The sequence below is a fragment of the Oncorhynchus masou genome, chromosome 32, assembly GCF_036934945.1.
Source record: "Oncorhynchus masou masou isolate Uvic2021 chromosome 32, UVic_Omas_1.1, whole genome shotgun sequence".
Taxonomy (NCBI): Eukaryota; Metazoa; Chordata; class Actinopteri; order Salmoniformes; family Salmonidae; genus Oncorhynchus; species Oncorhynchus masou.
In genome coordinates this window covers 1,195,258-1,330,852 of record NC_088243.1, presented here as the reverse complement: position 1 = coordinate 1,330,852, position 135,595 = coordinate 1,195,258, and the positions used below count along the sequence as shown (strand labels likewise).

At 44.5% G+C, this 135,595-nt stretch overlaps 3 protein-coding genes across 3 annotated transcripts; 1 reads left to right on the top strand and 2 right to left on the bottom strand.

Moving 5' to 3' along the window:
* The first annotated feature begins 35,069 nt into the window (after positions 1–35,069).
* Positions 35,070–54,051, top strand: LOC135526875 (dentin sialophosphoprotein-like). The gene is made up of 9 exons (XM_064955543.1): positions 35,070–35,243; positions 35,470–35,867; positions 44,873–45,088; positions 45,388–45,683; positions 46,150–46,312; positions 46,555–46,805; positions 47,059–47,200; positions 47,378–48,093; positions 54,032–54,051. The coding sequence occupies exons 1-9, from the start codon at positions 35,070–35,072 to the stop codon at positions 54,049–54,051; spliced, it is 2,376 nt and encodes a 791-aa protein (XP_064811615.1).
* Positions 53,155–61,274, bottom strand: ap5s1 (adaptor related protein complex 5 subunit sigma 1). Its single transcript, XM_064953081.1, has 3 exons — positions 60,970–61,274; positions 59,535–59,826; positions 53,155–54,400 (listed from the first exon to the last, which is right to left on the bottom strand). The coding sequence occupies exons 1-3, from the start codon at positions 61,149–61,151 to the stop codon at positions 54,272–54,274; spliced, it is 603 nt and encodes a 200-aa protein (XP_064809153.1). The 5' UTR covers positions 61,152–61,274; the 3' UTR covers positions 53,155–54,271.
* A 25,037-nt stretch (positions 61,275–86,311) lies between these two features.
* On the bottom strand, positions 86,312–101,574 carry cdc25b (cell division cycle 25B). Its single transcript, XM_064955571.1, is given in 11 exon segments — positions 86,312–86,581; positions 86,583–86,641; positions 86,644–86,715; positions 89,686–89,835; positions 92,373–92,564; positions 92,842–93,051; positions 93,547–93,850; positions 94,061–94,102; positions 100,250–100,292; positions 100,730–100,815; positions 101,063–101,574. Coding segments are annotated over 11 exon segments (1,605 nt in total). The 5' UTR covers positions 101,269–101,574; the 3' UTR covers positions 86,312–86,340.
* Positions 101,575–135,595: the final 34,021 nt, after the last annotated feature.

The window sequence follows — 135,595 nt, the reverse complement described above, 5'->3', positions numbered from 1 at the left end:
ATGTTGTTATCTGACCATGTTGCTATGTGACCATGTTACTATGTGACCATGTTGCTATGTGACCATGTTGCTATGTGACCATGTTGTTATGAGACCATGTTGTTATGTGACCATGTTGCTATGTGACCATGTTGCTGTGTGACCATGTTGCTATGTGACCATGTTGCGATATGACCATGTTGCTATGTGACCATGTTGCTATGTGACCATGTTGCTGTGTGACCATGTTGCTGTGTGATCATGTTGTTGTGTGACCATGTTGCTGTGTGACCATGTTGCTATATGACCATGTTGCTATATGACCATGTTGTTATGTGACCATGTTGCTATGTGACCATGTTGCTGTGTGACCATGTTGCTATGTGACCATGTTGCGATATGACCATGTTGCTATGTGACCATGTTGCTATGTGACCATGTTGCTGTGTGACCATGTTGCTGTGTGATCATGTTGTTGTGTGACCATGTTGCTATGTGACCATGTTGCTATATGACCATGTTGCTATATGACCATGTTGCTATGTGACCATGTTGCTATTTGACCATGTTGCTATGTGACCATGTTGCTGTGTGACCATGTTGCTATGTGACCATGTTGTTATGTGACCATGTAGTTATATGACTATGTTGCTATGTGACCATGTTGCTATGTGACCATGTTGCTATGTGACTATGTTGCTGTGTGACCATGTTGCTATGTGTATAACAGCGAAGTTAAGCAGCATATTGGTGTTGAGAACAATGTGGCGGAGGCAGCAGAAGAGTGGGGAGATGAGAAAACAGTCTTTGCCTTATTGTTTAAGAGAAGTGAGGAGAAAGGAAACCACAAGTTAATCAGGTCTATAATCAACAACCTAACTGATGGCTTTATAAATCATCAATATACATCTGAGGAGAATTTTGGAGGATGGCCTGGTGTCAAGAAGGGCAGCAAAGAAGCCACTTCTCTCCAGGAAACACATCAGGGCCAGACTGATATTCTGCAAAAGGTACAGGGATTGGACTGCTGAGGACTGGGGTGAAGTCATTTTCTCTGATGAATCCCCTTTCCGATTGTTTGGGGCATCCGGAAAGAAGCTTGTCCCGAGAAGAGAAGGTGAGCGCTACCATCAGTCCTGTGTCATGCCAACAGTAAAGCATCCAATGACCATTCATGTGTGGGGTTGCTTCTCAGCCAAGGGGGTGGGCTCTCTCACAATTTTGCCTAAGACACAGCCATGAATAAAGAATGGTACCAACACATCCTCTGTGGGCAACTTCCCAACCATCCAAGAACAGTTTGGTGATGAACAATGTATTTTCCAGCATGATGGAACACTTTTCCATAAGGCAAAGTGATAACTAAGTGGCTCGGGAAACATAACATCAATATTTTGGGTCCATGGCCAGGAAACTCCGCAGACCTTAACCCCATTGAGAACTTGTGGTTAATCCTGAAGAGGCGGGTGGACAAACAAAAAAACACAAATTCTGACAAACTCCAAACATTGATTATACAAGAATGGGCTGCCATTAGTCAGGATGTGGCCCAGAAGTTAATTGACAGCATGCCAGGGCGGATTGCAGAGGTCTTGAAAAAGAAGGTTCAACACTGCAAATATTGACTCTTTGCATCAACTTCATGTAATTGTCAATTAAAGCCTTTGACACATATTAAATGCTTGTAATTATACTTCATTATTCCATAGTAACATCTGACAAAAATATCTAAAGACACTGAAGCAGCAAACTTTGTGGAAATTAATATTTGTGTCATTCTCAAAACTTTTGGCCACGACTGTCGATAGACAACTATTCTATTCTACTGTATTCTAGTCATTTTACTCTTCGTTGTTTGCCTTCATTAACCACTTGATTGTTACACTACTTCAACAGTATTTTACTTTTAGGGAACATGCTTTTTCTTTTGTCACAAGATGTGGTTTTCATGTCTATTCCAGTCTTCATTTAGTATTCTCAACTTTAATGACTGACACTTTAGATATTGGGGTGGGAGTTGGGGGGGGGGTCACCTTTTAGGTTTACAAGCTGGGACGCCAAGGCAATGATCAGTCCAGTTAAACGGATTATTTGCTAATTTTAAGAATATAAAAACAGATATAACAAGAAATGCATCTGTGTACAGCAGGGTCATGGTAGACGCCGCCAATTTGTAAGTCGCTCTGGATAAGAGCGTCTGCTAAATGACTTAAATGTAAATGTAAATGTAAAGCGTCTAAGGGACAAATATTTAATTCAAAAGGCAAAGCAACAGAACAGGGGAACAGTGATACGTATTCATGAGAAAGTACAATTTACTGCTGCTAACATCGTCTCGGATCCACATCTCGGTTCTCTCTTTCACACCTCTGTTTTTCCTGGTTTATGTTTATGGTTTACGCTCCCAGTTGGGATGATGTTGATTTTATTAACAAACTTGTTTCTTTGCTGCCCAATCTCAACTCATACTATTACATTTTTTGGAGACAACTTGAATTGTGTGATCCTGCCACAGTCGTGGACCAATCAAAACCCTAGATCATTATCTCCCTCTAAAATGTCAAGATCTTTGTCTGCAGGCAGGATGTGTAGGTCAACGGTCTCCTTTCTCCCCAGTAACAAAGCGTTATCTTTCTTTTCACATGTGCACCACTGCTATTCTAGAATAGACTACTTTTTCGTAGATAAAACCCTTCTCCCCTCTGTTAAGATGGTAGAATTGTCTGCCATTGTTATTAGTGATATATAGTTCATAGTTCATTCTCATTGAACTGTTCAGATCTTTATTCAGAATCAACTGTAGACAATTAAATCGTGAATTATTTATTGATAATGTGGAAAGTCCTACCATTGGTAAAGAGACAAGAGTGGAAATTGATCAACCTCAGCAGTTAGAGGAGATTGATATTTCCATTACAGAAATGCAAAGTGGGAAATCCCCTGACCCAGATGGCTAGCCAATCGAATTCTCCAATAGGTTTTCTGCCAAATGGACAACCTTCCTGCTTGAAATGTTTGAAAATGCCCTGGACCAGGGTGTTTACCCCAAAACACTGACAGAGGCATTTATCACACATTTGTTAAAACCAAAGATACATCTGAGTGTGGCTCATAAAGATTTCACTTTTAAATGCAGATTAAAACATTAAAATGTTAAAATATCAGCAAAAATTGCTCGCCTCTTGAAAAGAGTGAGAGACATCGTATCGACGGATCAGGGTTAATTAAGGGTCGACACTCGCTCTCTCGAAAAGAGTGACAGACATTGTATCGACGGATCAGGGTTAATTAAGGGTCGACACTCCTTTTCTAGCATTCGACATCTGCTCATACACTCTCCTACATCTTCAGAAGCTCTTGAAGTTGTTCTCTCTTTAGATGCAGAGATTTGACAGGGTAGAATAGGAATATTTATTCACTGGGAAAATGTGGCTTTTTGGTGCAAACTTCATTTCCTGAGTCCGACTGTTGTACTCATCACCCAAGGCATCAGTACTTACAAACTTTGTTCACAGTATTTTCCATTATCAAGGGTCACACGGATGTCCAATGTCCCCTCTGTGATTTGCCCTGGCGATAAGAACCCCTTTTTATTATGCTAAAAGGTCACACCCTCAATACATGATATCTACAGATGGGGAACACAACGTTTCCTCGGGTTATGAATGGAATTTCTCGAAAGGGGAATGTTTTCCTAATAATGAACGAGCATTACAAATTCCACAGGATACTGTTCCACTTCGTATGTCCAAGTCTGGCGTCAAATGTTTAGAGATCAATATCACACGTACCTTGTCTTCCCTCCATGATGACTACTCCCCTACAAATCAGCCGGGCTAGACAATCTGGACCCTTTCTTTCTAAAATTATCTACCGAAATTGTTGCCACCCCTATTAGTAGCCTGTTCAACCTCTCTTTCGTGTCGTCTGAGATCCTCAAAGATTGGAAAGCAGCTGCGGTCATCCCCCTCCTCAAAGGGGGGGACACTCTTGACCCAAACTGCTACAGACCTATATCTATCCTACCATGCCTTTCTAAGGTCTTCGAAAGCCAAGTCAACAAACAGATTACCGACCATTTCGAATCTCACCATACCTTCTCTGCTATGCAATCTGGTTTCAGAGCTGGTCATGGGTGCACCTCAGCCACACTCAAGGTCCTAAACGATATCTTAACCGCCATCGATAAGAAACATTACTGTGCAGCCATGTTCATTGATCTGGCCAAAGCTTTCGACTCTGTCAATCACCACATCCTCATCGGCAGACTCGACAGCCTTGGTTTCTCAAATGATTGCCTCGCCTGGTTCACCAACTACTTCTCTGATAGAGTTCAGTGTGTCAAATCGGAGGGTCTGCTGTCCGGACCTCTGGCAGTCTCTATGGGGGTGCCACAGGGTTCAATTCTTGGACCGACTCTCTTCTCTGTATACATCAATGAGGTAGATCTTGCTGCTGGTGAGTCTCTGATCCACCTCTACGCAGATGACACCATTCTGTATACTTCTGGCCCTTCTTTGGACACTGTGTTAACAACCCTCCAGGCAAGCTTCAATGCCATACGACTCTCCTTCCGTGGCCTCCAATTGCTCTTAAATACAAGTAAAACTAAATGCATGCTCTTCAACCGATCGCTACCCGCACCTACCCGCCTGTCCAACATCACTACTCTGGACGGTTCTGATTTAGAATACGTGGACAACTACAAATACTTAGGTGTCTGGTTAGACTGTAAACTCTCCTTCCAGACCCATATCAAATATCTCCAATCCAAAGTTAAATCTAGAATTGGCTTCCTATTTCGCAACAAAGCATCCTTCACTCATGCTGCCAAACATACCCTTGTAAAATTGACCATCCTACCAATCCTCAACTTTGGCGATGTCATTTACAAAATAGCCTCCAATACCCTACTCAACAAATTGGATGCAGTCTATCACAGTGCCATCCGTTTTGTCACCAAAGCCCCATATACTACCCACCATTGCGACCTGTACGCTCTCGTTGGCTGGCCCTCACTTCATACTCGTCGCCAAACCCACTGGCTCCATGTCATCTACAAGACCCTGCTAGGTAAAGTCCCCCCTTATCTCAGCTCGCTGGTCACCATAGCATCTCCCACCTGTAGAACACGCTCCACCAGGTATATCTCTCTGGTCACCCCCAAAACCAATTCTTTCTTTGGCTGCCTCTCCTTCCAGTTCTCTGCTGCCAATGACTGGAACGAACTACAAAAAGCACTGAAACTGGAAACACTTATCTCCCTCACTAGCTTTAAGCACCAACTGTCAGAGCAGCTCACAGATTACTGCACCTGTACATAGCCCACCTATATTTTAGCCCAAACAACTACCTCTTTGTCTACTGTATTTAATTAATGTATTTATTTTGCTCCTTTGCACCCAATTATTTTTATTTCTACTTTGCACATTCTTCCATTGCAAATCTACCGTTCCAGTGTTTTACTTGCTATATTGTATTTACTTTGCCACCATGGCCTTTTTTTGCCTTTACCTCCCTTATCTCACCTCATCTGCTCACATCGTATATAGACTTGTTGATACTGCATTATTGACTGTATGTTTGTTTTACTCCATGTGTAACTCTGTGTCGTTGTATGTCGAACTGCTTTGCTTTATCTTGGCCAGGTCGCAATTGTAAATGAGAACTTGTTCTCAACTTGCCTACCTGGTTAAATAAAGGTGAAATAAATAAATAAAAATTAGCAAACTTAAACTGGGCTTTCAAAGATTGAGGATACTTTAGCTGGTAAAGTGAATTTTATCAAATGCCCAGATTTTTTGTATTTGCTCCAATGTCTCCCTCTTCTTTTACCAAAGTATTTTATCATTTCAGTGAAAAATCATCCATCTTTTTTTTCTATGGGAATCCAATATATAAATAAAGCATTCCTCCAGACACAAAACCCACAGAGAACTAGCTATTCTAACCTGATGTATTATTACAGGGCAGCGAATATACAAAATCATATTTACTCCCCGGAAACTGACTGGTGTCAAACAGAAGCCAAGTCCTGTTTCTCTTCCTCTTTGTCAGCCTTAGTAACGTCCAATCTCCCTCTTTCAGCTTCACTTGTTGATTGATTGATTGATGCTACACATCCAATCCAATTGTCAATACTCTTAGAATTTGGACTCAATTGCGTCCACATTTTAAATTCTGTGATTTCTATTCATGGTCCTATATGAAATAATCCCATCATCCCTTCCAGACAAACTGGATTCAGCTTTCAGGCAGAAGAATGGCTTTACTAAGTTCAACGACCGTTGTATCGACGGCACCAATTTCGATGACCTCCCATTCAAATGTACTCTACTCCATTCAAATTTATTTCGATATTTCCAAATCCACCAGTTTTTATTTGCACTCAAAACTCAACCTTTCCAGTTTTATCACCCAGATCGGGTTTGGACGTCCTTTTGAAATAAAATAAAAAACATTTTCTACGAAAGGGACTCGTGTCCCATATTTTTTTTGATAATCATGTCCCTTGATGAACCCTTGATGAACATGGTGGATCTCTGATGAAGTCTAGAATAGTGGCCTTACTTAGGATAAATGGAAGCTCCTCTTGAGGAAGCTCCTCCTGTTGAAGCTCCTCCTGTTGAAGCTCCTCCTGTGGAAGCTCCTCCTGTGGAAGCTCCTCTTAAGGAAGCTCCTCCTGTTGAAGCTCCTCCTGTGGAAGCTCCTCCTGTGGAAGCTCCTCTTAAGGAAGCTCCTCCTGTTGAAGCTCCTCCTGTGGAAGCTCCTCTTAAGGAAGCTCCTCCTGTTGAAGCTCCTCCTGTTGAAGCTCCTCCTGTGGAAGCTCCTCTTAAGGAAGCTCCTCCTGTTGAAGCTCCTCCTGTGGAAGCTCCTCCTGTGGAAGCTCCTCTTAAGGAAGCTCCTCCTGTTGAAGCTCCTCCTGTGGAAGCTCCTCCTGTGGAAGCTCCTCTTAAGGAAGCTCCTCCTGTTGAAGCTCCTCCTGTTGAAGCTCCTCCTGTGGAAGCTCCTCTTAAGGAAGCTCCTCCTGTCCCTGTCTGGCAAACTACTGGTCCACTATATTTACAACCCTATCTGAAGCATTTGATATAAAGTTGCAGCCTAGTGCAGAAATGTATATTTTTAGAATACCAAACAACAATCCTTCTCTGAACAACAGACAGCTAGATGCCATTGGCTTTGCCTCCCTGTTGGCCGGCAGAAGGATTTTATCGGATTGGAAATCTGTCAATCCCTTATCCTCTCTGGCTCAAAGATCTGATGCTGTTCCTAAAATTAGAGAAAATGAAGGATACCATTGGAGGGTCAACCAATTCATTTGATTCCTATTCTGAACAGCTCCGAACACTTCCTCCAGATTAGTACGCTTGGCCCCACCCCTTGAGGTTACTGATAGATAGACCTATAGGATCAGCTTCCTCCAGATTAGTACTCTTGGCCCCACCCCCACCCCTTGAGGTTACTGATAGATAGACCTATAGGATCAGCTTCCTCCGGATTAGTACTCTTGGCCCCACCCCCACCCCCACCCCTTGAGGTTACTGATAGATAGACCTATAGGATCAGCTTCCTCCAGATTAGTACTCTTGGCCCCACCCCCACCCCTTGAGGTTACTGATAGATAGACCTATAGGATCAGCTTCCTCCAGATTAGTACTCTTGGCCCCACCCCCACCCCTTGAGGTTACTGATAGATAGACCTATAGGATCAGCTTCCTCCAGATTAGTACTCTTGGCCCCACCCCCACCCCTTGAGGATACTGATAGATAGACCTATAGGATCAGCTTCCTCCAGATTAGTACTCTTGGCCCCACCCCCACCCCTTGAGGTTACTGATAGATAGACCTATAGGATCAGCTTCCTCCAGATTAGTACTCTTGGCCCCACTCCCACCCCTTGAGGTTACTGATAGATAGACCTATAGGATCAGCTTCCTCCAGATTAGTACTCTTGGCCCCACCCCCACCCCTTGAGGTTACTGATAGATAGACCTATAGGATGAAAGGAGAGAAAGAAAGAGGAACTGCGAGAGATACAACAGCACAGGGGGCAGAGGAGACTGTGGTGATGAGATGAAAGGTTATTCTATTTAGAGAAAAATGGGATGTAGATGGAGACTGGAGAAGGGATGAAAGGAGAGAAAGAAAGAAAGAGAGAGAGAGGGGGTAGAGGAGACTGTGGTGATGAGATGAAAGGAGAGAAAGAGAGCTAGAGAGAGGGGGCAGAGGAGACTGTGTGGGGATGAAAGGAGAGAAAGAAAGAGAGCGAGAGAGAGGGGGCAGAGTGGTGATGGGATGAAAGGAGAGAAAGAAAGAGAGCGAGAGAGAGGGGGCAGAGGAGACTGTGATGATGAGATGAAAGGAGAAAGAAAGAGAGATGAAAGGAGAGAGAGAGGGGGCAGAGGAGACTGTGGTGATGGGATGAAAGGAGAGAAAGAAAGAGAGCGAGAGAGAGAGGGGGCAGAGGAGACTGTGGTGATGAGATGAAAGGAGAGAAAGAAAGAGAGCGAGAGAGAGGGGGCAGAGGAGACTGTGGTGATGGGATGAAAGGAGAGAAAGAAAGAGAGCGAGAGAGAGGGGGCAGAGGAGACTGGTGATGGGATGACAGGAGAGAAAGAGAGCGAGAGAGAGGGGGCAGAGGAGACTGTGGTGATGGGATGAAAGGAGAGAAAATAAGAAAGGGAGTGAGAGAGAGGGGGCAGAGGAGACTGTGGTGATGGGATGAAAGGAAAGAAAGAAAGAGAGCGAGAGAGAGGGGGCAGAGGAGACTGGTGATGGGATGAAAGGAGAGAAAGAAAGAGAGCGAGAGAGAGGGGGCAGAGGAGACTGTGGTGATGGGATGAAAGGAGAGAAAGAAAGAGAGCGAGAGAGAGGGGGCAGAGGAGACTGTGGTGATGGGATGAAAGGAGAGAAAGAAAGAAAGAGAGAAAGAGGGGGCAGAGGAGACTGTGGTGATGGGATGAAAGGAGAGAAAGAAAGAAAGAGAGCGAGAGAGGGGGCAGAGGAGACTGGTGATGGGATGAAAGGAGAGAAAGAAAGAGAGCGAGAGAGAGGGGGCAGAGGAGACTGTGGTGATGGGATGAAAGGAGAGAAAGAAAGAGAGCGAGAGAGAGGGGGCAGAGGAGACTGTGGTGATGGGATGAAAGGAGAGAAAGAAAGAAAGAGAGCGAGAGAGAGGGGGCAGAGGAGACTGTGGTGATGGGATGAAAGGAGAGAAAGAGAGCGAGAGAGAGGGGGCAGAGGAGACTGGTGATGGGATGAAAGGAGAGAAAGAAAGAAAGAGAGCGAGAGAGAGGGGGCAGAGGAGACTGTGGTGATGGGATGAAAGGAGAGAAAGAAAGAGCGAGAGAGAGGGGGCAGAGGAGACTGGTGATGGGATGAAAGGAGAGAAAGAAAGAAAGAGAGCGAGAGAGAGGGGGCAGAGGAGACTGTGGTGATGGGATGAAAGGAGAGAAAGTAAGAAAGAGAGCGAGAGAGAGGGGGCAGAGGAGACTGGTGATGGGATGAAAGGAGAGAAAGAAAGAGAGCGAGAGAGAGAGGGCAGAGGAGACTGTGGTGATGGGATGAAAGGAGAGAAAGAAAGAAAGAGAGCGAGAGAGAGGGGGCAGAGGAGACTGTGGTGATGGGATGAAAGGAGAGAAAGAAAGAGAGCGAGAGAGAGGGGGCAGAGGAGACTGTGGTGATGGGATGAAAGGAGAGAAAGAAAGAGAGCGAGAGAGAGGGGGCAGAGGAGACTGTGGTGATGGGATGAAAGGAGAGAAAGAAAGAGAGCGAGAGAGAGAGAGGGGGTAGAGGAGACTGGTGATGGGATGAAAGGAGAGAAAGAAAGAGAGCGAGAGAGAGAGAGGGGACAGAGGAGACTGGTGATGGGATGAAAGGAGAGAAAGAAAGAGAGCGAGAGAGAGAGGGCAGAGGAGACTGTGGTGATGGGATGAAAGGAGAGAAAGAAAGAAAGAGAGCGAGAGAGAGGGGGCAGAGGAGACTGTGGTGATGGGATGAAAGGAGAGAAAGAAAGAAAGAGAGCGAGAGAGAGGGGGCAGAGGAGACTGTGGTGATGGGATGAAAGGAGAGAAAGAGAGCGAGAGAGAGGGGGCAGAGGAGACTGGTGATGGGATGAAAGGAGAGAAAGAAAGAGAGCGAGAGAGAGGGGGCAGAGGAGACTGTGGTGATGGGATGAAAGGAGAGAAAGGGAGCGAGAGAGAGGGGGCAGAGGAGACTGTGGTGATGGGATGAAAGGAGAGAAAGAAAGAAAGAGCGAGAGAGAGGGGGCAGAGGAGACTGGTGATGGGATGAAAGGAGAGAAAGTAAGAAAGGGAGCGAGAGAGAGGGGGCAGAGGAGACTGTGGTGATGGGATGAAAGGAGAGAAAGAAAGAAAGAGAGAGAGAGAGGGGGCAGAGGAGACTGGTGATGGGATGAAAGGAGAGAAAGAAAGAAAGAGAGCGAGAGAGAGGGGGCAGAGGAGACTGTGGTGATGGGATGAAAGGAGAGAAAGAAAGAGAGCGAGAGAGAGGGGGCAGAGGAGACTGTGGTGATGGGATGAAAGGAGAGAAAGAGAGCGAGAGAGAGGGGGCAGAGGAGACTGGTGATGGGATGAAAGGAGAGAAAGAAAGAGAGCAGAGGAGACTGTGGTGATGGGATGAAAGGAGAGAAAGAAAGAGAGCGAGAGAGAGGGGGCAGAGGAGACTGGTGATGGGATGAAAGGAGAGAAAGAAAGAGAGCAGAGAGAGACTGAGGAGACTGGTGATGGGATGAAAGGAGAGAAAGAAAAAGAGAGCGAGAGAGAGGGGGCAGAGGAGACTGTGGTGATGGGATGAAAGGAGAGAAAGAAAGAGAGCGAGAGAGAGAGAGGGGGCAGAGGAGACTGTGGTGATGGGATGAAAGGAGAGAAAGAAAGAGAGCGAGAGAGAGGGGGCAGAGGAGACTGTGGTGATGGGATGAAAGGAGAGAAAGAAAGAGAGCGAGAGAGAGGGGGCAGAGGAGACTGGGGGATGAAAGGAGAGAAAGAAAGGGAGCGAGAGAGAGGGGGCAGAGGAGACTGTGGTGATGGGATGAAAGGAGAGAAAGAAAGGAAGAAAGGAAGAGGGAGCAGAGGAGACTGTGGTGATGGGATGAAAGGAGAGAAAGAAAGAGAGCGAGAGAGAGGGGGCAGAGGAGACTGTGGTGATGTGGTTTCAGGGGAAGATGCACTAAAACTTTAACACCACCCTCTCATCCCATCACCACAGTCTCCTCTACCATCTCTCTCTCTTCCCTCTCTCTGTTTGGCTCTCTCTCTCTCTCTCTCTCTCTCTCTCTCTCTCTCTCTCTCTCTCTATCTCTCTCTTCTCTCTCTCTCTCTCTCTCTCTCTCTCTCTCTCTCTCTCTCTTCTTCTCTCTCTTATTCTTATTTCACAACCTCCACAGGCTTTTGGAGCTGCCTTCATTCAACCGAGCAACATATTAGGTCTACACCTGTCCTTCTCCTCTCTCTATAGTGTCCTTCTCCTCTATCTCTATAGTGTCCTTCTCATCTCTCTATAGTGTACTTCTCCTCTCTCTATAGTGTCCTTCTCCTCTCTCTATAGTGTACTTCTCTCTCTCTATAGTGTCCTTCTCCTCTCTCTATAGTGTCCATCTCCTCTCTCTATAGTGTCCTTCTCCTCTCTCTATAGTGTCCTTCTCCTCTATCTCTACAGTGACTTCTCCTTTGAGTAGGTAGTAGCCTAGTGGTTAGAGCGTTGTGCCAATAACCTGGATTGAATGCTGAGCTGACAAGGTAAAATCTGTCGTTCTGCCCCTGAATAAGTGCAGTTAACCCACTGTTCTATAGTGTCCTTTCCCCAGGCACTGAAGACATATCTCTATAGTGTCCTTCTCATCTCTCTATTCAGTGTAAATGCTTCTCCTCTCTCTATAGTGTCCATCTCCTCTCTCTATAGTGTCCTTCTCCTCTCTCTATAGTGTCCTTCTCCTCTCTCTCTATAGTGTCCTTCTCCTCTCTCTATAGTGTCCTTCTCCTCTCTCTATAGTGTCCATCTCCTCTCTCTATAGTGTCCTTCCCCTCTCTCTATAGTGTCCATCTCCTCTCTCTCTATCATGACTTCTCCTATTGAGTAGGTAGGTAGCCTAGTGGTTAGAGCGTTGTGCCAATAACCTGGATTGAATGCTGAGCTGACAAGGTAAAATCTGTCGTTCTGCCCCTGAATAAGGCAGTTAACCCACTGTTCCCCAGGCACTGAAGACATTGATGTCGTTTAAGGGAGCCCCCCACACCTCTCTGATTCAGGGTTGGGTTAAATGCGAAAGACACATATCAGTTGAATACGTTCAATTGGACAACTGACTAGGTACCCCCTTTCCCCTCTCTCTATAGTGTCCTTCTCTTCTCTCTCTATAGTGTCCTTCTCCTCTCTCTCTATAGTGTCCTTCTCCTCTCTCTCTATAGTGTCCTTCTCCTCTCTCTATAGTGTACTTCTCCTCTCTCTCTATAGTGTCCATCTCAACCTTATAATGTCCAGTAAAACATAGTGTCCATCTCCTCTCTACATGTGTCCATGTCCTGTGTTGGGTTGTTTTGGGTGCTCAGCTCTCTCTATAGTGTCCTTTCACTTGTTGAGATGATATTTTCTTCTATAGTGTCCATCTCCTCTCTCTATAGTGTCCTTCTCCTCTCCTATAGTGTCCATCTCCTCTCTCTCTATCATCCTCCTTCTTGAGTACACTTCCAGCCTAGTGGTTAGAGCAGGCCAATTGATTAAATGCTGAGCTGACAAGTTTTGTTATCTAATAAGGCATTAACCCACTGTTCCCCATGCACTGAAGACATGCATGTCGTGGGAGCCCCCATGATTCAGGGGCTAAGAGAAAGACACATGATGTTGTTTCATTGGACAACTGACTAGGTGTTTCTGTCTCTCATAGTGTCCTTCCCTGGGGGATAGTGTCCTTCTCACAGCTTATAGTGTCCTTTAATTATAGTGTCCATCTCCTGTGACTAGTGTCCTTCTGTGTGTTTAGTGTCCTTCTCCACTGTGCATGAGTGTCCTTCATCCTCTCTCTTATAGTGTCCTTCTCTTCTCTCTCTCTCTCTCTCAAGTGTCCTTCAAACACAGCTCTATAGACCTTCTCAAAGACGGCTCAAAGACAGCTCAAAGACAGCTCTAAGTGTCCATCTCAATAGTGTCCTTCAAACACAGCTCAAAGTGTCCTTCTCTTCTCTCTGTATAGACATTCTCATAGACAGCTCCTCTCTCTATAGTGTCATTCTATAGTGTCCTTCAAAGACGGCTCATAGTGTCCATCTCAAAGACTCTCAAGTGTCCATCACCTCTCTATAGTGTCCTTCTCATCTCTCTATAGTGTACTTCTCAATAGTGTCCATCTCCTCTCTCTATAGACCTTCTCAATAGTGTCCATCTCAAAGACCATCTCCTCACTATAGTGTCCTTCTCCGCTCTCTAACCATCTCGCTCAAAGACAGCTCAAGTAGGTAGGTAGCTCAAAGGTTAGAGCGTTGTCCAATAACCTGGATTGAATGCTCTGACAAGGTAAAATCTGTCGTTCTGCCCCTGAATAAGGCAGTTAACCACTGTTCCCCATGCACTGAAGACATGGATGTCAAAGACAGCTCAAAGATTCAGGGTCAAACACAGCTCAAGACACATATCAAATACAGCTCAAAGGACAACTGAAAGGTACCCCTTTCCCCTCTCTCTATAGACCTTCTCAAAGTGTCAGCTCAAATCTCGCTCTATAGTGTCCTTCTCAAACACATAGTGTCTTCTCCTCTCTCTAAGTGTACTTCTCCTCAAAGTGTCAGCTCAATAGTGTCAGCTCAATAGTGTCAGCTCAAAGACATTAATTCTGAAGTGTCCTTCTCCTCTAATTAGTGTCCTTCTCCCACTGGGCTATAGTGTCCTTCTCCTCTCTCTATAGTGTCCTTCTCCTCTCTCATAGTGTCCTTCCAACATCTATAGTGTCCTTCTCCTTGAATCATAGATGTCCTTCTCCTCTCTCTATAGTGTACTTCTCCAACATCTATAGTGTCCTTCTCCTGAATCTATAGTGTCCTTCCCTCTCTCTATAGTGTCCTTCTCCTCTCAACCTCAATGTCTATAGTGTCCTTCTCCTCATAGTGTCCATCTCCATCTCATAGTGTCCTTCTCAACTCAATGTAGTGTCCTTCTCCTCAACTATAGTGTCCATCTCAACTCTCCAATCATGACTTCTCCTATTGAGTAGGTAGGTAATCTAGTGGTTAGAGCGTTTCCAATAACCCTTGAATGCTGAGCTGACAAGGTAAAATCTGTCGTTCTGCCCCTGAATAAGGCAGTTAACCCACTGTTCCCCTGAACAGGCAGTTAACCCACTGTTCCCCAGGCACTGAAGACATTGATGTCGTTTAAGGGAGCCCCCCACACCTCTCTGATTCAGGGTTGGGTTAAATGCGAAAGACACATATCAGTTGAATACGTTCAATTGGACAACTGACTAGGTACCCCTCCCCTCTCTCTATAGTGTCCTTCTCTTCTCTCTCTATAGTGTCCATCTCCTCTCTCTATAGTGTCCTTCCCTGTCAAGTGTCCTTCTCCAACTCAATGTCCTTCTCCTCTCTCTCTATAGTGTCCTTCTCCATATAGTGTCAACTCTTCTCCAATCCAGGCCAACCTTATGAATGTAACAGTAAAACAGGCTTGTCAAGCCACTAACAGCTACATGATGAATGTCCTGTGTTGGGTTGTTTTGGGAGCTCAGCGGAATTGAATTGAATTTCACTTGTTGAGATGATATTTTCTTGAGCGTGCCTCCCTCCTCCCTTGTCAACTCCTCCAACACTCCAAAGAAGCAGGCCACATTGATTAAATTGAATAGTTTTGTTATCTACATATAAAGCATATAGAGAAGCATGGTGCATGATAGTGGCTAAGAGAAAATGATGTTGTTTCATGTGCAGTGAGGGTGTCTGTCTTCACTGAGACAACCCTGGGGGAACCACACAGCTTAAAGAATGGTTTAATTAGAGAATGTCAATGTTGTGACTGTGTTTCTGTGTGTTTGGAATAATAACACTGTGCATGACTGTCTATTCACTCTTTTCTCTCTTCAAACACAACTCAAACACAGCTCAAAGACAACTCAAAGACGGCTCAAAGACAGCTCAAAGACAACTCAAAGATGGCTCAAACACAGCTCAAAGACATCTCAAAGACATCTCATAGACAGCTTAAAGACAACTCAAAGACGGCTCAAAGACGGCTCAAAGACAGCTCAAAGACGGCTCAAAGATGGCTCAAACACAGCTGAAAGACAGCTCAAAGACTGCTCAAAGACAGCTCAAAGACATCTCAAGACAGCTCAAAGACAGCTCAAACACAACTCAAAGACAACTCAAACAGCTCAAACACCGCTCAAATACCGCTCAAAGACAGCTCAAAGACAGCTCAAATACCGCTCAAAGACAGCTCAAAGACAGCTCAAACACAACTCAAACACAGCTCAAAGACATTTAATTCTGAAGAGGATGAAAAATAATTAGATTCAGTTGCTTGAGGCATCCCACTGGGCAGAAACTGGTTGAATCAACGATGTTTCCATGTCAACCCTCCAACATCAATGTGATGACGTTGAATCAACGATGTTTCCATGTCAACCCTCCAACATCAATGTGATGACGTTGAATCAACGATGTTTCCATGTCAACCCTCCAACATCAATGTGATGACGTTGAATCAACGATGTTTCCATGTCAACCCTCCAACATCAATGTGATGACGTTGAATCAACGATGTTTCCATGTCAACCCTCCAACATCAATGTGATGACGTTGAATCAACGATGTTTCCATGTCAACCCTCCAACGTCAATGTGATGACGTTGAATCAACGATGTTTCCATGTCAACCCTCCAACGTCAATGTGATGACGTTGAATCAACGATGTTTCCATGTCAACCCTCCAACATCAATGTGATGACGTTGAATCAACGATGTTTCCATGTCAACCCTCCAACGTCAATGTGATGACGTTGAATCAACGATGTTTCCATGTCAACCCTCCAACGTCAATGTGATGACGTTGAATCAACGATGTTTCCATGTCAACCCTCCAACATCAATGTGATGACGTTGAATCAACGATGTTTCCATGTCAACCCTCCAACATCAATGTGATGACGTTGAATCAACGATGTTTCCATGTCAACCCTCCAACATCAATGTGATGACGTTGAATCAACGATGTTTCCATGTCAACCCTCCAACATCAATGTGATGACGTTGAATCAACGATGTTTCCATGTCAACCCTCCAACATCAATGTGATGACGTTGAATCAACGATGTTTCCATGTCAACCCTCCAACATCAATGTGATGACGTTGAATCAACGATGTTTCCATGTCAACCCTCCAACATCAATGTGATGACGTTGAATCAACGATGTTTCCATGTCAACCCTCCAACATCAATGTGATGACGTTGAATCAACGATGTTTCCATGTCAACCCTCCAACATCAATGTGATGACGTTGAATCAACGATGTTTCCATGTCAACCCTCCAACATCAATGTGATGACGTTGAATCAACGATGTTTCCATGTCAACCCTCCAACATCAATGTGATGACGCGTTGAATCAACGATGTTTCCATGTCAACCCTCCAACATCAATGTGATGACGTTGAATCAACGATGTTTCCATGTCAACCCTCCAACATCAATGTGATGACGTTGAATCAACGATGTTTCCATGTCAACCCTCCAACATCAATGTGATGACGTTGAATCAACGATGTTTCCATGTCAACCCTCCAACATCAATGTGATGACGTTGAATCAACGATGTTTCCATGTCAACCCTCCAACATCAATGTGATGGCGTTGAATCAACGATGTTTCCATGTCAACCCTCCAACATCAATGTGATGACGTTGAATCAACGATGTTTCCATGTCAACCCTCCAACATCAATGTGATGACGTTGAATCAACGATGTTTCCATGTCAACCCTCCAACATCAATGTGATGACGTTGAATCAACGATGTTTCCATGTCAACCCTCCAACATCAATGTGATGACGTTGAATCAACGATGTTTCCATGTCAACCCTCCAACATCAATGTGATGACGTTGAATCAACGATGTTTCCATGTCAACCCTCCAACATCAATGTGATGACGTTGAATCAACGATGTTTCCATGTCAACCCTCCAACATCAATGTGATGACGTTGAATCAACGATGTTTCCATGTCAACCCTCCAACATCAATGTGATGACGTTGAATCAACGATGTTTCCATGTCAACCCTCCAACGTCAATGTGATGACGTTGAATCAACGATGTTTCCATGTCAACCCTCCAACGTCAATGTGATGACGTTGAATCAACGATGTTTCCATGTCAACCCTCCAACGTCAATGTGATGACGTTGAATCAACGATGTTTCCATGTCAACCCTCCAACATCAATGTGATGACGTTGAATCAACGATGTTTCCATGTCAACCCTCCAACATCAATGTGATGACGTTGAATCAACGATGTTTCCATGTCAACCCTCCAACATCAATGTGATGACGTTGAATCAACGATGTTTCCATGTCAACCCTCCAACATCAATGTGATGACGTTGAATCAACGATGTTTCCATGTCAACCCTCCAACATCAATGTGATGACGTTGAATCAACGATGTTTCCATGTCAACCCTCCAACATCAATGTGATGACGTTGAATCAACGATGTTTCCATGTCAACCCTCCAACATCAATGTGATGACGTTGAATCAACGATGTTTCCATGTCAACCCTCCAACATCAATGTGATGACGTTGAATCAACGATGTTTCCATGTCAACCCTCCAACATCAATGTGATGACGTTGAATCAACGATGTTTCCATGTCAACCCTCCAACGTCAATGTGATGACGTTGAATCAACGATGTTTCCATGTCAACCCTCCAACATCAATGTGATGACGTTGAATCAACGATGTTTCCATGTCAACCCTCCAACATCAATGTGATGACGTTGAATCAACGATGTTTCCATGTCAACCCTCCAACATCAATGTGATGACGTTGAATCAACGATGTTTCCATGTCAACCCTCCAACATCAATGTGATGACGTTGAATCAACGATGTTTCCATGTCAACCCTCCAACATCAATGTGATGACGTTGAATCAACGATGTTTCCATGTCAACCCTCCAACATCAATGTGATGACGTTGAATCAACGATGTTTCCATGTCAACCCTCCAACATCAATGTGATGGCGTTGAATCAACGATGTTTCCATGTCAACCCTCCAACATCAATGTGATGACGTTGAATCAACGATGTTTCCATGTCAACCCTCCAACATCAATGTGATGACGTTGAATCAACGATGTTTCCATGTCAACCCTCCAACATCAATGTGATGACGTTGAATCAACGATGTTTTTGCATGTCAACCCTCCAACATCAATGTGATGGCGTTGAATCCACGATGTTTCCATGTCAACCCTCCAACGTCAATGTGATGACGTTGAATCAACGATGTTTCCATGTCAACCCTCCAACATCAATGTGATGACGTTGAATCAACGATGTTTCCATGTCAACCCTCCAACATCAATGTGATGACGTTGAATCAACGATGTTTCCATGTCAACCCTCCAACATCAATGTGATGACGTTGAATCAACGATGTTTCCATGTCAACCCTCCAACATCAATGTGATGACGTTGAATCAACGATGTTTCCATGTCAACCCTCCAACATCAATGTGATGAATTTGAATCAACCAAATTGGATTTGCAAAACGTCGTCAACGTGCAGTTTTTTATGTCTTTTTAAGCCAAATCCAAATACACGGTCAATTATATTGATGATTTCATGTTGAATTAACGTCAGTTGACAACTCAAAAGATAATTTTATAATTAATTCTAATAATTGTGTAATTCAAAACTAGCCATTGTACTGTATGTGCCCAGTTGTTAGCGTGGCGACGCTATGAGTTGCCGTTCTGTTAGCGGTGTTGTGAGGTGTTTTATTATAAGAAGGGGGCTGGTAGTCTGCTACAATCCTGTCCTGATACTCCTAACAAAATACAGTCTCATACCTGGACTAATGGGCCTAGTGCACTTCATGGGTTTACTACTCAAATCAAATCAATACAGTTGATTAGCTTCTTGACGCTCCCTTAAGCGGGATAATTGTCATCTCGAACCGCTGAATGCATAGCGCCTCAGTCAAATAATATTACTAAAACTATTCATATTCATGAAATCACAAGTGCAATATTGCAAAACACAGTTTAGCCTTTTGTTAATCCACCTGTCAGCTCTCATTTGGAAATGATGCTTTACAGCAAAAGCAATCCAAGCGTTTGTGTAAGTTTATCGATCTCATGACAAAACATTATGAACACTTAGCGTCAGGTAGCTAGGTCACGAAAATCAGAAAAGCAATCAAATTAATCGTTTACCTTTGATGATCTTCGGATGTTTTCACTCACGAGACTCCCTGTTGCACAACAAATGTTCTTTTTTACCATAAAGATTATTTTTATATCCAAAATACCTCCGTTTGTTTGGTGCATTATGTTCAGAAATCCACAGGAAAGAGCGGTCACGACAACACAGACAAATTCCAAATAGTATCCGTAATGTCCACAGAAACATGTCAAATGTTTTTATAATCAATCCTCAGGTTGTTTTTAAAATATATAATCGATAATATATCAACCGCAAATAACTTTCACAGTAGGAGAGGGAAAAACAATAGCTGTCCAAACTCTGTTGCGCGAATAAAACTCATGTGACCACTTGACGCGATGTTATCTTTCTGGCTCATTTTTCTAAATAAATGCCTGAAACTATGTCTGAAGACTGTTGACACCTCCATGAAGCGATAGGAAAATTAATCTGGTTTATATCCCTTTTAATAAATGGAGCAATGGGAGGCTATGGAACATGGAGTTTTCAAAATAGAAGCCACTTCCTGGTTTGATTTTTCTCAGGGTTTCTCCTGCAATCTGTTATACTCACAGACAATATTTTGACAGTTTTGGAAACTTTAGAGTGTTTTCTATCCTAATCTGTCAATTATATGCATATTCTAGCATCTGGTCCTGAGAAATAGGATGTTTACTTTGGGAACGTTATTTTTCCAAACATAAAAATAGTGCCCCCTAACTTCAAGAGGTTAACTGGTGTCCACCAGGGCTCAGCACTAGGTCCTCTCCTGTTCTCACCCCTGGTGTTCCCAGTCCTCTTTCTTGCTCTCTGTACACCACAATCTCCCACGCTGAGGTCTGTCCAACGCTGGTCCGACCAATCTGATTCCACACTCCAAGACTGCTTCCATCACGTGGACTGGGATATGTTTCGTATTGCGTCAGACAACAACATTGACGAATACGCTGATTCGGTGTGCGAGTTCATTAAAACGTGTGTTGAAGATGTCGTTCCCATAGCAACGATTAAAACATTCCCAACCCAGAAACCGTGGATTGATGGCAGCATTCGCATGAAACTGAAAGCGCGAATCACTGCTTTTAATCAGGGCAAGGTGACCGGAAACATGACCGAATACAAACAGTGAAGCTATTCCCTCCGGCAGGCAATCAAACAAGCTAAGCGTCAGTATAGAGACAAAGTAGAATCTCAATTCAACGGCTCAGACACAAGAGGTATGTGGCAGGGTCTACAGTCAGGGTCTTGCTCCCAGGCAGACTAATTAACTTTTTTGCCCGCTTTGAGGACAATACAGTGCCACTGACACGGCCTGCAACGAAAAAATGCGGACTCTCCTTCACTGCAGCCGAGGTGAGAAAAACATGTAAACGTGTTAACCCTCGCAAGGCTGCAGGCCCAGATGGCATCCCCAGCCGCGCCCTCAGAGCATGCGCAGACCAGCTGGCTGGTGTGTTTGCGGACATATTCAATCAATCCCTATCCCAGTCTGCTCTTCCCACATGCTTCAAGAGGGCCACCATTGTTCCTGTTCCCAAGAAAGCTAAGGTAACTGAGCTAAACGACTACCGCCCCGTAGCACTCACTTCCGTCATCATGAAGTGCTTTGAGAGACTAGTCAAGGACCATATCACCTCCACCCTGCCTGACACCCTAGACCCACTCCAATTTGCTTACCGCCCAAATAGGTCCACAGACGATGCAATCTCAACCACACTGCACACTGCCCTAACCCATCTGGACAAGAGGAATACCTACGTGAGAATGCTGTTCATCGACTACAGCTCGGCATTTAACACCATAGTACCCTCCAAGCTCGTCATCAGGCTCGAGACCCTGGGTCTCGACCCCGCCCTGTGCAACTGGGTACTGGACTTCCTGACGGGCCGCCCCCAGGTGGTGAGGGTAGGCAACAACATCTCCACCCCGCCGATCCTCAACACTGGGGCCCCACAAGGGTGCGCTCTGAGCCCTCTCCTGTACTCCCTGTTCACCCACGACTGCGTGGCCACACACGCCTCCAACTCAATCATCAAGTTTGCGGACGACACAACAGTGGCAGGCTTGATTACCAACAACGACAAGACAGCCTACAGGGAGGAGGTGAGGGCCCTCGGAGTGTGGTGTCAGGAAAATAACCTCACACTCAACGTCAACAAAACTAAGGAGATGATTGTGGACTTCAGGAAACAGCAGAGGGAGCACCCCCCTATCCACATCAATGGAACAGTAGTGGAGAGGGTAGTAAGTTTTAAGTTCCTCTGCATACACATCAAAGACAAACTGAATTGGTCCACCCACAAAGACAGCATCGTGAAGAAGGCGCAGAAGCGCCTCTTCAACCTCAGGAGGCTGAAGAAATTTGGCTTTGTCACCAAAAGCACTCACAAACTTCTACAGATGCACAATCGAGAACATCCTGGCGGGCTGTATCACCGCCTGGTACGGCAACTGCTCCGCCCACAACCGTAAGGCTCTCCAGAGGGTAGTGAGGTCTGTACAACGCATCACCGGGGGCAAACTACCTGCCCTCCAGGACACCTACACCACCCGATGTTACAAGAAGGCCATAAAGATCATCAAGGACAACCACCCGAGCCACTGCCTGTTCACCCTGCTATCATCCAGAAGGCGAGGTCAGTACAGGTGCATCAAAGCTGGGACCGAGAGACTGAAAAACAGCTTCTATCTCAAGGCCATCAGACTGTTAAACAGCCACCACTAACATTGAGTGGCTGCTGCCAACACACTGACTCAACTCCAGCCACTTTAATAATGGGAATTGATGGGAAATTATGTAAAATATATCACTCGCCACTTTAAACAATGCTACCTAATATAATGTTTACATACCCTACATTATTCATCTCATATGTATACGTATATACTGTACTCTATCATCTACCGCATCTTTATGTAATAAATGTATCACTAGCCACTTTAACTATGCCACTTTGTTTACATACTCATCTCATAAGTATATACTGTACTCGATACCATCTACTGTATCTTGCCTATGCTGCTCTGCACCATCACTCATTCATATATCTTTATGTACATATTCTTTATCACCTTACACTTGTGTGTATAAGACAGTAGTTTTGGAATTGTTAGTTAGATTACTTGTTGGTTATTACTGCATTGTCGGAACTAGAAGCACAAGCATTTCGCTACACTCGCATTAACATCTGCTAACCATGTGTATGTGACAAATAAAATTCGATTTGATTTGATTTGATTTGATCACTTGGTTTAAAGAACTGAACCTGCTTCATTCCCTACATGGCCTTGTTACATTCGATCATCCAGGTGGTGCAAGGCTGCTGTTTGTCTGTCCAGAGGCCACAGGTAAACAGAGCTTTAGTTAATCCTTGTTAAAATAGACCTAGATTAAGATTGAATGGAACACACCTCCTCTCTCCTCTGCTCCCAATAACCTTTCATCCACTAATTGCTTTCGTAAACTGATGAAGCCCTGTTTTAGTTTAGGTGGCCTGTTTCAGTTTAGGTGGCCTGTTTTAGTGTGTACTAGCCTGGTGGGTTCATTTAATGTGGTTTAACACACAACACAACCCAGTCCACTAACTCACTGAGATGCTCTGCTGTCATTTAGCTTGCATCCCAAATAGAGTGCTATTCCCTATATAGTACACTACTTTTGACCAGATGCCCATGGGGCTCCGTATAGTGTACTACTTGGGATTCAGATGCTAACTCTGTTCCATAAACCAATCTGAACTCAATACACTTTACAAAGACTAATACCTAAAGGAAACTGCCCAGACAGTACACTGGACCTTCATCGATAGCGTTCGTTACTGTGTCCAGCTCGCTAGACAGTCAGGGAGAATGAGAAATTACAAAAATCGATGGATAGAGGATAATGTTTTCTAAATTTAACAAAGGAACTGCTCAGTAATGGATCGATAGAAGCCCTGTGCAGACAGACAGTAGGAGATAGAAGCCCTGTGCAGACAGACAGTAGGAGATAGAAGCCCTGTGCAGACAGACAGTAGGAGATAGAAGCCCTGTACAGACAGACAGTAGGAGATAGAAGCCCTGTGCAGACAGACAGGAGATAGAAGCCCTGTGCAGACAGACAGTAGGAGATAGAAGCCCTGTGCAGACAGACAGTGTGACAGACAGACAGACAGTAGGAGATAGAAGCCCTGTGCAGACAGACAGTAGGAGATAGAAGCCCTGTGCAGACAGACAGTAGGAGATAGAAGCCCTGTGCAGACAGACAGTAGGAGATAGAAGCCCTGTGCAGACAGACAGTAGGAGAGATAGAAGCCCTGTGCAGACAGACAGTAGGAGATAGTGTGCAGACAGTAGGAGATAGAAGCCCTGTGCAGACAGACAGTAGGAGATAGACAGATAGAAGAAGCCCTGACAGACAGTAGGAGATAGAAGCCCTGTGCAGACAGACAGTGCAGACAGACCCTGTGCAGACAGACAGTAGGAGATAGGACAGATAGAACCCTGTGCAGACAGACAGTAGGAGATAGAAGCCCTGTGCAGACAGACAGTTAAGATAGAAGCCCTGTGCTGTAGCAGACAGACAGTAGAAGCCCTGTGCAGACAGACAGTAGGAGATAGAAGCCCTGTGCAGACAGACAGTAGAGATAGAAGCCCTGTGCAGACAGACAGTAGGAGACAGACAGTAGAAGCCCTGTGCAGACAGACAGTAGGAGATAGAAGCCCTGTGCAGACAGACAGTAGAAGAGACAGAGGAGATAGAAGCCCTGTAGAATAGAAGCCCTGTGCAGACAGACAGTAGGAGAGATAGAAGACAGTCCCTGTGCAGACAGACAGCAGACAGACAGTAGGAGACCCTGTGCAGACAGACAGTAGGAATAGAACCCTGTGCAGACAGACAGTAGGAGATAGTAGAAGCCCCTGTGCAGACAGACAGTAGTAGAACAGACAGTAGGAGATAGAAGCCCTGTGCAGACAGACAGTAGGAGATAGAAGCCCTGTGCAGACAGACAGTTGGAGTAGAATCCCTGTGCAGACAGACAGTTGGAGCAGAATCCCTGTGCAGAGACAGACAGTAGTAGAAGAAGCCCTGTGCAGACAGACAGTTGGAGTAGAATGGACAGACAGTTAGAGAATCCCTGTGCAGACAGACAGTTGGAGTAGAATCCCTGTGCAGACAGACAGTTGGAGTAGAATCCCTGTGCAGACAGACAGTTGTAGTAGACAGACCCTGTGCAGACAGACAGTTGAGTAATAGACAGACAGTTACTAACTCCACTAACTAAAACTCCACTAACCAATCTCCACTAACCAATCTCCACTATCCAACCTGAACTAACCAATCTCCACCATTCAACCTCCACTAACTAAACTCCACTAACCAACCTCCACTATCCAACCTGTACTAACCAACATCCACTAACGAACCTCCACTAACCAATCTCCACTAACCAAACTCCACTATCCAACCTCCACTAACCAACCTCCACTAACTAAACTCCACTAAAAAACCTCCACTAACCAGCCTCCGCTAACAAAAACTCCACTAACCATCCTCCACTAACCAATCTACACTAACCAACCTCACCTTTCCAAACTCCACTAACCAACCTCCACCAACCAATCTCTACTAACCAACCTCCACTAACTAACCACCTCTATCCCCTCAATGTAGACTGGGGTTCAGCCTGACGAACCATGAAGACTGGAGGTCAGCCTGATGAACCAAACTACTCAGTAATCTCCTCTATGAAGACTGGGGGTCAGCCTGATGAACCATGTAGACTGGGGGTCAGCCTGATGAACCAAACTACTCAGTAATCTCCTCTATGAAGACTGGGGGTCAGCCTGATGAACCATGTAGACTGGGGTCAGCCTGATGAACCATGAACCAAACTACTCAGTAATCTCCATGGAGACTGGAGGTCAGCCTGATGAACCAAACTACTCAGTAATCTCCATGGAGACTGGGGGTCAGCCTGAAGAACCAAACTACTCAGTAATCTCCATGGAGACGGGAGGTCAGCATGATGAACCAAACTACTCAGTAATCTCCTCCATGAAGACTGGAGGTCAGCCTGATGAACAAAACTACTCAGTAATCTCCTCCATGAAGACTGGAGGTCAGCCTGATGAACCAAACTACTCAGTAATCACCTCCATGAAGACTGGAGGCCAGCCTGATGAACCATGAAGACTGGAGGTCAGCCTGACGAACCATGAAGATTGGGGGTCAGCCTGATGAACCAAACTACTCTGTAATCTCCTCAATGAAGACTGGAGGTCAGCCTGATGGACCATGAAGACTGGGGGTCAGCCTGATGAACCAAACTACTCAGTAATCTCCTCCATGAAGACTGGAGGTCAGCCTGATGTACCAAACTACTCAGTAATCTCCATGAAGACTGGGGGTCAGCCTGATGAACCAAACTACTCAGTAATCTCCTCCATGAAGACTGGGGGTCAGCCTGATGAACCAAACTACTCAGTAATCTCCTAAAGACTGGAGGTCAGCCTGATGAACCAAACTACTCAGTAATCTCCATGACTGGGGGTCAGCCTGATGAACCAAACTACTCAGTCATCTCCTCCATGTGATGACCATGAAGGGAGGTCAGCCTGATGAACCAAACTACTCAGTAATCTCCTCCATGGAGACTGGGGGTCAGCCTGATGAACCAAACTACTCAGTAATCTCCATGAAGACTGGGGGTCAGCCTGATGAACCAAACTACTCAGTAATCTCCATGGAGACTGGAGGTCAGCCTGATGAACCAAACTACTCAGTAATCTCCTCTATGGAGACTGGAGGTCAGCCTGATGAACCAAACTACTCAGTAATCTCCTCTATGGAGACTGGAGGTCAGCCTGATGAACCAAACTACTCAGTAATCTCCTTCATGTAGACTGGGGGTCAGCCTGATGAACCAAACTACTCAGTAATCTCCATGAAGACTGGAGGTCAGCCTGATGAACCAAACTACTCAGTAATCTCCATGAAGACTGGAGGTCAGCCTGATGAACCAAACTACTCAGTAATCTCCTTCATGAAGACTGGAGGTCAGCCTGATGAACCAAACTACTCAGTAATCTCCTCCATGAAGACTGGGAAGACTGTCAGCCTGATGAACCAAACTACTCAGTAATCTCCATGAAGACTGGGGGTCAGCCTGATGAACCAAACTACTCAGTAATCTCCATGAAGACTGGGGGTCAGCCTGATGAACCAAACTACTCAGTAATCTCCTCCATGAAGACTGGAGGTCAGCCTGATGAACCAAACTACTCAGTAATCTCCTCCATGAAGACTGGAGGTCAGCCTGATGAACCAAACTACTCAGTAATCTCCATGAAGACTGGGGGTCAGCCTGATGAACCAAACTACTCAGTAATCTCCTCCATGAAGACTGGAGGTCAGCCTGATGAACCAAACTACTCAGTAATCTCCATGGAGACTGGGGGTCAGCCTGATGAACCAAACTACTCAGTAATCTCCTCCATGAAGACTGGAGGTCAGCCTGATGAACCAAACTACTCAGTAATCTCCATGAAGACTGGGGTCAGCCTGATGAACCAAACTACTCAGTAATCTCCTCCATGAAGACTGGGGTCAGCCTGATGAACCAAACTACTCAGTAATCTCCTCCATGGAGACTGGGGGTCAGCCTGATGAACCAAACTACTCAGTAATCTCCTCCATGAAGACTGGGGGTCAGCCTGATGAACCAAACTACTCAGTAATCTCCATGTAGACTGGGGTCAGCCTGATGAACCAAACTACTCAGTAATCTCCATGTAGACTGGAGGTCAGCCTGATGAACCAAACTACTCAGTAATCTCCTCCATGTAGACTGGAGGTCAGCCTGATGAACCAAACTACTCAGTAATCTCCATAAAGACTGGGGGTCAGCCTGATGAACCAAACTACTCAGTAATCTCCTCCATGAAGACTGGAGGTCAGCCTGATGAACCAAACTACTCAGTAATCTCCATAAAGACTGGAGGTCAGCCTGATGAACCAAACTACTCAGTAATCTCCATGAAGACTGGAGGTCAGCCTGATGAACCAAACTACTCAGTAATCTCCATGAAGACTGGAGGTCAGCCTGATGAACCAAACTACTCAGTAATCTCCTCCATGAAGACTGGGGGTCAGCCTGATGAACCAAACTACTCAGTAATCTCCATGAAGACTGGGGGTCAGCCTGATGAACCAAACTACTCAGTAATCTCCTCCATGAAGACTGGAGGTCAGCCTGATGAACCAAACTACTCAGTAATCTCCTCCATGAAGACTGGAGGTCAGCCTGATGAACCAAACTACTCAGTAATCTCCTCCATGAAGACTGGAAGGTCAGCCTGATGAACCAAACTACTCAGTAATCTCCTCCATGAAGACTGGAGGTCAGCCTGATGAACCAAACTACTCAGTAATCTCCTCCATGAAGACTGGAGGTCAGCCTGATGGACCAAACTACTCAGTAATCTCCTCCATGAAGACTGGAGGTCAGCCTGATGAACCAAACTACTCAGTAATCTCCATAAAGACTGGAGGTCAGCCTGATGAACCAAACTACTCAGTAATCTCCATGAAGACTGGAGGTCAGCCTGATGAACCAAACTACTCAGTAATCTCCTCCATGGAGACTGGGGGTCAGCCTGATGAACCAAACTACTCAGTAATCTCCTCCATGAAGACTGGGGGTCAGCCTGATGAACCAAACTACTCAGTAATCTCCTCCATGAAGACTGGAGGTCAGCCTGATGAACCAAACTACTCAGTAATCTCCATGAAGACTGGAGGTCAGCCTGATGAACCAAACTACTCAGTAATCTCCTCCATGAAGACTGGGGGTCAGCCTGATGAACCAAACTACTCAGTAATCTCCTCCATGAAGACTGGGGGTCAGCCTGATGAACCAAACTACTCAGTAATCTCCTCCATGAAGACTGGGGTCAGCCTGATGAACCAAACTACTCAGTAATCTCCATAAAGACTGGGGTCAGCCTGATGAACCAAACTACTCAGTAATCTCCTCCATGAAGACTGGGGGTCAGCCTGATGAACCAAACTACTCAGTAATCTCCTCCATGAAGACTGGAGGTCAGCCTGATGAACCAAACTACCTAATTAACCCAAGTGTCCAAACTACTCAGTAATCTCCTCCATGTAGACTGGAGGTCTCCAAACTCTCAGTAATCTCCACAAGACACAGCCTGATGAACCAAACACACACAATCACACCACACACAGGTCAGCATGAACCAAACACACACACACCACAAAGACACAGCCTGACACAAACACAATGTTTTCCTTGTATACTAGGTATATCATGTACGTTTATAATTAATATGCTTTGTTTAACTGATTGAACAACCTTAGTTTTTTGTAATTCAATTTGTGTTGTGTATTTCATATCAGCCCTTTGGTTCTTCCAATCACACCTGCACATCATTTATACCACTTTATCTGCACTGTTTTGTCTTTCACTTCTATTCTTTAGTGCAAATAAACAAAACATAAATACTAAGAAACTACATTTCCACTAAGCAACCTTCAATAACTAACCTCAACTAAGGGAGTGGTCAAAATTAACACAGTTGTTACCCGGAGGAAAATGGGGGAGGGTCATGTAAATGGGGGAGGGTCATTGTAAATATGGGAGGGTCATGTAAATGGGGGAGGGTCATGTAAATGGGGGAGGATCATTGTAAATATGGGAGGGTCATGTAAATAGGGGAGGGTCATGTATCTTGGCCAGGTCGCAATTGTAAATGAGAAGTTGTTCTCAACTTGACTACCTGGTTAAATAAAGGTGAAATAAAAAAATAAAAAAATGTAAATGAGGGACGGTCATGTAAGGGCTTTTTCAATTTCAGTCAGTGGGAGAGTTTAGTACTTTATTAATTTAGTCCAGGGGAGGGTCATGTAATTTGTAATCGATTAAATGTCATTGTGGTGCTAGAGGAGGCAAGCCCCCTTCCATCGCACTTCCGGCACCTTCTCTGTTGGAAGGCTAATGGAGCCCAGCTGAGGGTAATAATCAGTCAAGTGTGTGAATTTCTGGGCAATCAGCCCCAACAGTTGATGAGTCTGCTGCTGCTCCCAGTCGAGGGAGAGGACTGGGGATGGCAGCAGACTGGTTGGGCCTGAAATACTCAGTTTAAAGATAACCTTTGACGTTATTTGAAGTTATACTTTTTTTCTTATTTGTAAAACATTTCTGTTGGTTAATTATGAGATAAAACCTACGTTTGAAGCATTTACTCTGCCTCTGTACCCTGAGACCCACTGAGCTCTGGTCCATGGCAGTGGCCTCACCCCAGGCTCTGTCACAGTCATATTCTATATAATATGACATTTAACCACTGGATTGGCTGACGCCCGTCTCTGATAGGCTGGAATATATTTGTACAGTTAAATCAAACTCAGCTGATAACTAAACCCACTTTAAACACCCTGAAAGATCTACTCTCTTAGCTCGTATTATAACATGCTCCTCATAAGTTTACCGCCAATGGGATATTTGCTCATGAGTTTACCGCCAATGGAATATTTGCTCATGAGTTTACCGCCAATGGAATATTTGCTCATGAGTTTACCGCCAATGGGATATTTGCTCATGAGTTTACCGCCAATGGAATATTTGCTCATGAGTTTACCGCCAATGGCATATTTGCTCATGAGTTTACCGCCAATGTGATATTTGCTCATGAGTTTACCGCCAATGGGATATTTGCTCATGAGTTTACCGCCAATGGGATATTTGCTCATGAGTTTACCAATGGGCTCATAGTTTACCGCTCTCATGAGTTTACCGCTCAATGGAATATTTGCTCATGAGTTTACCGCCAATGGAATATTTGCTCATGAGTTTACCGCCAATGGAATATTTGCTCATGAGTTTACCGCCAATGGAATATTTGCTCATGAGTTTACCGCCAATGGAATATTTGCTCATGAGTTTACCGCCAATGGAATATTTGCTCATGAGTTCAGTGACCATTGTCCCATTGCCTGCATAGGATAAGTTACCAACAGTGCCATCAGAAATAATTCACAATTTGCCTTTTTCCACATTTTGTGTTATACCCTGAATTAAACATTGATTAAATTGAGATTTTTGTGTCACTGGCCTAAACACAATACCCCATAATGTCAGTGGAGGTATGTTTATATATATATATATATATATATATATATATATATATATATAACTTTTTCTAAATTCAAAATTAAAAGTTGAAATGTCTCGAGTCTCAATAAGTATTCAACCGTTTTGTGATGACAAGCTTAAAGTTCAGGAGTTAACATGTCACATAATTTGCATGGCCTCATTCATAACCATCTCATCTCTGTACCCGACACATACTGTAAGGTCCCTCATCTCTGTACCCCACACATATAATTATCTGTAAGGTCCCTCATCTCTGTATCCCACACATACAATTATCTGTAAGGTCCCTCATCTCTGTTCCCCACACATACAATTATCTGTAAGGTCCCTCATCTCTGTATCCCACACATACAATTATCTGTAAGGTCCCTCAGTCCAGCAGTGAATTCCAAACACAGATTCAACCACAAAGACCAGGGAGGTTGTCCAATCCCTTGCAAAGAAGGGGACCTATTGGTAGATGGGTAAACGTTTTAAAAGCAGCCATTGAATTTCCCTTTGAGCATGGTGAAGTTATTAATTACACTTTGAATGATGCATTAATACACCCAGTCACTACAAAGATACAGGCGTCCTTCCTAACTCAGTTGCCGGAGAGGAAGGAAACCGCTCTGGGATTTCACCATAAGGCCAATAGTTACTTTAAAACAGGTTGAGTTAAAGGCTGTGACAGGAGAAAACTGAGGATGGATCAACAACATTGTAGTTACTCCACAATAATAACCTAAATGACAGAGTGAAAAGAAGGAAGCCAGTACAGAATAAGAGTATTCCACAACATGCATCCTTTTTGAAACAAAAGTAAAACTTCAGAAAATGTGGCAAAGAAGTTATGTCCTGAATACAACGTGTTGTGTTTGGTGCAAATCAAACAACATTGGTAATGACTCTTCCTATTTTCAAGCATGGTGGTGGCTGCATCATGTTATGAAAAGGAATGGAGCTAAGCAAAGGCAAAACCTAGAGGAAACCCTGGTTCAATCTGCTTTCCACCAGACACTGGGAGATGAATTAACCTTTGAGCAAGACAGTAACCTTAAACACAAGGTCAAATATACACTGGAGTTGCTAACCAAGAAGACAGTAAATGTTCCTGAGTGGCTGAGTTAGATTTTGGACTTAAATCTACTTGAAAATCTATGGCTGTAAATGGATGTTTAGAAATTATCAACAACCAATTTGACAAAAAAAAGAAGAATTTTGAATAAAATAATGGGCAAATGTTGCACAATCCAGGTGTGGAAAACTCTTAGAGACTTACCCAGAAATACTCACAGCTCTTAGAGACTTACCCAGAAAGACTCACAGCTCTTAGAGACTTACCCAGAAAGACTCACAGCTCTTAGAGACTTACCCAGAAAGACTCACAGCTCTTAGAGACTTAGCCAGAAAGACTCACAGCTCTTAGAGACTTACCCAGAAAGACTCACATCTCTTAGAGACTTACCGTGAAAGACTCACATCTCTTAGAGACTTACCCAGAAAGACTCACAGCTCTTAGAGACTTACCCAGAAAGACTCACAGCTCTTAGAGACTTACCCAGAAAGACTCACAGCTCTTAGAGACTTACCCAGAAAGACTCACAGCTCTTAGAGACTTACCCAGAAAGACTCAAAGCTCTTAGAGACTTACCCAGAAAGACTCACAGCTCTTAGAGACTTACCCAGAAAGACTCACAGCTCTTAGAGACTTACCCAGAAAGACTCACAGCTCTTAGAGACTTACCCAGAAAGACTCACAGATCTTAGAGACTTACCCAGAAAGACTCACAGCTCTTAGAGACTTACCCAGAAAGACTCACAGCTCTTAGAGACTTACACAGAAAGACTCACAGCTCTTAGAGACTTACCTAGAAAGACTCACAGCTCTTAGAGACTTACCCAGAAAGACTTACAGCTCTTAGAGACTTACCTAGAAAGACTCACAGCTCTTAGAGACTCACCCAGAACCACTCACAGCTCTTAGAGACTTACCCAGAAAGACTTACAGCTCTTAGAGACTTACCCAGAAAGACTTACAGCTCTTAGAGACTTACCCAGAAAGACTCACAGCTGTAATCGCTGCCAAGAGAGCTTCTACAAAGTATTGATCTGTATTAAATTCTCAATAAATTTGCCAACATTTCTTAAAACATGTTTTCACTTTGTCATTATGGAGTATTGTGTTGAATTTGGAATTCAGGGTGTATAACGACAAGACCCAGATGCAGATGCTTTGAGCCGCTGATATTTATTGAACAACCAAGGACAGGCAAGAGTTATCCATGTCAGAGTCCAAACGGTACAGGGAGGCAGGCAGGCTCGAGATCAGGGGCAGACAGAATGGTCAGGCAGGCGGGCTCAGTGTCAGGGGCAGACAGAATGGTCAGGCAGGCGGGCTCAGTGTCAGGGGCAGACAAAATGGTCAGGCAGGCGGGCTCAGTGTCAGAGGCAGACAGACTGGTCAGGCAGGCGGGCTCAGTGTCAGGGGCAGACAGAATGGTCAGGCAGGCAGGCTCAGTGTCAGGGGCAGACAGAATGGTCAGGCAGGCGGGCTCAGTGTCAGGGGCAGACAGAATGGTCAGGCAGGCGGGCTCAGTGTCAGGGGCAGACAGAATGGTCAGGCAGGCGGGCTCAGTGTCAGGGGCAGACAGAATGGTCAGGCAGGCGGGCTCAGTGTCAGGGGCAGACAGAATGGTCAGGCAGGCAAGCTCAGTGTCAGGGGCAGACAGAATGGTCAGGCAAGCGGGCTCAGTGTCAGGGGCAGACAGAATGGTCAGGCAGGCGGGCTCAGTGTCAGGGGCAGACAGAATGGTCAGGCAGGCAAGCTCAGTGTCAGGGGCAGACAGAATGGTCAGGCAGGCAGGCTCAGTGTCAGGGGCAGACAAAATGGTCAGGCAGGCGGGCTCAGTGTCAGAGGCAGACAGAATGGTCAGGCAGGCGGGCTCAGTGTCAGGGGCAGACAGAATGGTCAGGCAGGCGGGCTCAGTGTCAGGGGCAGACAGAATGGTCAGGCAGGCAAGCTCAGTGTCAGGGGCAGACAGAATGGTCAGGCGGGCTCAGTGTCAGGGGCAGACAGAATGGTCAGGCGGGCTCAGTGTCAGGGCAGGCAAACGGTCAGAACCGGGAGGACTAGAAAATAGAGACTAGGAAAAACAGGAGCTTGGAAAAACGCTGATTGACTTGGCACGACAAGACGATCTGGCAACAGACAAACAGAGAACACAGGTATAACTACACAGGGGATAATGGGGAAGATGGGTGACACCTGGAGGGGGGGTGGAGACAATCACAAGGACAGGGGAAACAGATCAGGGTGTACACAACAAAATATGGAATAAGTCAAGGGGTATGAATACTTTCTGAAGGCACTGTATCCTCGAGGTGGTTACGGTTCGAGAATGCTGAAGACTATAGTAATTTATAGAACTATAGTGCTGTTTATCTCATTGGAGCAGAAATGGTAATTAACCATTAATTACCATTAATTACATAAACAATATTAACATATCCAGGCCTCCATGTATACAAGCCACTGTCGGAATATAAATCAAATCAAATTTTAATAAATACATTTAATATACACTATCACAAAAATATATTACTTATTTTATACAGGTCTAAATTAACGTGGTATGAAGAAAATGTATTTCAGAAGAACAGAATATGAGTTTGTCTACTATAAGTTAACTGGCTATGCGCCATGTCATAGGCTGTAGGCTTGTTAATTCCCCGTGCCATTATTTTATGAGTTTATAGTAATCGGAATATAATTTAATTTAGCTGAAAAAAAAAATAGAAAGAATATTTTTCCCATTCCGGAGAGAGTGCGCATGTGAAGTGGCTATGTTGAGCGTTAAACGTGATCATTTGAAACAGGTTCTGTATGCTATATTAAGAGTTCTTTGAAAACTTTAGTTATGAATTATACAAACGTTAGAATGTCTCAGAAATCAATACATATATGGGCATTGGCATGATGATCTGAGAAAGTCTCAAAAGAAGCTTGCCCTCTGTTCCTTGCCTCAGGCTGCACACGCTGTTCTCTCATCAAGTCATCAAATTTTCACCCATCAGACTATTCTCGGTTTAATCTGGTCTTTACTAATATGTCAAATTAGTTTAGATTTAGAATGCTCCATTATCAAATAGTCAGGAACAGGGGCAGTGATGGAAAAATACAAGTCTTCCACATGCACTCGAATAGTGAATATATACCGGTTAGTTCTTCATAGGCTGCTCCAGTTTGTAGCTGAGTGTCAGCACAGTATAAGCAGCTGAGAAGTAAATATAGTAGCAGCTGGGATCCTCCTCTTTTTAGCAGCAACCATCAAAACACTGCTTTCACACAGGATTACATATAGAAATGTCTGGGCTTATAAGAACACATTTCACTCCACACATCAACCATTGTTTGAGGAGCGTGAAGCCTCTCGCTGCACGACAGGTGGTTCTCCACCGAAACTCTGTAGGTCGTGGTCTCTCCAACCCTGTTCCTGTACTCTTTATGCCATGGGCTCTCCAACCCTGTTCCTGCAGCTACCCAGTACTCTGTATGCCATGGGCTCTCCAACCCTGTTCCTGCAGCTACCCAGTACTCTGTATGTCTTGGGCTCTCCAACCCGGTTCCTGCAGCTACCCAGTACTCTGTATACCATGGGCTCTCCTACCCTGTTCCTGTACTCTGTATGCCATGGGCTCTCCAACCCTGTTCCTGCAGCTACCCAGTACTCTGTATGTCATGGGCTCTCCAACCCTGTTCCTGCAGCTACCCAGTACTCTGTATGTCATGGGCTCTCCAACCCTGTTCCTGCAGCTACCCAGTACTCTGTAGGTCGTGGTCTCTCCAACCCGGTTCCTGCAGCTACCCAGTACTCTGTATGTCTTGGGCTCTCCAACCCTGTTCCTGCAGCTACCCAGTACTCTGTATGTCATGGGCTCTCCTACCCTGTTCCTGCAGCTACCCAGTACTCTATATGTCATGGGCTCTCGAACCCGGTTCCTGCAGCTACCCAGTACTCTGTATGTCATGGGCTCTCCAACCCTGTTCCTGCAGCTACCCAGTACTCTGTATGTCATGGGCTCTCGAACCCGGTTCCTGCAGCTACCCAGTACTCTGTATGTCATGGGCTCTCCAACCCTGTTCCTGCAGCTACCCAGTACTCTATATGTCATGGGCTCTCCAACCCTGTTCCTGCAGCTACCCAGTACTCTGTATGTCATGGGCTCTCGAACCCGGTTCCTGCAGCTACCCAGTACTCTGTATGTCATGGGCTCTCCAACCCAGTTCCTGCAGCTACCCAGTACTCTGTATGCCATGGGCTCTCCTACCCTGTTCCTGCAGCTACCCAGTACTCTATATACCATGGGCTCTCCAACCCTGTTCCTGCAGCTACCCAGTACTCTGTATGTCATGGGCTCTCCTACCCTGTTCCTGCAGCTACCCAGTACTCTGTATGTCATGGGCTCTCCTACCCTGTTCCTGCAGCTACCCAGTACTCTGTATGTCATGGGCTCTCCTACCCTGTTTCTGCTACCCAGTACTCTGTATGCCATGGTCTCTCCAACCCGGTTCCTGCAGCTACCCAGTACTCTGTATGCCGTGGGCTCTCCAACCCGGTTCCTGCAGCTACCCGAGTGCTCAATTTGGGAAACCAAGTTAAATCTGTTTTGGGAACATCGATGGTAAACATGTTTTCACAACAAAACATATTGACAGCCCCTCTCTTTGCTCGCTCAATAAAGGAATGAAGAAGAGGGAGAGAGGAGAGAGGAGATGGAAACACAGGCTGGTGAGAGATAACCTGCAGCTAAGTTAATGTGTTAGCCTATTTATTAAGAAAATATATCAAATGCCACATTACTAGGCTATTCCAAATCACATTCACTATAATAGTAGGCTAACTGTAAGGGACGCAGGATAGCCTAGTGGTTAGAGCTAGTAAACGGACTAGTGAATGAAAGGTTGTAAGTTCAAATCCCTGAGCTGACAAGGTACAAATCTTTCGTTCTGCCCCTGAACAGGCAGTTAACCCGCTGTTCCTAGGCCGTCATTGAAAATAAGAATTTGTTCTTAACTGATTTGCCAAGTCAAATAAAGGTAAAATAAAATCAATGAAACAACAGCATCACCGAGACCTTTACGTTCCCCCCCAGACTAATGGGTTGAAAGTTAGGAGCGTAGCATCCATCATGCATAAAAATGGCACATTCAATATTCAGGTTAGGGCATGTATGAGCTCTACATAGTAATGTATGACGCAATATAATGTATGAGCTGTATATAGTAATGTATGAGCTCTATATGAGCTCTATATGAGCTCTATATAGTAATGTATGAGTTCTAAATAGTAATGTATGAGCTCTATATAATGTATGAGCTGTATATAGTAATGTATGAGTTCTATATAGTAATGTATGAGCTGTATATAGTAATGTATGACCTCTGTATAGGAATGTATGAGCTCTATATAGTAATGTATGAGCTCTATATAGTAATGTCTGAGCTCTATATGAGCTCTGTATAGTAATGTATGAGCTCTAAATAGTAATGTATGAGCTCTATATAGTAATGTATGAGCTCTATTTAGAATTGTATGAGCTCTATATAGTAATGTATGAGCTCTATATAGTAATGTATGAGCTCTATAGAGTAATGTATGAGCTCTATATAGTGATGTATGAGCTCTATATAGTAATGTATGAGGTCTATATAGTAATGTATGAGCTCTATAGAGTAATGTATGAGCTCTATATAGTGATGTATGAGCTCTATATAGGAATGTATGAACTCTATGTAGGAATGTATGAGCTCTATATAGTAATGTATGAGCTCTATATAGTGATGTATGAGCTCTATATAGGAATGTATGAACTCTATATAGTGATGTATGAGCTCTATATAGGAATGTATGAACTCTATGTAGGAATGTATGAGCTCTATATAGTAATGTATGAGCTCTATATAGTAATGTATGAGCTGTATATAGTAATGTATGAGCTGTATATAGTAATGTATGAGCTCTATATAGTAATGTATGAGCTCTATAGAGTAATGTATGAGCTCTATATAGTAATGTATGAGCTCTATATGAGCTCTATATAGTAATGTATGAGGTCTATATAGTGATGTATGAGCTCTATAGAGTAATGTATGAGCTCTATATAGGAATGTATGAGCTCTATATTGTAATGTATGAGGTCTATATAGGGATGTATGAGCTCTATATAGTAATGTATGAGGTCTATATAGTAATGTATGAGCTCTATAGAGTAATGTATGAGCTCTATATAGGAATGTATGAACTCTATATAGGAATGTATGAGCTCTATATAGTAATGTATGAGCTCTATATAGTAATGTATGAGCTCTATATAGTAATGTATGAGCTCTATATGAGCTCTATATAGTAATGTATGAGGTCTATATAGTAATGTATGAGCTCTATAGAGTAATGTATGAGCTCTATATAGTGATGTATGAGCTCTATATAGGAATGTATGAACTCTATATAGGAATGTATGAACTCTATATAGTAATGTATGAGCTCTATATAGTAATGTATGAGCTCTATATGAGCTCTATTTAGGAATGTCTGAGTTCTATGTGTATGGGTCTTTTGAATGAATCATGCCCTTAGAAAGCGCAGTCCATTTCGTTGGGTTAGACTTTGAAACAACACCCACAACTACCATATTTTACACTCAGTTTCCACCTGCTGTTGAACTTCTTTCTTCAAATGAATCATCGCGGTGAGGTGAGTTGTAAAAGCACCATACTGTTTTGATGATAAGTGTGTTGGATGTGATTTTATACGCATTCACATTGATGTCAGAGTGGTTCGAGGAACAATAGGGCCATTAGTGACCCGACGGTCATTAGCGAGGATCTACCATCGCATGTCCAGAGAGGAAGGAGTCACATGTCATGTTACTGAGGGCATGACTCATGACTGCTGGTGTGGAGGTAATAACGGTCACCGCAACAATCCAACCACCGCTAATAATTATCTGGGCTGTTTAACATGGCCCTAAAGTCTCTAAACGGATAAAGCACGCTGAGTATATTATGCAAATTTAAAAAGGATCCCGTTTTAAATGGAACCCGTCAATTAAAATGTAGCTTTAATGATTTGACTCTCTCGTAACTCTGGTATGGCAGTGAAATGTGTGTGTGTGTGGGGGGGGGGGACAGAAATGCCCCAAAACCCCTCGCCTGTAAGGCATGACTTGGGAGATTTCCATATTGAGAAGAGAGACACTAAATTCGGGACTCACCTGAGAATATTACCATCAAATCAAATGTTATTAGTTACATACGCCGAATATAACAGGTGTAGTAGACCTTACAGTGAAATGCTGAATACAACAGGTGTAGTAGACCTCACAGTGAAATGCTGAATACAACAGGTGTAGTAGACCTTACAGTGAAATGCTGAATACAACAGGTGTAGTAGACCTCACAGTGAAATGCTGAATACAACAGGTGTAGTAGACCTTACAGTGAAATGCTGAATACAACAGGTGTAGTAGACCTTACAGTGAAATGCTGAATACAACAGGTGTAGTAGACCTCACAGTGAAATGCTGAATACAACATGTGTAGTAGACCTCACAGTGAAATGCTGAATACAACAGGTGTAGTAGACCTTACAGTGAAATGCTGAATACAACAGGTGTAGTAGAACTCACAGTGAAATGCTGAATACAACTGGTGTAGTAGACCTCACAGTGAAATGCTGAATACAACAGGTGTATTAGACCTTACAGTGAAATACTGAATACAACAGGTGTAGTAGACCTCACAGTGAAATGCTGAATACAACAGGTGTAGTAGACCTTACAGTGAAATGCTGAATACAACAGGTGTAGTAGACCTTACAGTGAAATGCTGAATACAACAGGTGTAGTAGACCTTACAGTGAAATGCTGAATACAACAGGTGTAGTAGACCTCACAGTGAAATGCTGAATACAACAGGTGTAGTAGACCTCACAGTGAAATGCTGAATACAACAGGTGTAGTAGACCTTACAGTGAAATGCTGAATACAACAGGTGTAGTAGACCTTACAGTGAAATGCTGAATACAACAGGTGTATTAGACCTTACAGTGAAATGCTTACTTACGAGCCCCTAACCAACAACACCGTTGAAAAAAAGACAAAAAAGAATTAGAATTGAAACAATTAATTAAAGAGCAGAAGTAAAATAAGAATAGCGAGACAATATACAGGCAGGGTACTGTCAAGTCAATTAGTATATTCCAGGTATAGTTATGTTGTGTGTGTATTATAGTCCAGGTATAGTTATGTTGTGTGTGTTTTATATTCCAGGTATAGTTATGTTGTGTGTGTATTATATTCCAGGTATAGTTATGTTGTGTGTTTTATATTCCAGGTATCGTTATGTTGTGTGTATTATATTCCAGGTATAGTTATGTTGTGTGTGTATTATATTCCAGGTATAGTTATGTTGTGTGTGTATTATAGTCCAGGTATAGTTATGTTGTGTGTATTATATTCCAGGTATAGTTATGTTGTGTGTATTATATTCCAGGTATAGTTATGTTGTGTGTTTATTATATTCCAGGTATAGTTATGTTGTGTGTTTTATATTCCAGGTATAGTTATGTTGTGTGTATTATATTCCAGGTATAGTTATGTTGTGTGTGTATTATATTCCAGGTATAGTTATGTTGTGTGTATTATATTCCAGGTATAGTTATGTTGTGTGTATTATATTCCACGTATAGTTATGTTGTGTGTATTATATTCCAGGTATAGTTATGTTGTGTGTGTATTATATTCCAGGTATAGTTATGTTGTGTGTGTATTATATTCCACGTATAGTTATGTTGTGTGTATTATATTCCAGGTATAGTTATGTTGTGTGTGTATTATATTCCAGGTATAGTTATGTTGTGTGTGTATTATATTCCAGGTATAGTTATGTTGTGTGTATTATATTCCAGGTATAGTTATGTTGTGTGTATTATATTCCAGGTATAGTTATGTTGTGTGTATTTTATTCCAGGTATAGTTATGTTGTGTGTGTTTTATATTCCAGGTATAGTTATGTTGTGTGTGTATTATATTCCAGGTATAGTTATGTTGTGTGTGTATTATAGTCCAGGTATAGTTATGTTGTGTGTGTATTATATTCCAGGTATAGTTATGTTGTGTGTGTATTATAGTCCAGGTATAGTTATGTTGTGTGTGTTTTATATTCCAGGTATAGTTATGTTGTGTGTATTATATTCCAGGTATAGTTATGTTGTGTGTATTATAGTCCAGGTATAGTTATGTTGTGTGTATTGTAGTCCAGGTATAGTTATGTTGTGTGTATTATATTCCAGGTATAGTTATGTTGTGTGTATTATAGTCCAGGTATAGTTATGTTGTGTGTATTATATTCCAGGTATAGTTATGTTGTGTGTGTATTATATTCGAGGTATAGTTATGTTGTGTGTGTTTTATATTCCAGGTATAGTTATGTTGTGTGTATTATATTCCACGTATAGTTGTTTTGTTGATATATATCAGTGGTGATATCATAAAGCTGTCCCAACAGCAGAGCCTTTGTTCAGCACCATGGAGTGAATCCTTATCACTGCTACTCCTGGCTGTCAGCGGAGCCTCGTCCTGCAGAGAAACAGTTCAGCCTCATTTGCCACCTTTTAAAACAGATAGCGGATATGGCTGACTTGCTTAAACAGATGGTTTCTACTGACAATTGAGATGTACAAACTACTGCATAAGGGAACGACGAGAAGATAAGAGCCTATCCGTAATTTTGATTAAAACTAACGAAGAAGCTAGGACGGACGTGGTCAATATAACTATTTGTTCAGCACTTTTTAAATGTATAGTGACAGAATTCAGAACATCGGCCGTTCATAAAGTATCCTCCCTGTACACCAAGTCAGAACCATGGGATAAATAAACGGAAAGAAAGCTCTTACAATATTCAATGCTGCCATTTCTCTGAAACAGGCTACAGGCGACATGTGCACCACCAAGACAGAACAGTCTACATATCTCCCTGGCATATTACATCATTTATGCAGCAGCACATAAGACATTTTGGACTTTCTGTTCAAGTGAGAACAGAACAACAAAGGTGGCTCGGCGATCCTTCGTAGGCAAATTTTGTCATCAAAGTCTTGCATTCTCTGGATTCATGGTGATTTCAAGCCAACCGGGAACTGGGGAAAAACACAGTAAAATCATGAGGTCAGTGATCTTCGGGAATTCCAAGTTGGATGACCTTTGAAAACGAATTTTCCCAGTCAGAACTGTTTTTTTCCCCCCAAAGTTTCCAGTTGTCTTGAACTCACTGAAATCGGAGATTTCCAAGTTTCCAGTTTCAAGAACGCGGCAGGATTGACAGTCAATGTATTCAACCTTTTTCTGGTCCATGAAGTTGTGAATGTTTTATCTTTTTTAACTTGTTGTGTAACGTTTATGTCCAATGGCGGATGAGCACCGATACATTTTATGTATAGTTTCTCTTCATATGACAAGTATTGAAAAGTGGATTTGGCTGTAGATTGTCAACTTGATTCATGACGATGACTGCTTGCTAGGCAAGATTTTTAAAGTATGAGAGAGTCTGAAGGAGTGTGATGAACTGTCACCTCCTGTCCAGTCAGAGAGCAAGATGATGAGACCAGCCAGGACACACACTACCCTATACACACTTCATAACATCCTCATGACAGAACATCACACACACAATATACACACACACACACACAATACACACTTCATAACCCATCTTCCTGACTGAAAATCACATACTCAACACAGCAACAAATACTGCGGACTCATTCAAGGGCACGCCTCTCCTCTAAGGACACATCTGGCACCTTGTTCTATCTGTCAACCCCAGCATTATGCTGATTTAAGTAGCTATGCGATACAACCATTCTTTGTTTAAATACTAGGATGACTTCCTTCCCTACTCTACATGATACAAACCCCTTCGCCTACTCAACAGAATGACATTTACTGAAGTAAATGTGGTGTGATTACTAGTATTGAAGTATTTATTGTTGTAAATTATTAGTTGTTTTATGGGTAGTGACAGCAGTAGTAATGGTAGTGACGGCAGTAGTAATGGTAGCGACGGCAGTAGTAGTGGTAGTGACGGCAGTAGTCGTGGTAGTGACGGCAGTAGTAGTGGTAGTGACGGCAGTAGTAGTGGTAGTGACGGCAGTAGTCGTGGTAGTGACGGCAGTAGTAGTGGTAGTGACGGAAGTAGTAGTGGTTGTGACGGCAGTAGTAACGGTAGTGACGGCAGTAGTAATGGTAGTAGTCGTGGTAGTGACGGCAGTAGTAGTGGTAGTGACGGCAGTAGTAATGGTAGTGACGGTAGTAGTAATGGTAGGGTCGGCAGTAGTAATGGAAGTAATGGTACTAGTAACGGTAGTGATGGCAGTAGTAATGGTAGTAATGGCAGTAGTGATGGCAGTAGTAGTGGTAGTGATGGCAGTAGTAATGATAGTGACGGCAGTAGTAGTGGTAGTGACGGCAGTAGTAATGGTAGTGACGGCAGTAGTAGTGGTAGTGACGGCAGTAGTAGTGGTAGTGACGGCAGTAGTAATGGTAGTGACGGCAGTAGTAATGGTAGTGACGGCAGTAGTAATGGTAGTAATGACAGTAGTAGTGGTAGTGACGGCAGTAGTAATGGTAGTGGCGGCAGTAGTAATGGTAGTGACGGCAGGAGTAATGGTAGTGACGGCAGTAGTAATGGTAGTGACGGCAGTAGTAATGGTAGTGACGGCAGTAGTAGTGGTAGTGACGGCAGTAGTAACGGTAGTAGTAATGGCAGTAGTGATGGCATTAGTAGTGGTAGTGACGGCAGTAGTAATGGTAGTGACGGCAGTAGTAATGGAAGTAATGGTTGTAGTAACGGTAGTGACGGCAGTAGTAGTGGTAGTGACCGCAGTAGTAATGGTAGTGACGGCAGTAGTAGTGGTAGTGACGGCAGTAGTAGTGGTAGTGACGGCAGTAGTAGTGGTAGTGACGGCAGTAGTAGTGGTAGTGATGGCAGTAGTAATGGTAGTGACGGCAGTAGTAATGGTAGTGACGGCAGTAGTAATGGTAGTGATGGCAGTAGTAGTGGTAGTGACGGCAGTAGTAGTGGTAGTGATGGCAGTAGTAATGGTAGTGACGGCAGTAGTAATGGTAGTGACGGCAGTAGTAGTGGTAGTGATGGCAGTAGTAATGGTAGTGACGGCAGTAGTAATGGTAGTGACGGCAGTAGTAGTGGTAGTGACGGCAGTAGTAGTGGTAGTGACGGCAGTAGTAGTGGTAGTGACGGCAGTAGTAGTGGTAGTGACGGCAGTAGTAATGGTAGTGACGGCAGTAGTAATGGTAGTGACGGCAGTAGTAGTGGTAGTGACGGCAGTAGTAGTGGTAGTGACGGCAGTAGTAGTGGTAGTGACGGCAGTAGTAGTGGTAGTGACGGCAGTAGTAGTGGTAGTGACGGCAGTAGTAATGGTCCAGTTTCAACTGTTCTGTAGTAGTGGTAGTGACGGCAGTAGTAATGGTAGTGACGGTGTTCTGTTAGTAGTAGTGGTAGTGACCTGGTTCAGTAGTAGTGGTAGTGACGGCAGTAGTAATGGTAGTGACGGCAGTAGTAGTGGTAGTGACAGTAGTAATGGTAGTGACGGCAGTAGTAGTGGTAGTGACGGCAGTAGTAGTGGTAGTGACGGCAGTAGTAGTGGTAGTGACGGATTTAGTAATGGTAGTGACGGCAGTAGTAGTGGTAGTGACGGCAGTAGTAGTGGTAGTGACGGCAGTAGTAATGGTAGTGACGGCAGTAGTAGTGGTAGTGACGGCAGTAGTAACGGTAGTAGTAATGGCAGTAGTGATGGCAGTAGTAATGGTAGTGACGGCAGTAGTAATGGTAGTGACGGCAGTAGTAGTGGTAGTGACGGCAGTAGTAGTGGTAGTGATGGCAGTAGTAGTGGTAGTGACCGCAGTAGTAATGGTAGTGATGGCAGTAGTAATGGTAGTGACGGCAGTAGTAGTGGTAGTGACGGCAGTAGTAGTGGTAGTGATGGCAGTAGTAATGGTAGTGACCGCAGTAGTAATGGTAGTGACGGCAGTAGTAATGGTAGTAGTAATGGTAGTGACGGCAGTAGTAATGGTAGTAGTAATGGTATTGTAGGAGGAAGAAATGGTAGTGAAGTCAGAGGTAGTGGTAGTGACAGTGGTGGTCAGAGTAGTGACAGTAGTAGTAGTAGTAATAGTAGCAGTAGTGACAGTAAGAGTAGTAGTAGTTGTGACAGTAGTAGAGGTAATAGTAGCAGCAGTAGTAGTAGTGACAGTAGTAGTAGTGACAGTAGTAGTAGTAGTAGTAGTGACAGTAAGAGTAGTAGTGATAGTGACAGTTGTAGTAATAGTAGTAGTAGTGACAGTAGTAGTAGTAGTAGTAGTAGTAGCGGCAGTAGTAGAGGTAATAGTAGCAGCAGTAGTAGTAGTGACAGTAGTAGTAGTAGTGACGGTAGTAGTAGTAGTGACAGTAAGAGTAGTAGTGGTAGTGACAGTTGTAGTAATAGTAGTAGTAGTGACGGTAGTAGTAGTAGTAGTTGCGGCAGTAGTAGTAGTATTAGAATTAGTTAGCAGTGACAGTAGTAGAAGTAGTATTTGTGGAGAATAATAGTAGTAGTGTTAGTTGTCGTAATAGCAGTAACAGTAGTAGTAATAGTAGTTGTAGTGACAGCAGTAGGAGTATTAGTTGTTGTAATAGCAGTGACAGTAGTAGCAATAGTAGTGACAGGAGTAGTAATATTAGTGACATTAGTAATTGTAGTAGTAGTGACAGTAGTAGTAGTAGTAGTAGTGACAGCAGTAGTAGTAGTAGTGACAGCAGTAGTAGTGGTAGTAATAGTGACAGCAGTAGTAGTAGTAGTGACATTAGTAATAGTAGTAGAGAAAGCAGTAGTAGTAATAGTAGTAGTAGTGACAGCAGTAGTAGTAGTAGTAATAGTGACAGCAGTAGTAGTGGGAGTAATAGTGACAGTAGTAGTAGTAGTGACAGTAGTAGTAGTAGTAGTGACAGTAGTAGTAGTAGTAGTAGTAGTAGTAGTAGTGACAGCAGTAGTAGTAGTAGTAATGGTAGTGACAGCAGTAGTGGTAGTGACGGCAGTAATATGGTAGTGACAGTAGTAGTAGCAGCAGTAGTAGTGACAGTAGTATTAGTGGTAGTGACGGCAGTAGTAGTGAGTGGTAGTGACAGTGGTTGTAGGAGTAGTAGTAGTAGTGACAGTAGTATTAGTGGCAGCGGCAGCAGTAGTGGTAGTGGTGATAGTAGTAATGGTAGTAGCAGTGACATGTAGTAGTAGTAGTAGTAGTGACAGAGTAGCAGTGGTAGTAATAGTGACAGTAGCAGCAGTAGTGACAGTAGTAGCAGCAGCAGTGACAGCAGTAGTAGCAGTAGTAGTAGCAGCAGCAGTGACAGCAGTAGTAGTGGTAGTACAGTGACAGCAGTAGCAGTGAGTAATGCAGTGACAGCAGTAGTAGTAGTGACGAGCAGTAGTAGGAGTGGTAGTGACAGCAGTAGTAGTGGTAGTAGTAGCAGTAGACAGTAGTATTAGTAGTAGCGGCAGTAGTAGTGGTAGTGACGGCAGTGATAGTAGTAACAGCAGTAGTAGTGGTAGTAGTAGTAGTAGCAGTAGTGACAGCAGCAGTAGTAGTAGTAGTGACAGCAGTAGTAGTGGTAGTAATAGCGACAGCAGTAGTAGTGAGTAATAGCAGTGACAGTAGTAGTAATGGTAGTAGCAGTAGTGAGTAGTAGGAGTGGTAGTGACAGTAGTTGTAGTAGTAGTGGTAGTAGTGACAGCAGTATAGTGGTAGTGGCAGCAGTAGTAGTGGTAGTGGTGATAGCAGTAATAGTAGTAGTAGTGACAGCAGTAGTAGTGTAGTAGTGACAGCAGTAGTAGGTAGTAATAGTGACAGTAGTAGTGTAGTGACAGCAGTAGTAGTGCAGTGACAGCAGCAGCAGTAGCAGTAGTAGTAGTGGTAGTGACAGCAGTAGTAGTGGTAGTAATAGTGACAGCAGTAGTAGTGGTAATAGCAGTGACAGTAGTATTAGTAGCAGTGGCGGCAGTAGTAATGGTAGTGACAGTAGTTGTAGGAGTAGTAGTAGTAGTGACAGTAGTATTAGTAGTAGTGGTAGTAGCAGTAGTAGTAGCAGTAGTGACAGCAGTAGTAATGGTAGTAGTAGCAGTAGTAGCAGTAGTAGTAGTAGACATGCAGTAGTAGTGGACAGCAGTAGCAGGGCAGTAATAGTGACAGTCAGAGTGGGAGTAATGGTAGTGACAGTGGTGGTCAGTAGTAGTGAAAGTAGTAGTAGTAGTAATAGTGACAGTAGTAGTAGGAGACAGTAGTAGTAGTACAGTAGTATTAGTAGTAGTGGTAGAGGTAGCAGCAGTAGCAGGTGATAGTAGTAATGCAGTAGCAGTGACAGTAGTAGTAGTAGCAGTAGTGACAGTGAGTAGTAGTGGTAGTAATAGTGACAGTAGTAGTAGTAGTGACAGTAGTAGTAGTAGTAGTGACAGTAGTAGTAGTAGTAGTAGTAGTAGTAGTAGTGACAGCAGTAGTAGTGGTAGTAATAGTGACAGCAGTAGTAGTGAGTAGTAGCAGTGACAGTAGTAGTAGTAGTGGTCGTAGCAGTAGTAGTAGAGTGGTAGTGACAGTAGTTGTAGGAGTAGTAGTAGTAGTGACAGTAGTATTAGTAGTAGTGGTAGTAGTAGCAGTAGCAGTGGTAGTGATAGTAGTAATAGTAGTAGTAGTGAAAGCAGTAGTAGTAGTAGTAGTGACAGCAGCAGTAGTAGTAGTAGTGACAGTTGTAGTAGTAGCAGTAATAGTGACAATAGTAGTAGTAGTGATAGCAGTGACAGTAGTATTAGTAGTAGTGGTCGTAGCAGTAGTAGGAGTGGTAGTGACAGTAGTTGTAGGAGTAGTAGTAGTAGTGACAGTAGTATTAGTAGTAGTGGTAGTAGTAGTAGTAGTAGTGGTGATAGTAGTAATAGTAGTAGTAGTGACAGTAGTAGTAGTAGTAGTAGTGACAGCAGTAGTAGTGGTAGTAATAGTGACAGTAGTAGTAGTAGTGACAGTAGTAGTAGTAGTAGTGACAGTAGTAGTAGTAGTAGTAGTAGTAGTAGTAGTAGTGACAGCAGTAGTAGTGGTAGTAATAGTGACAGCAGTAGTAGTGGGAGTAATAGCAGTGACAGTAGTATTAGTAGTAGTGGTCGTAGCAGTAGTAGGAGTGGTAGTGACAGTAGTTGTAGGAGTAGTAGTAGTAGTGACAGTAGTATTAGTAGTAGTGGTAGTAGTAGTAGTAGTAGTGGTAGTGATAGTAGTAATAGTAGTAGTAGTGAAAGTAGTAGTAGTAGTAGTAGTGACAGCAGCAGTAGTAGTAGTAGTGACAGCAGTAGTAGTGGTAGTAATAGTGACAGCAGTAGTAGTGGGAGTAATAGCAGTGACAGTAGTATTAGTAGTAGTGGTCGTAGCAGTAGTAGGAGTGGTAGTGACAGTAGTTGTAGGAGTAGTAGCAGTAGTGATAGTAGTATTAGTAGTAGTAGTAGTGACAGTAGTATTAGTAGTAGTGGTCGTAGCAGTAGTAGGAGTGGTAGTGACAGTAGTTGTAGGAGTAGTAGCAGTAGTGATAGTAATATTAGTAGTAGTAGTAGTGACAGTAGTATTAGTAGTAGTGGTCGTAGCAGTAGTAGGAGTGGTAGTGACAGTAGTTGTAGGAGTAGTAGCAGTAGTGATAGTAGTATTAGTAGTAGTAGTAGTGACAGTAGTATTAGTAGTAGTGGTCGTAGCAGTAGTAGGAGTGGTAGTGACAGTAGTTGTAGGAGTAGTAGCAGTAGTGATAGTAGTATTAGTAGTAGTAGTAGTGACAGTAGTATTAGTAGTAGTGGTCGTAGCAGTAGTAGGAGTGGTAGTGACAGTAGTTGTAGTAGTAGTAGTGACAGTAGTATTAGTAGTAGTGGTAGTAGTAGTAGTAGTGGTAGTGATAGTAGTAATAGTAGTAGTAGTGAAAGTAGTAGTAGTAGTAGTAGTGACAGCAGCAGTAGTAGTAGTAGTGACAGCAGTAGTAGTGGTAGTAATAGTGACAGTAGTAGTAGTAGTGGGAGTAATAGCAGTGACAGTAATATTAGTAGTAGTGGTAGTAGCAGTAGTAGGAGTGGTAGTGACAGTAGTTGTAGTAGTTTAAAAAAAAGTAGTGTCACTTTTCAGGGCCCTGTCTTTCAAAGATCATTTATAAAAATCCAAATAACTTCACAGCTGTTCGTTGTAAAGGGGTTAAACACTGTTTCCCTTGCTTGTTAAATTAACCATAAACATGAATGAACAGAGAATGATGGCGTGCTCTGTCCTCCTTTTCCTGTAGTCCACAATAATCTCCTGAGTCTTGGTTACGTTGAGGGATAGGTTGTTATTCTGGCACCACCCGGCCAGGTCACTGACTTCCTCCCTATAGGTTGTCTCATCATTGTCCGTGATCAAGCCTACCACTGTTGTGTCGTCTGCAAATTTCAAGATGGTGTTTGAGTCGTGCCTGGCCATGCAGTCGTGGGTGAACAGGGAGTACAGCAGGGGACTGAGCACGCACCCCTGAGGGGCCCCCGTGTTGAGGACCAGCGTGGCAGATGTGTTGCTACCTACCCTCACCACCTGGGGGGCGGCCCGTCAGGAAGTCCAGGATCCAGTTGCAGAGGGAGGTGTTTAGTCCAAGGATCCTTAGCTTATTGATGAGCTTTGAGGGCACTATGGTGTTGAAAGCTGAGCTCTAGTCAATGAACAGCATTCTCACATAAGTGTTCCTTTTGTCCAGTTGATAAAAGGGCAGTGTGGAGTGCAATAGAGATTGCATCATCTGTGGATCTGTTGGGGCGGTATGGAAATTGGAGTGGGTCTAGGGTTCCTGGGATAATGGTGTTGATGTGAGCCATTACCAACCTTTCAAAGCACTTCATGGCTACAGACGTGAGTGCTACGGGTCTGTAATCATTTAGGCAGGTTGCCTTTGTGTTCTTGGGCACAGGGACTATGGTGGTCTACGGTGCACTTATTGATAAAGCCAGTGACTGATTTGGTGTACTCCTCAATGCCATCGGAAGAATGCCAAAACATGTTCCAGTCTGTGATAGCAGAGTACCTATACCTATAATACCTATATACCTATAGCTTAGCATCTGCTTCTTTTGGCCAGTTATAGACCGAGTAACTGGTGCTTCCTGCTTTAATTTTTGTTTGTAAGCAGGAATGAGGAGGATAGAGTTGTGGTCGGATTTACCAAATGGAGGGTGAGGGAGAGCTTTGTATGCTCTGTGTGTCAAGTACAGGTGATCGAGATTTTTTTTTCCCCTCTGGTTGCACATTTAACATGTTGATAGAGATTTGATTGAACTGATTTAAGATTCCCTGCATTAAAGTCTCCGGCCACTAGGAGCGCCGCCTCTGGGTGAGTGGTTACCTGTTTGCTTATTTCCTTATACAGCTGACTGAGTGCGGTCTTAGTGCCAGCATCTGTCTGTGGTGGTAAATAAACAGAAATGTATAGCTGAAAATTCTCTAGGCAAGTAGTAATGGTAGTACTAATGGCAGTAGTAATGGCAGTAGTAATGGTAGTGACGGCAGCAGTAATGGCAGTAGTAATGGTAGTAGTATTGGTAGTAGTAATGGCAGTAGTAATGGCAGTAGTAATGTAGTGATGGCAGTAGTAATGGCAGTAGTAATGGTAGTAGTAATGGTAGTAGTATTGGTAGTAGTAATGGCAGTAGTAATGGTAGTGATGGCAGTAGTAATGGCAGTAGTAATGGTAGTGACGGCAGTAGTAATGGCAGTAGTAATGGTAGTGACGGCAGTAGTAATGGCAGTAGTAATGGCAGTAGTAATAGTAGTGACGGCAGCAGTAATGGTAGTAGTAATGGTAGTAGTATTGGTAGTAGTAATGGCAGTAGTAATGGCAGTAGTAATGGTAGAAGTAATGGCAGTAGTAATGGTAGTGATGGCAGTAGTAATGGCAGTAGTAATGGTAGTGACGGCAGTAGTAATGGCAGTAGTAATGGTAGTGACGACAGTAGTAATGGTAGTAGTAATGGTAGTGATGGCAGTAGTAATGGCAGTAGTAATGGTAGTAGTAATGGTAGTGACGGCAGCAGTAATGGTAGTAGTAATGGTAGTAGTATTGGTAGTAGTAATGGCAGTAGTAATGGTAGTGACGGCAGCAGTAATGGTAGTAGTAATGGTAGTAGTATTGGTAGTAGTAATGGCAGTAGTAATGGCAGTAGTAATGGTAGTGACGGCAGCAGTAATGGTAGTAGTAATGGTAGTAGTATTGGTAGCAGTAATGGCAGTAGTAATGGTAGAAGTAATGGCAGTAGTAATGGTAGTGATGGCAGTAGTAATGGTAGTGACGGCAGTAGTAATGGTAGTGACGACAGTAGTAATGGCAGTAGTAATGGTAGTGACGGCAGTAGTAATGGCAGTAGTAATGGTAGTGACGGCAGTAGTAATGGTAGTGACGACAGTAGTAATGGCAGTAGTAATGGTAGTGACGGCAGTAGTAATGGCAGTAGTAATGGTAGTGACGGCCGTAGTAATGGCAGTAGTAATGGTAGTGACGGCAGTAGTAATGGCAGTAGTAATAGTAGTGACGGCAGTAGTAATGGCAGTAGTAATGGTAGTAATGGCAGTAGTAATGGTAATGACGGCAGTAGTGACGGCAGTAGTAATGGTAATGACGGCAGTAGTGACGGCAGTAGTAATGGTAATGACGGCAGTAGTGAATGGCAGTAGTAATGGTAGTGACGGCAGTAATAATGGCAGTAGTAATGGTAGTGACGGCAGTAGTATCGGCAGTAGTAATGGTAGTGACGGCAGTAGTAATGGCAGTAGTAATGGTAGTGACGGCAGTAGTAATGGTAGTGACGACAGTAGTAATGGCAGTAGTAATGGTAGTGACGGCAGTAGTAATGGCAGTAGTAATGGTAGTGACGGCAGTAGTAATGGTAGTGACGACAGTAGTAATGGCAGTAGTAATGGTAGTGACGGCAGTAGTAATGGCAGTAGTAATGGTAGTGACGGCCGTAGTAATGGCAGTAGTAATGGTAGTGACGGCAGTAGTAATGGCAGTAGTAATAGTAGTGACGGCAGTAGTAATGGCAGTAGTAATGGTAGTAATGGCAGTAGTAATGGTAATGACGGCAGTAGTGACGGCAGTAGTAATGGTAATGACGGCAGTAGTGACGGCAGTAGTAATGGTAATGACGGCAGTAGTGACGGCGGTAGTAATGGTAGTGACGGCAGTAATAATGGCAGTAGTAATGGTAGTGACGGCAGTAGTATCGGCAGTAGTAATGGTAGTGACGGCAGTAGTAATGGCAGTAGTAATGGTAGTGACGGCAGTAGTAATGGCAGTAGTAATAGTAGTGACGGCAGTAGTAATGGCAGTAGTAATGGTAGTAATGGCAGTAGTAATGGTAATGACGGCAGTAGTGACGGCAGTAGTAATGGTAATGACGGCAGTAGTGACGGCAGTAGTAATGGTAATGACGGCAGTAGTAACGGTAGTGACGGTAGTAATGGTAGTGACGGCAGTAATAATGGCAGTAGTAATGGTAGTGACGGCAGTAGTATCGGCAGTAGTAATGGTAGTGACGGCAGTAGTGACGGCAGTAGTAATGGTAGTGACGGCAGTAGTATCGGCAGTAGTAATGGTAGTGACGGCAGTAGTATCGGCAGTAGTAATGGTAGTGACGGCAGTAGTAATGGTAGTGACGGCAGTAGTAATGGTAGTGACGGCACTAGTAATGGTAGTGACGGCACTAGTAGTGGTAGTGACGGCAGTAGTAGTGGTAGTGACGGCAGTAGTAATGGTAGTGACGGCAGTAGTAACGATAGTGACGGCAGTAGTAAAGGTAGTGACGGCAGTAGTAACGGTAGTGACGGCAGTAGTAACGGTAGTGACGGCAGTAGTAATTGTAGTGACGGCAGTAGTAATTGTAGTGACGGCAGTAGTAATGGTAGTGACGGCAGTAGTAATGGTAGTGACGGCAGTAGTAATGGTAGTGACGGCAGTAGTAATGGCAGTAGTAGTGGTAGTGACGGCAGTAGTAGTGGTAGTGACGGCAGTAGTAATGGTTGTGATGGCAGTAGTAATGGTTGTGACGGCAGTAGTAATGGTTGTGACGGCAGTAGTAATGGTAGTGACGGCAGGAGTAATGGTAGTGACAGCAGTAGTAATGGTAGTGACAGCAGTAGTAATGGTTGTGACGGCAGTAGTAATGGTAGTAGTAGGGTCATGCCACCATTTTGGTGCTTCTTGAGAAGTGTAACTTGGTCCAATAACATTGTCATAAAGAGCACATGTTCAACTTAATAAAAAAATTGCTTTCCATACAGATGTCGTGTGGCGTACAGAGATGAGGTTGTCATTCAAAAATAATGTCATACACTTATTGCACACAGAGTGAGTTCATGCAACATATTATGTGACTTGTTAAGCACATTTTTACTCCTGAACTTATTTAGGCTTGACATAACCAAGGGGTTGAATACTTATTGACTCGAGATATTTCAGATTTTCACTTTTAATTCATTTGTAAAAATTTCAAAAAAACAAAATTCCACTTTGACATTATGGGGTATTGTGTGTAGGCCAGTGACACAAAATCTCAATTTAATACATTTTAAATTCAAGCTGTAACACAAGAAAAGAGCTCTACCAATCAACACAGAGCTCTACCAATCAACACAGAGCTCTACCAATCAACACAGAGCTCTATCAATCAACACAGAGCTCTACCAATCAACACAGAGCTCTACCAATCAACATAGAGCTCTACCAATCAACATAGAGCTCTTCCAATCAACAGAGCTCTTCCAATCAACATAGAGCTCTACCAATCAACATAAAGATCTACCAATCTCTAGAGATCTAAACCACTGTTCCCCGGCGCCCTGGTACATCAAAGGTGGTGTCAGAGGAAGGCCTCAACAAACTGTCAAGGACTCCAGTCATTCAAGTCCTACTGTTCTCTCTGCTACAGCACGGCAAGCGGTACCGGAGCGCCAAGTCTAGGACCAAAAGGCTCCTTAACGCTTCTACCCCAAAGCCATTAGACTGCTGAACAGTTAATCAAATGGCTACCTGGACTATTTGCATTGACCCCGCCCCCCTCCCACTCCCCCTTACTTTAGTAAATATTTTCTTAACTCTTATTTTTCTTAAAAATAGTTAAGGGCTTGTAAGTAAGCATTGCACAGTAAGGCGTGTTGTATTCAGCACGTGACAAATATGCCACAAAGGTTAATTGCCATCTCCTGGATGGGTAAGGTCACAGACAGAGAGACAGTTCAGTCACTCTTCAGGCCATTATTGAATGCAGCATTGTGACAATAACAGTCTCTGTGTGATGGATAGTTGTGTATTTCTGTTCTGGACCCCTCAGGTCAACTCACTTCCTGTTAGCCCGTGGTATCAACCCACTTCCTGTTTGCCCGTGCTATCCCAAGAGACAGAAGAGGAAGGTCCGTGTAGTTCACTCCTATTCTCCAAGGGTAGTGTTCATTAGAGAGCGGCGTGATAAAAATGTTTTCAACATTAAGTTAAACAACAAGCTATTCGGGTTTTTTTTTTTAAGTTTTCGCCGTTTTCTTTTTGGCATAATACGCCATCCTCTCCTTCTCTCTCATTGGGCCATGTAATTAGCCAGCTCCTTCTCCAGACTCTGAGTGAAGCGATGGTTGAGGAACAGCAGCTGACCGTGTGGTAATAGACGGTGGAGCAAGACATCGATACGGTCACTCTTCAACAGGACCTGAAGAATAAAACAAAACTTTATTGGTCACATGCTGAGAACACAACAGGTGCAAAACCATACAGCAAAATACTTCCTCTTTCTTCCAGAGAAACCAGGATCTTAAAAACAAACAGGTCTGGAGAGAAATAAACCCCCAGAATGCTACAGTGAAAGTTTACACACCCTAGCAGTTTCCACATTTTGCTGCCTTTCAATTACATCTTAAAAAGGAGAAAAAATATGAATTCCCTTTTAAATCGATCTACACCACATTTTCAAAGTTAAATAAATAAAAATATTCTCCAAATTATATATTTTTCTAAACGACGAAGATGCGTATGTCTTCACCCCTCTAGAGTTAATACTTCATGGCAGCCATTACAGCTGTGAATCATTTTGAATAAGAATGTGCTAACTTTGCACAACTCTAAGGGCAACAATTATTTTGTGTTTTTCTCAAAATTACTCGAGCTCAATACATTTGGTTGGGATAGAAATATTCTCCGATTTTAAAGTAAATTTAAGGCAGGAATGATTGCTGTACCCATCAGAAACACAGAACACCTCTTGGGGGAAAAACATCTTCTGGTGTGTCTTTGGCATTAAACATTACGTAATTGTCTCACTGGGAAATAAAAACTACCCGAGGGTTTTCAGAAGACAGGTTTTCCCTCTAACTTTGTCCCTGGGATTTACTCATATTTATTTCCATCCTGACAAACTCCCCAGTCCCTGTCAGTGATGTAGTAATGACAAGCATAACCATAACATGATGCTGTCACCACAATACCTGGAAACACTTAAAAGCTCTGCCTCACTCTTCTGAACACATGTTAATGCCAAAGAAACCATAATGGCTTTCCAATAAGTGTTGAGTGTTGAACGTTGAGTGTTCCTGAATGGTTTAGTCTCAGTTCTGACAAAAATTTGATTGAAAATCAGATATAAGGTTTGAATATTGCTGTGCATCAATTAGCCATTTTTGACAAAACAATGAACATTCAATATTCACAGACTTTTCCACATTTTATTGTGTTACATCCTTATTCTAAATTGGAAAAAATATTTCTCTCATCGACACACAAAACCCCAATGACAAAGAAAAAACAGGTTTCCAGACATGTACGTATAAAAACAAAATTGGAAATATCACATTTACATATTCAGACCCTTTACTCAGAACTTTGTTGAAGCACCTTTGGCAGCGATTACAGCCTCGAGTCTTCTTGGGTATGACGCTACAAGCTTGGCACAACTGTATTTGGGGAGTTTCTCCCATTCTTCTCTGCAGATCCTCTCAAACTCATAGCTGCACAGCTATTTTCAGGTCTCTCCAGAGATCTTAGATCGGGATCAAGTCGAGGCATTGACTGGGCCACTCAAAGACATTCAGAGACTTGTCCTGAAGCCACTCCTGCGTTGTTTTGGCTGTGTGCTTAGGGTCATTGTCCTGTTGGAAGGTGAACCTTCACGCCAGTCTGAGGTCTTAAGCGCTCTGGAACAGGTTTTCATCAAGCATCTCTCTGTACTTTGCTCCATTCATCATTTCCTCGATCCTGACTAGTCTCCCAGTCCCTTCCGCTGAGAAACATCCCAACAGCATGATGCTGCCACCCCTATGCTTCACCGTAGGGATGGTGCCAGGTTTCCTCCAGACGTGACGCTTGGCATTCAGGCCAAAGAGTTCAAACTTGGTTTCATCAGACCAGAGAATCTTGTTTTTTTATGGTCTGAGAGTCTTTAGGGACCTTTCGGCAAACTCTAAGCAGGTTGTCATGTACTGAGGAGTGGCTTCAGTCTGGCCTCTCAACCATAAAGGCCTGATTGGTGGAGTGCTGCAGAGGTGGTTGTCCTTCTGGAAGGTTCTCCCATCTCCACAGAGGAACTCTGGAGCTCTGTCATAGTGACCATTGGGTTCTTGGTCACCTCCCTGACCAAGGCCCTTCTCCCCTGATTGCTCAGTTTGGCCAGGCGGCCAGCTCTAAGAAGAGTCTTGGTGGTTCCAAACTTCTTCAATTTAAGAATGTTGGAGGCCACTGTGTTATTGGGGACCTTATTTTGATTCCCTTTCCCAGATCTGTGCCTCGACACAATCCTGTCTCAGAGTTCTAAGAGTAATTCCTTCGACCTCATGGCTTGGTGTTTGCTCTGACATGCACAGTCAACTGTGGACCTTATATAGACAGGTGTGTGCCTTTACAAATCATGTCCAATCAATTGAATTTACCACAGGTGGACTCCAATCAAGTTGACTGATTGATTGGTAAAGCCCCGCCTTATCTCAGCTCACTGGTCAGCATAGCAGCACCCACCTGTAGCACGTGCTCAAACAGGTATATTTCATTGGTCAGCCAATTCCTCCTTTGGCCGCCTTTCCTTCCAGTTCTCTGCTCATATCTCCCTCACTAACTTTAAGCATCAGCTGTCAGAGCAGCTCACAGATCACTGCACATAGCCCATCTGTAATTAGCCCATCCAAATACCTCATCCACTGTTATTTTTTTTTCACCCCAGTATCTCTACTTGCACACTCATCTTCTGCACATCTATCATTCCAGTGTTTAATGCTAAATTGTAATTATTTCGCCACTATGGCCAATTTATTGCCTTACCTCCCTTATCCTACCTCATTTGCACACACAGTATAAAGATTTTTCAACTGTATTATTGACTGTATGTTTTGTTTATTCCATGTGTAACTCTGTGTTGCACTGCTCTGCTTTATCTTGGCCAGGTCGCAGTTGTAAATGAGAACTTGTTCTCAACTAGCCTACCTGGTTAAGTAAAGGTGAAATCAAATAAATAAATAAAAAGTTGTAGAAACATCTCAAGGATGATCAATGGAAACAGGATGCATCTGAGCTCAAGTTTGAGTCTCATAGCAAGATTCTGAATAATACCGTTATTTATTTTATACATTTGCAAAGAGTATTGTTTTTTTAAACTATTTTTTCCCCCAGTGAGCAGGGTGAAGGCTAGGACCCAGTGAGCAGGGTGAAGGCTAGGACCCAGTGAGCAGAGTGAGCAGGGTGAAGGCTAGGACCCAGTGAGCAGGGTGAAGGCTAGGACCCAGTGAGCAGGGTGAAGGCTAGGACCCAGCGACCAGAGTGACCAGGGTGAAGGCTAGGACCCAGTGAGCAGGGTGAAGGCTAGGACCCAGTGAGCAGGGTGAAGGCTAGGACCCAGTGAGCAGAGTGACCAGGGTGAAGGCTAGGACCCAGTGAGCAGGGTGAAGGCTAGGACCCAGCGACCAGAGTGACCAGGGTGAAGGCTAGGACCCAGTGAGCAGGGTGAAGGCTAGGACCCAGTGAGCAGGGTGAAGGCTAGGACCCAGTGAGCAGGGTGAAGGCTAGGACCCAGTGAGCAGGGTGAAGGCTAGGACCCAGTGAGCAGGGTGAAGGCTAGGACCCAAAGAGCAGGGTGAAGGCTAGGACCCAAAGAGCAGGGTGAAGGCTAGGACCCAGTGAGCAGGGTGAAGGCTAGGACCCATTGAGCAGGGTGAAGGCTAGGACCCAGTGAGCAGGGTGAAGGCTAGGACCCAGTGAGCAGGGTGAAGGCTAGATCCCAGTGACCAGGGTGAAGGCTAGGACCTAGTGACCAGGGTGAAGGCTAGGACCTAGTGACCAGGGTGAAGGCTAGGACCCAGTGACCAGGGTGAAGGCTAGGACCTAGTGACCAGGGTGAAGGCTAGATCCCAGTGACCAGGGTGAAGGCTAGATCCCAGTGACCAGGGTGAAGGCTAGGACCTAGTGACCAGGGTGAAGGCTAGGACCTAGTGACCAGGGTGAAGGCTAGGACCCAGTGACCAGGGTGAAGACTAGGACCTAGTGACCAGGGTGAAGGCTAGATACCAGTGACCAGGGTGAAGGCTAGGACCCAGTGACCAGGGTGAAGGCTAGGACCTAGTGAGCAGGGTGAAGGCTAGGACCCAGTGACCAGGGTGTGACCCAGTGACCAGGGTGAAGGCTAGGACCCAGTGAGCAGGGTGAAGGCTAGGACCCAGTGACCAGGGTGAAGGCTGGACCCAGTGACCAGGGTGAAGGCTAGGCCTAGGACCCCCAGTGAGCAGGGTGAAGGCTAGGACCCAGGGTGAGGACCCAGGAGCAGGGTGAAGGCTAGGACCCAGTGAGCAGGGTGAAGGCTAGGACCCAGTGAGCAGGGTGAAGGCTAGGACCCAGTGAGCAGGGTGAAGGCTAGGACCCAGTGAGCAGGGTGAAGGCTAGGACCCAGTGAGCAGGGTGAAGGCTAGGACCCAGTGAGCAGGGTGAAGGCTAGGACCCAGTGAGCAGGGTGAAGGCTAGGACCCAAAGAGCAGGGTGAAGGCTAGGACCCAGTGAGCAGGGTGAAGGCTAGGACCCAGTGAGCAGGGAGAAGGCTAGGACCCAGTGAGCAGGGTGAAGGCTACCCAGGACCCAGGAGTGAGCAGGGTGAAGGCTAGGACCCAGTGAGCAGGGTGAATGCTAGGACCCAGTGAGCAGGGTGAAGGCTAGGACCCAAAGAGCAGGGTGAAGGCTAGGACCCAGTGAGCAGGGTGAAGGCTAGGACCCAAAGAGCAGGGTGAAGGCTAGGACCCAGTGAGCAGGGTGAAGGCTAGGACCTAGTGACCAGGGTGAAGGCTAGGACCCAGCGACCAGAGTGACCAGGGTGAAGGCTAGGACCCAGTGACCAGGGTGAAGGCTAGGACCTAGTGACCAGGGTGAAGGCTAGGACCTAGTGACCAGGGTGAAGGCTAGATCCCAGTGACCAGGGTGAAGGCTAGATCCCAGTGACCAGGGTGAAGGCTAGGACCTAGTGACCAGGGTGAAGGCTAGGACCTAGTGACCAGGGTGAAGGCTAGGACCCAGTGACCAGGGTGAAGGCTAGGACCTAGTGACCAGGGTGAAGGCTAGGACACAGTGACCAGGGTGAAGGCTAGGACCTAGTGAGCAGGGTGAAGGCTAGGACCCAGTGACCAGGGTGAAGGCTAGGACCCAGTGACCAGGGTGAAGGCTAGGACCTAGTGAGCAGGGTGAAGGCTAGGACCCAGTGACCAGGTGAAGGCTAGGACCTAGTGACCAGGGTGAAGGCTAGATCCCAGTGACCAGGGTGAAGGCTAGATCCCAGTGACCAGGGTGAAGGTTAGGACCCAGTGACCATCCGGCACATCTCTCACCTCACTCCCCGTCCCCAGCATGCGTAGATGTTCCAGACAGTGTCTGGTGATGTTCTTCAGGGTCCCCTCAGCCAGAAGCAGGTTCTCATGGGGCTCAGTGACCAGGGTGAAGGCTAGGCTCTGGACCCCCAGCCACAGAGCACTCCTCTCCCCAGCCCAGGGCTCTCCCCTCCCCAGCCGCTGAACCCCGCTGTCAGCCTCTTGGAGAGCTACCAGCTCCTCTCCCAGTACGGTCTCTACCAACACCCGGCCTGACGCCTCACGGGACAGGGTCACTGCACTACACACCTGCCTGAGAGAGGGATGGAGTAGAGAGAGAGAGAGAGAGTTATTTTACCTGCTAGCAACACCCGGCATGAGCAACACAGGACTGGGTCACTGTACTACACACCTGCCTGAGAGACAGAGCTGGTATTATGGAAAGAGAGAGAAAGTTTGGTCGACACAGACAGTTAGCAACGAGCCCTCGGGAGAGCCAGTGTCCCTCTAGTAGTCGAGCGACAGCTTTTTCGCCCATCGTGTCATTAACGGGGAGCCAGCGATAGCCAACTCTGTCAAGCAGCAGCCCTCCTCCCCACCAGCCACCACACAACAGCTGCTAGTCGGAGGCAAGTCGCTTTTTTCAACATCAAGCCAGCAGCGCGCCTACTTCCTGTCGCCACTTTTGTTGATATATGTATAGATTACGCTATGAGTGTGGGCTACCACCCAGCAATGCAAATCACGTCAAACTCCCCTCGCCCGCTGGGGGTAGGATTGTGTAGCCTTGGGCGTAGTGAAGGCAGAACATAACACAGGGGAAATGTTTTCTAAACTGGGTACCAACTGGCACCCTATTCCCTATATAGAACACTACTGTTGACCAGGGCCCTATTCCCTATATAGAACACTACTGTTGACCAGGGCCCTATTCCCTATATAGAACACTACTGTTGACCAGGGCCCTATTCCCTATATAGAACACTACTGTTGACCAGGGCCCTATTCCCTATATAGTACACTACTGTTGACCAGGGCCCTATTCCCTATATAGTACACTACTGTTGACCAGGACCCTATTCCCTATATAGAACACTACTGTTGACCAGGACCCTATTCCCTATATAGTACACTACTGTTGACCAGGGCCATATTCCCTATATAGAACACTACTGTTGACCAGGACCCTATTCCCTATATAGAACACTACTGTTGACCAGGGCCCTATTCCCTATAAAGTACACTACTGTTGACCAGGGCCCTATGGAACCCTATTCCCTATATAGTACACTACTGTTGACGATGACCTACTTACAGTATTGTGCATTCAAAGAAGCTCACGCAGTCACATTCATATTTGACATTACAGGATTGTCACGTTAGTGGCCTCCCTATATGTCAAAACTGCATGCAACAACATTGTATTTCTAGTACAGGTGCCAGGGCCGTCGCTCACCTCGCTACCACCGCTACCTTCTCATTTTGCAGAAGCCGCCTCTGTTCCGGTCCCAGTTCACTGTCCGCCCCGGTCAGCGCGCCCTCCTCCGGTCCAAACACACGGGAGTAGAGCACGCGGCTCTCCCCGGGGGCCAGAGTGCTTACCGGGTTAACGGTATGGATCAGGAAACATTGAACCATGGTGTCGCTGTGTGACTTAATGAACTAAGATATCGATCTAGTTCGTCTTTCTCTGTCGATAACTACAGGGATGTCAGACTGCAGTGCTTGTTACGCTTTGCTTCCTGGATTCGATCAGGTGACAAGACAGATGCAGTCATTTGGAGGCAACACTAGAGGGAGCCACTGTCAGCGTAGAGAGAGAGAGCATGAAGAAATGTGTTCATCGATTTAAACCGAATAAGTAGATCCGAATTTACCAGTGGTTTAAAAAGTACCCAATTGTCATACTTGAGTAAACGTCAAGATACCTTAATAGAAAATCACTCACGTAAAAGTCAAAGTACCTGGTTTTAAATATACTTAATTATCAAAAGTAAATGTAATTGCTAAAATATACATAAGTATCAAAAGTGAAAGTATAAATAATTTCAGATTCCTTAAATTAAGCAAACCAGACAGCACCATGTTCTTGTTTTGTTTAATTTACAGACAGCCAGGGGCACTCTCCAACTCTCCATTTACAAATTAATCATGTGTTTAGAAAGTCCTCCAGATCAGAGCTTACTGCGAGGAATGATTGGGATGTTCTCTGTTTAGTTTGTGAATTAGACCATTTTCCTATTCCGCCAAGCTTTCAAAATGTAACGAGTACTTTTGGGTGTCGGGGATAATATATGGAGTAAAAAGTACATCATTTTCATTAGGAATGTAGTGAAGGAAAAGCTGTCAAAAATATAAATAGTAAAGTACAGATATTTGACTTTACAGCACTGTATTTTACTTTAGGTTTGAATAGGTTCTTTATGTATCATATTATAGATCATTATTATGCTTTTCAGTTTACATTTAGCAAATTCAACAACATGCCTAAATTTACCTACAACAGGCCTAAATTCTCCTACAACAGGCCTAAATCCTACCACAACAGGCCTAAATCCTTCCTCAACATGCCTAAATTCTACCTACAACATGCCTAAATTCTCCCAACAGGCCTAAATTCTACCTACAACAGGCCTAAATCCTCCTCAACAGGCCAAATCCTACCTACAACATGCCTAAATTCTACCTACAACATGCCTAAATCCTACCTACAACAGGCCTAAATTCTAAATACAACAGGCCTAAATTCTAACAACATGCCTAAATCCTACCTACAACAGGCCTGAATTCTTACAACATGCCTAAGATATCAATCCTAAATTCGTCCTACAACATGCCTAAAACTACAACAGGATGTCAAATTGCAGGCCTAAATTCTTACAACATGCCTAAATCCTACCTCAACAGGCCTAAATCAAGACAACATGCCTAGTCATTTGGAACAGGCCTAAATTCACCTACAACAGGCCTAAATTCACCTACAACATGCCTAAATTCTACCTACAACATGCCTAAATTCACCTACAACAGACCTAATAAGTAACAGGCCTAAATTTACCACAACATGCCTAAAAAGTCTACCTACAACAGGCATAAATTCTAGTAAACAGGCAAATTCTACCTTAACAGGCCTAAATCCTACCTACAACAGGCCTAAATTCTACCTACAACAGGCCTAAATTCTAATTATCAAAAGGCCTAAATTCTAAATACAACAGGCCTAAATTCTATCACAACATGCCTAAATCCTATAAACAGGCCTAAATTCTCCTACAACATGCCTAATTTCTACCTACAAATGCCAAATTCACCACAACATGTTCTAAATTTTTGTTTAATTTACAACATGCCTAAATTCACCTACAACAGGCTCTCCATTTACAAATTAAACATGCCTAAATTCTCCTCCAACATGCCTAAATTCTACCTACAACATTGGCCTGTTCTCTGTTTAGTTTGTGACCTAAAACATTTTCCTATTCCCTACAACAGGCTTTCAAAATGTAACCTACAACAGGCCTAAATTCTACCTACAACAGGCCTTTTGGGTGTCAAACAGGATAAATATATGGAGTAAAAACAACATCATTTCAACAGGCCTTAGGAATGTAGTAAGGAACAGGCCTAAATTCTAAATAGAACAGGCCAATATTTGTACCTAGTACACACCACTGTATTTTACCTTAGGTTTGAATAGGTTCTTTATGTATCATATTATAGATCATTATTATGCTTTTCAGTTTACAACAGGCCTAAATTCTACCTACAACATGCCTAAATTCTACCTACAACAGGCCTAAATTCTACCTACAACAGGCCTAAATTCTACCTACAACTGGCCTAAATCCTACCTACAACATGCCTAAATTCTACCTACAACATGCCTAAATTTTACCTACAACAGGCCTAAATTCTACCTACAACATGCCTAAATTCTACCTACAACATGCCTAAATTCTACCTACAACAGGCCTAAATTCTACCTACAACAGGCCTAAATCCTACCTACAACAGGCCTAAATTCTACCTACAACAGGCCTAAATCCTACCTACAACAGGCCTAAATCCTACCTACAACAGGCCTAAATTCTACCTACAACATGCCTAAATCCTACCTACAACAGGCCTAAATTCTAAATACAACAGGCCTAAATTCTACCTACAACATGCCTAAATCCTACCTACAACAGGCCTAAATTCTACCTACACCAGGCCTAAATTCTACCTACACCAGGCCTAAATTCTACCTACAACAGGCCTAAATTCTACCTACAACAGGCCTAAATTCTACCTACAACATGCCTAAATTCTACCTACAACAGGCCTAAATTCTACTTACAACATGCCTAAATTCTACCTACAACAGGCCTAAATTCTACCTACAACATGCCTAAATCCTACCTACAACAGGCCTAAATTCTACCTACAACATGCCTAAATTCTACCTTCAACAGCAGACCTAAATCCTTATGCAAACTATATTCAATGTTCTCAGATAAGGCCTTTAAAACCTTCCATACACTTTGTACTTTGTATATATATTTGTAATTATTTTTACATAGGCAAGGCCTTGGTGTTGCCTCATATCCCAGTGATAATGCCTTGCATTACGCCTGGGAAGAAAACACTTACAATGGCTCAATTTACCTCATGGCCATTGGCTCAACTTAGCCCAAGGCTATATTAGCCCACACAGCTACAAGGATGCACTTCCCATGCTAGGTTTACCACTTCATGTTGAAGCTTACAGAGACCCTAACTGATGTATAGAACAATTATGAAATGATCTACTTTGGTTGAGATACAAGCATCACGAAACCTCTAACACAAATTAATTTGACTTGGTGAAAAATATATTTATTTTATGGACCTAACTTGCTCACCACTTTTCCATGTGATTTCTTCCTCCCTTTTAGCCCACGTAGGCTGTACATAATTCTGACTCTCAGCTGCTGTCTGATTGACTGGCTTCATTTATTGTTTTAGTTGTATTGTTTGTATATCTTTGTATTTTTTATTTTTGTGTGACTGTCCTTGTCTACTAATGTTTTGTTACTTGTCAGGAATAGTAGCTTCTGCTTCTGATAAACAAGTGAGGGTTAGCTTCATGCTAGCTGAGGGTTGGCTTCATGCTAGCTGAGGGTTGGCTTCATGCTAGCTGAGGGTTGGCTTCATGCTAGCTGAGGGTTGGCTTCATGCTAGCTGAGCTAGCTGAGGGTTGGCTTCATGCTAGCTGAGGGTTGGCTTCATGCTAGCTGAGGGTTGGCTTCATGCTAGCTGAGCTAGCTGAGGGTTGGCTTCATGCTAGCTGAGCTAGCTGAGGGTTGGCTTCATGCTAGCTGAGGGTTGGCTTCATGCTAGCTGAGGGTTGGCTTCATGCTAGCTGAGGGTTGGCTTCATGCTAGCTGAGGGTTGGCTTCATGCTAGCTGAGGGTTGGCTTCATGCTAGCTGAGGGTTGGCTTCATGCTAGCTGCAGGAACCATGAAGATAGTTTCTCCTAAGGACTCTATTGTTGTAGAAAGCCTCTGTTGATATTAACCAGATGGCCACAGCTATATAACCATCTAGCAAGATGACAAATAAACTCTTTAATTCACTCTCCATAACTGTACACAGCCCATAGATCCAATATTAGCTTGCTGGCTAACGTTAGATAAATGGTTGACATGATTTGCTAGCTAGCTGTTGTGCTAACTAGGTATAGTAAAAACACTGCATTGACTCTTGGCAGTCAGATGTAGAATAATATCTTAATTATACACGTAGAAGATGAGTTGCAAGGGTGTCCTGAGTTTTGTAGTTGGAAATATGTAACTTATTTTGTGAATAAATGCAACCTTGCGTTACGTGATGTGTAAATAAATATAACAACACTTGTAAACAGTTTAAGTTGATATGTGAATAAATTCAATAAACATTTGCTAACCATGCAAACTACATTTGAGAATGAAATCAACTAATTTACTAAACTTGCGAATCTTCTTCTGTGAATCAAAGCTACACTTGCAGATGTCAAATCTGTGCGCTCTGAGTTTTGGCAGTTACCTGTTACCTTATCAGTTATATCAAAATATTTTTGAGTTACGAAACGTTTTGTGTAAAAACAGAAGAACACGAGCTCAAGACTTTTTCTTCCGATTTGGAAGCTTTCTATTGTGCTAAATATGGATTAAATGTGACAATTAATAGCTATCTAGCTAAATGATATTCACAGAATTTGAAAGCTACAACAAGGTCTTGGTGAAGAAGACGAAGGGACTAATTAAACAAGTGTTTCCACATAGCATAACCGCTAACAGTAAATCAACTTGCTAGCTATAAGATCAGATACACATGTTGAAGAAAATAGTGTAAAGAGCTAGCTATCTGTAGTGATTGTATTATTAGAAATCAATTGTCATTGTCATTGTCAATCAATCTTTCAGATCAGCTCAGCACACTTCTGCCTCTACGATCCACAGAGTGGTTGGGTAAGCTCCCTTCTGGCTGGCCATTTACAGGGTTGACATGGGACAGGGCCACAGTGTCTCCCAACCCCCCTGTCTCAGACCCCAGTAATTATAATGAATCAAATAGTCATGCATTTGTAACAAGAGCAGTAAGTGTTGTGTTGGTGTTAGAAATCCTTATTTTCCAGATGTGAATGTTTAGCTGATCCGGAGTGGACTATATTTCACTAGGATGACTACAAACCATCATTATCCACGACCACCATCCATCATTATCCATGACCACCGTCCATCATTATCCACGACCACCGTCCATCATTATCCATGACCACCGTCCATCATTATCCATGACCACCGTCCATCATTATCCACGACCACCGTCCATCATTATCCACGACCACCGTCCAACATTATCCACGACCACCGTCCATCATTATCCATGACCACCGTCCATCATTATCCATGACCACCGTCCATCATTATCCATGACCACCGTCCATCATTATCCACGACCACCGTCCATCATTATCCATGACCACCGTCCATCATTATCCATGACCACCGTCCATCATTATCCACGACCACCGTCCATCATTATCTATGACCACCGTCCATCATTATCCACGACCACCGTCCATCATTATCCATGACCACCGTCCATCATTATCCAAGACCACCGTCCATCATTATCCATGACCCCCGTCCATCATTATCCACGACCACCGTCCATCATCATCCATGACCACCGTCCATCATTATCCACGACCACTGTCCATCATTATCCATGACCACCGTCCATCATTATCCATGACCACCTTCCATCATTATCCATGACCACCGTCCATCATTATCCATGACCACCGTCCAACATTATCCATGACCACCGTCCATCATTATCCATGACCACCGTCCATCATTATCCATGACCACCGTCCATCATTATCCACGACCACCGTCCATCATTATCCATCATTACCACCGACCCATCATTATCATTATCATGACCACCGTCCATCATTATCCAAGACCACCGTCCATCATTATCCATGACCACCGTCCATCATTATCCATGACCACCGTCCATCATTATCCATGACCACCGTCCATCATTATCCATGACCACCGTCCATCATTATCCATCATTATCCATGACCACCGTCCATCATTATCCATGGCCACCGTCCATCATTATCCATCATTATCCATGACCACCGTCCATCATTATCCATCATTATCCATGACCACCGTCCATTATCCACGACCACCGTCCATCATTATCCATGACCACCGTCCATCATTATCCATGACCACCGTTCATCATTATCCATGACCACCGTCCATCATTATCCATCATTATCCATGACCACCGTCCATCATTATCCATCATTATCCATGACCGCCGTCCATCATTATCCTTCATTATCCACGACCACCGTCCATCATTATCCGTCATTATCTATGAACACCGTCCATCATTATCCATCATTATCCATGACCACCGTCCATCATTATCCATGGCCACCGTCCATCATTATCCATCATTACCCATGACCACTGTCCATCATTATCCATCATTATCCATGACTACCGTCCATCATTATCCATCATTATCCATGACCACCGTCCATCATTATCCACGACCACCGTCCATCATTATCCACGACCACCGTCCATCATTATCCATGACCACCGTCCATCATTATCCATGACCACCGTCCATCATTATCCATGACCACCGTCCATCATTATCCACGACCACCGCCCATCATTATCCACGACCACCGTCCATCATTATCCACGACCCCCGTCCATCATTATCCATGACCACCGTCCATCATTATCCACGACCACCGTCCATCATTATCCATGACCACCGTCCATCATTATCCATGACCACCGTCCATCATTATCCATGACCACCGTCCATCATTATCCATAATTATCCATGACCACCGTCCATCATTATCCATGACCACCGTCCATCATTATCCATCATTATCCATGACCACCGTCCATCATTATCCATCATTATCCATGACCACCGTCCATCATTATCCATCATTATCCATGACCACCGTCCATCATTAACCATGACCACCGTCCATCATTATCCATGACCACCGTCCATCATTATCCACATGCAATCCACCACCCCTTTTCTAATGAAAACACCTCCTTAATCTATTGTACAGGGAACCACGTTTTCTATGTTATTAATAATCCCTTTGATTGGTAACAACTTCACGGCAACATGCTTGACTGAAAACATCTCAGAGACACACTGCTTTTACTCCCAGGGGCGGACAGCTGTTGAGTTACAGCTATGTTTTCATTCCTCTTTAAAAGGTCTCCCTTCTTCTCACAGCCCTGATACTACTACTGCTGCTCTGTGGCATCGCTGAGGAGCAAGCCAGTGGAGTAGATCTTGGAGCTGGGCCCAGGATAGAGCTTCCCTGGTCGTGCATGGAGATTGATTTCTATTCTGCACTGCAGCTCAGTACGGAAGATGGGCTGGGGACCGATGACCAGTCGATACTGGGGGCAGAGACAGTGCTGGAGGCCGGTGAACAGGCAGTACTTGGAGTGCAGTGTCTTCACTGACATTTTCGACCTGAATCAGTCTGTAATAGCTACATGCCAAGGTAACCTGCCTAAATGACTATCGCTCCGTTACACTCACATCTGGAGCCATGAAGTGCTTTGAAAGGCTGGTCATGGCTCACATCAACACCATCGTCCCAGACACACTGGACCTACTTCAATTCACCTACTGTCCCGTCCCAACAGATCCACAGATGACGCAGTCTCTATTACACTCCACACTGCCCTCTGCCACCTGGGCAAAAGGAACACCTATGTGAGAATGCTGTTCATTGACTACAGTTCAGTGTTCAACACCATAGTGCCCTCAAAGCTCATCACTAATCTCAGGACCTGAACACCTCCCTCTGAAACTGGATCCTGGGATTAAACACTTCCCTTTGCAACTGGATCCTGGACTTCTTGACGGGCCGCCCCCAGCTGGTGAGGGTAGGCAACAAGAAATCCGCCACGCTGACCCTCAACACAGGGACCCCTCCGGGGTGCGTGCTTAGTCCCCTCCTGTACAACCTGTTCACCCACAACTGCGTGGACGCACACAACTCTAGTTTGAAGGGGTGTCCGCATACACATGTATATATTATGTGTGTGGACACCCCTTCAAATTTGTGGATTCGGCTATTTCAGCCACACACGTTGCTGAACGGTGTATAAAATCGAGCACACAGCCATGGAATCTCCATAGAGAAACATTGGCAATAGAATGGCACTACTGAAGAGATCAGTGACTTTCAACGTGGCACCATCATAGGATGCCACCTTTCGAACAAGTCAGTTTGTCAAATTTCTGCCCTGCTTGCCCCGGAGTTATTGTTATTGTGATTCAGGTTGAAACGGGAGGCCACGAAGTGGCAGACCACACAAGTTCACAGAATGGGACCTGCGAGTCTTGAAGCACATCGCGTGTAAAAATCGGCCCTGTCTACCGAGTTCCAAACTGTTCTGGAAGCAACGTCAGCACAATAACTGTTAGTCAGGAGCTTCATGAAATGGGTTTCCGTGGCTGAGCAGCTGCACACAAGCCTCAGATCACTATACATAATAAAAGGATTTTCCCAAGGTTGCTGTTGACACATATCCCACAGTAGTTATTGGGGTCAAATGTGGATTAGGGTGATCTCTCTGTCTCTCTCTCTGTCACTCACTCACTCACTCACTCACTCACTCACTCTCTGTCTCTCTCTCTCTGTCACTCACTCACTCTCTGTCTCTCTCTGTCTCTCTCTCTCTGTCACTCACTCACTCTCTGTCTCTCTCTGTCACTCACTCACTCTCTGTCTCTCTCTGTCTCTCACTCACTCACTCTGTCTCTCTCTGTCACTCACTCTGTCTCTGTGTCGCTTTCTGTCACTCACTCTCTGTCTCTGTGTCTCTCACTCTCTGTCTCTCACTCACTCTCTCTCTCTGTCTCTCTCTCTCTCTCTGTGTCTCTCTCTCTGTGTCTGTCTCTCTCTCTCTCTGTCTCTCACTCACCACTCTGCTGACCTCGTGCCAATGCCAATACATTCCCACATGGATCCACTCAGAGGATAGGAATGTGTGTCTGTGTGTGCAAGTGCGTACCGCATGCTGGAGCCATCAACTTGAGCGGGAGGATTTGAAAAGCAGGAACAGTATTGTGTGCAGCAAGGAACAGGCCCCGCCCTCAGCAGGGAACAGAAGACTGTTTACAGAAGAAGGCTGATAAACAAAGAGACTTGATGTGTAACGGCGTTCTTCGTTTGTCGAAAGAGAGTCGGACCGAAATGCAGCGTGTTGGTTACTCATGTTTTTAATGAAACAAATGACGATACATGAAATAACTAATAAATACAAAAACAACAAACGGAACGTGAAAAAACCTATACAGCCTGTCTGGTGAACACTAACACAGAGACAGGAACAATCACCCACGAAATACACAGTGAAACCCAGGCTACCTAAATACGGTTCCCCATCAGAGACAACAAGAATCACCTGACTCTGATTGAGAACCGCCTCAGGCAGCCAAACCTAAACTAAACACACCCCTAATCAACCACAATCCCAATGCCTACAAAAATCCCAATACGACAACACAATAACATAAACCCATGTCACACCCTGGCCTGACCAACTAATTAACTAAAACACAAAATACTAAGACCAAGGCGTGACAGAACCACCCCCCCCTAAGGTGCGGACTCCCGGACGCACCTCAAAACCATAGGGAGGGTCCGGGTGGGTGTCTGTCCATGGTGGGGGTTCCGGCTTGGGACGTGGACCCCACTCCATAAATGTCATAGTTCCTCCCCTTCGCGTCCTGGGATAATCCACCCTCGCCGCCGACCATGGCCTAATAGTCCTCACCCAGAACCCCACTGAACTGAGGAGTAGCTCGTGACTGAGGGGCAGCTCGGGACTGAGGGGCAGCTCGGGACTGAAGCAGCTCGGGACTGAGGGGAAGCTCGGGACTGAGGGGCAGCCCAGCACTGAGAGGAAGCCCAGTCAGGCAGTTGAATCCGGCAGATCCTGGCTGGCAGTTCTGGCAGATCCTGGCTGACTGGCGGATCTGGAAGAGTCTGGCTGACTAGCAGATCTGGAAGAATCTGGTTGACTAGCAGATCTGGAAGAGTCTGGTTGACTAGCAGATCTGGAAAATCCTGGCTGACTGGCGGATCTGGAAGAGTCTAGCAGATCTGGCAGATCTGGAAGAGTCTGGCTGACTGGCAGATATGGAAGAGTCTGGCTGCCTAGCTGATCTGGAAGAGTCTGGTTGACTGGCAGATCTGGAAGAGTCTGGTTGACTGGCAGATCTGGAAGAGTCTGGTTGACTGGCAGATCTGGAGGAGTCTGGCTGACTGGCAGATCTGGAAGAGTCTGGTTGACTGGCAGATTTACATTTACATTTAAGTCATTTAGCAGACGCTCGATCTGGAGGAGTCTGGCTGACTGGCAGATCTGGAGGAGTCTGGCTGACTGGCAGATCTGGAAGAGTCTGGCTGACTGGCAGATCTGGAAAAGTCTGGCTGACTGGCAGATCTGGAAGAATCTGGCTGACTGGCAGATCTGGAAGAGTCTGGCTGACTGGCAGATCTGGAAGAGTCTGGCTGACTGGCAGATCTGGAAGAGTCTGGCTGACTGGCAGATCTGGAAGAGTCTGGCTCACTGGCAGATCTGGAATAGTGGCTGACTGGCAGATCTGGAAGAGTCTGGCTGACTGGCGGATCCTGGCAGACTCTGGCTGCTTCATGCTGACTGAAGGCTCTGGCTGCTCCATGCTGATTGACAGCTCTGGCGGCTTCTTGCAGACTGACAGCTCTGACTGTTCCATGCAGACTAACAGCTTTAGCTGCTCCATGCAGAATGGCAGCTCTAGCTGCTCCATGCAGACTGGCAGCTCTAGCTGCTCCATGCAGACTGGCAGCTCCTTGCAGACTGGCAGCTCCTTGCAGACTGGCAGCTCCATGCAGACTGGCAGCTCCATGCAGACTGGCAGCTCTGGCTGCTCTAAGCAGACTGACAGCTCTGGCTGCTCCATGCAGACTGGCAGCTCTAGCTGCTCCATGCAGACTGGCAGCTCTGGCTGCTCCATGCAGACTGGCAGCTCAGGCTGCTCCGAACAGGCAGGAGACTCCGGCAGCACTGTAGAGGAGGAAGGCTCTAGAAGCGCTGAACAGGCGGGAGGCTCCGGCAGCGCAGGAGAGGAGAAAGGCTCCGACAGCGCAGTGGTGGTATTGCTGGCACTGGTGGTATTGGGCCGAGGACACGCACAGGAAGCCTGGTGCGGGGAGCTGCTACCGGAGGGCTGGGGTGTGGAGGTGGTACTGAATAGACCGGACCGTGCAGGCGCACTGGAGCTCTTGAGCACCGAGCCTGCCCAACCTTACCCGGTTGAATACTCTCGGTCGCCCTGCCAGTGCGGCGAGGTGGAATAGCCCGCACTGGGCTATGTAGGTGAACCGGAGACACCGAGCGCGAGGCTGGTGCCATATAAGCCGGCCCAAGGAGACGCACTGTGGACCAGATGCGTAGAGCCGGCTTCATGGCATTTGGCTCGACGCTCAATCTAGCCCGGCCAATACGCGGAGCTGAAATATACCGCACCGGGCTATGCACCCACACTGGGGACACCGTGCGCACCACTGCATAACACGGTGCCTGCCCGGTCTCTCTAGCCCCCCGGTAAGCACAGGGAGTTTGCGCAGGTCTCCTACCTGGCGTAGCCATACTCCCTGCAAGCCCCCCCCCAATAAATTTTTGGGGCTGATTCCCGGGCTTCCATCCACGTCGCCGTGCTACCTCCTCATACCAGCGCCTCTCCGCTTTATCCACCTCTAGTTCCTCCTTGGGGGGGCGATATTCACCAGGCTGAGCCCAGGGTCCTTTTCCGTCCAGTTCTTCCTCCCATGTCCAATTCTCCAAGTGGTGCAACCTACAGTAACTTAGGCTACATCTAGCATACCCACAGTAACTTAGGCTACATCTAGCATACCTACAGTAACTTAGGCTATAGCCTAGCATACCTACCGTAACTTAGGCTACATCTAGCATACCTACAGTAACTTAGGCTACATCTAGCATACCTACAGTAACTTAGGCTACATCTAGCATACCTACAGTAACTTAGGCTATAGGCTAGCATACCTACAGTAACTTAGGCTACATCTAGCATACCTACAGTAACTTAGGCTACATCTAGCATACCTACAGTAACTTAGGCTACATCTAGCATACCTACAGTAACTTAGGCTATAGGCTAGCATACCTACAGTAACTTAGGCTAAATCTAGCATACCTACAGTAACTTAGGCTACATCTAGCATACCTACAGTAACTTAGGCTATAGGCTACATCTAGCCTACCTACAGTAACTTAGGCTACATCTAGCATACCTACAGTAACTTAGGCTATAGGCTAGCATACCTACAGTAACTTAGGCTAAATCTAGCATACCTACAGTAACTTAGGCTATAGGCTACATCTAGTCTACCTACAGTAACTTAGGCTATAGGCTACATCTAGTCTACCTACAGTAACTTAGGCTATAGGCTACATCTAGCATACCTACAGTAACTTAGGCTATAGGCTACATCTAGCCTACCTACAGTAACTTAGGCTATAGGCTACATCTAGCATACCTACAGTAACTTAGGCTATAGGCTACATCTAGCCTACCTACAGTAACTTAGGCTATAGGCTAGCATACCTACAGTAACTTAGGCTACATCTAGCATACCTACAGTAACTTAGGCTATAGGCTACATCTAGCCTACCTACAGTAACTTAGGCCATACAGTGCCTTGCAAAAGTATTCAACCTTCTGTAGGCGACATCGTCTGACTGAGGCTGTATCGTCTGACTGAGGCGACATCTTCGTCGCCTATCTTTGTTCTGTTGTGCTGGCCCAAAAACAGTGGGTTAACTGCCTGTTCAGGGGCAGAATGACAGATTTGTACCTTGTCAGCTCGTGGATTTGAACTTGCAACCTTTCGATTACTAGTCCAACGCTCTAACCACTCGGCTACCCTGCCGCCCCATTAAGAACTGGACTAGTCCAACGCTCTAACCACTCGGCTAACCTGCCGCCCCATTAAGAACGGGACTAGTCCAACGCTCTAACCACTCGGCTACCCTGCCGCCCCATTAAGAACGGGACTAGTCCAACGCTCCCTAACTAACCATTAAGAACGGGACTAGTCCAATGCTCTAACCATTCGGCTACCCTGCCGCCCCATTAAGAGCGGGACTAGTTCAACGCTCTAACCACTCGGGACTTGTCCAACGCTCTAACCACTCGGCTAACCTGCCGCCCCATTAAGAACGGGACTAGTCCAACGCTCTAACCACTCGGCTAACCTGCCGCCCCATTAAGAACGGGACTTGTCCAACGCTCTAACCACTCGGCTAACCTGCCGCCCCATTAAGAACGGGACTAGTCCAACGCTCTAACCACTCGGCTAACCTGCCGCCCCATTAAGAACGGGAGTTGGAAAGGAGAAGCTCATGTTTTCCTTTTTATTGAGGCCAATCTTGGTTGGGCTGGTCACACTGGGCTACATCCAGACAGAATGCACCATATGAGTGTCTTGCTTATGTACCTCTCTGGACCTTTTATAAACTGCCCAGGATAGACCCGAACTGATCCAGAATGGTTGCATGACTAGGCTGAAGGCCTATGCAGTTATTTCAGCATGAAACAAAACAGGACGTTTCAAATAAAATGTTATTGATCACATATACATAGTTAGCAGATGTTAATGCGAGTGTAGCGAAATGCTTGTTTCTAGTTCTGACAGTTCAGTAATCTCTAACAAATAATCAAACAATTCCACAACAACTACCTTATACACACACATCGAAAGGGATGGAATAAGAATATGCACATATAAATATATGGATGAGCGGTGAACGAGCAGCATAGGCATACCTAGATGCAGTAGATGGTATAAAATACAGTATGTACATATGAGATGAGTAATGCAAGATATGTAAACATTATTTAAAGTGGCATTATTTAAAGTGACTAGTGATCAATTTATTAAAGTGGCCAATGATTTCAAGTATGTATGTAGGCAGCAGCCTCTCTGTGGTCTGAACCAGAATCTGGGTTAGAACCCTCATGGTCTGAACCCGTATCTGGGTTAGAAACCTCATGGTCTGAACCAGTATCTGGGTTAGAAACCCAGACCTCATGGTCTGAACCAGTATCTGGGTTAGAAACCCAGACCTCATGGTCTGAACCAGTATCTGGGTTAGAAACCTCATGGTCTGAACCAGTATCTGGGTTAGAAACCTCATGGTCTGAACCAGTATCTGGGTTAGAAACCTCCTGGTCTGAACCAGTATCTGGGTTAGAAACCTCCTGGTCTGAACCAGTATCTGGGTTAGAAACCCAGACCTCATGGTCTGAACCAGTATCTGGGTTAGACCATGACCTCATGGTCTGAACCAGTATCTGGGTTAGAAACCCAGACCTGAAAGGTCTTGTTACCACCTTAATAGGCAGTGAGATGTGTTCATCAGTTGATTGATTATAGAACGATAAACTTCTCTAGTGTGTCTTCTCACAACCGTTTTATAGTTTGGCTGTGTATCCTTCCTGATTGGGCAACCATCGATCAGTTATGGAGCGTTTCCTCAGCAGTTTAGCCAATAAGATCCAGGCCCTTCTGCTGGTCAGTAATATGGTCACGTCAAGATGTATCGCCTGCATACCGGCCAAACAAATCCACAGATGATGCAATCTCTATTGCACTCCACACGGCCCTTTCCCATCTGGACAGAATGCTATTCATTGACTACAGCTCAGCGTTCAACACCATAGTGCCCTCAAAGCTCATCACTAAGCTAAGGATCCTGGGATGAAACACCTCCCTCTGCAACTGGATCCTGGACTTCCTGACAGGCCGCCTCTAGGTGGTAAGGGTAGGTAGCAACACATCTGCCACGCTGATCCTCAACACAGGGGCCCCTCAGGGGCTGTACTCCTGTTCACCTGCGACTGCATGGCCAGGCACGACTCCAACACCATCTTTAAGTTTGCAGACGACACAACAGTGGTAGGCCTGATCACCGACAACGACGAAACAGTCTATAGGGAGGAGGTCAGAGACCTGGACGGGTGGTGCCAGAATAACCTCTCCCTCAACGTAACCAAGACTAAGGAGATTATTATGGACTACAGGAAAAGGAGGACCGAGCACGGCCCCATTCTCATCGACGGGACTGCGGTGGAGCAGGTTGAGAGCTTCAAGATCCTTGGTGTCCACATCACCAACAAACTATCATGAGCCAAACACACTAAGACAGTCGTAAAGAGGGCACGACAAAACCTATTGCCTCAGGAAAATGAAAAGATTTGGCATGGTTCCTCAGATCCTCAAAAGGTTCTACAGCTACAACAGAGAGAGCATCCTGACTGGTTGCATCACTGTCTGGTACGGCAATTGCTCAGCCTCGGACCTCAAGGCACTTCAGAGGGTAGTGGGTACCGCTCAGTACATCAATCAGGCAAAGCTGCCTGCCACCCAGGACCTCTACACCAGGACCTCTACACCAGGACCTCTACACCAGGACCTCCACACCAGGACCTCTACACCAGGACCTCTACACCAGGACCTCTACACCAGGACCTCTACACCAGGACCTCTACACCAGGACCTCTACACCAGGACCTCCACACCAGGACCTCTACACCAGGACCTCTACACCAGGACCTCCACACCAGGACCTCTACACCAGGACCTCTACACCAGGACCTCTACACCAGGACCTCCACACCTCTACACCAGGACCTCCACACCAGGACCTCTACACCAGGACCTCCACACCTCCACACCAGGACCTCTACACCAGGACCTCTACACCAGGACCTCCACACCAGGACCTCTACACCAGGACCTCTACACCAGGACCTCTACACCAGGACCTCTACACCAGGACCTCTACACCAGGACCTCTACACCAGGACCTCCACACCAGGACCTCTACACCAGGACCTCTACACCAGGACCTCTACACCAGGACCTCCACACCAGAACCTCTACACCAGGACCTCTACACCAGGACCTCCACACCAGGACCTCTACACCAGGACCTCTACACCAGGACCTCTACACCAGGACCTCTACACCAGGACCTCTACACCAGGACCTCTACACCAGGACCTCTACACCAGGACCTCTACACCAGGACCTCTACACCAGGACCTCTACACCAGGACCTCCACACCAGGACCTCTACACCAGGACCTCTACACCAGGACCTCTACACCAGGACCTCCACACCAGGACCTCTACACCAGGACCTCTACACCAGGACCTCTACACCAGGACCTCTACACCAGGACCTCTACACCAGGACCTCTACACCAGGACCTCTACACCAGGACCTCCACACCAGGACCTCTACACCAGGACCTCCACACCTCCACACCAGGACCTCCACACCAGGACCTCTACACCAGGACCTCTACACCAGGACCTCTACACCAGGACCTCTACACCAGGACCTCTACACCAGGACCTCCACACCAGGACCTCTACACCAGGACCTCCACACCAGGACCTCTACACCAGGACCTCTACACCAGGACCTCTACACCAGGACCTCCACACCTCCACACCAGGACCTCTACACCAGGACCTCTACACCAGGACCTCCACACCAGGACCTCTACACCAGGACCTCTACACCAGGACCTCTACACCAGGACCTCCACACCTCTACACCAGGACCTCTACACCAGGACCTCTACACCAGGACCTCTACACCAGGACCTCCACACCAGGACCTCCACACCAGGACCTCTACACCAGGACCTCTACACCAGGACCTCCACACCAGGACCTCTACACCAGGACCTCTACACCAGGACCTCCACACCAGGACCTCTACACCAGGACCTCTACACCAGGACCTCTACACCAGGACCTCCACACCAGGACCTCTACACCAGGACCTCTACACCAGGACCTCCACACCAGGACCTCTACACCAGGACCTCTACACCAGGACCTCTACACCTCCACACCAGGACCTCTACACCAGGACCTCTACACCAGGACCTCTACACCTCCACACCAGGACCTCTACACCAGGACCTCTACACCAGGACCTCTACACCTCCACACCAGGACCTCTACACCAGGACCTCTACACCAGGACCTCTACACCAGGACCTCCACACCAGGACCTCTACACCAGGACCTCTACACCAGGACCTCCACACCAGGACCTCTACACCAGGACCTCTACACCAGGACCTCTACACCAGGACCTCTACACCAGGACCTCCACAGCTCCACACCAGGACCTCTACACCAGGACCTCTACACCAGGACCTCTACACCAGGACCTCTACACCAGGACCTCCACACCAGGACCTCTACACCAGGACCTCTACACCAGGACCTCTACACCAGGACCTCTACACCAGGACCTCCACACCAGGACCTCTACACCAGGACCTCTACACCAGGACCTCCACACCTCTACACCAGGACCTCTACACCAGGACCTCTACACCAGGACCTCTACACCAGGACCTCTACACCAGGACCTCTACACCAGGACCTCCACACCAGGACCTCTACACCAGGACCTCTACACCAGGACCTCTACACCAGGACCTCCACACCAGGACCTCTACACCAGGACCTCTACACCAGGACCTCCACACCTCTACACCAGGACCTCTACACCAGGACCTCCACACCAGGACCTCTACACCAGGACCTCTACACCAGGACCTCTACACCAGGACCTCTACACCAGGACCTCTACACCAGGCGGTGTCAGAGGAAGGCCCTGAAACCTGTTAAAGACTCCAGTCATAGACTGTTCTCTCTACTACCAAGCGGTACCGGAGTGCGAATTCAAGGACAAAAAGGCTTTAACAGTGTTTACCCCCAAGCCATAAGACTCCTGAACAGGTAATCAAATGGCTACCCGGGCTGTCTGCATTGTGTCCCGCCAACCCCTCTTTTTACGCGTCTGCTACTCTCTGTTCATCATGTCTGCATAGTCACTTTAACCATATCTACATGTACATACTACCTCAATCAGCCTGACTAACCGGTGTCTGTATGTAGCCTTGCTACTGTATAAAGCCTCTCTACTGTATATAGCCTCTCTACTGTATAAAGCCTCTCTACTGTATAAAGCATCTCTACTGTATATAGCCTCTCTACTGTATATACCCTCTACTGTATATAGCCTCTCTACTGTATATAGCCTCTCTACTGTATATAGCCTCTCTACTGTATAAAGCATCTCTACTGTATATAGCCTCTCTACTGTATATAGCCTCTACTGTATATAGCCTCTCTACTGTATAAAGCCTATCTACAGTATAAAGCCTCTACTGTATATAGCCTCTACTGTATATAGCCCCTCTACTGTATATAGCCTCTACTGTATATAGCCTCTCTACTGTATATACCCTCTACTGTATATAGCCTCTCTAGTGTATATACCCTCTACTGCAGGGGTGTCAAAGTCAAATGGACGGAGGGCCAAATAAAAAATTTAGCTACAAGCCGAGGGCCGGACTGTTCGAATGTTCATTGAAAATTTTTTAAATGACGCATATAGTCTAGTGAACCTAATTGAACCTACTGAAAACCTAACAAATATATTCCAATATGATCAGATAAATAAAGCAATATTTTCTTATGGCTCTGTCAGTAATCTTTAATTTTCAACAGACACAAAAGACAAATTTCCTTTATATAAAAATCCCCATAACATGAACATTAAATGAAAGAAACCGGTATTCAAGGCACCATCAGTAGCCTATATTTTCTATTTTAGCAAAAGTGGGCTAAATTTACTTCAAAGAAAAAAACAATAATAGCAATTTTCTATCATCCACTCAACTGAAATATTTTTAAAATATAATTGGATTGAAATACAATAAAATAAAGTGCAAAAATCTATTAATCAAAAACAACACTTTGTTTAAGGAGAAGTAACATGCAGTGAAAACAAATATTAAACTTTAACTTTTAAACTTGAACTGAGTAAAAACTCTAAATATGTGATTGCACAGTAATGTTCACTTGTTTGAGGTTGAGGGTGATACTTGGTGGTGTCCCATCTTTTCCACAAGTTCATCAATGTTCGGGGTAAGGCTCTGAGCTGAGGAAATCCTCAGAATTGAGTGGAGGTGTTCAGCAGTAAGTCGACTTCTGTGTGATGTTTTGTTCAGGTTCATCAAAGAAAAAAGTTGTTCACACAGGTATGTGCTGCCAAACATAGACAACGTTTGAGCAGCCTGGATGCGCAGCTGGGGCATTGTGTCGGGGAGGAAACGGGCGAACTCCGCAGCACCCACTGCCGCATATTTTGCCCTCAGTGCATCATTGCATTGGATGTCAATCAACTCCATTTGGAGGTTTGGTGGTGAGCTTTCCACGTCAACAGCAAATGGGTTACCGAGCAGTTCCAACCTGCTTTTTGTGCTTCAAAGTCAGCAAATCGGCGTCGAAAGTCAGCGGCAAGCATACCTATTTTATCAGCCAACTGTGCGCTCGGGAACGCACTGGTAGAGAGCTTCTCTTTCATGGTCTGGCAGCTGGGAAAGTGGCTCAAATTTTCTTTCCGCATCTGCGTCTCCCACAGAGTCAGTTTGGTTTTAAATGCCTTCACTGTACTGTACATATCAGAGATGACATGATCCCGACCCTGCAGCTGCAAGTTCATTGCATTCAGATGACTCGTAATGTCACACAGAAAAGCCATTTCACACAGAAACATTTCGTCTCGGAGTTGTGTTGTGTCTTTCCCTTTGCTGTCCAAGAACAGACAAATCTCCTCACGAAGCTCGAAACATCTTTGAAGCACCTTTCCCTGGCTTAGCCATCGCACCTCTGTGTGATAAGGCAAATCACCATGCTCCGTTTCTAACTCCGTCAGAAATGCCTTGAACTGGCGGTGATTCAAACCTTTGGCTCTGATAAAGTTAACTGTGCGCGTGATGATGCTCATTACATGCTCCATTTTCAAGGCTTTACCGCACAACGCTTCCTGGTGTATGATACAATGATAAGCTGTCAGCTCACCTGTCGCGTTTTCCTCTTGCATCTTTTCCCGTATCTTCGCCACCAGTCCGCTCCTGTGTCCACACATCGCAGGTGCTCCGTCGGTTGTCAAACCCACGAGTTTTTCCCAAGGCAGCTCCATCTCATTTACACATCTTGACACCTCTTCATACAAATCATGCCCCGTAGTTGTGCCATGCATAGGACGTAAAGCCAAAAACTCCTCTGTCACGCTTAGGCTGGAGTCCACTCCGCGGATGAAAATTGACAACTGGGCAATGTCAGAAATGTCGGTGCTCTCATCCACAGCCAAGGAATATGCAATGAAATCTTTTCCCTTTTTCACAAGCTGCTCTTTTAGATTGATGGACAACTGGTCTACTCTCTCGGCAATGGTGTTTCTGCTCAGACTCACATTTAAAAAGAGTTGCCTTTTTTCTGGGCAAACTTCGTCACAAACTTTAATCATGCAGTTTTTGATGAAATCCCCTCCGTAAATGGCCGGGCTGATTTAGCGATCTCTTCTGCCAAAATAAAACTGGCCTTGACAGCAGCCTGGCCTTGTGATTTGGCTTTTTTGAACAGAGCCTGTCGAGATTTGAGGCCTCGTTTTAATTCCTCTGCCTTTTGTAGCCTTTGTTCCATGTCCATATTCTTGTTTTTGTCCGCGTGTTTCGTTTCATAATGTCGTCTCAGATTATACTCTTTCAGTACCGCCACACTTTCTCCACACAGAAGACACACAGGTTTTCCAGCTACCTCCGTGAACATATACTCCGACTCCCACCTTGTTTGAAACCCCGGTTCTCAGTGTCCACCTTCCGTTTTGCCATTTTTGATGGGTATCTGAAAGTTAATTTTACTGTGATGCTGACGACTGCTGTGCCAATAAATATTGAAATGAAGCAGCCTACTGCTCGGTGCGTCACCGTTGCATTGTGGGAAATGTAGTATTGGTGCGTGTAAAAGATCTGCGGGCTGCCGGCTTGCTGCGGTCTGCGGGCAGGTTCTAATAATAAATCAAGATCATCCCAGGGGCCGTAAAAAACCTTCTCGCGGGCCGGATGTGGCCCGCGGGCCTTGACTCTGACATATGTGCTCTACTGTATATACCCTCTACTGTATATAGCCCCTCTACTGTATATAGCCTCTACTGTATATAGCTTCACTACTGTATATAGCCTCTATTACACCTGTTGTATTCAGCATTTCACTGTAAGGTCTACTACACCTGTTGTATTCAGCATTTCACTGTGAGGTCAACTACACCTGTTGTATTCAGCATTTCACTGTGAGGTCTACTACACCTGTTGTATTCAGCATTTCACTGTGAGGTCTACTACACCTGTTGTATTCAGCATTTCACTGTGAGGTCAACTACACCTGTTGTATTCAGCATTTCACTGTGAGGTCTACTACACCTGTTGTATTCAGCATTTCACTGTGAGGTCAATTACACCTGTTGTATTCAGCATTTCACTGTGAGGTCTACTACACCTGTTGTATTCAGCATTTCACTGTGAGGTCTACTACACCTGTTGTATTCAGCATTTCACTGTGAGGTCTACTACACCTGTTGTATTCAGCATTTCACTGTGAGGTCTACTACACCTGTTGTATTCAGCATTTCACTGTTAGGTCTACTACACCTGTTGTATTCAGCATTTCACTGTGAGGTCTACTACACCTGTTGTATTCAGCATTTCACTGTGAGGTCTACTACACCTGTTGTATTCAGTATTTCACTGTGAGGTCTACTACACCTGTTGTATTCAGCATTTCACTGTAAAGTCTACTACACCTGTTGTATTCAGCATTTCACTGTGAGGTCTACTACACCTGTTGTATTCAGCATTTCACTGTTAGGTCTACTACACCTGTTGTATTCAGCATTTCACTGTGAGGTCTACTACACCTGTTGTATTCAGCATTTCACTGTGAGGTCTCCTACACCTGTTGTATTCAGCATTTCACTGTGAGGTCAACTACACCTGTTGTATTCAGCATTTCACTGTGAGGTCTACTACACCTGTTGTATTCAGCATTTCACTGTGAGGTCTCCTACACCTGTTGTATTCAGCATTTCACTGTGAGGTCTACTACACCTGTTGTATTCAGCATTTCACTGTGAGGTCTACTACACCTGTTGTATTCAGCATTTCACTGTGAGGTCTACTACACCTGTTGTATTCAGCATTTCACTGTAAGGTCTACTACACCTGTTGTATACATCATTTCACTGTAAGGTCTACTACACCTGTTGTATTCAGCATTTCACTGTGAGGTCTACTACACCTGTTGTATTCAGCATTTCACTGTGAGGTCTACTACACCTGTTGTATTCAGCATTTCACTGTAAGGTCTACTACACCTGTTGTATTCAGCATTTCACTGTGAGGTCTACTACACCTGTTGTATTCAGCATTTCACTGTGAGGTCTCCTACACCTGTTGTATACAGCATTTCACTGTGAGGTCTACTACACCTGTTGTATTCAGCATTTCACTGTGAGGTCTCCTACACCTGTTGTATTTGGCATTTCACTGTGAGGTCTACTACACCTGTTGTATTCAGCATTTCACTGTAAGGTCTACTACACCTGTTGTATTCAGCATTTCACTGTGAGGTCTACTACACCTGTTGTATTCAGCATTTCACTGTGAGGTCTCCTACACCTGTTGTATACAGCATTTCACTGTGAGGTCTACTACACCTGTTGTATTCAGCATTTCACTATAAGGTCTACTACACCTGTTGTATTCAGCATTTCACTGTGAGGTCTACTACACCTGTTGTATTCAGCATTTCACTGTAAGGTCTACTACACCTGTTGTATTCAGCATTTCACTGTGAGGTCTACTACACCTGTTGTATTCAGCATTTCACTGTGAGGTCTCCTACACCTGTTGTATACAGCATTTCACTGTGAGGTCTACTACACCTGTTGTATTCAGCATTTCACTGTGAGGTCTCCTACACCTGTTGTATTTGGCGTATGTGCCAAATAAACTGATTTGAAAGGCCTTTCAGCTGGCCAGTGATATGGTTGTCAGGATGTAACAGGGATTTATAGTGAATTATGATAAATGCGCAGAGGAAATTGGATCCATAGCTCACCCTTTTGGTTTTCGTGTTTTAAGTGTTTGAAAATGTGGAATTTAAACCCCCCCAAAAAAAAAAAAAAAAAAAAAAAAAAAAAAAAGATGTTTCTGATTCAAGCACATTTTTAATAGTGGAGTGACTGTTTCTCTATGATCAGTTTAACTTCAGGGAGTTTCAGTCCCCTTTCAACATAAGCAAATATAGTCAAGAAATATGGATAAAGATGGTCAAAATGAGATTTATTCAGCAACTCTCCTTAGAACAAACATGTTTATTCACCATTCACACCACTCACTTCCATGACAATCACTAACACACTTCCTGTTCACACAGAAGGGCTCTTTGTGACCAACACAACATGGAGGTAACGTGTGAATCCCAAATAGCACCCAACTGCCATAGGGCTCTGGTCAAAAGTAGTGCACTATAGGAAATAGCGTGCTATTTGAGAGACACTAGGCCCTCTGACAACTCGCTGACCTGCAGCAATTGAACATTTCACTTCAAAGAAAACGCAGGGAAGGAAGTTTTCAAAAATGTACTTTTTGGTCAAAGAGGGCGAGCATGTGGACGAGTTAATTGTAGAATATCCCAAAATATTATTTGATTATCAATATCTGTACAAACTATACTTCTTATAGAAGTTCTCACAACTCACAAAAAAACATCCAATACTAAGACACTTCCACATTACGAGGGGTGTGTGATTATGGCCTAAGGAGAGGCTTTCTACAAAATCTCACTTAACCAAAAAAAAAAAAAAAAAAAAAAAAGTCTTAACAAAAATGCACACAAGAGGAACTCAAAATCCCAAAACACCCCACGGCCATCTAAAAAAAAAAAAAAAACACATTTTAAATTAAGTGCTTAATAAAATAGAGTAGTATTTATACAGCACATACAGAACTCATTTCATTCATTCATTCTGAGCAGCACATCTGTCCAGTGAGGAGACATCAGTTGAACGGTTTTAAACCAGGTAGTATTTAGTCTTTGTCATGTCTGGCAGTGGTCAGCTCTTGGTTCTGTAGTCCCATTAAACACAGTGGTCAGCTCTTGGTTCTGCAGTCCCATTAAACAGTGGTCAGCTCTTGGTTCTGCAGTCCCATTAAACACAGTGGTCAGCTCTTGGTTCTGCAGTCCCATTAAACAGTGGTCAGATCTTGGTTCTGCAGTCCCATTAAACAGTGGTCAGCTCTTGGTTCTGCAGTCCCATTAAACACAGTGGTCAGCTCTTGGTTCTGCAGTCACATTACACAGTGACCAGATCTTGGTTCTGCAGTCAGAGGTGATGGCCAGACAGTGGGAATAAAAGATCTTGGTTAAAACTGGAACACCCCAAAAACTCCTCTGGAGACTGGAAGGCTGCAGTGGTCTGGTGGGGAGTGTAAGAGTGGCAAGGTAGTATAGGCTAGTGGTGGTGGCAGTGTGTCACAGCTCTCTTGGCTTGAGGCAGTAGGGTTAAGACAGTGGGTTACAGCTCTCTTGGCTTGAGGCAGTAGGGTTACCGGGGGAGGACAGGCAGTAGGGTTACAGGGGGGAGGGGGCTGGCAGTAGGGTTACAGGGGGGAGGGGGCAGGCAGTAGGGTTACAGGGGGAGGAGGCAGGCAGTAGGGTTACAGGGAGGGCAGTAGGGTTACGGGGGAGGAGGCAGGCAGTAGGGTTACAGGGGGGAGGGGAGAAATATGGGCAGTAGGGTTACAGGGGGAGGGGAGTAGGGAGGGTGGGCAGTAGGGTTACGGAGAGGGGGGCAGTAGGGTTACGGGGGAGGCAGGCAGTAGGGTTACAGGGGGAGGAGGCAGGCAGTAGGGTTAAAGAGGGGGGCAGTAGGGTTACGGGGGAGGCAGGCAGTAGGGTTACAGGGGGAGGGGAGTAGGGAGGGTGGGCAGTAGGGTTACAGGGGGGGGGCTCAGCTTCTTCAGTCTGCTGTACAGTCCCATTGCGCTCCCCGGCCCAGGTCCTGCTCTTCAGTCTGAACTTCCTCAGGTCCTCTTTAAAGTCCTGGTGGTGCATGGGCCGGTACCCAGGGGCTCACACTGCATCTGGTTCTCCATCAATGCATTGCCATTACAATGTGTGGTCGCCAAACTGAACGGCTTGTTATAGAAACTACACAGAAACAAAAATATTCATGTCAACTAATTCACTTTTGATTATTAGTGATAAAGCCATCAAAATGTTTCAAAAGTAGGATTGTGTTTTACCCGGAAGTGAGGGAAGAACTCTTTGTAGCCTCCCTTGAGAATGTAGATTTCTGGGTAGTGCAGGTTAGGGTACTCGTTCATCGTCCTGTCCCTCTCACGTACGAAACGACACATCCTGGGCCCTCGCTCTGAGGAGAACTCACAGTGGAAGACGAGGAGCACCCTGTGGTCAGGGGAGAGGGGGGCGATGGGGGTGCGCAAGGAGGTATACCTGCTCCTCCTGGTAGAGGTTCAGGGCTCCTTTGATGTGGCCCCCCCTCAAACTCATACCGGGTAGCGACAGTCAATCACCACGATCCTCTCGACAACATGATGCAGCTGGCCGCTTAGAGCGGACACCATCTGAGGAGGAACAGACAGGTTAGTCTCCGGTTATAGAGGATCCAGCTGGCCGCTTACAGAGCAGACAGGTTAGTCCCAGGTTATAGAGGATCCAGCTGGCCGCTCAGAGCAGACACCATCTGACGAACAGACAGGTTATAGAGGATCCAGCTGGCCGCTCAGAGCAGACCGGTTAGTCTCAGGTTATAGAGGACCCAGCTGGCCGCTCAGAGCGGACAGGTTAGTCTCAGGTTATAGAGGACCCAGCTGGCCGCTCAGAGCAGACAGGTTAGTCTCAGGTTATAGAGGATCCAGCTGGCCGCTCAGAGCGGACAGGTTAGTCTCAGGTTATAGAGGATCCAGCTGGTCGCTCAGAGCGGACAGGTTAGTCTCAGGTTATAGAGGATCCAGCTGGCCGCTCAGAGCAGACAGGTTAGTCTCAGGTTATAGAGGATCCAGCTGGTGCTCAGAGCGGACAGGTTAGTCTCAGGTTATAGAGGATCCAGCTGGTCGCTCTGAGCGGACAGGTTAGTCTCAGGTTATAGAGGATCCAGCTGGCCGCTCAGAGCAGACACCATCTGAGGAGGAACAGACAGGTTATAGAGGATCCAGCTGGTCGCTCAGAGCGGACACCATCTGAGGAACAGACAGGTTAGTCTCAGGTTATAGAGGATCCAGCTGGTCGCTCAGAGCGGACAGGTTAGTCTCAGGTTATAGAGGACCCAGCTGGCCGCTCAGAGCGGACAGGTTAGTCTCAGGTTATAGAGGACCCAGCTGGCCGCTCAGAGCGGACAGGTTAGTCCCAGGTTATAGAGGATCCAGCTGGCCGCTCAGAGCGGACACCATCTGAGGAACAGAACGACAGGTTAGTCTCAGGTTATAGAGGATCCAGCTGGAAGAGAGCGGACAGGTTAGTCTCAGGTTATAGAGGACCCAGCTGGCCGCTCAGAGCGGACAGGTTAGTCTCAGGTTATAGAGGACCCAGCTGGCCGCTCAGAGCGGACAGGTTAGTCCCAGGTTATAGAGGATCCAGCTGGCCGCTCAGAGCGGACACCATCTGAGGAACAGACAGGTTAGTCTCAGGTTATAGAGGATCCAGCTGGCCGCTCAGAGCAGACAGGTTATAGAGGATCCAGCTGGCCGCTCAGAGCAGACAGGTTAGTCTCAGGTTATAGAGGATCCAGCTGGCCGCTCAGAGCAGACAGGTTAGTCTCAGGTTATAGAGGATCCAGCTGGTCGCTCAGAGCGGACACCATCTGAGGAACAGACAGGTTAGTCCCAGGTTATAGAGGATCCAGCTGGCCGCTCAGAGCAGACAGGTTAGTCCCAGGTTATAGAGGACCCAGCTGGCCGCTCAGAGCGGACAGGTTAGTCTCAGGTTATAGAGGATCCAGCTGGCCGCTCAGAGCAGACAGGTTAGTCTCAGGTTATAGAGGACCCAGCTGGCCGCTCAGAGCGGACAGGTTAGTCTCAGGTTATAGAGGATCCAGCTGGCCGCTCAGAGCGGACAGGTTAGTCTCAGGTTATAGAGGACCCAGCTGGCCGCTCAGAGCGGACAGGTTAGTCTCAGGTTATAGAGGACCCAGCTGGCCGCTCAGAGCGGACAGGTTAGTCTCAGGTTATAGAGGATCCAGCTGGCCGCTCAGAGCGGACAGGTTAGTCTCAGGTTATAGAGGACCCAGCTGGCCGCTCAGAGCGGACAGGTTAGTCTCAGGTTATAGAGGACCCAGCTGGCCGCTCAGAGCAGACAGGTTAGTCTCAGGTTATAGAGGATCCAGCTGGCCGCTCAGAGCAGACAGGTTAGTCTCAGGTTCGAGCCCCAATACTTAGAGCATGGTTATATGCAAAAACATTCATATTACCATCAATTTAACCATTTTGTGCGATAAATTTAAAAAAAAAATCAGTTTAAGTTAAAAATGGACAGTTACATTAATGACAGGACTCGGTTCAAACATTCAGGAAATGCATAAATCCACATTGATGTGCAACCTGTCAAAATAGGAACCAGAATGAGACATCTGGTCTCCTGATCTATGCTTCTAAACCTACTACACTATTCACCACCCGAGGAAGGAGGCACTCCGTGACAGATATTTAAACTATGATCTTGTTGCTGGATTGATCGATCAATTAGCCTACGTGGCCACCGAATGACCGGTGTCAAAATCTCCAGTTGGCAACCAATCCCAAACAGGATGAATTGGCAAACTTTCACAGTGATGATTCTCAGTGTTCAGCGCAACGCACAAACAATGACAAATAAATCAATAGATCGTAAATAAGGTTTTTCAAGCAATAATTATTATAATAAACACTAGAGCAGTAAAAACTATACATCCAGAAAATGTTTAAACCAGGCCTGTGAGCTGGGCCTTAACATATATACCTGGTGGTCTGTCTCCATAACACCAGGGTCTGTCTCCATAACACCAGGGTCTGTCTCCATAACACCAGGGTCTGTCTCCATAACACCAGGGTCTGTCTCCATAACACCAGGGTCTGTCTCCATAACACCAGGGTCTGTCTCCATAACACCAGGGTCTGTCTCCATAACACCAGGGTCTGTCTCCATAACACCAGGGTCTGTCTCCATAACACCAGGGTCTGTCTCCATAACACCAGGGTCTGTCTCCATAACACCAGGGTCTGTCTCCATAACACCAGGGTCTATTGTCTTTGGGTTAATCGTCCGAGCTCAACATGGTTTTTAGTAGATAAACTATGTAGCATCTACAACTTCCTACTGGATATTTGACTACCTTACGATATATTTCTAGAGGCCTTATAAAAACATTAAAAAGTTAGTTAAACGAGTGTTTAGTAGTCAAATAAGCTCAAGAGGCTTGGCAGGTTGGATGTTGTGAGGTGAGAAGACCGGGGACCTTGGTCAAACACCCCATGCGCTCTGGTCAAAAGTAGTGCACTACATAGGGAATACTAGTGGTGATTAGACACATGGCTGTATCATATAACAGCAGTAGTTCTCACCATCTCAGGGGTGATGTATTTCAGGTCCTGGTGTTTACCCTCCACGGTGGACAGGACACAGGGTTTGGTGAAATCTCCGATCAGCTCTCTGTCCTGGTCAGACTCACTAGTGTCCAGCAGCTTCTCAATCTCAGTGTGGTTACAGAACGTCTAGGAAGGAGAGAGAGAGAGATCCCTGGTTACAGAACAAATAGGAAGGAGAGAGAGAGAGAGAGAGATCCCTGGTTACAGAACGAATAGGAAGGAGAGAGAGAGAGAGAGAGATCCCTGGTTACAGAACGAATAGGAAGGAGAGAGAGAGAGAGAGAGATCCCTGGTTACAGAACGAATAGGAAGGAGAGAGAGAGAGATCCCTGGTTACAGAACGAATAGGAAGGAGAGAGAGATCCCTGGTTACAGAACGAATAGGAAGGAGAGAGAGATCCCTGGTTACAGAACGAATAGGAAGGAGAGAGAGATCCCTGGTTACAGAACGAATAGGAAGGAGAGAGAGATCCCTGGTTACAGAACGAATAGGAAGGAGAGAGAGAGAGATCCCTGGTTACAGAACGAATAGGAAGGAGAGAGAGAGAGATCCCTGGTTACAGAACGAATAGGAAGGAGAGAGAGATCCCTGGTTACAGAACGAATAGGAAGGAGAGAGAGACGGATCTCGGCAGTCAGACAAAGCAGAATCTTTGATCGACAAACCACCTTGCATCCCAAAAAACACCTCATTATGTGACCAATATTAGAGAGTCTCTTCGCTTAATCTGATCCCTTCAAACACGCTGACTGTAGGGGGTGGAGACTAGAGAAGTCATAGTCGGTCGACCTCAACGCCGATACCGATTATTGGAAGGACAAAAAAGCCGATACCGAGCAAAAATCTGCCGTTTTTTATTTATAATAACGACAATACTGAATGAACACATTCTAACTTAATATAATTCATCAATAAAATCAATTTAGCCTCAAGTAAAATAATGAAACATGTTCAATTTGGTTTAAATAAGGCAAAAAAAAGTGTTGGAGAAGTAAAAGTGCAATATGTGCCATGTAAGAAAGCTAACGTTTCAGTTCCTTGCTCAGAACATGAGAACATATGAAAGTTGGTGGTTCCTTTTAACATGAGTCTTCAATATTCCCAGGTAAGAAGTTTTAGGTTGTAGTTACTATAGGACTATTTCTCTCTATACCATTTGTATTTCATATACCTTTGACTATTGGATGTTCTTATAGGCACTTTAGTATTGCCAGTGTAACAGTATAGCTTCCGTCCCTCTCCTCGCTCCTCCCTGGGCTCGAACCAGGAACACATCGACAACAGCCACCACATCAAGGCATTACCCATGCAGAGCAAGGGAAACAACCACTCCAAGTCTCAGAGCGAGTGATGTTTGAAACGCTATTAGCGCGCTAACTAGCCAGCCATTTCAAATCGGTTACACCAGCCTCATCTCGGGAGTTGATAGGTTTGAAGTCAAACAGCGCAATGCTTGACGCACAACGAAGAGCTGCTGGCAAAACGCACGAAAGTGCTGTTTGAATGTTTACGCACCTGCTTCTGCATACCACCACTCAGTCAGATACTTAGATGCTTGTATGATTGTATGCTCAGTCAGATTATATGCAACACAGGACACGCTAGATAATATCTAGTAATATCATCAACCATGTGTAGTCAACTAGTGATTATGATCGATTGTTTATAAGATAAGTTTAAACAAGATATTTTGTCAAAAAAGATTACCTTGGCTTACTGCATTTCGCGTAACAGGCAGTCTCCTTGTGGAGTGCAAAAACGAGATGACTGGCAGGTCATTATTGCGGCTTGGACTAGTTAACTGTAAGGTTGCAAGATTGGATCCCTTTCTGAGCTGACAAGGTGAAAATCTGTCATTCTGCCCCTGAACCAGGCAGTTAACCCACCGGTTCTCATTGAAAATAAGAATGTTTCCTAACTGACTTGAAGTAGTTAAATAAAGGTACAAAAAAATATACAAAAAACACCTTGAGCGATTCCAAAAATACCGATTTCCGTTTATGAAAACTTGAAAATCGTTTCGACCTTAGTGGAGACATTGCGCAGGGAGGACCAGGGGACTGTAGGGGCGGAGACATTGAGCAGGGAGGACCAGGTGACTGTAGGGGCGGAGACATTGAGCAGGGAGGACCAGGTGACTGTAGGGGCAGAGACATTGAGCAGGGAGGACCAGGTGACTGTAGAGGCGGAGACATTGAGCAGGGAGGACCAGGTGACTGTAGGGGCGGAGACATTGAGCAGGGAGGACCAGGTGACTGTAGGGGCGGAGACATTGAGCAGGGAGGACCAGGTGACTGTATTATGGGGCGGAGACATTGAGCAGGGAGGACCAGGGGACTGTAGGGGCAGAGACATTGAGCAGGGAGGACCAGGGGACTGTAGGGGCGGAGACATTGAGCAGGGAGGACCAGGTGACTGTAGGGGCGGAGACATTGAGCAGGGAGGACCAGGTGACTGTAGGGGTACAAAGACATTGAGCAGGGAGGACCAAAAATACCGGGACTGTAGGGGCAGAGACATTGAGCAGGGAGGACCAGGGGACTGTAGGGGCAGAGACATTGAGCAGGGAGGACCAGGGGACTGTAGGGGCGGAGACATTGAGCAGGGAGGACCAGGTGACTGTAGGGGCGGAGACATTGAGCAGGGAGGACCGGGTACGTACCATTTTTCTGGGAGAGCAGTCGCCCTGGTCCACGTTGGTGATGTGCGTTTCCACCAGGCTGCGTCGTCTCTTCACCCTGACCGGCGTGTTCTCCTCCTGGGGACACTCAGGGCGCTTCAGGGGGGCGCGCTCCACCTGACTGGGCATGGAGGGGGAGCGGAACAGACCCCTCGGCCGACACCGACCCACCGGCTGAAGAGGAAGAGATTGGCGTTCAATTAGAAGACCTATGGATGGACATATGCAGCAACCAAATCTAATGTAGTGAAAACAGACGACATGGGCCCCCGGGGGGCCCCTCCAGACGACATGGGCCCCCGGGGGGCATCCAGCAGCAGACCGCTCTATAGCGAAACTGCTGGTCATTTTAAAACCAAAGACAAATGAAGTCATATCCACAGCAGGCCATACAGAAGACTTTTCATGGATCGCCATGGCAACGCCACTGTAGGAGAGGTGATGCTCCTACCGAGTCCGCTGCAGTGTTGTCCCTCACTAGAGGAGCTGTCAGCAGGCTGGCCATCCCCATGGGCATGTCACACTCCTCCTCACAGTCATCCAGAACTTCAAGGAAACCATCGTCATCCTCATTAAGGGAGCGGGTGAAGGAGGAGCGGCGTAGGATCATGGGACTGCTGTCGTCCAATGAGCTGTGGCGCTGCGACGAGGGTGGGGACAGCTAGAGGGAGGGAGGAGCAAAGGGTTAACTTTCATTTTAACATGACTCACAACTACGACAACGTCTCGTCCTCTGTTATGTCACTGTTCTACTCGCCATGTGGCGTCAGTCACTCTGTTCTACTCGCCATGTGGCGTCAGTCACTCTGTTCTACTCGCCATGTGGCGTCAGTCACTCTGTTCTACTCGCCATGTGGCGTCAGTCACTCTGTTCTACTCGCCATGTGGCGTCAGTCACTCTGTTCTACTCGCCATGTGGCGTCAGTCACTCTGTTCTACTCGCCATGTGGCGTCAGTCACTCTGTTCTACTCGCCATGTGGCGTCAGTCACTCTGTTCTACTCGCCATGTGGCGTCAGTCACTCTGTTCTACTCGCCATGAGGGCTGAGAGGTGTCAGTCACTCTGTTCTACTCGCCATGAGGGCTGAGAGGTGTCAGTCACTCTGTTCTACTCACCATGAGGGCTGAGAGGCGTCAGTCACTCTGTTCTACTCACCATGAGGGCTGGGGCTGAGTTGGGCCGACGGGCAAAGTCCTTGTTCTCTCCTCCTCCACTGTGGAAGGACCTCCTACGGCAGCGTGACGCTGGCTTGGCGGGCTTCTTAAACTCGAAGCCCACCTCCTGGTTCTCCTTGTTGCTCTGCCAACCATGCCCAGAGGAGGCGGCTGTATCCTGGACTGAGCCGTACTGTCCGAAGGCCCCGTAGCGGTGCTGCTGGATCTCTGGGTCCGGACTCTTCAGAGCCGGGCTGGAGCCTAACAGCAGTGGTAGAGAGTTGATTCTTCGGATTGGCATTTTACTGTGAAGAGAACGAACAAACAAATCTAGTTGAAACAGGGGATGGACACACTAGATAAATTATGACAAGGATTGTCTATATTATTATTATTATTATTATCTACTCAAAGAGTGGAAAAATAAATTGTTGATTGGTTGTTGGCAGCTGCACCACAACTAGCCAATTTCATCTCCTGGAAACCAAGAGAGAGAGACTAGCCACATGACTTACTCGTTGGTAATTCTCCCAGACTGCAGAACGGCCTCGTCCAACCTGCAGGACAGAGACAAACTATTCAGTCAGAATTATAGTGAGAAGCTTCTGAACCAGTGACTGGGCCAAGCAAGACCCCACCTCGGTAGGTGGACTCAAATTATACCCTATTCCCCCGGTCAACAGTAGTGTTCTATATAGGGAATAGGACTCTGGTCAACAGTAGTGTACTATATAGGGAATAGGGCTCTGGTCAACAGTAGTGTTCTATATAGGGAATAGGACTCTGGTCAACAGTAGTGTTCTATATAGGGCCCTGGTCAACAGTAGTGTTCTATATAGGGTCCTGGTCAACAGTAGTGTTCTATATAGGGAATAGGGCCCTGGTCAACAGTAGTGTTCTATATAGGGAATAGGGCCCTGGTCAACAGTAGTGTTCTATATAGGGAATAGGGCCTGGTCAACAGTAGTGTTATATAGGGAATAGGGCCCTGGTCAACAGTAGTGTTCTATATAGGGAATAGGGCCCTGGTCAACAGTAGTGTTCTATATAGGGAATAGGGCCCTGGTCAACAGTAGTGTTCTATATAGGGAATAGGGCCTGGTCAACAGTAGTGTTCTATATAGGGAATAGGGCCCTGGTCAACAGTAGTGTTCTATATAGGGAATAGGGCCCTGGTCAACAGTAGTGTTCTATATAGGGAATAGGGTCCTGGTCAACAGTAGTGTTCTATATAGGGAATAGGGTCCTGGTCAACAGTAGTGTTCTATATAGGGAATAGGGCCCTGGTCAACAGTAGTGTACTATATAGGGAATAGGCTACCCAGCCACCCTGGTCAACAGTAGTGTACTATCCTGGTCAACAGTAGGAATAGGGTCCTGGTCAACAGTAGTGTTCTATATAGGGAATAGGGCCCTGGTCAACAGTAGTGTACTATATAGGGCCCTGGTCAACAGTAGTGTTCTATATAGGGAACAGGGTCCTGGTCAACAGTAGTGTACTATATAGGGAACAGGTGTTCCCTGGGCCCTCAACAGTAGTGTTCTATATAGGGCCCTGGCCAACAGTAGTGGGGTCCTGGTCAACAGTAGTGTTCTATATAGGGTCCTGGTCAACAGTAGTGAATAGGGTCCTGGTCAACAGTAGTGTACTATATAGGGAATAGGGCCCTGGTCAACAGTAGTGTACTATATAGGGAAGTAGTGTTCCCCTGGTCAACAGTAGTGTTCTATATAGGGAATAGTGTTCTATATAGGGCCCTGGTCAACAGTAGTGTTCTATATAGGGTCCTGGGCCCTGGCCAACAGTAGTGTTCTATAGGGTCCTGGTCAGTAGTGAATAGGGTCCTGGTCAACAGTAGTGTTCTATATCCTGGTCTACAGTAGTGTAATAGGGCCCTGGTCAACAGTAGTGTTCTATATAGGGTCCTGGTCTACAATGTTCTATATAGGGTCCTGGTCAACAGTAGTGTTCTATATAGGGAACAGTAGTGTTCTATATAGGGTCCTGGTCTACAGTAGTGTTCTATATAGGGTCCCTGGTCAACAGTAGTGTTCTATATAGGGTCCTGGTCAACAGTAGTGTACTATATAGGGTCCTGGTCAACAGTAGTGTTCTATATAGGGTCCTGGTCAACAGTAGTGTTCTATATAGGGTCCTGGTCAATAGTGTACTATATAGGCCCTGGTCAACAGTAGTGTTCTATATAGGGAATAGGGTCCTGGTCAACAGTAGTGCACTATATAGGGCCCTGGTCAACAGGTAGGGCCCTAGTGCTTAGACCCTGAACAGTAGTTAACCCACTGTTTCTAGGCCGTCATTGAATATAGGGCCCTGGTCAATTAGTGTTCTATATAGGGTCCTGGTCAACAGTAAAATAAAGATCAAATAAATAAATAAATGGCCCTGGTCTACAGTAGCGCTCTATATAGGGCCCTGGTCTACAGTAGTGTACTATATAGGGCCCTGGTCTACAGTAGTGTACTATATAGGGCCCTGGTCTACAGTAGTGTACTATATAGGGCCCTGGTCTACAGTAGTGTACTATATAGGGCCCTGGTCTACAGTAGTGTACTATATAGGGCCCTGGTCTACAGTAGTGTACTATATAGGGCCCTGGTCTACAGTAGTGTACTATATAGGGCCCTGGTCTACAGTAGTGTACTATATAGGGTCCTGGTCAACAGTAGTGTACTATATAGGGCCCTGGTCTACAGTAGTGTATATAGGGTCCTATAGTGTTCTATATAGGGTCCCTGGTCTACAGTAGTGTACTATATAGGGCCCTGGTCTACAGTAGTGTACTATATAGGGCCCTGGTCTACAGTAGTGTTCTATATAGGGCCCTGGTCTACAGTAGTGTTCTATATAGGGCCCTGGTCTACAGTAGTGTTCTATATAGGGCCCTGGTCTACAGTAGTGTTCTATATAGGGCCCTGGCCAACAGTAGTGTTCTATATAGGGCCCTGGCCAACAGTAGTGTTCTATATAGGGTCCTGGTCAACAGTAGTGTTCTATATAGGGTCCTGGTCAACAGTAGTGTTCTATATAGGGTCCTGGTCAACAGTAGTGTTCTATATAGGGTCCTGGTCTACAGTAGTGTACTATATAGGGTCCTGGTCTACAGTAGTGTACTATATAGGGTCCTGGTCTACAGTAGTGTTCTATATAGGGCCCTGGTCTACAGTAGTGTTCTATATAGGGTCCTGGTCTACAGTAGTGTTCTATATAGGGCCCTGGTCTACAGTAGTGTACTATATAGGGCCCTGGTCTACAGTAGTGTACTATATAGGGTCCCTGGTCTATATAGGGTCCTGGTCAGTAGTGTTCTACTATATAGGGTCCCTGGTCTACAGTAGTGTACTATATAGGGCCCTGGTCTACAGTAGTGTACTATATAGGGCCCTGGTCTACAGTAGTGTACTATATAGGGTCCTGGTCTACAGTAGTGTACTATATAGGGTCCTGGTCTACAGTAGTGTACTATATAGGGTCCTGGTCTACAGTAGTGTTCTATATAGGGTCCTGGTCTACAGTAGTGTTCTATATAGGGTCCTGGTCTACAGTAGTGTTCTATATAGGGTCCTGGTCTACAGTAGTGTTCTATATAGGGTCCTGGTCTACAGTAGTGTTCTATATAGGGTCCTGGTCTACAGTAGTGTTCTATATAGGGTCCTGGTCAACAGTAGTGTTCTATATAGGGTCCTGGTCAACAGTAGTGTACTATATAGGGTCCTGGTCAACAGTAGTGTTCTATATAGGGTCCTGGTCAACAGTAGTGTTCTATATAGGGTCCTGGTCAACAGTAGTGTTCTATATAGGGTCCTGGTCAACAGTAGTGTTCTATATAGGGTCCTGGTCAACAGTAGTGTACTATATAGGGTCCTGGTCAACAGTAGTGTTCTATATCCTGGTCAGGGGTCCCCTGGTCACAGTAGTGTTCTATATAGGGTCCTGGTCAACAGTAGTGTTCTATATAGGGTCCTGGTCAACAGTAGTGTTCTATATAGGGTCCTGGTCAACAGTAGTGTACTATATAGGGTCCTGGTCAACAGTAGTGCACCACACAGGGTCCTGGTCAACAGTAATGCACCACACAGGGTCCTGGTCACGAATTGGCAACTCATTCATAAGCACCTCATCCAGGCAGGCCATTTGACTTCATTATATGAAAACAAAGTGAACAGGCTGTGTTGTTGGAGACGGAGACAGACAGGAGTGTGTGTATTCCTAACATTTCCACTGTCCTACCTTTGTTAGCGAACAAATACACGTTTTATTATTCTATTTTTTAAAGATACAGCGCCTTCAGAAAATATTCACACCCCTTAACTTATTCCACATTTTGTTGCGTTACAACCTGCATTTTTTTATTTTAAGTATCTACACACATTACCCCATAATAAGAGTGGAGAATACAGAAATCTCATGTTAGCGTTGATTACAGCTGTGAGTCTTTATGGGTAATGGTGTTCACATATAGTCCTCTTTCAATAACTGATCTCAGTCCTCTTTAAAGTAAACTATCGTAAATAAAGCTAAAGAACTCAGTTGTCTACATTCACACAACACTCTCCCTTCGACAGTTTTTACAAAGGTGCAGGTCAAGCTATGCTGAGTTATCGGACAGCTAGATATACCTACTTACATTTTGGAAGCCAATAGATTGCAATACAAGTTAAAATGGCAGAATAATTATAAATCAGAAGACAATATTAACATGAAAATATTACTGGCACCAGAACAAATAGCAGAAGACTATGTGCAGATTTAATAATGCTGTAATTGAAAATTGCACATCCAATGCAGGCCACTGGCCCTTTAAGACGAAAGGCCAATGCAGGCCACTGGCCCTTTAAGACGAAAGGCCAATGCAGGCCACTGGCCCTTTAAGACGAAAGGCCAATGCAGGCCACTGGCCCTTTAAGACAAAAGGCCAATGCAGGCCACTGGCCCTTTAAGAGTTTGTACCATGTGATTCTCACCAAATGTAGTCTTCTCGCACTATTCAAAGGCCACAATGGAAATAAACAGCTTCTGAAGCTCATGTATGGTAGTCTGGGAATCAAACCCACCATGCTGGTGTTGCAAGTGCCAATGCTCTACCAAGGGAGCTACAGAGCACCACAGTTGGCAGCTAAACCAGTTAGACCGACAATAGAGCCTTGCTGGCTCTATTGAGAGAGGGGTAGAGGACGGGCGGTTTCAGCCCCGTGCTGGAGAAGAGGTGCAAGGGGTGGTGCCTCCCATTTCTTTCTGCAGCAGAGCAATGCCCACCTGTATGCTAAATAAGCAGTGAGGAGAGCTGAGTGAAAGAGGGGGGGGGTACAGAGGACAGGGTCTGCTAATCTACCGTATGCCTGCTGAAGGAACAACGCTGGCCTCAGCCCTTTTGCAAGGACCCTTTGTTTGCAGAGAGGAGAACGGAGGGGGGCAGGAGTGCGTCTAGTTCAATGGGGAGAAAAGGGGGGTGATTGAGTTTGTTCTCGTAACGACTATAGGGGGCTTGGGGGTACGAGATGCCCCCCATTCAATAGTTCTGGCGCAGAGACCCCCCCTCCCCTTTACCATTCAAACCATAAGACAGGCCATGAGTGTGCCAAAAAAACACTTCAACCCCCCTCATCCCCCCTAAAAAAGCTGCAGCGAGCCATTAAACAGCTGTACGGGAGCTGAATGAATGGCCTCATGGACAAAATACTGCAGCCAAGTGTTCAGAGAAATTGGCAGATGTCCGTATATTCACCCCGAGCCTACCCACAGACCCAAAAGAGAGCCTACCCACAGAGACCCAGAAGAGAGCGCATATATATATATTATGACACTATGATAACATTACAGGATATTTTATATTAGTTTTGGAGGGGGTAGTTTGTTCATTATCGATATGCTAATGTTACTTGACCATGAAGCATGTTGTTCGTTAGCTAGCAGGAGTTCTGTGTAGTCAGTTAATTTAACCTGATGAGAAAATAACCCCTTTTAAAATTGTCTGCATGTGCTTGTGGATTGTTGTAACTTGGGTTTGGTTGTATTATTTTATATGGTAATGTTTTAGAATAAAAGTTGCTTGGATTGTTAAGTAGGTGAATGCTTACTGGCTACGGTGAGATTTACGGGTAAATGGGGCGTTGCCTACCACGGGAAATGGGGCGTTGCCTACCACGGGAAATGTTAAGGAAAGGATGTAACGTGAATTGAAAAGTAGAAAACTCTTGACACTCCTCAAGCTTGCGAAGTGGGAATAGGCCTATTACATAACAGCACCAGTCTGCTTCAGTAATACAGGGCAACAGGAATGGTATTGCATCTCTATGGGGGAAATTAATCAGTTGAAATTAATGTAGATTGAACATCTCCAAATCAGCCCATCACTCAACTCCTGTGATCAAATTTACCTTTGCCCCCGCCCCCCCCCCCAAAAAAAAAAAGAAACAGAAGGAATGTTCACCTATGATCATCTTATCTGCTAATTTACTCAATGAAAATGGACACATCAAGCTGGGGAGATTTACCAACGGCACAATGACAGTAGACCTAATCCCAGAACACAATAGATGAGACGGACTACCTAGCCGTGCTCAGTTGGAATAAGAGGGGGGATGGAGGAGAGTGGGGGAAATGGAGGAGAGAGGTAGTAGGGAGGAAGGAAATGCCAATGCTACCACAGAGATTGATGGTTAAAGACATGAGGACTATCACTTACCTCTCAACATCCACAGGGTCTAAGGGGGAATCCATACCAAGACCTGGAGGAAGATGTAGAAACAAGTCCCAGTTAGCTGCTCATTCATTGTTACTATTTTAAACCGTTAAAACTACACGATGTACATTCTGAACACATTTACACAGGCCTAAACTTAAGGGTGCCACAGGAGAAAATATTAAATCCTGTAGTTTGCGCTTTTTTTCCTGTAAGTAAATTAAACATTTCAATCCTATAATGTCCTGTACTGGCACCATTTCCCATCTCCCAGGCTTTCAATGTGGTCAAACTGCAAAAGGAAGAGGAGAACTAAAAAAACAGGGGACATGACAAAATATAAGGCCTATATGGTATGAACAAAAAAAACAAAGAAATACTTCATAGTTTAAGTAGGAAGCTAGTGTTCTTATTGTCTCCATCTTATTTACACTTTTTTTTGGGGGGGGGTGAAACATTTGCAGCTATGGTATTATGTTTTACCAGCATCAGACGAGCAGTCGGAGGCGAAAGAGGGAATCTTCAGAAGAGGCACATGTACTTTCCTCTTGGGAGTTTCACATTGTTGGCTGGAAACGCAAAAATCGGTACACAATCAGACAACTTTGCCAACATTCAGCAAGTTATCCATTTTCATTGGCTTGAAATATACAAGTGGTTAGTTAACTAGAGTAGCTACATGTTTGTCATGTTATTCAGGAAACTAGCCTAACGTTAGCTAGCAAACCAACCAAGATTATCTTGCAGTTCACAACCAGTTAGCTAGTATGGAAACATAGTCAACTAGGCAACACACGTTTTATGAGAGCCTCTTACCTTCCAAGTCCAGCTAGATTGTTCATGTTTAGGGCCAGATTAGTGACGGGTGACAGTACATTTGTTGAAGCAGGAGAGAAGAGATTATTCTTGATGCAAGTCGAAGCCATGTCGGGCAGCGACAGTGAGGAAAGGCCGTGGATTCTGTCGGGCCTGTTGTTAGAGGTGATAGGGCTGAAATCGCTGATAACGTTTTTAAAATCCATTTTTAACAAAGCTAGCTAAAAAATATGTATATATATTTTTTGATATCAGTTCGGAGGTCCAAAATCATTGAACGTAACAACTAACGTTACTGTTAAGTTAGCTTGCATCCAAATGAAGAATTTGCAGAATTAGTTTGTAAAGAGTAATGAAAACAAAACAACCACGACAAGCTGTTTGCAGACTCTGTCTTGCTAAAAAAAAAATTAAAAATCGATTAATAAATATATATATATATATATTGTCTGGAAGTATATATATTTGATATACTGTCAGAGAGCTGCATTAAGATGTACTCTCCCTGACAGTCCGACTCAACTTCTGAGAAAGAAATGCAGCTGTCTGTATTTAGGTTCAAAATAAAATTAAAAAAACTCAAGAGCGGCAATCATTTCAGCCAATCAGCTGCGTCGTTACATCCTGCACGTCCAACCAGAGGAGGGTTCCTTTTTCGCTCCTTTTTGTCTTTCAAGAAAAAAGGGGGCGGGATGTCCTTTCCCGTAACGTACATGTCTACGAACCAATCAAAGTGCATCATAGGCGGTATAAATCATGACGGGTAGCCAATAAGATGCGTTTTCTTTCTTTCGAGGGTGAATGCAGAATTTTTATAGATTTTTTTTCCCGCGGAAGATTTGAAGCGCCAGCTGAAGAATAACCACATGACCAACACAACCAATCACACAGCAAGGCCATTCATAAAGCCACAGCTGTCTTTCCAACTACTATGAGCATAAATAATAATAGCCTTTTTTTTTCTTCCCTTCTCTCCACAGTAAGTGATAGATTAAGAAATTACAGTTGATTGAATAACAATGTTTTTTACTGTATGAGGGCTATGTAACATGTTCTCTTCTCATTACTTTACAGTTTCACCCAATAAACAAAGGAAGTAAGGAGGACCTTTCGATGAGAACGGATGTATGTGGTGCTCACATTAATTCCGTGTTGCCAAAGCCCATGTCAACATCATAAACCCACCTGGTGTTGCCCTTTACTCTGGATATAAGCCAAGTACGCTAAATGGCTGTCCTGCTTCATGAAGAACTGTCTTAAGTTCCCTTTCCTCATTTAAAAAAGGTGTAATTGAGCACAGACTGGTCCTCCCCCGGATGCACAAAGCACAGTGAATTCAGCCAATACACTGCTACTCAAACTTGCTAACAGTGTCTAGTACAGTCTGTTATTGTCATTTTAACAAATAAGATATGGTTCATTTTGATTGGTTAAATATGGTTTGTTATTATAGCCTACAGCTCGACAACAACAATGGTTAGCCTACACCCTGGATTAACATATTTTAAAAAGTGGAAGTTTACCACCACATCGAATGGACTCGCCCTCATGGTCAACGACAGACGGCAAAAACAGTATAAACTCTTCACTGAGTGAGAGGCTATTTAATACATATATCTTCAAACTGGGGGTAACAGTCACATTGCATCTCTGTTGTCTATGCAGTTTACGTCATGGCAACATAGCCCTGCAGCTACCCCCATTCCGTTCCTTACAAAATGGCCGATAGACAAAAGTTGAGCCTTTCACCACAACGGGTTTAAAAACTCTTGACTGTAATGTGTGATCTTAATGTGTGTCCCATGACTTCACCATGTGTTGTTACTTGCATATTGCCTCCTGATTGACCATATACTTAATGAGGGCCTGTGGGATTGTAGGGGTCCACGAGGAAAGCATCGCTCTCTCTTGTGGCTTGTAATGTGAAGCAACGTCAAGTTAACAATACATCTGCCTTGACAAAGATACACCGTTAGTAGTTATTTTTCTCACGTACAGACACATTTGATTAAACTACACACCACAGATGGAGATAGGAATACGAATATTTGACTTCACTGTGTAACAGCAGGCCTAGTTAAGGGGCCAAATGTCCTATACCGGAAAAATCATATATTGGAATAATTTTCAATAAAATATTTAAAATGTATTGGGGAAAAAGTATTTAGCAAATATCTAAATATAATATATGTACTAAATACACACTCACACCTCACAACCTTCTCTACGCCGATGATAATGCTGAGTTTTTATTGGCCTCGGGTACATTAGCATTAGGTTCTCAAAGTAGCATTTAGCATTGAGTTGTAGTTGAAAATCCCCAAAATGAATGAGGTGTTTATTCCAAAAGGCATTTGAACATACAGTATCTTTAAATATATATATTTTTTAAATACATTTTCATCCAATGCCTGTTTGCCTGAGGCTGACCCCACGTTGGGCTGGTGGCCGAGAGGTTGCTGGTTCAGGTCCCCGAGTCGACTGGGTGTGGGATTTGTCTCCTGTGGAGCGTCTGCTAGATGATTGGGATGTAATGTACATATTGAGCGGTTTCACTGCAGGTATGAAAATGAAGTAATATTTTTTAAATATATATTTACACTATTCTTCAAAAGTTTGGGGTCAAACAGAAAGCTCCTTGTTTTTGAAAGTAAAGCACATTTTCTGTGTGCAGTTTGAGGACAAATACATTAGAGTGTCTAGTTTGAGAAACAGACACCTCCCAAGTCCTCAGCTGGCAGCTTCATTAAATAGTACCCACAAAACACCAGTCTCAATGTCAACAGTGAAGAGGCGACTCCGGGATGCTGGCCTTCTAGTCAGAGTTCCTCTGTCCAGTCTCAACGTCAACAGTGAAGAGGCGACTCCGGGATGCTGGCCTTCTAGGCAGAGTTCCTCTGTCCAGTCTCAACGTCAACAGTGAAGAGGCGACTCTGGGATGCTGGCCTTCTAGGCAGAGTTCCTCTGTCCAGTCTCAATGTCAACAGTGAAGAGGAGACTCCGGGATGCTGGCCTTCTAGGCAGAGTTCCTCTGTCCAGTGTCTGTGTTCTTTTGCCCATCTTAATATTTTCTTTTTATTAGCCAGTCTGAGATGTGGCTTTTTCTATGCAACTCTGCCTAGAAGGCCAGCATGCCGGAGTCGCCACTTCACTGTTGACGTTGAGACTGGTGTTTTGCGGGTACTATTTAATGAAGCTGCCAGTTGAGGACTTGTGAGGCGTCTGTTTCTCAAACTAGACACTCTAATGTACTTGTCCTCTTGCTCAGTTGTGCACCGGAGCCTCCCACTCCTCTTTCTTTTCTGGTTAGGGCCAGTTTGCGCTGTTCTGTGAAGGGAGTAGTACACAGCGTTGTACAATATCTTCAGTTTCTTGGCAATTTCTCACATGGAATAGCCTTCATTTCTCAGAACAAGAATAGACTGATGTGTTTCAGAAGAAAGTTCTTTGTTTCTGACCATTTTGAGCCTGTAATCGAATCCACAAATGCTGATGCTCCAGATACTGAACTAGTCTAAAGAAGGCCAGTTTTATTGCTTCTTTAATCAGAACAAGCGTTTTCAGCTGTGCTAACATCATTGCAAAAGAGTTTTCTAATGATTAGCCTTTTAAAATGATAAACTTGGATTAGCTAACACAACGTGCCATTGGAACACAGGAGTGATGGTTGCTGATAATGGGCCTCTGTACACCTATTTAGATATTCCATAAAAAATCAGCCTTTTCCAACTACAATAGTCATTTACAACATTAACAATGTCTACACTGTATTTCTGACCAATTTGATGTTATTTTAATGGACAAAAAATGTGCTCTTCTTTAAAAAAAAACAAGGACATTTCAAAGTGACCCCAAACCTTTGAAGGGTGGTGTATTTTTTTAAAATATTAAAATATTTTTTCCCAGAGCTGTCAATTACAATTAGAAACATTCCAGAGCCCCACCCCCAGCCCCACCCCCAGCCCCACCCCCAACTGACAGAGCAGTCGTTACAATTTATAACTTTTCTTCAGAAGGAGAAGAGCAGCTGTCACCACTGAAATGTTTTCTCATGGATAATGGCCATTTATTTGATTATACATACATACATACATACATACATACATACATACATACATACATACATACATACATACATACATACATACATACATACATACATACATACATACATACATACATACATACATACAATTGATTTTTAAAAACTGTTTTGAACTTGGTGGGTGGACAGAGGAAAAAGAGTTTTCATAGAGCTTGCAGACACAGCTATCTAGCTAGATCCTTCTTTCACTGCATGAAAGGCAGAGTTTCTGGGTGAAATCGGATCTGCTACAGTATATTCCCGTGAATTTTGAGATGGGAATTTCCCATATGTGTGTGTGCAGACTCCTGTAGACTCACGCACATCCCAAACATTTGCTTGATACGTGAATTTCTGTGATAGTAAATTCCCAATTATGAATTCATACGTTTCTGGACGTTTCTGTGCCTCTCTATCAATTAAATGTAATTCTAAAGCCCTTCTTACATCAGCCAGTGTCTCAAAGTGCTGTACAGAAACCCAGCCTAAAACCCCAAACAGCAAGCAGTGCAGGTGTAGAAGCACGGTGGCTAGGAAAAACTCCCTAGAAAGGCCGGAACCTAGGAAGAAACCTAGAGAGGAACCAGGCTATGAGGGGTGGCCAGTCCTCTTCTGGCTGTGCCGGGTGGAGATTATAAACCTAGAGAGGAACCAGTGTATGTGGGGTGGCCAGTCCTCTTCTGGCTGTGCCGGGTGGAGATTATAAACCTAGAGAGGAACCAGGCTATGAGGGGTGGAGATTATAAACCTAGAGAGGAACCAGTCTATGTGGGGTGGCCAGTCCTTTTCTGGCTGTGCCGGGTGGAGATTATAAACCTAGAGAGGAACCAGTCTATGTGGGGTGGCCAGTCCTCTTCTGGCTGTGCCGGGTGGAGATTATAAACCTAGAGAGGAACCAGGCTATGTGGGGTGGAGATTATAAACCTAGAGAGGAACCAGTCTATGAGGGGTGGCCAGTCCTCTTCTGGCTGTGCCGGGTAGAGATTATAACAGAACAAGGCCAAGATGTTCAAATGTTCATAGATGACCAGCAGGGTCAGACAATAATAATCACAGTAGTTGTCGAGGGTGCAGCAAGTCAGCACCTCAGGCGTAAATGTCAGTTGGCTTTTCATAGTCGATCATTCAGAGAATCTCTAACGCACCTGCTGTCTCTAGAGAGTTGAAAACAGCAGGTCTGGGACAGGTAGCACATCCTCAGGGTTTCATAGCCGCAGGCAGAACAGTTGAAAATGGAGCAGCAGCACGACCAGTTGGACTGGGAACAGCAAGGAGTCATCAGGCCAGGTAGCCCTGAGGCATGGTCCTAGGGCTCAGGTCCTCCGAGAGAGAGAGAGAGAGAGAGAGAGAGAGAGAGAGAGCGAGGGAGAGAAAAAGCGAGAGAAAAAGAGAGAGAGAGAGAAATTAGAGAGAGCATATTTAAATTCACATAGGACACCGGATAAGACAGGATAAATACTCCAGATATAACAGACTGACCCCAGACCCCCGACACATAAACTATTGCAACATAAATACTGGAGGCTGAGACAGGATGTGTCGGGAGACACTACCTCGTTTTGGAAGAGAAGCCCAGTGAAAAGAAGCTAACTCTCTGTGTCTCATTTTTAGCCTATTTTCAGGTTTGTAATGCTCGTAAGCATGGTCTCGTTTTCAAAATATCTAGAGATGACATGTTTATCTAACTGTGATGAGTGTTCTGGTCATTTTGTTGTATAATTTAAGTGTTTTGTCCGAGTTTTTTGACCGAGTGTTTTGACCCAGTGTTTTGACCAAGGGTTTTGACCCAGGGGTTTGACCAAGGGATTTTGACCCAGTGGTATGACAGAGTGGTTTGACCCAGTGTTTTGACCCAGTGTTTTGACCGAGTGTTTTGACCCAGTGTTTTGACCCAGTGGTTTGACTGAGGGGTTTGACTGAGGGGTTTGACCGAGGGGTTTGACCCAGTGTTTTGACCCAGTGTTTTGACCCAGTGGTTTGACCCAGGGTTTTGACCCAGTGTTTTGACCAGTGGTTTTACCAAGGGTTTTGACCCAGTGTTTTGACCCAGTGTTTTGACCCAGTGGTTTGACTGGGTGTTTTGACCCAGTGGTTTGACCCAGTGTTTTGACCCAGTGGTTTGACTGGGTGTTTTGACCCAGTGGTTTGACCGGGTGTTTTGACCCGGTGATTTGACCCAGTGTTTTGACCCAGTGTTTTGACCCAGTGGTTTGACCGAGGGGTTTGAGCCAGTGGTTTGACCCAGTGTTTTGGCCCAGTGATTTGACTGAGGGGTTTGACCCAGTGGTTTGACCCAGTGTTTTGACTCAGGGTCTTGACCCAGTGGTATGACCCAGGGTTTTGACCCAGTGTTTTGACCCAGTGTTTTGACCCAGTGTTTTGACCAAGGGTTTTGACCCAGTGGTTTGACAGAGTGTTTTGACCCAGTGGTTTGACAGAGTGTTTTGACCCAGTGGTTTGACCCAGGGTTTTGACCCAGTGTTTTGACCAGTGGTTTGACCAAGGGTTTTGACCCAGTGTTTTGACCCAGTGTTTTGACCGAGGGGTTTGACCCATTGGCTTGACCCAGTGGTTTGACCCAGTGTTTTGACCCAGTGGTTTGACCCAGTGTTTTGACCCAGTGTTTTTACCCAGTGGTTTGACCGGGTGTTTTGACCCAGTGGTTTGACCCAGTGTTTTGACCCAATGGTTTGACCCAATGTTTTGACCCAGTGGTTTGACCGAGTGTTATGACCCAGGAGTTTGACCGGGTGTTTTGACCCAGTGTTTTGACCCAGTGTTTTGACCCATGGTTTTGACCCAGGGTTTTGATCCAGTGGCTTGACCCGGTGGTTTTACCCAGTGTTTTGACCGGGTGTTTTTACCCAGTGGTTTGACCCAGTGTTTTGACCCAGTGTTTTAACCCAGTGGTTTGACCCAGTGGTTTGACCGAGGGGTTTGACCCATTGGCTTGACCCAGTGGTTTGACCGAGTGTTATGACCCAGGAGTTTGACCGGGTGTTTTGACCCAGTGTTTTGACCCATGGTTTTGACCCAGTGTTTTGACCCAGTGGTTTGACCCATGGTTTTGACCCAGGGTTTTGACGCAGTGGCTTGACCCAGTGGTTTGACCCATGGTTTTGACCCAGGGTTTTGACGCAGTGGCTTGACCCAGTGGTTTTAACCAGTGTTTTGACCCCGTGTTTTTACCCAGTGGTTTGACCCAGTGTTTTGACCCAGTGTTTTGACCCAGTGGTTTGACCCAGTGGTTTGACCCAGTGTTTGACCGAGGGGTTTGACCCATTGGCTTGACCCAGTGGTTTGACCCAGTGTTTTGACCCAGTGGTTTGACCTAGTGTTTTGACCCAGTGTTTTGACCCAGTGGTTTGACCGGGTGTTTTGACCCAGTGGTTTGACCGGGTGTTTTGACCCAGTGGTTTGACCCAGTGTTTTGACTCAGTGGTTTGACCCAAAGTTTTGACCCAGTAGTTTGACCGAGTGTTATGACCCAGGGGTTTGACTGGGTGTTTTGACTCAGTGGCTTGACCCAGTGGTTTTACCCAGTGTTTTGACCGGGTGTTTTTACCCAGTGGTTTGACCCAGTGTTTTGACCCAGTGTTTTTACCCAGTGGTTTGACCCAGTGTTTTGACCCAGTGGTTTGACCCAGTGGTTTGATCCAGTGGTTTGGCCCAGTGTTTTGACCGAGTGGTTTGACCCAGTGGTTTGACCCAGTGGTTTAACCCAGGGTTTTGACCCAGTGTTTTGACCCAGTGTTATGACCCAGTGGTTTAACCCAGTGTTTTGACCCAGTGTTTTGACCCAGTGTTTTGACCCAGTGTTTTGACCCAGTGTTTTGACCCAGTGTTTTTATCCAGTGTTTTGACCTAGTGGTTTTACCCAGTGTTTTGACCCAGTGTTTTGACCCAGTGTTTTGACCGAGGGTTTAACCCAGTGTTTTGACCCAGTGGTTTGACCCAGTGGTTTTACCCAGTGTTTTGACCCAGTGTTTTGACCCAGTGTTTTGACTGGCATCTCAGATCATTTTGATTTCAGTTCTAAACGTTTGTTTGCCTTCACAAAGTATTCATCCCCTTTGACTTTTTCAACATTTTTCAAAAGTTTCATATTGAATTTAAAAGTGATTAAATTGCAATGTTTTGTCACTGGCCTAAATACAATATCATAATGTTTTTCGAAATGTATACCATTGAGTTAAAAATAAAAATCTGAAATGTCTTGAGTCAATAAGTATTCAACCCCTTTGTTATGGCAAGCCTATATAAGTTCAGGAGTACAAATGTGCTTAACAAGTCACATTAGTTGCACAAACTCACTCTGTGTGCAATAACAGTGTTAAATATGATTTTTGAATGACTACATCATCTCTGTACCCCACACATACAATTATCTGTAAGGTCCCTCAGTCGAGCAGTGAATTTCAAACACAGATTCAACGACAAAGACCAGGGAGGTTTTCCAATGCCTCGCTGAGGGAGGGCACCTATTGGTAGACGGGTGTATATCCCTTTGGGCAGGGTGAAGTTATTAAAGTCACTCTGGATGATGTATCAATACACCCAGTCACTACAAAGATACATGCGTCCTTCCTAACTCAGTTGCCGGAGAGGAAGGAAACCGCTCAGGGATTTCACCATGAGGCCAATGGTAACTTTAAAACAGTTGCAGAGTTTAATGGCTGTGATAGGAGAAAACTGAGGATGGATCAACAACATTGTATTTACTCCACAATACTAACCTAAATGACAGAGTGGAAAGAAGGAAGCCTGTACAGAATAAGAAATATTCAAAACATGCATCATGTTTGCAACAAGTCACTAAAGTAATACTGCTAAAAATGTGGCAAAGAAATTAATACAAAGCGTTATGTTTGGGGCAAATAAATACTACACATTACTGAGCACATCTCTCCATATTTTGAAGCATAGTGGTGGCTGCATCGTGTTATGGGTATGCTTTGTAATGGTTGAGGACTTGGGAGTTTTTCAGGATAAAAAAAGAAACAGAATACAGCTAAGCACAGGCAAAATCCTAGAGGAAAACCTGGTTGAGTCTGTTTTCCACCAGACACTGTGAGACTAAGTCACCTTTCAGCAGGACAATAACCTACAACACAAGGCCAAATCAATCTACACTGGAGTTGCTTACCAAGAAGACAGTGAATGTTCCTGAGTGGCAGAGTTACAGTTTTGACTTAAATCTGCTTGAAAATCAATAGCAAGACCAGAAAATGGTTGTTAATGATCAACAACCGACTTGACAGGGCTTGAATATTTTTTTTAAAGAATAATGTGCAAATATTGTACAATCCAGGTGAGTAAAGCTTGAAGAATTTTGAAAATAATAATGGGCAAATGTTGAAAGACTCTGACAAAGGTGCTTCTAAAAAGCATTGACTGAATACTGTGTGAATGAGATACATGTTTTCTCTATGTCATTATGGGGTATTATGTATAGATGGGCGAGAATATATATTTTTAATCCATTTTGTATTCAGGCTGCAACACAACAAAATGTTGAGTAAGTCAAGGGGTATGAATACTTTCTGAAGGCCCTGTACATATGAACAACACTAATGATAGGGATTTTATAAGTTTACTTTTTATGATATTTGTATCTAACAGTGGCATGCTAACATTTAATACATATATCTCTTCTCTAATTTCTTTGTACTGTTGTACAAACTGTTGTTGCCCATACAACGCATGGTTTGCACACCATCTTTAGGGATAAACTAGCTAACACTTGCTAGGTAACTAGCTAGCTAACTAGACTGGTTCAAACCCTGTTGTGTTACACCTTCACACCTAGTCAGCAGTGTTGGGGAACGTTAATTTGAAAAGTAACTCATTACTTTCCAATGTTACGTACTATGAAAAGTTACTTCTTAGTCGTTACATTACTTTTGCATGATAAAAAAGCAGAAAAACCTCTGAAATTGTGTTGGTCATTCTTTTGAATGGTTTAAAGCCTACGTGTCACTAATCTAGAACTCACTAATCTAGAACTACGTGTCACTAATCTAGAACTCACTAATCTAGAACTATGTATCACTAATCTAGAACTCACTAATCTAGAACTATGTATCACTAATCTAGAACTCACTAATCTAGAACTATGTATCACTAATCTAGAACTCAATCATCTAGAACTACCTGTCACTAAACTAGAATTTGATAATCCAGAACTACCTGTCACTAATCTAGAACTCACTAATCTAGAACTACGTATCACTAATCTAGAAGTCACTAATCTAGAACTATGTATCACTAATCTAGAACTCACTAATCTAGAACTCAATAATCTAAAAACTATGTATCACTAATCTAGAACTCAATAATCTAGAACTACCTGTCACTAAACTAGAACTTGATAATCTAGAACTACCTGACACTAATCTAGATCTCGATAATCTAGAACTACCTGTCACTAATCTAGACCTTGATAATCCAGAACTACCTGTCACTAATCTAGAACCAGATAATCTAGAACTACCTGTCACTAATCTAGAACTCACTAATCTATAACTACCTGTCACTAATCGAGAACTCAATAATCTAGAAACTACGTGTCACTAATCTAGAATTTGATAATCTTGAACTACCTGTCACTAATCTGGAACGCAATAATCTAGAAACTACATGTCACTAATCTAGAATTTGATAATCTAGAACTATCTGTCACTAATCTAGAATTTGATAATCTAGAACTATCTGTCACTAATATAGAACTCGATAAATTAGAACTACCTGTCACTAATCTAGAACTCAATAATCTCGAACTACCTGTCACTAATCTAGAACTCAATAATCTAGAACTACCTGTCACTAAACTAGAATTTGATAATCTAGAACTACCTGTCACTAATCTAGAACTCAATAATCTCGAACTACCTGTCACTAATCTAGAACTCAATAATCTAGAACTACCTGTCACTAAACTAGAATTTGATAATCTAGAACTACCTGTCACTAATCTAGAACCAGATAATCTAGAACAACCTGTCACTAAACTAGAACTCTGGGCTATACTAACTCATGTAATAATGACAGACGCACTTTCTCCATTACAATACTTGAAAGAAATGATTCACACATCTGTAATTAGATACATAAAACCAACTGGTCACAGTAAAAGGAGATCTTAAACAGCGTACAATCACAACTGTTTTACAGATATGAACTGGGCAGGGAGATTCTATGTAAGTCTAGGCCTAAAGATAACATTGTGCTTTACTGCCCTTTATGTTTATGGTGTAGACGAAGAGGGAGACATGTCAAATCTTGTCAACTGAACCTAATTTGATCAACTATGTTGTTTGCTATTGCCAGACAATAAAAGGAGCACTCACCTGAACCCCATGATCCCTGTAAATCCTGCAGTAGCATCAGTCTAGATGAGGGGTAACATCTGTCCCGGTGAATCCTACAGTAGCGTACTGGTTATATATAGATGTGTTCTATTGGTTCTATTTAGATGTGTTCTATTGGTTCTATATAGATATGTTCTATTGGTTCTATATAGATGTGGTCTTCTGGTTCTATATAGATGTGTTCTATTGGTTCTATATAGATGTATTCTAATGGTTAGATAAGCCAGTTGTGTCTATCTGTGGTGAAGTCAAAGTTAGGGCAGTGGTTTCTATCTGTGGTGAAGTCAAAGTTAGGGCAGTGGTTTCTATCTGTGGTGAAGTCAAAGTTAGGGCAGTGGTTTCTATCTGTGGTGAAGTCAAAGTTGGGGCAGTGGTTTCTAAAAAAACACTCAAACAACAGATATTAGCTAGCTAGATAATGTTAGCAAGATAGGCAGCTAGCTATCTAGATAAGGTTAGCAAGATAGGCAGCTAGCTAGCTAGATAAGGTTAGCAAGATAGGCAGCTAGCTAGCTAGATAAGGTTAGCAAGATAGGCAGCTCGCTAGCTAGATACGGTTAGCAAGATAGGCAGCTAGCTAGCTAGATAAGGTTAGCAAGATAGGCAGCTAGCTAGATACGGTTAGCAAGATAGGCAGCTAGCTAGCTAGATAAGATTAGCATGCTAACTAGGGGCGAGACTAGTCACTCAACACAGGTAAGATGACGAAGAGAGCATTTATACATGTCATCTCTGCAACCTCTGTTTCTCATGGGGGAAGTGCCACTTTCTTAAAAGTGACTTAACAATGACAAGATGGCTCCTCAGTGTCTCTGACCTTGTCCCTGACTCTGTCCCTGACCCTGAAGCAACAGGCTGCAGGCACAGACCTTGACCCTGTCCGTGTCCCTAACCCTGTCCCTGTCCCTAACTCTGTCTCTGTCCCTAACTCTATCCCTGTCCCTAACTCTGTCCCTGTCCCTAACTCTGTACCTAACACTGTCCCTGTCCCTAACTCTGTCTGTGTCCCTAACTCTGTCCCTGTCCCTAACTCTGTCCCTGTCCCTAACTCTGTCCCTGTCCCTAACCCTAAAGCAACGGCTGCAGGCACAGACCCTGTCACTGACAGACCCAGACCCAGCTCTTCAACCCCATTACAGACACAGACCTAGACCCAGCTCTTCAACCCCATTACAGACCCAGACCCAGACCTAGACCCAGACCCAGCTCTTCAACCCCATTACAGACCCAGACCCAGACCCAGCCCCAGCTCTTCAACCCCATTACAGACCCAGACCCAGACCCAGACCCAGCTCTTCAACCCCATTACAGACCCAGACCCAGACCCAGACCCAGCTCTTCAACCCCATTACAGACCCAGACCCAGACCCAGACCCAGCTCTTCAACCCCATTACAGACCCAGACCCAGACCCAGCTTCAACCCCATTACAGACCCCTGACCCAGACCCAGACCTAGACCCAGCTCTTCAACCCCATTACAGACCCAGACCCAGACCCAGACCCAGCTCTTCAACCCCATTACAGACCCAGACCCAGACCCAGACCCAGCTCTTCAACCCCATTACAGACCCAGACCCAGACCCAGACCTAGACCCAGCTCTTCAACCCCATTACAGACCCAGACCCAGACAGACCCAGACCCAGCTCTTCAACCTCTGTACAGACCCAGACCCAGACCCAGACCCAGCTCTTCAACCCCTGTAGAGACCCAGACCCAGACCCAGACCCAGCTCTTCAACCCCTGTAGAGACCCAGACCCAGCTCTTCAACCCCTGTTGAGACCCAGACCCAGAGACCCAGACCCAGCTCTTCAACCCCATTACAGACCCAGACCCAGACCCAGACCCAGCTCTTCAACCCCACTACAGACCCAGACCCAGACCCAGCTCTTCAACCCTATTACAGACCCAGACCCAGACCCAGCTCTTCAACCCCATTACAGACCCAGACCCAGCTCTTCAACCCCACTACAGACCCAGACCCAGACCCAGCTCTTCAACCCCATTACAGACCCAGACCCAGACCTAGACCCAGACCCAGCTCTTCACGACTTCTCGATGAATGGAGATTTACATTCTCATTTACCCTTAGCTCTTATCTAGAAGTGAATCCTTACTGCAGAGCGTTACCATTCACACCATTCACAGGCCAGTTTCAGGACCCTGTGACGTACAGAGCACCCAGCCTGCCTCATGGTGACCCAGCCTGCCTCATGGTGACCCAGCCTGCCTCATGGTGACCCAGCCTGCCTCATGGTGACCCAGCCTGCCTCATGGTGACCCAGCCTGCCTCATGGTGACCCAGCCTGCCTCATGGTGACCCAGCCTGCCTCATGGTGAGAGGGGGGCCAGGACACCGCTGACAAACAATGAGGAGGCTTTTACATAGCCGTAAAACTGTCATTAATAGCCCAAATGTTAATTTACTGAAGAGCTGGGTCTGGGTCTAGGTCTGGGTCTGGGTCTGTAACAGCCCAAATGTTAATTTACCCAGACCCTAGACCCAGAGTCCATTCCTCACACCCAATTAAAATGACCCAGACCCAGCTCTTCAACCTCTGAGCAGACCATTTCCATAAATGCACACAGATTTTGCAGACCCAGACAAATCCATTACAGATCAGATTTTCAAAGACTAGGCTGCCTAGCAGGCAGCCCAGATTGAGCTCTTCAGCACCATTCTCTCACTCACTGCACCTCATTGCACTTTGTGGGTAAGGCTTTCTGGGTAAGTCTCTAAGAGCTGTAAGGTTTTCTGGGTAAGTCTCTAAGAGCTGTGAGGCTTTCTGGGTAGTCTCATGGAGGTGTGAGGCTTTCTGAGTAAGTCACTAAGAGATGTAAGGCTTCCTGGGTAATTCTCTAAGAGCTGTGAGGCTTTCTGGGTAAGTCTCTAAGAGCTGTGAGGCTTTCTGGGTAAGTCTCTAAGAGCTGTAAGGCTTTCTGGGTAAGTCTCTAAAAGCTGTGAGGCTTTCTGGGTAAGTCATTAAGAGCTGTGAGGCTTTCTGGGTAAGTCTCTAAGAGCTGTAAGGCTTTCTGGGACCTCAAAAGCTGTGAGGCTTCTGGGGAAGTCATTAAGAGCTGTGAGGCTTTCTGGGTAAGTCTCTAAGAGCTGTGAGGCTTTCTGGGTAAGTCTCAAGTCACTAAGAGCTGTGAGGCTTTCTGGGTAAGTCTCTAAAAGCTGTGAGTCTTTCTGGGTAAGTCACAAGACCCAGACCCAGGTAAGTCTCTAAAAGCTGTGAGTCTTCTGGGTAAGTCACTGAGCTGTGAGGCTTTCTGGGTATGTCTCAAGTCACTAAGAGCTGTGAGGCTTTCTGGGTAAGTCTCTAAAAGCTGTGAGTCTTTCTGGGTAAGTCACTAAGAGCTGCGAAGCTTTCTGGGTAAGTCTCTAAGAGCTGTGAGTCTTTCTGGGTAAGTCACTAAGAGCTGTGAGGCTTTCTGGGTAAGTCTCATGGAGGTGTGAGGCATTCTGGGTAAGTCTCATGGAGGTGTGAGCCTTTCTGGGTAAGTCTCATGGAGGTGTGAGGCATTCTGGGTAAGTCTCATGGAGGTGTGAGGCTTTCTGGGTAAGTCTCATGGAGGTGTGAGCCTTTCTGGGCTTTTCATACATGTATTTGACATTATTTCCACTTTATTCTTTAAAAAATTATTTTCTCCATTTTGAATTCAGGCTGTAACAAATCAAAATCTGGAATAAGTCAAGGGGTATTTCTGAACGAAGGCACTGAAGGTATACACATACACCTACTAGAAGAGCATTCACAGCCAATGCAAAATATTGATTAGGTATAGGGTAGCGTTGTTTAGGAATGTAGAATCAGATTGTTTGAAGAACGATATAGAATGATGGCTAAACTCTATCCATCAAATCCCTAACTTTTGCATCATCACGTTTCTGTACAACACAAAAGAGCAGTTATCCACATCGAAGGGACAGCAGTGGAGAAGGTGGAACGTTTTAAGTTCCTCGGCGTACACAGACAAACTGAAATGGTCCACCCACACAGACAAACTGAAATGGTCCACCCACACAGACAGTGTGGTGAAGAAATGTGGCGAAACCCTGACACACTTTTAGAGATGCACAATTGACAGCATTCTGTCGGGCGGTATCACAGCCTTCAACTGCTCCGCCCACAACCGACTCTCCAGAGGGGAGTGAGGTCCCAGACCATCACCCAAACTACCTGCCCTCAGGACACCTACACCACCCGATGTTACAGGAAGGTCAAAAAGATCATCAAGGACATCAACCACCCGAGTCACTGCCTGTTCACGCCGTTATCATCCAGAAGGTGAGGTCAGTACAGGTGCATCAAAGCTGGGACTGAGAGACTGAAAAACAGCTTCTATCTCAAGGCCATCAGACTGCTAAACAGCCATCACTAGCACAGAGAGGCTGCTGTCTACATTGAGACCCAAACACTGGCCACTTTAACAAATGGATCACTAGTCACTTTAAACAATGCCACTTTAATAATGTTTACATATCTTACATTACTCATGTATACACATGTATATACTGTATTTTATACCATCTACTGCACCTTGTCTTTGCCGCTCGGACATCGCTCATCTGTATACTCATATGCACATATTCTCATTCACCCCTTCAGATTTGTGTGTATTCGGTAGTTGTTGGGGAATTCATTGATGACTTGTTAGATATTACTCTCTCTTCCTGTCGGAACTAGAAGCACAAACATTTCACTACACCCGCATTAAAACTTCTTCTTCCCTTCCACGGGACGGTTGAGCTAACGTAGGCTAATTCGATTAGCATGAGGTTGTAAGTACACACACTTCAAAGGGTTTCCTTTCAAATGGTACCAAGAATATGCTTCAGGTCCTGAGCTACAGGCAGTTAGATTTGGGAATGTCATTTTAGGTGAAAATTGAAACCATGTGCATGTGACCAATAAAATGTAATTTGATTTGAGACACATGTTAAGATACTGTATGTGTATTGATTGAACCCCCCCCACCACCACCAACATACCACTACAGCATCTCACCCCCCCACCCCACTAACACACCATCACCTCCACCCCCCCACAATACCAATATAATCCCTCCCCCACCACCCACCCACTTCCGCCATGCTACTTCATCCATTCTATTGTTTTATCTGTCCTGTCTTTTCTCATGACACCCCTCTAAGAAGGAGGCTAAAGGAGCAGATCAAACCATTGACCCCCAACACTGAGATGGGGCCCCATGAGGGAAGGCAGCTAACATCTGCTCCCTTAAGGCCAGCCTGGCAGATGGACAGCACAGAGAGAATGCTGCTCGTGCCTGGAATTCTGGAGGGAAACAGAGACAAAAGATGAGGAGGAACAGAGGGAGGGAGAAAAGGGAGGAGCCAAACAGCCAACATGCCCTGACAAAGACCCATCAGAGTGGTGGCAAGGGATGAGGGAGAGAGGTAGAGAGAGACATGGAACGAGAGAGAGAAAGGTAGAGAGAGACATGGAACGAGAGAGAGAGGTAAAGAGAGACATGGAAAGAGAGAGAGGTAGAGAGAAATATGGAAAGAGAGAGAGGTAGAGAGAAATATGGAAAGACAGAGAGAGGCAGAGAGAGACATGGAAAGAGAGAGAGGTAGATAGAGATATGGAAAGGGAGAGAGAGGTAGAGAGAGACATGGAAAGAGAGAGAGAGGTAGAGAGAAATATGGAGAGAGAGAGAGAGAGAGAGAGATATGTAAAGAGAGAGAGAGAGAGAAATATGAAAAGAGAGAGAGAGATATGGAAATAGAGTGGGAGAGAGAGAGGTAGAGAAAGATATGTAAAGAGAGAGAGAGAGAGAGAGAGAGGTAGAAAGAGACATGGAAAGAGAGAGATATGGAAAGAGAAAGGTAGAGAGAGACATGGAAAGAGAGAGAGAGAGAGCAGTAGAGAGCGATATGGAAAGAGAGAGAGAGCGAGAGAGGTTGATAGAGATATGGAAAGAGAGAGAGAGAGCGGTAGAGAGATATGGAAAGAGAGAGAGAGCGAGAGGTCGATAGAGATATGGAAAGAGAGAGAGAGCGGTAGAGAGAGATATGGAAAGAGAAAGAGAGCGAGAGAGAGAGAGAGGGGTAGAAAGAGACATGGAAAGAGAGAGGTAGAGAGAGACATGGAAAGAGAGAGGTAGAGAGAGACATGGAAAGAGAGAGAGAGAGAGAGAGAGAGAGAGAGAGAGAGAAAGAGGTAGAGAGAGAGAGAGAGAGACAGAGAGAGAGAGACAGAGAGACAGAGAGAGAGAGAGAGAGGGGTAGAAAGAGACATGGAAAGAGAGACGTAGAGAGAGATATGGAAAGAGAGAGGTAGAGAGAGACATGGAAAGAGAGAGACAGAGAGCGGTAGAGAGCGATATGGAAAGAGAGAGAGAGCGAGAGAGGTCGATAGAGATATGGAAAGGGAGAGATAGGTAGAGAGAGATATGGAAAGAGACAGAGGTAGAGAGAGACATGGAAAGAGAGCGAGAGGTAGAGAGAGACATGGAAAGAGAGCGAGAGGTAGAGCGAGACATGGAAAGAGAGAGAGAGAGGTAGAGAGAGACATGGAAAGAGAGAGAGAGGTAGAGAGAGACATGGAAAGAGAGAGAGAGAGAGAGAGAGAGGAGAGAGAGAGAGAGAGAGAGAGAGAGAGAGAGAGAGAAAGAGGTAGAGAGAGAGAGACAGAGAGAGAGAGACAGAGAGAGAGAGAGAGAGAGAGAGAGAAAGATATGTAGAGACAGAGAGAGAGAGAGAGAGAGAGAGAGAGAGAGAGAGAGAGAGAGAGAGAGAAGTATAGAGAGACAGAGAGAGAGAGAGAGAGAGAGAGAGAGAGGGAAGTAGAGATTATAGTCCATAGTTAGAGTACCAAATATGGACGCCAGTCAGTTCAGTGCCTTGCAAAGGTATTGCCCCCCTTGGCTTTTTTCTTAATTTGTTTATATTACAACCTATAATTTTAATTTATTATATATCATGTAATGGACATACACAAAATCGTCCAAATTGGTGAAATGAAAAAAATGACTTGTTTAAAAAAATTACAAACAATAACAAACAGAAAAGTGGTGTGTGCATATGTATTCACCCCCTTTCCTATGAAGCCCCTGAATAAGATCTGGTGCAACCAATTACCTTCAGAAGTCACATAATTAGTTACATAATGTCCACCTGTGTGCAATCTAAGTGTCACATGATCTGTCACATGATCTCAGTATACATGCACCTACAGTGGGGCAAAAAAGTATTTAGTCAGCCACCAATTGTGCATGTTCTCCCATTTAAAAAGATGAGAGAGGCCTGTAATTGTCATCAGTATATCCTTGTTATTATTTACGGAGTACATGAGTACACTCCAACACTCCAACACCATTTACAAACAAAGCATTTGTGTTTAGTGAGTCCTCCAGATCAGAGGCAGTAGGGATGACCAGGGATGTTCTCTGTTTAGTGAGTCCTCCAGATCAGAGGCAGTAGGGATGACCAGGGATGTTCTCTGTTTAGAGAGTCCTCCAGATCAGAGGCAGTAGATGACTGGGATGTTCTCTTGATGGGTGACTTAGACCATTTTCCTGTCCTGCTAAGCATTCAAAATATAGCGAGTACATTTAGGTGTCAGGGGAAAATGTAAGGAGTAAAACGTACAGTGAAGTAAAAGTAAAACTTGCCAAAATATAAGTAGTAAAGTGCAGATACACATAAAAACTACAAAAGTATTAAAGTACTTAGTACTTTACATCACTGTGTGTGTGTGTGTGTGTGTGTGTGTGTGTGTGTGTGTGTGTGTGTGTGTGTGTGTGTGTGTGTGTGTGTGTGTGTGTCACGTCCGTCGTAAGCAGGAGACCAAGGCGCAGCGTGATATGCGTACATTCTTCTTTAATAAAGAACGAAACACTGAACAAAATAACAAAACGAACAGTGAAGCTAATATGGATGGTGCAGACAGGCAACTAAACATAGAACAAGAACCCACAAACACAAAAGAGTAAAATGGCAACTTAAATATGATCCCCAATCAGAGACAACGATAAAGAGCTGCCTTTGATTGGGAACCAATTCAGGCCACCATAGACATGCATATACCTAGACTTACAAAACCCCCTAGATATACAAAACCCCCTCGATATACAAAAACTAACATACCCACCCTTTCTCACACCCTGACCTAACCAAAATTCAAAGAAAACAGAGATATCTCAGGTCAGAGCGTGCGTGTGCAGCGTGATACACTAACCATGACATGAATAGAGACAGCTGGCAGTTAGACAGAGAGAGACAATCCCTCTGTCCACAAGTCCACTGACAAGACTATTCAATTATGAATAAGACTAACTGAACTCTGACAACGGAAATATACAAGAGACTCGTAGGTTACTAGTATTGTCTTTAAAAACACATTTCTAAAAACTATCATGTATCTGTAGTGGGGAGTATCTGTAGTATCTGTAGTATCTGTAGTATCTGTAGTAGGGAGTATCTGTAGTATCTGTAGTAGGGAGTATCTGTAGTATATGTAGTGGGGAGTATCTGTAGTATCTGCAGTATCTGTAGTATCTGTAGTATCTGTAGTGGGGAGTATCTGTAGTATCTGTAGTGGGGAGTATCTGTAGTATCTGTAGTGGGGAGTATCTGTAGTATCTGTAGTATCTGTAGTATCTGTAGTATCTGTAGTATCTGTAGTAGGGAGTATCTGTAGTATCTGTAGTGGGGAGTATCTGTAGTATCTGTAGTGGGGAGTATCTGTAGTATCTGTAGTGGGGAGTATCTGTAGTATCTGTAGTATCTGTAGTAGGGAGTATCTGTAGTATCTGTAGTGGGGAGTATCTGTAGTAGGGAGTATCTGTAGTATCTGTAGTGGGAGTATCTGTAGTATCTGTAGTGGGGAGTATCTGTAGTATCTGTAGTGGGGAGTATCTGTAGTATCTGTAGTATCTGTAGTAGGGAGTATCTGTAGTATCTGTAGTGGGGAGTATCTGTAGTAGGGAGTATCTGTAGTATCTGTAGTAGGGAGTATCTGTAGTATCTGTAGTGGGGAGTAGCTGTAGTATCTGTAGTGGGGAGTATCTGTTGTATCTGTAGTAGGGAGTATCTGTAGTATTTGTAATACATGTAGTATCTGTAGTATCTGTAGTAGGGAGTATCTGTAGTATCTGTAGTATATGTAGTAGGGAGTATCTGTAGTATCAGTAGTGGGCACTATCTGTAGTATCTGTAGTGGGGAGTATCTGTAGTATCTGTAGTATCTGTAGTAGGGAGTATCTGTAGTATCTGTAGTATCTGTAGTGGGGAGTATCTGTAGTATCTGTAGTGGGAGTATCTGTAGTGGGGAGTAACTGTAGTATCTGTAGTGGGAGTATCTGTAGTAACTGTAGTGGGGAGTAACTGTAGTATCTGTAGTATCTGCAGTTGGGAGTATCTGTAGTATCTGTAGTGGGAGTAACTGTAGTATCTGTAGTATCTGTAGTGGGGAGTATCTGTAGTATCTGTAGTGGGAGTATCTGTAGTATCTGTAGTGGGGAGTAACTGTAGTATCTGTAGTATCTGTAGTGGGGAGTATCTGTAGTATCTGTAGTGGGGAGTATCTGTAGTATCTGTAGTGGGAGTATCTGTAGTATCTGTAGTGGGGAGTAACTGTAGTATCTGTAGTATCTGTAGTGGGAGTATCTGTAGTATCTGTAGTGGGGAGTAACTGTAGTATCTGTAGTATCTGTAGTGGGGAGTATCTGTAGTATCTGTAGTGGGAGTATCTGTAGTATCTGTAGTATCTGTAGAGGGGAGTATCTGTAGTATCTGTAGTGGGAAGTATCTGTAGTATCTGTAGTTGGGAGTATCTGTAGTATCTATAGTAGGGAGTATCTGTAGTGGGGAGTATCTGTAGTATCTGTAGTTGGGAGTATCTTTAGTATCTGTAGTAGGGAGTATCTGTAGTATCTGTGGTGGGGAGTATCTGTAGTATCTGTAGTATCTGTAGTGGGGAGTGTCTGTAGTATCTGTAGTGGGGAGTATCTGCAGTATCTGTAGTAGGGAGTATCTATAGTATCTGTAGTGGGGAGTATCTGTAGTATCTGTAGTGGGGAGTATCTGTAGTATCTGTAGTGGGGAGTATCTGTAGTATCTGTAGTATCTGTAGTGGGATGTATCTGTAGTATCTGTAGTGGGGAGTATCTGTAGTATCTGTAGTGGGACGTATCTGTAGTATCTGTAGTGGGGAGTATCTGTAGTATCTGTAGTATCTGTAGTGGGGAGTATCTGTAGTGTCTGTAGTATCTGTAGCGGGGAGTATCTGTAGTATCTGTAGTATCTGTAGTATCTGTAGTGGGGAGTATCTAGTATCTGTAGTGGAAGTATCTGTCGTATCTGTAGTATCTGAAGTGGGGAGTATCTGTAGTGTCTGTAGTATCTGTAGTGGGGAGTATCTGTAGTATCTGTAGTAGGGAGTATCTGTAGTATCTGTAGTATCTGTAGTGGGGAGTATCTGTAGTATCTGTAGTATCTGTAGTGGGGAGTATCTGTAGTATCTGTAGTATCTGTAGTATCTGTAGTGGGGAGTATCTGTAGTATCTGTAGTGGAAGTATCTGTAGTATCTGTAGTATCTGAGTATCTGGGGAGTATCTGTAGTGTCTGTAGTATCTGTAGTGGGGAGTATCTGTAGTATCTGTAGTATCTGTAGTGGGGAGTATCTGTAGTATCTGTAGTGGGGAGTATCTGTAGTATCTGTAGTATCTGTAGTAGGGAGTATCTGTAGTATCTGTAGTGGGGAGTATCTGTAGTGGGGAGTATCTGTAGTATCTGTAGTATCTGTAGTGGGGAGTATCTGTAGTGGGGAGTATCTGTAGTATCTGTAGTGGGGAGTATCTATAGTATCTGTAGTATCTGTAGTAGGGAGTATCTGTAGTGTCTGTAGTGGGGAGTATCTGTAGTATCTGTAGTATCTGTAGTGGGGAGTATCTGTAGTATCTGTAGTGGGGAGTATCTGTAGTATCTGTAGTATCTGTAGTGGGGAGTATCTGTAGTATCTGTAGTAGGGGTATCTGTAGTATCTGTAGTAGGGAGTATCTGTAGTATCTGTAGTGGGGAGTATCTGTAGTATCTGTTGAAGAAGTATCTGTAGTATCTGTAGTGGGAGTATCTGTAGTATCTGTAGTAGGGAATATCTGTAGTATATGTAGTAGGGAGTATCTGTAGTATCAGTAGTGTGCACTATCTGTAGTATCTGTAGTATCTGTAGTAGGGAGTATCTGTTGTATCTGTAGTATCTGTAGTGGGGAGTATCTGTAGTGTCTGTAGTATGGAGTATCTGTAGTATCTGCAGTGTGGAGTATCTGTAGTATCTGTAGTATCTGTAGTATCTGTTTTAGGGAGTATCTGTAGTATCTGTAGTATCTGTAGTTGGAGTATCTGTAGTATCTGTAGTATCTTTAGTAGGGAGTATCTGTAGTATCTGTAGTGGGGAGTATCTGTAGTATCTGTAGTGGGGAGTATCTGTAGTATCTGTAGTATGGAGTATCTGTAGTATCTGTAGTGTGGAGTATCTGTAGTATCTGTAGTATCTGTAGTGGGGAGTATCTGTAGTATCTGTAGTATGGAGTATCTGTAGTATCTGTAGTGTGGAGTATCTGTAGTATCTGTAGTATCTGTAGTGGGGAGTATATGTAGTATCTGTAGTATGGAGTATCTGTAGTATCTGTAGTATCTGTAGTATCTGTAGTGGGGACTATCTGTAGTATATGTAGTGGGGAGTATCTGTAGTATCTGTAGTGGGGAGTATCTGTAGTATCTGTAGTAGGGAGTATCTGTAGTATCTGTTGTGGGGACTATTTGTAGTATATGTATTGGGGAGTATCTGTAGTATCTGTAGTAGGGAGTATCTGTAGTATCTGTAGTATCTGTAGTATCTGTAGTGGGAGTATCTGTAGTATCTGTAGTGGGAGTATCTGTAGTATCTGTAGTAGGGAGTATCTGTAGTATCTGTGTGGGGACTATTTGTAGTAGTATCTGTAGTATCTATAGTATCTGTAGTAGGGAGTATCTGTAGTATCTGTAGTATCTGTAGTATCTGTAGTATCTGTAGTGGGAGTATCTGTAGTATCTGTAGTGGGAGTATATGTAGTATCTGTAGTGGGGAGTATCTGTAGTATCTGTAGTATCTGTGGTGGGGAGTATCTGTAGTATCTATAGTATCTGTAGTAGGGAGTATCTGTTGTATCTGTAGTGGGGAGTATCTGTAGTAGGGAGTATCTGTAGTATCTGTAGTAAATGTAGTGGGGATATCATAGGATATTAACTAAATATTTGTGTGGATAGGAACTGCAACCTCTCTCTGAAAGGTGCATTAGAGCTTCAAACACTGGATTAACTATAAACCAAAGCTCATCCTCTGTCTCTACTAAATTTGAGTGTTTCTTCATTTTTGTATTTCCTTACTGAAAATAGAAAATTAGTTTTTTCAAGTAAACAATGTCATTCTGCGAAATAATTAAATTCCTTGTGTCCCATTAATTTAAAATAGACCATTGATGGACTTAAGGAAGCCAAAAGAGAACTGAACTTTAGTCCATTCATTACCTGGGTGACAGCTGACAGGGCACCCTTGGTATTGGAAATGTATTTGCTCCATCAATGCCACTGTTGTTTGGCGCCACCATCTGGCCATTGTATGCACAACAAGTAGAATTTAGATGTACCTCCTCATGTTGTCCACAGTGAGACGCTGTAGGACGAGTGTGGCACGTAGATGTTCTGGAGAGCTCATCACCTGAGCTTCTGGGCAGTCAAAATAATACATTTCTTCTTCTACTCCTACAGTTCGTAAATAAACTGATTAAAGATGATAGTTTATTGACAAGATGTATATTTTATTTTTCCTTTATTTAACTAGACAATTCAGTTAAGAACAAATTGTTATTTTCAATGACGGCCTCGGAACAGTGGGTTAACTGCCTGTTCAGGTACAGAACGACATATTTGTACCTTGTCAGCTCGGGTATTTGAACTTGCAACCTTCCGGGTACTAGTCCAACGCACTAACCACTAGGCTAATCTGCCACCCCATATATGGTATATGGTGTAAAAGGTGAGGATTTAACACCCACCATTTTGACCATTTTGAAGCAGGAGTGCACCAAATCCATGTTATGTATATATATTTTTTCTGCAATGATTAAAAGATCAACCCTGTGTATCAGTCACCCAAACATGACCTAGTCTTACTGATTTCCCCTTTGTGAAACATGGGGTGGATCCACAATGATCAAATGGTACCTTATGTAAAATGGAACCTGATATTAAATGGAACATGATGTAAAATGGAACCTGATGTAAAATGGAACCTGATATTAAATGGAACATGATGTAAAATGGAACCTGATGTAAAATGGAACCTGATGTAAAATGGAACCTGATATTAAATGGAACCTGATATTAAATGGAACCTGATGTAAAATGGAACCTGATATTAAATGGAACCTGATATTAAATGGAACCTGATGTATAATGGAACCTGATGTAAAATGGAACCTGATGTAAAATGGAACCTGATGTTAAATGGAACCTGATATTAAATGGAACATGATGTAAAATGGAACCTGATGTAAAATGGAACCTGATGTAAAATGGAACCTGATATTAAATGGAACATGATGTAAAATGGAACCTGATGTAAAATGGAACCTGATGTAAAATGGAACCTGATATTAAATGGAACCTGATGTAAAATGGAACCTGATGTAAAATGGAACCTTATGTATGATGTAAAATGGAACCTTATGTAAAATGGAACCTGATATTAAATGAAACCTGATGTAAAATGGAACCTGATATTAAATGGAACCTTATGTAAAAAGAACCTGATATTAAATGGAACATGATGTAAAAAGGAACCTGATGTAAAATGGAACATGATGTAAAATGAACATGATGTAAAATGGAACCTGATGTAAAATGGAACCTGATGTAAAATGGAACCTGATATTAAATGGAACATGATGTAAAATGGAACCTGATGTAAAATGGAACCTGATGGAACATAAAATGGAACCTGATATTAAATGGAACCTGATGTAAATGGAACCTGATGTAAAAAATGGAACCTGATATTAAATGGAACCTTATATTAAATGGAACCTGATGTAAAATGGAACCTGATGTAAAATGGAACCTGATATTAAATGAAACCTGATGTTAAATGGAACCTGATAACCTAAAAATGGAACCTGATATTAAATGGAACCTGATATGAAATGGAACCTGATATTAAATGGAACCTTATGTGAAATGGAACCTGATGTATAATGGAACCTGATGTAAAATGGAACCTGATGTAAAATGGAACCTGATATTAAATGGAACCTGATGTAAAATGGAACCTGATATTAAATGGAACCTGAAGTAAAATGGAACCTGATATTGAATGGAACCTTATGTGAAATGGAACCTGATATTAAATGGAACCTTATGTAAAATGGAACCTGATATTAAATGGAACCTGAAAATGGAACCTATATTGAAATGGAACATGATGTAAAATGGAACCTGATATTAAATGGAACCTTATGTGAAATGGAACCTGATATTAAATGGAACCTGAAGTAAAATGGAACCTGATATTAAATGGAACCTTATGAAAAATGGAACCTGATGTAAAATGGAATCTGATGTAAAATGGAACCTGATATTAAATGAAACCTGATATTAAATGGAACCTGATGTAAAATGGAACCTGATGTAAAATGGAATCTGATGTAAAATATAACCTGATATTAAATGGAACCTGATGTTAAATGGAACCTGATGTAAAATGGAACCTGATATTAAATGGAACCTTATGTGAAATGGAACCTGATGTAAAATGGAATCTGATGTAAAATGGAACCTGATATTAAATGGAACCTGATATTAAATGGAACCTGATGTAAAATGGAACCTGATGTAAAATGGAACCTGATATTAAATGAAACCTGATGTAAAATGGAACCTGATATTAAATGGAACCTTATGTAAAAAGGAACCTGATATTAAATGGAACCTTATGTAAAAAGGAACCTGATGTAAAATGGAACCTGATGTAAAATGGAACCTGATGTAAAATGGAACCTGATGTAAAATGGAACCTGATATTAAATGGAACCTGAAGTAAAATGGAACATGATGTAAAATGGAACCTGATATTAAATGGAACCTTATGTAAAATGGAACCTGATGTAAAATGGAACCTGATATTAAATGTAACCTGAAGTAAAATGGAACATGATGTAAAATGGAACATGATATTAAATGGAACCTTATGTGAAATGGAACCTGATATTAAATGGAACCTGAAGTAAAATGGAACCTGATATTAAATGGAACCTTATGTAAAAAGGAACCTGATGTAAAATGGAACCTGAAGTAAAATGGAACATGATGTAAAATGGAACCTGATATTAAATGGAACCTTATGTGAAATGGAACCTGATATTAAATGGAACCTGAAGTAAAATGGAACCTGATATTAAATGGAACCTTATGTAAAAATGGAACCTGATGTAAAATGGAACCTGATGTAAAATGGAACCTGATATTAAATGAAACCTGAATTAAATGGAACCTGATGTAAAATGGAACCTGATATAAAATGGAACCTGATGTAAAATGGAACATGATGTAAAATGGAACCTGATGTTAAATGGAACCTGATAAAATGGAACCTGATGTAAAATGGAACCTGATATTAAATCAAACCTGATATTAAATGGAACCTTATGTGAAATGGAACCTGATATTAAATGGAACCTTATGTAAAAAGGAACCTGATGTAAAATGGAACCTGATGTAAAATGGAACCTGATGTAAAATGGAACCTGATATTAAATGTAACCTGAAGTAAAATGGAACATGATGTTAAATGGAACCTGATATTAAATGGAACCTGATATAAAATGGAACCTGATGTAAAATGGAACCTGATGTAAAATGGAACCTGATGTAAAATGGAACCTGATATTAAATGGAACCTGATGTAAAATGGAACCTGATGTAAAATGGAACCTGATGTAAAATGGAACCTGATATTAAATGGAACCTTATGTAAAAAGGAACCTGATATTAAATGGAACCTTATGTAAAAAGGAACCTGATGTAAAATGGAACCTTATGTAATATGGAACCTGATGTAAAATGGAACCTGATGTAAAATGGAACATGATGTAAAATGGAACCTGATATTAAATGGAACCTTATGTAAAATGGAACCTGATGTAAAATGGAATCTGATGTAAAATGGAACCTGATATTAAATGAAACCTGATATTAAATGGAACCTGATGTAAAATGGAACCTGATGTAAAATGGAACCTGATATTAAATGGAACCTGAAGTAAAATGGAACATGATATTAAATGGAACCTGATATTAAATGGAACCTGATATTAAATGGAACCTTATGTGAAATGGAACCTGATATTAAATGGAACCTTATGTAAAATGGAACCTGATGTATAATGGAACCTGATGTATAATGGAACCTGATATTAAATGGAACCTGATGTAAAATGGAACCTGATGTAAAATGGAACCTGATATTAAATGGAACCTGATATTAAATGGAACCTTATGTAAAATGGAACCTGATATTAAATGGAACCTTATGTAAAATGGAACCTGATGTAAAATGGAACCTGATGTAAAATGGAACCTGATGTAAAATGGAACCTGATATTAAATGGAACCTGAAGTAAAATGGAACATGATATTAAATGGAACCTGATATTAAATGGAACCTGATATTAAATGGAACCTTATGTGAAATGGAACCTGATGTATAATGGAACCTGATGTATAATGGAACCTGATATTAAATGGAACCTGATGTAAAATGGAACCTGATGTGATGTAAATGGAACCTGATATTAAATGGAACCTGATATTAAATGGAACCTGAACCTTATATAAAATGGAACCTGATATTAAATGGAACCTTATGTAAAATGGAACCTGATGTAAAATGGAACCTTATGTAATATGGAACCTGATGTAAAATGGAACCTGAAGTAAAATGGAACATGATGTAAAATGGAACCTGATATTAAATGGAACCTTATGTAAAATGGAACCTGATGTAAAATGGAACCTGATGTAAAATGGAACCTGATATTAAATGGAACCTGATATTAAATGGAACCTGATATTAAATGGAACCTGAAGTAAAATGGAACCTGATATTAAATGGAACCTTATGTAAAATGGAACCTATGTAAATGGAACCTTATGTAAAAATGGAACCTATGTAAATGGAACCTGATATTAAATGGAACCTGATATTAAATGGAACCTTATGTAAAATGGAACCTGATATAAAATGGAACCTGATGTAAAATGGAACCTGATGTTAAATGGAACCTGATGTAAAATGGAACCTGATGGAACCTGATATTAAATGGAACCTGATGTAAAATGGAACCTGATGTAAAATGGAACCTGATATTAAATGGAACCTGATGTAAAATGGAACCTGATATTAAATGGAACCTTATGTAAAAAGGAACCTGATGTAAAATGGAACCTTATGTAATATGGAACCTGATGTAAAATGGAACCTGAAGTAAAATGGAACATGATGTAAAATGGAACCTGATATTAAATGGAACCTTATGTAAAATGGAACCTGATGTAAAATGGAATCTGATGTAAAATGGAACCTGATATTAAATGAAACCTTATATTAAATGGAACCTGATGTAAAATGAAACCTGATTTAAATGGAACCTGATATTAAATGAAACCTGATGTAAAATGGAACCTGATATTAAATTGAACCTTATATAAAAAGGAACCTGATATTAAATCGAACCTTATGTAAAATGGAACCTGATGTAAAATGGAACCTGATATTAAATGTAACCTGAAGTAAAATGGAACATGATGTAAAATGGAACCTGATATTAAATGGAACCTGATATTAAAATGGAACCTGATGTAAAATGGAACCTGATGTAAAATGGAACCTGATATTAAATGTAACCTGAAGTAAAATGGAACATGATGTAAAATGGAACCTGATATTAAATGGAACCTGAAGTAAAATGGAACATGATGTAAAATGGAACATTATGTAAAATGGAACCTGATTTAAAATGGAACCTGATATTAAATGTAACCTGAAGTAAAATGGAACATGATGTAAAATGGAACCTGATATTAAATGGAACCTGATGTTAAATGGAACCTGATGTAAAATGGAACTGATGTAAAATGGAACCTGATATTAAATGGAACCTTATGTAAAAAGGAACCTGATATTAAATGGAACCTTATGTAAAAAGGAACCTGATGTAAAATGGAACCTGATATTAAATGGAACCTGAAGTAAAATGGAACATGATATTAAATGGAACCTGATATTAAATGGAACCTGATATTAAATGGAACCTTATGTAAAATGGAACATGATGTAAAATGGAACCTGATGTAAAATGGAACATGATGTAAAATGGAACCTGATATTAAATGGAACCTGATGTAAAATGGAACCTGATATTAAATGGAACCTGATATTAAATGGAACCTGATATTAAATGGAACCTGATATTAAATGGAACCTGATATTAAATGGAACCTGATATTAAATGGAACCTGATGTAAAATGGAACCTGATATTAAATGGAACCTGATATTAAATGGAACCTGATATTAAATGGAACCTGATATTAAATGGAACCTGATATTAAATGGAACCTGATATTAAATGGAACCTGATATTAAATGGAACCTGATATTAAATGGAACCTGATGTAAAATGGAACCTGATATTAAATGGAACCTGATGTAAAATGGAACCTGATATTAAATGGAACCTGATATTAAATGGAACCTGATATTAAATGGAACCTGATATTAAATGGAACCTGATATTAAATGGAACCTGATATTAAATGGAACCTGATGTAAAACGGAACCTGATATTAAATGGAACCTGATATTAAATGGAACCTGATGTAAAATGGAACCTGATATTAAATGGAACCTGATATTAAATGGAACCTGATATTAAATGGAACCTGATATTAAATGGAACCTGATATTAAATGGAACCTGATATTAAATGGAACCTGATGGAACATGAAAAATGGAACCTGATATTAAATGGAACCTGATAAATGTATAAAATGGAACCTGATGTAAAATGGAACCTGATGCAAAATGGAACCTGATATGTTAAAATGACTCATTTCACCTAGGCTTTCATCTGCGACCCAAACTGTACCATGTTCCATGAAATGCACTACTTTAAACATAATAATATTTGTCCTGGTAGACACTGGTAGAAGTGTGTATTGGAAATGTGTTTCTTGCATATCCAACTCCCCTTAGACACCCTCAGATAGTGGGGTCACGGCCACGGTCACCATAGTCCAGCAACCCTGGAGCAATTGACCAGGTTATTTTGGGGCAATTCTGACCCGAGTTAAGCGGGTTAAGGCTAACCGAGTTAACCTTGAACTGAAGCATGAGAATAGAGTGCTATTCATCTGCTATTCACCTGCTACACATCTGCTATTCACCTGCTATACATCTGCTATTCACCTGCTATACATCTGCTATTCACCTGCTATTCACCTGCTATTCACCTGCTATACACCTGCTATTCACCTGCTATTCACCTGCTATATATCTGCTATTCACCTGCTATTCACCTGCTATACACTTGCTATACAGCTGCTATACACCTACTTTACACCTGCTATTCACCTGCTATTCACCTGCTATACATACAGCTGCTATACACCTACTTTACACCTGCTATTCTGCTAGCTGATTCCATCAGCCTGCTATACAGCTGCGCTATTCACCTGCTATACATCTGCTATACACCTACTTTACACCTGCTATTCACCTGCTATACATCTGCTATACACCTACTTTACACCTGCTATTCTCAGCTGATCCATCAGCCTGGACTGGCTCCTCTGGCAATTTCTGCAATAATTTGGGACATGTAGACTTTTTGAATCGTTATGGACACAAACCACATGTATCAGTCTAAACCTGGAGCGCCGTTCACGACTGTACCGTTGTCATCACACCATGATCAGTGGGGATTATTGAACAATCAGAGGACTACTGGTCAACCCCTATTGATCACTTTTCTCACCTTCCAATATTTCAATGGATTGAACAATTGAATTTGACAACTTTCAGGATCAATCAAACCAACTGTATTTTTTATTCATCAATATATTGAGGGAGTCAAGGCTCTTCAAAACTTTTTTATATTTTATTTATTCATGAGCACCTTCCTAACCCCTAAATAACATACAAGATCAGAGCAAGCAATACCGATTCACCAACTCTGTAATCAACAGGACCCTGAACAGCTTCTACCCAGACTGCCTGACCCTTCTGCCTGTTCTGACAACCAGCCTGCCTGACCCACCTGCCTGTTCTGAACAACCAGCCTGCCTGACCCTTCTGCCTGTTCTAACAACCAGCCTGCCTGTTCTGACAACCAGCCTGCCTGTTCTGACAACCAGCCTGCCTGTTCTGACAACCAGCCTGCCTGTTCTGACAACCAGCATGCCTGTTCTGACCACCAGCCTGCCTGACCCTTTTGCCTGTTCTGACAACCAGCCTGCCTGTTCTGACCCTTCTGCCTGTTCTGACAACCAGAATGCCTGTTCTGACTACCAGCCTGCCTGTTCTGACAACCAGAATGCCTGTTCTGACAACCAGCCTGCCTGTTCTGACAACCAGCAATCCTCTTCTGACAACCAGCCTAACTGACCCTCCTGCCTCTTCTGACAACCAGCCTGCCTGTTCTGACAACCAGCCTGCCTGTTCTGACAACCAGCCTGCCTGACCCTTCTGCATGTTCTGACAACCAGCCTGCCTGACCATTCTGCCTGTTCTGACTACCAGCCTGCCTGACCACTCTGCCTGTTCTAACAACCAGCCTGCCTGACCCTTCTGCCTGTTCTGACAACCAGCCTGCCTGACCACTCTGCCTGTTCTGACTACCAGCCTGCCTGTTCTGACTAGCAGCCCAAAATAACTGACCCTTCTGCCTGTTCTGACAACCAGCCTGCCTGACCCTTCTGCCTGTTCTGACTACCAGCCTGCCTGACCCTTTTGCCTGTTCTGACAACCAGCCTGCCTGACCCCTTCTGCCTGTTCTGACAACCAGCCTGCCTGACCACTCTGCCTGTTCTGACAACCAGCCTGCCTGACCACTCTGCCTGTTCTGACAACCAGCCTGCCTGACCACTCTGCCTGTTCTAACAACCAGCCTGCCTGACCCTTCTGCCTGTTCTGACAACCAGCCTGCCTGACCACTCTGCCTGTTCTGACAACCAGCCTGCCTGTTCTGACAACCAGCCTGCCTGTTCTGACTACCAGCCTGCCTGTTCTGACCCTTCTGCATGTTCTGACAACCAGCCTGCCTGACCACTCTGCATGTTCTGACAACCAGCCTGCCTGACCACTCTGCCTGTTCTGACTACCAGCCTGCCTGTTCTGACAACCAGCCTGCCTGACCACTCTGCCTGTTCTGACTACCAGCCTGCCTGTTCTGACTACCAGCCTGCCTGACCACTCTGCCTGTTCTGACTACCAGCCTGCCTGTTCTGACTACCAGCCTGCCTGACCACTCTGCCTGTTCTGACTACCAGCCTGCCTGTTCTGACAACCAGCCTGCCTGACCACTCTGCCTGTTCTAACAACCAGCCAACCTGACCCTTCTGCCTGTTCTGACAACCAGCCTGCCTGTTCTGACAACCAGCCTGCCTGTTCTGACTACCAGCCTGCCTTTTCTGACAACCAGCCTGCCTTTCTGACAACCAGCCTGACCTGTTCTGACTACCAGCCTACCTGACCCTTCTGCCTGTTCTGACAACCAGCCTGCCTGACCCTTCTGCCTGTTCTGACAACCAGCCTGCCTGTTCTGACTACCAGCCTACCTGACCCTTCTGCCTGTTCTGACAACCAGCCTGCCTGACCCTTCTGCCTGTTCTGACAACCAGCCTGCCTGTTCTGACAACCAGCCTGCCTGACCACTCTGCCTGTTCTGACAACCAGCCTGCCTGTTCTGACAACCAGCCTGCCTGTTCTGACCACTCTGCCTGTTCTGACAACCAGCCTGCCTGGCCCTTCTGCCTGTTCTGACAACCAGCCTGCCTGACCACTCTGCCTGTTCTAACAACCAGCCTGCCTGTTCTGACATGCCAGCCTGCCTGTTCTGACAGCCAGCCTGCCTGTTCTGACAACTAGCCTGCCTGTTCTGACTACCAGCCTGCCTGTTCTGACATGCCAGCCTGCCTGTTCTGACAGCCAGCCTGCCTGTTCTGACCACCAGCCTGCCTGTTCTGACAACCAGCCTGCCTGTTCTGACAACCAGCCTGCCTGTTCTGACACCATCCAGCCTGCCTGTTCTGACCCCCTGCCTCCTGCCTGTTCTGACACCATCCTGCCTGTTCTGACAACCCCTCCTGTTCTGCCTGTTCTGACAACCAGCCTGCCTGTTCTGACCACCCTCCTGCCTGTTCTGACAGCCAGCCTGCCTGTTCTGATAACCCTCCTGCCTGTTCTGACAACCAGCCTGCCTGTTCTGACCACCCTCCTGCCTGTTCTGACAACCAGCCTGCCTGTTCTGACCACCATCCTGCCTGTTCTGACAACCAGCCTGCCTGACCCTTCTGCATGTTCTGACTACCAGCCTGCCTGTTCTGACTACCAGTCTGCCTGTTCTGACAACCAGCCTGCCTGTTCTGACAACCAGCCTGCCTGTTCTGACCACCCTTCTGCCTGTTCTGACCACCAGCCTGCCTGTTCTGACAACCAGCCTGCCTGTTCTGACCACCAGCCTGCCTGTTCTGACAACCAGCCTGCCTCTTCTGACAACCAGCCTGTTCTGTTCAGCCTGACAACCAGCCTGCCTGTTCTGACCACCAGCCTGCCTGTTCTGACCACCAGCCTGCCTGTTCTGACTACCAGCCTGCCTGTTCTGACTACCAGCCTGCCTATCCCCTTGTACTGTTTTGGACCCAGATCTGGTTTCTGACCCTGTTCTGCCTGGCCTGACCTTCGAGACTGCCTATCGTCTGGTACTGTTCTGGTTTCTGACCCCTGCCTGGCCTGA

Excerpts from the sequence above, each read along its gene's own strand:
- LOC135526875 (XM_064955543.1), top strand. The coding sequence starts at position 35,070 with ATGGGCTCTCCAACCCTGTTCCTGCAGCTACCCAGTACTCTGTATGCC. Across the intron at positions 47,201-47,377 it reads AGTGACAGCAGTAGTAGTGA|TAGTAGTGACAGCAGCAGTA; the intron begins GTAGTAGCAGTG and ends CAGTAGTAGTAG. Across the intron at positions 48,094-54,031 it reads TCGTAGCAGTAGTAGGAGTG|GTCAACTCACTTCCTGTTAG; the intron begins GTAGTGACAGTA and ends TGGACCCCTCAG.
- ap5s1 (XM_064953081.1), bottom strand. The coding sequence starts at position 61,151 with ATGGTTCAATGTTTCCTGATCCATACCGTTAACCCGGTAAGCACTCTG. Across the intron at positions 59,827-60,969 it reads AAGGTAGCGGTGGTAGCGAG|GCAGGTGTGTAGTGCAGTGA; the intron begins GTGAGCGACGGC and ends TCCCTCTCTCAG. Across the intron at positions 54,401-59,534 it reads TGCTGGGGACGGGGAGTGAG|GTCCTGTTGAAGAGTGACCG; the intron begins GTGAGAGATGTG and ends TTTATTCTTCAG.